This window comes from Dreissena polymorpha, chromosome 4, assembly GCF_020536995.1.
Source record: "Dreissena polymorpha isolate Duluth1 chromosome 4, UMN_Dpol_1.0, whole genome shotgun sequence".
In the NCBI taxonomy this organism is placed as follows: domain Eukaryota; kingdom Metazoa; phylum Mollusca; class Bivalvia; order Myida; family Dreissenidae; genus Dreissena; species Dreissena polymorpha.
The window spans coordinates 58,696,389-58,828,547 of NC_068358.1; the positions used below are offsets into that span (position 1 = coordinate 58,696,389).

The 132,159-nt window shown below is 35.3% G+C and overlaps 6 protein-coding genes and 1 long non-coding RNA gene across 16 annotated transcripts; 5 read left to right on the forward strand and 2 right to left on the reverse strand.

Moving 5' to 3' along the window:
• The first annotated feature begins 1,903 nt into the window (after window positions 1-1,903).
• Window positions 1,904-35,143, forward strand: LOC127876029 (brain tumor protein-like). 3 transcript variants are annotated; one of them, XM_052420871.1, is made up of 3 exons: window positions 1,984-2,039; window positions 2,671-2,735; window positions 22,734-35,143. In XM_052420871.1, exons 2-3 carry the CDS (start codon window positions 2,687-2,689, stop codon window positions 25,148-25,150), a joined length of 2,466 nt encoding a protein of 821 aa, XP_052276831.1. In that variant the 5' UTR covers window positions 1,984-2,039; window positions 2,671-2,686; the 3' UTR covers window positions 25,151-35,143. The 3 variants fall into 3 exon arrangements, with proteins under 3 accessions (XP_052276832.1, XP_052276831.1, XP_052276830.1); XM_052420872.1 differs by lacking the exon at window positions 2,671-2,735 and having other exon boundaries at window positions 1,904-2,039; XM_052420870.1 differs by lacking the exons at window positions 1,984-2,039; window positions 2,671-2,735 and adding an exon at window positions 20,526-21,090.
• Window positions 35,144-36,478: 1,335 nt separating this feature from the next.
• On the forward strand, window positions 36,479-43,500 carry LOC127876044 (probable bifunctional dTTP/UTP pyrophosphatase/methyltransferase protein). The gene is made up of 6 exons (XM_052420896.1): window positions 36,479-36,645; window positions 38,816-38,953; window positions 39,818-39,924; window positions 41,183-41,244; window positions 41,843-41,945; window positions 43,301-43,500. Exons 1-6 carry the CDS (start codon window positions 36,553-36,555, stop codon window positions 43,434-43,436), a joined length of 639 nt encoding a protein of 212 aa, XP_052276856.1. The 5' UTR covers window positions 36,479-36,552; the 3' UTR covers window positions 43,437-43,500.
• Window positions 43,501-44,361: 861 nt separating this feature from the next.
• On the reverse strand, window positions 44,362-63,808 carry LOC127876030 (kelch-like protein 8). Of its 4 annotated transcripts, none has more exons than XM_052420874.1 (8): window positions 63,753-63,808; window positions 60,033-61,057; window positions 59,210-59,353; window positions 58,436-58,556; window positions 57,536-57,704; window positions 54,513-54,672; window positions 53,863-54,064; window positions 44,362-48,882 (listed from the first exon to the last, which is right to left on the reverse strand). In XM_052420874.1, the coding sequence occupies exons 2-8, from the start codon at window positions 61,009-61,011 to the stop codon at window positions 48,762-48,764; spliced, it is 1,896 nt and encodes a 631-aa protein (XP_052276834.1). In that variant the 5' UTR covers window positions 61,012-61,057; window positions 63,753-63,808; the 3' UTR covers window positions 44,362-48,761. The 4 variants fall into 4 exon arrangements, with proteins under 4 accessions (XP_052276834.1, XP_052276836.1, XP_052276833.1 ...); XM_052420876.1 differs by having other exon boundaries at window positions 60,033-61,015; window positions 63,753-63,783; XM_052420873.1 differs by having other exon boundaries at window positions 63,558-63,772.
• A 4-nt stretch (window positions 63,809-63,812) lies between these two features.
• LOC127876035 (NF-kappa-B inhibitor cactus-like) lies at window positions 63,813-65,348 on the forward strand. Its single transcript, XM_052420883.1, has one exon. It carries the CDS (start codon window positions 64,066-64,068, stop codon window positions 65,098-65,100), a length of 1,035 nt encoding a protein of 344 aa, XP_052276843.1. The 5' UTR covers window positions 63,813-64,065; the 3' UTR covers window positions 65,101-65,348.
• Window positions 65,349-66,274: 926 nt separating this feature from the next.
• LOC127876039 (leucine-rich repeat and coiled-coil domain-containing protein PF3D7_0703800-like) lies at window positions 66,275-81,847 on the forward strand. 4 transcript variants are annotated; one of them, XM_052420893.1, is made up of 5 exons: window positions 66,275-66,751; window positions 76,593-76,691; window positions 77,616-77,735; window positions 78,840-78,990; window positions 79,837-81,847. In XM_052420893.1, exons 2-5 carry the CDS (start codon window positions 76,638-76,640, stop codon window positions 80,322-80,324), a joined length of 813 nt encoding a protein of 270 aa, XP_052276853.1. In that variant the 5' UTR covers window positions 66,275-66,751; window positions 76,593-76,637; the 3' UTR covers window positions 80,325-81,847. The 4 variants fall into 4 exon arrangements, with proteins under 4 accessions (XP_052276853.1, XP_052276850.1, XP_052276851.1 ...); XM_052420890.1 differs by having other exon boundaries at window positions 66,308-66,751; window positions 79,834-81,847; XM_052420891.1 differs by lacking the exon at window positions 66,275-66,751 and adding an exon at window positions 69,549-69,580 and having other exon boundaries at window positions 79,834-81,847.
• On the reverse strand, window positions 80,731-108,043 carry LOC127876034 (acid ceramidase-like). 2 transcript variants are annotated; one of them, XM_052420881.1, is made up of 13 exons: window positions 107,975-108,043; window positions 103,576-103,665; window positions 102,681-102,724; window positions 102,082-102,166; window positions 100,000-100,089; window positions 99,785-99,863; window positions 98,598-98,718; window positions 97,880-98,024; window positions 96,390-96,444; window positions 87,821-87,984; window positions 86,247-86,417; window positions 83,496-83,552; window positions 80,731-83,004 (listed from the first exon to the last, which is right to left on the reverse strand). In XM_052420881.1, the coding sequence occupies exons 1-13, from the start codon at window positions 107,990-107,992 to the stop codon at window positions 82,915-82,917; spliced, it is 1,209 nt and encodes a 402-aa protein (XP_052276841.1). In that variant the 5' UTR covers window positions 107,993-108,043; the 3' UTR covers window positions 80,731-82,914. The 2 variants fall into 2 exon arrangements, with proteins under 2 accessions (XP_052276841.1, XP_052276842.1); XM_052420882.1 differs by lacking the exon at window positions 107,975-108,043 and adding an exon at window positions 104,516-104,656.
• A 113-nt stretch (window positions 108,044-108,156) lies between these two features.
• LOC127876049 (uncharacterized) lies at window positions 108,157-120,083 on the forward strand. Its single transcript, XR_008047623.1, has 4 exons — window positions 108,157-109,023; window positions 116,419-116,546; window positions 116,772-116,889; window positions 119,946-120,083. It is a non-coding gene; the product is annotated as an uncharacterized LOC127876049 (long non-coding RNA).
• The last annotated feature ends 12,076 nt before the right edge of the window (window positions 120,084-132,159 follow it).

Consider the following 132,159-nt stretch of genomic DNA (forward strand, 5'->3'; position numbering starts at 1 on the left):
CAACTTTTTCAAATATTGTAAATTTACCAAAACGTGAAAAGGCCCCTTTAAGTATTTAAGATAAAAGACAATACATCCTTACATAATCATGCAATCACGAAACCTTCACAATATGCTATAAGAATTTTGGGGTAATTATTCTGTTAAAGTTTGGCATGCGAAATTGCGTGTTTGTAAGTGTGTTTGTATTTTGAAGTTAATGACGTCCTTCCACAAATGATATCTGCATTACCGGTATATAAAGACACGGAGTGTGACCCAGAACTTTTACCATTACAACTTGTATCTCGTAAATTTGGAAGAATAAGTAGTTTCCGGCTAATTCATTTTTTAATAAAATATATTTCCAGCTTGGGCTCCGGGGGGACGGGCGTTTGATGGAACCCGAAATACAAGGGGAAAACCCAACCTGTCCGGTACGGTGACCATTAAACAAAACTTACATGCCTCCGAAACTCTGAGTCGCATAATTTTATGAGAGAACTGCGTGCAACAACCACTTCGCAAACCAGACAACCCTTTAGAAGGAGTTGAACAAAGAAGCCTTATATGTAATTTTGAAAGAAGAAAATGTTAATAAATCCTTAAAAATAACGCCCTCGCGAAACCTTTCCTATTTGCGATGTAGCAATTGCATCTAATTATTCAGTACACGTTTTTTTTAATGAAAATCGCAACACAAATTTAAAAGGAGTTACGCATAGAAGCTTGTGTAAGAACTTTGAAACAAAGGGCAATATCTCCTTAAAAATGTCGAAACTTTGGATATACAAATGTATGCGCTGTAGCACAAAAAATATTCAGTAAAAGTTTCACGAACATTGCATGCAAAATGTAGTAGAAATTGTGCACAGAGGAGGGTTACGGACGGAAGCACGTACGCACCCGCTCATTTACGGACAAAATGAAGCTGATCATTTGCACACCCATAAGCCTTTCGACGGGTCGTGATTAAAACATAAGACCTCCGATGAAATTGAGCGGAAACAAATTAAAAAAACAAACATTTATTATAACATCGTTTTGTAAGCAACGACCAACATGTATATTTGTTTCCTTAAATTATTTTGAAGGAGTTCTATACATACTAAACATGAAAGTAGGAGGTGTATATTTGGATTTATAGCTACAACTTCCATCTTAGCAGTTTTTTACTTTTGCAAATTAACGGCATCCATGTTGGTCTTGTACGTTGATGTGGAGAGTGGGACAGACTGATAGTTACTGTTTTCATTTAGTTGTTTTTTTATATTTGAATTAGCAATTTTGAAGAATCCCATGTACAGTTTGTACAATCTTAGAGTAGAGGATCGTACATGTTTACATAATTGATGCAGTGTCATACATAAATACGTGATAGAAAATGTTCCGATTGATCAAATCAGGGATGTATAATAATCTATTATACATCCCTGATCAAATACAAATGGCTGCAATGCATCGTTTCTTTTCTTCACCTTTCAGTGTAGTAACAGGATAAAAGGGGCATAATCTCCAATGATTCTTTATCGTATTATTGAGTAAGTGCCCCTGAATTTAAACGCATATATTGGGAATTTGTTAATATATTAATTACAAGTATGTTCTGTTATTTTCAAAGAAAATAAAGTTTGGTTCAATGCAAAGTAATCCCACAAAAGCAAATGTGTTTTTCTTTCAAACAGACCGATTTCATTCGTATTCGCGAAGTTGCGTTTTTAAAGATTCCGACGCTGTGTAAAAACATGTAAAAATTCGTAATGTAGAGACTAAATCTACATGTTCAACCAATCTTATACTATCATTTTCATTTCGCCAAAGTAAGTTATATTTATGCTCTAAAGTGCTTAAGGCGTTAATACTCATGACAATAAAAATCCCTGCGGTTTACTGAACAGTTTTCAGTAGGACACAAGGTGCTCGTCCTAGGTGGCGCTGTTAACCTAATTAATGCAATTAGGTATTCGAAGTCAAAACGAGGCAAACTGTTCTTTGTGTCATGGCGGGACGCTAGCACATGTCTTCCGAAGGAAACATTTTCATCACTGCAACCTCTTACAGTAAGTGATGACATTTTTTGTTTAGTACTCCATCTAGATAAAAGTGCATTTTTCTTCCTATTAGCACTAAAATTACCGATCGTAATTCGTTTGATTTTTATCAATAAAAATTGGCGGCGATGTTATTTCACTTCGAAGTTGTTTTCCCTTCCCGTAATCAGGTCAAGTGTGGAAACTTCGGGTTATTTGTGCGTCTTTATTTATTTTTGCATAAATGTCAGTCTTTATTGTGAAATATTGATGGGAATTATATGCAATATGTGTAAGATGCATTTGAAATGAAAACTGTCGATTAAAATGACAAAGGAAATACTGTGCATGGTTGATATACCCTTTTCTTTGGTAAATTTTGATTGGTTAAAAAGACTGGAACCTATTTCGCGCTCCCTTTGTGAATGCAAAAGCGTTGTGTACCTTTTTTGAGTGAAGATAGATTTTTGTTTTGTGACAGTAGGTTATACATCTGACAACTATTGCTTATTATGCTAATCTTGTATTTCAAATTTGGATGAGAACTTGGTAATGAAATACACTTCGTGAATCATTTCAATGACTTGTTTACTGACTCATTGAGTGCTTAACCTGATAGTAGTCAGCAACAGCTCTTTGTAAAGGAATAGTCTGTTTTCAGACACAAAGTGTTGTGGATGCTAGACTTGTTTATTGCCAATGTGATGAGACCATTTGCGTTATGTGGTGAGTTGTTTAAATAAACATCTTTGAATTAAAGGGACGTGTCTGTGGCTTTTTGTTTAATAAATGTACTGTAAGTAAATGAAATTGCTTAAAACGTGTAATATTTGTAATAGTTTTTAGAATTATAATAACTAGGAAAACGATAAGTAACAAAGTGTCTTTTCTTGGGTTAGAAACCAGACCTCTAGGAAAGCTTAAATTCAACCTCTACACCTAGGCTATTGGTACTGTATGGTTTTTTTTGAACGCTTAATTGGGATTTTTATGTTATGCTAAATTATTGATAGAATAAGTTTTTATAATGTATCTGATTTCAATGATCACAAATGAATATATATTTTAAATACTTTTTGTCAAGAGTTTCATTTTGCTTATTTGAATATAATTCTAAGAATTTACCAATCCAAGACAGTTATCCCAGTTTTAATCATTTAATTCTTGTTTTTGGTTTAAAAGAAGTCAAAAGAGCAAGGATTTCTGGCTTCTCATTGTTTGTCATTTACTTGTGATAATCCCAATTTGAGAAAAGCTCTAGCCTCTTACATATATATGAAATAACCACCTTTACCTTGAGAATTTTTGTTCATAAATCATCCAGTGTCTTATTAAAAATAAAATACAACTGATCCGACCTGAAAAGGTTGCTTACATGTAAATCAAAAGTATTTTTTGACTAGGCAAAATATATCGTGTTTATAAAACAAAATTGATTTCCACATACGTTTAAAAATTGAATATCTTTGCAGATGTAGAGTTGCACAAAATATTGCTGGGGAAAAAACAAACAGAATATAGGTTGCAGTGATTTTTTTTGCTTTAATTTGTTACAGCCTGTGCCATTTAAATTGGAAAAATTAGAGCGATAAACCGTGAAATTGGGAAAAATAGCGCGATAACCCATGAAATTGGGAAAAATTAAGCATTATCAATAGGAATAAAAGTAAAAGAATTGATATTGTTTTTAAGTGCACGTTCAGGGGTTTTCTAGAAAAGTAGTCTGGCCAAATAGGGATTTTTTAAAACAATAAAAGTGGCAAATTTAGGGATGATTTATGGACAAAAAGGACTAAATTAAAGTTATATATTTTGTAGGATGTTTTAAAAATAATGTTGAGATCTACAGCTAAGACTTCTTTCTTAAAAAAAACACAATAATAATATATTTTTTTTGTTTTTTGGGTGGAGGAAACTGGGCTTCTTTTTGGCGCGATTGGGAAGCAGCCGAAAATCGGCTGTAATTTTGAGCAAAAAAATCACTGGGTTGGAAAAAAATAGTTGTATTTTATTTTAATTTTTTATTAAAAAGTATAATGATCATAAACCTTTGTTAGTAATGACATATAATGATAATTAAGACCTTTAAAATATGTTATGTGGCCTAAATATTCTCTGAGAAAAGAAGTATGTGAATATTTCACTCTTATAGTTTTTTGTAATCTGTGTAAACTCTAGCCAAAAAACTTTTTAGCGCTGATACTCTTAAATTTTAAATTGAGCATAAGTGTTTATCAGTTTTATAGGAAAGTGATTGTCATAGATTTCAGATTTTTATCCTATTATTAGATAACAAACATTAAATACATAATCAAGCAATGGCACAAACATGCAAATTTGATGTGTTTAAAACAAAAGTAATTAGTGGCTTTTGTGTTTTTTAAGTTGATTGTTTTGAGGTAGGTGTACCATACAATTGACTTGTATTTGATTATTTCTGATGTTCTCTTTTTATCGGGCAGAGATTGAGAAAAGCACTGTTTATTTGTTGTTTATTTTTACTTTCCTTTTCACCCGACTGGTATGGCTTTCCACCCTGCCCCATATATTAGTTAATTTATCAGCGCCCTGTAGCTTTTGTGAAGCTAATTCTTTTCCAATAATACATATCTACATGATTAAGTAATGTTACCATCCTCAAGTTTACTTGTGAATGACACCTGTTATGTGAGTAGAATGTTATAAAGCCATAAATGTAGGTCACTGCAGCTGACTAAAAGATAGGTTTGGCTTTTACAGTTTAAACACATGGGCAACTCCCGCTTTATGTGTCACTCTTGGGTCAATTTTTTAATAGTATTGGAGAATCTTAGGTATGCATAAAATGTTAAATATTCAGACTGCCAATTACCTTTTGTGTGATGAATCTACAACTTGTGTATCAGTTTAGCTTTTGTATTTGTAGTTTGAGAGTTTTCATGTGATAGTCTTGATCTAGACCTTTTTTAAATATCCATATCTGATGTTATAATATCATGCTTTATATTTTAGGTATATTTGTCTTTTAATTTACAAATTGATTTCAGTCTTTCAGCTGTTGTACAATTGTTATCCTTATTCTTCATGTTTTATAGTCGGTTGTACAAGCTGCATAAGCTTATGTTAATTGTTTTTATTCACTCTTGCCGACTCAAAATAAATCTTATCTTTATCTAGATTGGTGGTATTGTTGTACAATTTATAATAAAGCAGTGAGCATTTATTAACCTCATGAATTCAATGTATGGTGCACTTTGAATGTAGTCTTTTATCATGTCAGCATGTCACTTTCACATTTTTAATGTATTTAAGTTACAATGTAGTTAAATAATGTTACAATACAGCTGCCATTGCTGTAACTTAATTCTATGGCATGCATCATTGAGTATTGCCAGTTTTATTTTTAGCCATTTTAGGAATGGGGACTGGGTCCCTTTGAATTGGGAAATTTTAATAGCGGCGTTTTAACTTAAATGGGAAATTATTGTTGTTGCTATATGGCTAAAAAATGCTTCAAATTGAGAATAGATGTGTTTTCAGTATAATAACTATTATTGTTACTAAACTTTAACTTATATTGCTGGATGGGAGATGAACACAATTTTGAAATCCCCCCAAAACTAATCTTTATTTTGTAAACCTTCAATTGGGAATTTGGAGGTACAATTTGGGAAAAATATATACTTTTTTCCACTGGGAATGGGGCCAAACACCAGACCTGATTTTTTACGAAAAAAACAACACTGGTTGCTGTTTATGTACTTCACATAGCAATTTTAATGTTGTTGATTTTTTTGCAGTGGTTATAGATGTGCAAAAAGGATGTCAAGTTATATCTGTAACAAAACTAAAATGAAATTATTGCCTTACAGATCGACACATTTAAACCAGCCTTCAAAACTGTGTGCTATAGTAAAAGTCTCTTTAAATAGTATTGTACTTCTCTCCTTGATTTACATTTTTCTAGCAACTTGGGATCCTTAAATAGGCAGCTGCAAACAAATGGAGACAGACCTCGGCTTGTTAAAAATGTGAGCAGTATATTCAGGAGACAAAGAAACTGTGGCTATTGTGTGCGTCCTATTATATTTTTTTTATAAAAAAAACTGCTTTTTGTGGCTCTTATGGATGAACAATATGTTTATCTTGTGGAAGACTTAACTGTTTAAGGTAACAAACAAAGCACATTGTTAGTTACTGTGCTTTCTTATTGATCCACTGGCCAGTTTATTGTGATAATTTAATGATTATGAAGTCAACTGGGTTTAATGAGTTAATTGTAGGCAGTTAGAGTACTGTTACGGTATTCTGTTACAAGTGTTATTGTAGAAAATAGCTGATGTTTTGATCAAGTTGAAGATTTTGAGATTTGAAAGATTTTACTTGCTGATAAGTTGAGCAAGCAGAACATGTTTGAACAAGAGAATTCCTGTGTTCTCTGTGGTTAAAAGTTGAATTCTCAAATCTAGTAATTCCTATTGTGAGGTCTGTGCCACTGAACTTTGCAAAACATATGTCTGTAAAGTTGAATTTTTTTGTTGTTCCCAAATAGAGATTATAATCTGAAATAGTTTGGTGAATTGCTGAAATTTAAAATACACATTTGTTGCAGGCGTTTCTTGACAGTAATTTTGCTGCTATAAAAAAATCTTCATGTATGCAATTAATGTGACATAACATGCGCAATCCTTGATCTTCAGATGTCTTCAAATGTCTATTAAACATGATATTACCAGGTTGATAAATTCTGATGCAAAAGATGTATATCACCACTATATTGCAGCGTTTACTTTTGATTGGTAAATTATGGTTTCATATGTGACTTGCTGGCAAATGCAAGTATTTTCTTCTGTCCATATATTATATTTAAATGATAAATATTGAGCATGCATTAATTTTGAGCCTTAGCCCTTGTAGTCTTTGGTTGTGGGATTTGTTCTGGTGGCTTCCTGCTAACAAGTACCAGACACAGCATGAAATCCAAGATCTCTTCTGTTTGTCATGCATGAGTGAGGATGAGAATTCTGTGTATTGGTCTGGGAGCGAATCTTAAATTTAAACCAATGAAGGGCTATTGTAAGGCCAAGCTTAATAAAACAATGTTTTTCACTACCGTATTTCTTCGATTGTAAGACGGATGTAGGTGGCAACATGTCACTATCAATCGATAATTTCAGGGATTTATTGCAGTTTATGGCTTTGTTAGCTCATCTATTTTTTGCAAAAAAAAAATATGAGCTATTGTCATCACCTTGGCGTCGGCGTCCGGTTAAGTTTTGCGTTTAGGTCCACTTTTCTCAGAAAGTATCAATGCTATTGCATTCAAACTTGGTACACTTACTTACTATCATGAGGGGACTGGGCAGGCAAAGTTAGATAACTCTGGCGTGCATTTTGACTGAATTATGTGCCCTTTTTATACTTAGAAAATTGAAAATTTTGGTTAAGTTTTGTGTTAAGGTCCATTTTATTCCTCAAGTATCAAAGCTATTGCTTTCATACTTGCAACACTTACTAACTACCGTAAGGGGACTGTGCAGGCAAAGTTATGTAACTCTGACTGGCATTTGGACGGAATTATGGGCCCTTTATACTTAGAAAATTGAAAGTTTGGTTAAGTTTTGTGTTTTGGTCCACTTTACCCCTAAAGTATCATAGATATTGCTTTCATACTTGGAACACTCGCAAACTATCATAAGGGTACAGTAAAAGGACAAGTTGCATAACTCTGGATGTCATTTTTACGGAATTATGGCCCTTTTTTGACTTAGTAACTTTGAATATATGGTTAAATTTTGTGTTTCGATCCACTTTACTTCTTAAGTATCAAGGCTATTGCTTTCAAACTTCAAATACTTTCATGCTATCATGAGGTTACTGTACCTGGCAAGTTGAATTTTACCTTGACCTTTGAATGACCTTGACTCTCATGGTCAAATTATTAAATTTCTCTAAAATTGCCATAACTTCTTTATTTATGATTAGATTTGATTGATACTTTGACAAAACTACTCTTACCTGACATACCACAATAGACTCCACCCAAACCATCGCCCGTGCCCCCCCCACCCCCCCACCTCCTATTTTTTTTTTTTTTTTTTTTTTTTAAGATCATCTCACAAATGACCACCACACCCTCACATTATACCCCCCCCGCCACCCCACACCCTCCCCAATTTTTTTTTTAAACGGTTAAAAAACAAAACTATTTATTTTGATTATTTTATGTTTGAAATACCGTCCAACCATCAACCAACAATCAACCAACAATCCCCCCTCCCCCCACCCGAATCCCCCCCCCCCCCCTATTTTTTTTTTTTTTTTTTAAGATCATCTCACAAATTACCACCACACCCTCACACTATTTTATGTTTGAAATACCGTCCAACCATCGCACCCAAGAATCCCCCCCACCCACCCCCCACCCCCGATTTTTTTTTTTCCTTTTTTTCGCATTTTTGGAAGAAAATGCAATAAATGTCCACACCCCCACACAATGCACCGCTCTTCACTCCACCCCTCCCTCCTTTGTGATTGAAAATGAGAGTCCCTTCACCTTTAAAAAGAAAATAGATGAGCGGTCTGCACCCGCAAGGCGGTGCTCTTGTTTTAACTACCACATTTATTGGACCATACAGTGTACTTTACCTCGATAAAATTATGGCAAGTTACGTAAGAGACTGGTGATAGTCATCGGGTGTTATCCTACTGGAAATTATGCTTTAAATGCATAATATTATCAGAACATTTTTTGCGACACGTAAAGCGTTGTAACAAATTAATATTTAATTCATAACAAATATACCACAAGTATAAATGTTCCGTTAAATTCCCAAATGAGAATAATAATTTGTAATCTGAAACACACTTCCACTTTTTTAATGTTTACACAACATTTACAAATGCTTCCAATATAGACATCATATATATTTCCCGACAAAAGAGTGCGAAACAGAGGTTTTTCAGCACTGTCCGCGCCTCTGCAAAACGAAGGCACTCCCAAAGCAAACGGACCCGATCCCAAACCGAAATAAAAAATAATAATCACAATTTAAAAAAAAATAAAAAAAATTGTAAGAATGAAGTTTCTTATAACTTGTGTGACTAACCAGTGTTTGTTTTAGTCAAAAATATCTGCTATAAGGTTTTGACTGTTCAGTTCTTATCTCGGAGTGTAACTGTAACTGAAAAACAAAACTGCAGTATTTGAATAAATGTTAAACATGCCCAATATTGCATTTTTTTATATAAAGAAGACAAAATAACAAATAAAAACAAATTTATTTGTTAAACCACTGAATTATTTAAACATGATAACTTCACAATTTTTTCCCAAATGAGCTGTTTCATGGATGCAAATATTCCCAAAATGGCCAATTTTGTCGAAAAAAATCCCAATTTGGTCAGACTGCTTTTCCCAAAATAGGCAGAAAAACCCCTGCAAAAATTATGCGGAAATGTACAATGATTCAAGAGAACATCTGGACTGAACTGGAGTAAGTGTTGGTCGTTATGAAAACACGCATAGCACGTCTACTGACCTATTGTGTAGACTGCTGTCTGCGGTGTTTAGACAAAAGGGATTAACATGTGTGATTGCAACTCTGCCGATTTGGTCCATAATTACCGAAAATACATTGTTTTGAATGTCAATAAATGAACTTTTATTTTTTATTCGATAATAAACTCGCGAGTATTCCAAACAGACATCATTTACAATATATGATAACATAAGGATATAAGCAGCAAATCATGTATCTAAACGGATTCGTTTCTTTTTGTCATCAGAAATACGGTTATCACTTCACAAATATTAGTAAAAAAAGTTTTGTCTTAGGGTGCTCTTATAAGACGACCCCCAAACTTAATGCCTTAAAAAATCGGGAAAAAACCCCATCTTACAATCAAAGAAATACGGTAGTATATCCATGTTTGCTGCTAACTGGTTGTAAGGTATAATTTAGTTTGGAATATTGGCATTCAACCTTTGCCAATGAGATTTAAACACAAATTGGACAGACAAACAAATGAAGATCCTCTTTCAGGGGACAATTATTTTATAGCATGGTGGCTGCATGTTAATAATGGTTGTACTAAAATGAAATGACATGAACTAATTTAATGTTATTGTTAAAAAAAAAAATTGGGGGATGTATACTTTTTGTTTAGGGTAATAGGGGTAAACTTTTACCTCAAATTGATGAAAATGGACTGCAATATAACACATAGTCTTATCCATCAAATATAGATCAATTAACTCAGAAAAATTTAGGCAGTTTCAATTTCAATTCATCTGTCTGGACTTATTATACTGTACCTGGATACCAAGTTGCTTTGTCTGGTTTCTGTTTGAATCGTGATTAAAAAGTGATCCATTACATTGTAAGATTTATTTACCTGGGACTACTAGCCACTGCAGTTCACTTTGACATCCAATATAAGTTATGTAACATTGATAGTGTCAACACTAGAATGGTCTCAATCAAGTCTGTGTAAGCAGATAAGGACATTGTTTGAGTCGATATGGTGTTGGATTAGAGTAAATCCGAAAGTTGTCAAGTTTAGTGAAGAATTTTGTCATAGATCTTAACCAAGAAGATTTATATTTAAGTGGTTATTGTTAATGCTGTTGTAGCTTTGATGTAAATATTGGTTTACTTGGGGGGAAAATAGAGCACCATAATCTCGTATTCTGTTGCAATGAACTTGGTTCTAAGCATGTTAAAAACATGTACACAACTTTATCAGAAACTATTGCTCTTTAAATGTTTTTATTAAGCCTTATTCAAATGAACATGTTAAACCTTTAAATAAATATTTATCTAAGTTCCATTTAAGTGTCATGTTTTGTTAGACTAACAATTGTCTAAAAAAATATTTTTAACTCCCACAAAAGATGATAAAACATACTCTTGAATCTGTGCTTGTTCCGGAATAACATAATTTCTGATGAACACAGCTTTCAAGAAGGAAATGAATTTAATGGATAAGATTTTTTTCAAGTATTTGAACATTCAATGCTTTTAAAATTACACTTGTTATTCTCTATATCAAAGTTATCCACCTACATGTAGTGTAATAAATTTATGTGTTCAAATATAAGTTAGTGATCTGACTATTTTCTCAACTATGGTATATATAGACAAGGCGTTGAACATGCCAAATAGGCAGAATGTCCCAAATTCAACAAAAGTGCAAAATACAAAGTCATTATCGTTTAAGATTTATAAACCTATATATAAAATTGTAGCTAAATACCATCTGCATAAATAGCCGCGATTTTTTTTCATTTCAGAATATTACATCTTACGAGCTTTTCCAGACTCTTGTTTAGCAATTTGAACCTTGCATGAAAAAGTCAACAACAAAGTAAGCAACAACGATTTAATACTGCACTACATGTACCAATCACTGTCCCTGTTCTGGGGGAGGTCTTTAAGGAAGCATAGTTTACTTGAGGGAATTCTGTTTTGCTTCTCGCATGCACCTGAAAAAAGCAAGAACATGCATTTTGTACACGTGTAAGGTAAGGGAATATTGTGATTTACAATATGCATGCAAACAGAATTGTCAGTGTGCATATCATCCCCAGAACTCTGCAGTTTGCTGTTCATTCAGGGGAAATTGTGCTGCAGGTCAGGTGTTGCATCTTTACATGATAGTGACAAACAACAACATACGCCGCATACACTGAACTAAGAAGAGGACAAATGCAACAATTCTGTACCATAATTTCAGTTTAGGTTGCTATACTAGTGACTACTGAGTTGTATGCAGTTCTTATAAATTATTTCTGAGTAACTTACTGTAAATTAATACTTGCATGTACTGTGTGGTTCTCTGTATCATTTAACTTCCTATTTGATGTAGGCCTTTAGTTTCTGAGGTGAAAAGAGATGTATTTATATGCAGGACTTCTTCTCTTTTCATTGGGAAGAGACCCCAACCTATTGATTTTGGGTAGGAGCATCGTTTAAATATCTGATTTTGGAAATGAAAAGGCTGGTGTAAATTTACCGGAGGTTTTTTAAGAAACACTTTCAGATAGTGAGCTGATTTTTGGTATGTGAGTCTGCCTACATGACTTACCTATCAAGTGAGTTTTGTGCTGGTCTTCTGATTTTTGCAAAGTTAGGGGCCTTGGACTTTACAATTTTTGCTTAAATAGCTTCTGTGTGGCTTCAAAATTCAGTAGGGGGCATTGTATTTTACAAACGCAGGTCTTGTGTTGACCATGACATTGACCTTATTTTTTCCTCAGATTTTTTTTTTATTGAGTTAATGAATCAATAGTGACGAGGCTTCCACCTTTATCATCTTTGTTTATTTAATGCATTGGTCTTAGTTGCTGCTGTTAAGGACAATAGTTGGGTTTAATGAACTGAACTTGTATGGAACAATTTCTTCTGCTTGTAACAAATTTGCTCTTGTTTGATTGATTTTGTAAAGAATTTATAAAGGACTCTGAGAAGCGTGCATGGATTAGTGCTAGCCATTTCAATCCTTATATAATACGGATACAATCAACAATTTGTTTGTTTTGCTACAAAGATTAGCTGTTAATACCAGGGCAAATAAATGGCCTCAGATTAGTCTGTTGACCTATACCCACCTATAGATACACCTCAATAAAGAATGGAATGTTTGAATATTTGTAAAGATGTAGCATTTCTGGTTAGTTTTAGAAAATAATCAATATCAGTTATTCTAGTGAGTTATACCATTGAATTCATCCTACAAATAATCTTAATATTCAACACTACCATCAACCACCATGCAAAAATATCTTCACAAATGTCACTCTTTGTGATGTTACTTAAAATTCAATACTTTGCAGATATTTTTAGAAACATCATTGAACAAAAATTCCACTCACTTTATTTTATTGTTCGTCGGGTGTTACTAACATGATGGCGATAATCATGCTTATTTTATGCAAAACAAGGGGTTTGTGAACCCACAGGAGTTTGAAATTCTATCAATATAGCTAATCTAATGGCTAAATCAAAAAAAGTATACCCCTATATAGTATAAAGACTACAGGAATGCAACGCAGCAGACTCCGGACCTGCCCATTTTCCAGTATACAAGGGAAATTACTGGAAAAACAGGGTACCCTACATCGACCCATGGTATAATAATCAAAAGGCCGTTGAAAGAAACTACGAACACTGCTTACCATGAACTACCTTCCTCTTAATTCACAATAATTCAACACTTTCCGCTCATCGTCGGATCCATTGCGCGTTGTTGTTGTTTTTTAGGCTAGATTGCACTCTAACGGTACGCAGTTGTTTACCACTATCGACAAAGCAGGGATTTTGGGGCGATAGCTCCCGATACTAAGGAAATATATAGGATAAAAGGATTATTAAGTGTTGCGTTAGGTGTTAGGTATCGTGCGCTTAGCAACGATACAATTATACGCTGTTCCATTTTTTTACGTACCGGTAAAATGCAATCGTCGCGTTTTTTATTCCCATCGTAATATTTATACATATATCACAGTGTGTCGTCATACATGTGTTAATCAACTCCATGTCTTCTGCTCAAATGTCTTAAGATTTATGTTTTAAGTTTTTTCCAAGTTATCTAAATTCAGAAGAATTATTGTTAAATCGTCAAACTGCTTGGAACCTGACCAGATCCCAGTAAAGGCTATAATGATTGACCTCAGCGGTTAGTTATGAGTTTATCTACGGCAGTTTAGATGTGTCGTTACTTTATGCATTTAAACATACATGTTGCTTAATTAATTAGTATAATGTCCGATGATGTAGACCTTACGATTGTGTCTATCTGGTTTAAGTGCTGGTGTTACCAAGCTGAACGATCAGCGGTTCTAGGGAAATGTCCGATCGTGCTTGGAATTATATCCTCAGAAAAAGACAATATATGACAATAATAATATCACAGGAGTAAGCCTATGTAGTCTATAGAGACTATATAGGGGGGTCTATTTTTATTATTTAGCCATTACATTAACTTTATGAATAGAATTTCAAACTCCTGCATCAATATACATGTACTGTTTAGTGGCTATAAACGCTTTGTTGGACAGGATTTACTCTATATGTTGATGATGCATTATGTACACGAATATGAGTACTAGTATGTTGGCAAAGTATTTGCGTGTTTAGTAATCATTAAAGCTGTGGTGATATTTACTAAGGGTGTTCGTTATTATTTACTTAAAAATAACTATATCATTTCCCAGTCACCAATCATCAAACTCGTGACATATCATAAGGTAAGTTAATACAGTCAAGTAATATGTGCCTAGCCGGAGTGGTCTATGAAGACATCCATGTGACTAGCGGCGGAAGGTCGGTGGTTCTAGTAGACTACCAAGGTCGCAGCCAGTCAGAGTCCGAAAATTGGGCGATTCATATCGTATGCCAAATGTGAAAATCAGGCACCCATATAAGAAAACGAGGCCTCTCTTGTCTAAAAAAAGAAGCTATTCATATACCTGGGAGCGCTAAAAAAGGTGGCCATTCTCGCCCCCCCCCCGGAATTAGGTCATAGAGTGTGATTCAATTATGGCATATCTTTGTGTTTCACACAGAAGTGGTCAGTTTTACACCTAACTTGACATAAAACACATAGGAAACATACCATATCGCTATGCTTAGATGACTGGCCATGATAAAATACCACTCGCTAGGAAATTTTCCAATTTTCAAATTTCCCGCTTCATGATCATTGGGTTACGTGTCTTTTGTTTACGTCAATACAACATCAACAACAACATCTTCGAAAAAAATAAACATTTTAGTTAACTGACAAATAAAAACAAACACATTCTATTAATTTTTAGGAATATTTATTATAACATATAAAATAAAGAATATATTTCTTGTTGTTTTTGTTATCGAAGTGGAAGTACATGGCAGATTCGAAGTGAATAAAAAACGGGACGATTGCACGTTACCGGTATGTAAAAAAATGGAAAAGCGTATAATTGTATCGTTGCTGAGCGCCCAATTCCTAACACATAACACAACACTTAATAATCCTTTTTATCCTATATATTTCCTTAGTATCGGGAACTACCGCCCCCAAACCCCTGCTTTGTCGATAGTGGTAAACAACTGCGTACTGTTAGAGTGCAATCTAGCCTAAAAAACAACAACAACGCGCAATGGATCCGACGATGAGCGGAAAGTGTTGAATTATTGTGAATTAAGAGGAAGGTAGTTCACGGTAAGCAGTGTTCGTAGTTTCTTTCACCGGCCATTTGATAATTATACCATGGGTCGATGTAGGGTACCCTGTTTTTCCAGTAATTTCCCTTGTATACTGGAAAATGGGCAGGTCCGGGGTCTGCTGCGTTGCATTCCTGTAGTCTTTATACTATATAGGGGTATATTTTTTGATTTAGCCATTAGATTAGCTATATTGATAGAATTTCAAACTCCTGTGGTGAACCTCAGAAAGTAGGATTATTTTATTTTTACTCTATTCATTTGACATTTTAATTTTGGTGAGATGGTCCAAAATAATTTATAGAAATGCCTGCATTTATTTATAAGCCATGAGAACAAAAGAAGACCCTGAATTAACATGTACACAACAAAGGTTAATCTATGCATGGGGAAGAGAAAGATGTCAACCAATAATGAGCATTTATTTCCCTATTATCTTCCAGAAATTGTTTGTAATCATTTTCTGCAGTCCATAGAGCATGTTATGCTTTCTCAGTCGGCAGTGTTTGGATAAAATCCCAGGACCAGATGGTGTGGAAAGGCCCTAGTCAGCTGGATTAATCATCAATGTCTCCTTGTTTCTTTGTTGGCTGCCTTTCTCCCCATAATTGATTGCTTTCAAGTCTAGGGGTTTAATAACTAGCTTTATTATTTTCTCTAAGTGTTTGTTGCAGGTTTATCATGTATGCTCTGCTGAGTTGTTCACTGACAATGTGTATCTGCTGCGACTCTGCTACACATTTGAGCATACTTGAATAGGCTTTATTTTTACAACAAACATGTATGCATGGTCCCTTCTGTGGCCCCATTTTGTACATGTACATGCATAATGCTGAGAGGTAAAATCGAGGCTGCATGTTTTGTGCATTGTGGAGATTGATGCTCATTGGTTTCTTTGTGTACCATGTGTTTGTTGCGTAGATTTAAACCCTTTATTCACTACCTGAGAATGCACTGCTGACAGTACCTTCTGTTTTCAAGTGACAAAAATGATTAAATTTTTTATCATAATATCTTAGTTGATTGATTGATACATGTTAGGCAAAGACTGGCATGTTTTTGTAGGATTTTCTCTGTGTTGCAACTGTTGTGACCACAAGCTGTCATCGGGTCCTGCGTGACAGAACACCTAAGCTGACTGACTCTATAGCTACACTAACACAAAGCTTAGCATAGACCCATGGGCTTTTGGAAATTTGATACTGGTCGGAGAGCTGTCTTTGTTTGCTACTGGGTGAAACATCGAGTAGGATGAAGTGTAACTGAAATAGAAGTAAAGAATGGCCTTTTTATGTGTTGTGTGTAATTGTACTTGCAAGTTGTATGTGATCATTGCTTGATATTGAACCTTATTCTAAGTTTTAATTTGATAATCATGTTTACTGGTGATTATTTCGATTATATAGATGTTTATTAGAATTTTACAGACATGCATTTACCACATCATAATTATAAAAATGCTATTTCGTTAAGAATTTTAAGTTATAAAAATCATAATTCAAAGTAAGAATGTTTCATTACGTCTATAATTGATTTTCAATGTATTTTTACGTAATAAAATAGGCAACGCCTTCTTATCATCTGTTTAAAAAAACAAACTTATCAAAGGCATTTCCACTTATACAGTACGATATGTGGTTGTTGATATAACGTGATTGTAAACATTATATATTTATACTTCAGGTTGGGCAATGACCCCTCATAAAATTTAATACTCATAGAAGCAGTAGTAAATAGTTTGGGGTTATCAGACCTTAAAATGGTCGTTGAACTACGCCACTCGTGGCCATGAGGAAAATTAATGATGTTTTTGTGTCAGGTGTGTGGTTGAATAACATTTGTAAAATAGGTGCATTACTAAATTTACTGTTTTGTTTGTTACAAAGATTTATGTACAATAATTACCAAAATATTTATCTAAAGGACATTTTTTATTCAAATGTATGTTCAAGACAATTAATTTCATTTATTGTAAACCATCAAATCTATTTTAAAATCCTGTTAGCTTATTGGAACATAGCTGTCAGAGTAGCGTGTAAAATAAGTATAAAAAAATACCATGACATAGAAAGTATATTTACAATATCAGACATTCCCAAAAGTACATTGTAGACTAAAAACATGCAGGACCGGACAGGGATTCATAAGGACCGAAGCATCACTTGTTTAACTCAAATTTGTCGCCATAATTATAATTGGATAAACAAAATGAAAAATAAAAATGACACAAAAAGTGTTCCGGTCTCATTTTAGGAGTCCTGAACTCCTGTTGGTGTCAGACGCTGATGAACACTAACAAATCACAACACACTCACAGTATTAAAAACAACGCAATTCGTCATTGAAAATTCAAAAAATGTATGCTGGTATGCAAATTGCTGATAAAACAATTTTTTTCAAATGCTGATAGTTTTGTGTGATTGAAGAATGTAAATAAATTATTTAACACAAAAAATCAAATTTATACTTGTTAGGAATCAATGAAGTACCTAAAACAAATGAACACATGTGGGATATCCATAATATAATTTAACAAACATAAGTTTTTAAAGCAGCAAGCAATTATCAGTATAAAGAAAATTTCAGATGTCAAGTATTTCCTGGTCGCCAAATTATATGCCAACTCAGATTTAAACTACAAATGTCAACAAACTGGCCACAAAGATATATAAATGAATGAAACTGCACAATTACACGTAAATTTGATAGAGAAAGAACTGTTAATACACCGATTACAACAATCTGAGTTGCAGAAAGTGTTTTCGTTTAACCGTAAAAGCTATTGACATATTTACTCGCTTAGGGCGAATAGTTTGGTGCGCATGCGCAGTAACATGTATTGAAGGTAAAAAAAAAAGGGATTTAATTTTTACTGCTTATATTTCATTTTAGCTAATTTATTTTCAGGTTTTAATTCTGTGAAATAAATAAAATTTTGCTCATAAGTTATTACGGACTGGCAACATAGCATATTCAATTGGTCATGTCTTAGAAAAGGGTCAGATCCAACGGTCCAGCACTATTGGGAATGTCTGAATGTACATAATGTAAGTTAAAAACAATGGCTTTTTACCCGATTAAATAACTAGCATACTATAGTGGAAATTCTTATGCCCCCGGTAGGGTGGCATATAGCAGTTGAACTGTCCGTCAGTCAGTGTGTCTGTCCGTCCGTCCGAAAAAAACTTTAACATTGGCCATAACTTTTTAAATATTGAAGATAGCACCTTGATATTTGGCATGCATGTGTATCTCATGGAGCTGCACATTTTGAGTGGTAAAATTTTAAGGTGAACATCATCCTTCAAGGTCTAGGGTAAAAAAAAACAAAGTCAAGGGAAGTAATAAGCTTTAAATGGACATAGTTATCTGACCTGCCCACATATATATTTTTGTTAAATAAATCAAAGCGGCGCTGTAGGCGGCATTGTGTTTCTGACAAACACATTGTGGTAAAAGGTCAAGGTCATCCTTTACGGTCTACGGTAAAAAATACAGATTTAAGGCAAGTAATAAGCTTTAAAAAGGGAGAAAATTATTCAATATTGAACATAGCCACTTTATATATTTGGCATGCATGTGTATCTCATGGAGCTGCATTATGCACTGTGAAATTAATCATTATGGGGAATAATTTATTCATGAGCATTAATCATTCTTTAATTCTTTTAATATGTTATGTAGTAAAAAAAAAATGCAAACGAATAATAGAAGAATCTGCCATCCTCTTCTTATAATATTAATATAAAACATAATATTAAAATATTTAATATGTTCCAGAAATGTTAATTTCCCATCTAAGAATCAGAATGTTATTTGCATCAGCCAAATGTAATGTAGAAAATAAAAGTCTGACTCTATTAGGTCTGTCTATGGGGATCCATTGGAAAAAGTTGTAGCCCAATAGAATTCTCTTTAGCCAAATCTACTTATTTGTAGCCATTGGCTTATTGTCCCCTACCGGTGAAACCGGACGGGACCTATGGTATGCGCTCTGTCTGTCTGTCAGTCTGTCCATCACACTTTTCTGGATCTAATAACTTAAAAAAATTCTTCATATTTATGCCCCCCTTCGAAGAAGAGGGGGTATATTGTTTTGCTCATGTCGGTAGGTCGGTCCGTCCGTCCGTCCACCAGGTGGTTTCCGGATGATAACTCAAGAACGCTTAGGCCTAGGATCATGAAACTTCATAGGTACATTGATCATGACTGGCAGATGACCCTTATAGATTTTCAGGTCACTAGGTCAAAGGTCACAGTGACTCGAAATATTAAAATGGTTTCTGGATGATAACTCTAGAACGCTTAGGCCTAGGATCATGAAACTCCATAGGTACATTGATAATGACTGGCAGATGACCTCTATTGATTTTCAGGTCACTAGGTCAAAGGTCAAGGTCACAGTGACTCGAAATAGTAAAATGGTTTCCGGATGATAACTTAAGAATGCTTATGCCTAGAATCATGAAACTTCATAGGTACATTGATAATGACTGGCAGATGACCCCTATTGATTTTCAGGTCACTAGGTCAAAGGTCAAGGTCACAGTGACTTGAAATAGTAAAATGGTTTCCAGATGATAACTCAAGAATGCTTACGCCTAGGATCATGAAACTTCATAGGTACATTGATAATGACTGGAAGATGACCCCTATTAATTTTCAGGTCACTGGGTCAAAGGTCAAGGTCACAGTGACTCAAGACAGTAAAATGGTTTCCTGATGATAACTCAAGAATAATTAGGCCTAGGATCATGAAACTTCATAGGTACATTGATCATCACTGGTAGATGACCCCTATTGATTTTCAGGTCACTAGGTCAAAGGTCAAGGTCACAGTGACAAAAACCGTATTCATTTTTCATGAAACTTGAAACATGGATAGATGGCAATATGGAGATTATGCACGTCATTTCATTTTGTTCCTACATCAAGAATTCTGATTGTTATGGCAACGAATATAGAAATAAATAAATACTGACAATGGTGGAGTTTCACCGGTAGGGGACAATATTGCTTGGCAATCTCTTGTTTTGTGAATGGGTGAGTAAGCCCTGGCAAATACAAATCTAAATGTCATCTAGTGAACATTTTAGCCCAGGATCTAACAAATTAGTTGGTTAGTTATTATTTAGGGATGGAAGACCCCTAAAGATTTTGAGATCAAAGGTCAAGGTCATGTTCACATGATGGTGCCTTATTAAAAAGTTGTGTTGAGGGGTTAGGAGGGGGAGGCTAACAATATCACGTGATACAAACATTTCTTGGTGAAGTGATTCGTTTAAATTTTAACTCAATCACTCTCTTACACCTTAAGCATACTTTACACCCAAAATACATAGCATTGTACGATTGATAGGATTGTAAACTGATAGGTGTTATAAGGACATTGACATATGAAATAGGTAGGGAAAACCAATACAGTGGCTGTTTGACTTAGGAAATGCTCTCTAGGAAAGATAGCACACACTTCAGAGTGCATTCAACTTTATCAAGTTTTTGTCTGTTCGGTCTTACAGTATATATACCAGTACATCAATGTCATAAAATCATTTCTTATGGAAGCTTGCAGAAGTGCACACAGAAAGACAATTTTAAAATGATGGAATAGACTTTTAATAAAACTTTTACAAAGCATAGACTGTTGACAAAAATTAAGTTGTTGCACAGTTCATATTTCAGCAATAACAACAATAATCTCTTCGATTGTAAAACAAAAACATTTTTCAGTACTAGACCTATTTTGTGTTCAAATTAAATGGATTTCCAAGTGAGTGCGTTAAAACTGATCGAGCTTCATGACATTGACGTGAAGGCCATGAAGTTGTGTTCCAAGACATATAATGACTTCTGGGACAGATATTGGAGTCTAGACATTGACACACTTTTTCAAGGTACATGTACTATGTTTGGTTAATAGAGCATCTCTGACGGAAATTTGAACGCGTCTCAAGTTCTCAGTGTGGAAGGACATTGTTAGTTTTCTATCCTGGTTATAATTATTTATCAGTGTTTCATAGGAACATTGTACATGTATGCAGGGCTCCCGCTGCTGTTTGCCAGATTCGCCAATGGCGAAAATTTAGCAAATTCGGCGAATAAAATAATCGTTTGGCGAAAACGTCCGGCGAACGATTTTTGTCAGGATTATATTTACTAAGGTTGATCTTATATGGATGGGAGATGAACAAAATATTGATCTAAAAAAAAAAACACAATTTTTTGGGGGGAATTTTGAGCTCCCATTTGGGGAAAAATATATACTTTTTTCTATTGGGAATGGGTCCAGTTACCAGACCCCATTTTGAATGAAAAAAAAACACCGAAAGCATACATTTTGATGTTATATAGGTAAATGTAATTTTCAGAAAACATACTTTATCAATTTCATCAAAATTCAGCCACATTCCGTCTGCAAAAATAGCTTTAACCCATTTATGCCTAGCGTCTAGAAAAAAGGCCTTGGCAAACGGCGTATACCCAGATGAGACACCGCATGATGCAGCGTCTCATCAGGGTCTGCGCTGTTTGCTTAAAGGAATTTCTGTAAGAACTATTCTGAATATAGAAATAAATATACTAGACATCCCTAATTTTGGAAATAAATTGATCCAATTTAGAAGGATGGGAGAGTCGACTAGGCATAAATGGGTTAAGTATTCGGCAGACACAGACCGCTAGGTTTTTTGTGATGTAAGCATGTCCTGCGGTCTGATTGTGGCTTGGTTCGGGGAATAAAATAAATCTTGAGTCTTGTAATTATACTAGTTGCTGTGCCATTCTGCAATTAGCTGAAGTGCTCTTGTTGGGAGGTGAAGTGGCTTCTGTACTCAGTGTCTTTCTGGTCTGCCATTGGGATATATTTGATATAAATGATTTATGTTTTAATAGCCGGTTGATACAATCCAGCTGGGGAAAGCAACTGAGTGTCTGTAGCCAGTGCTGGTTATGCATCAGTGGTGAGAAAAAATGTTTCCTGTGATGTATTCAATGTGTAGTGTGTTCTGTATGCCTTTGAATTTATTCAGCAAAATTGAATCAGGGGGAAGTTGGCGTATTTTGTCAGAAATGTGGAGTGTGTTTATTTATTGCCTTTGGATATTTTGCATTACTATTGATCACTAGTAACATTCATGGCCAATAACAGTGATTTGTACCGAACATTTTGGCTAATCATTCATGAATCAGTGATGCATGTTTTTAGTTGTTCATTGTAAAACAATAATACACTGCCTAATAATCTAAACTTAAAGCTATGCCAAGAAGACATGCTGTTATGCCAAGGTCATAAATAGAAGTTGTGAAGTGCAATCTTTCTCTTCAGTACTAGTCTATTCGTCATAACATGAAAACAAAGCAAGCTTGTATCTTTCAGTTGGAGTACTGTATGCTGTTCTTCTAGGAGAATCATTGGCTCAAAACTGATTAAACATTTAAATCTAGTGAGTCGTAAACATCGCATAACCTGGTGATGACAGGTAACATCTAAGTTTCGTTTTTTAAAGGTTTTAAGTTACCCCCCTTTGTGTACTTTCAGAATCATCATCAGATAGAAGTACGCCTGATTCCAATATGGCTTCACCGACTCCATCCCAGAGTGACACGGTGACCACCGCCTCCAACTCCTCCGATTCCGAGATGGAGTCGGCCGGCAACCCGAACCTACGCTGCACAGTCTGCAACGAAACCTTCTCAATACCCAAAGTATTAAGCTGCTTCCACACGTTCTGCCAATCGTGCCTGGAGAAAAGTCAAGAGATCCCGGACAAGATCACGTGCCCTGACTGCCACCAGGACACGTTCCTCAACGCCAATGGCCTAAGCGGCTTGCTGCCCGACTATGCAGTTAGTAATCTTCTGGAGAAGACTGCCCTTGTCACCAGTGCCTTACACTGTACCGGATGTAAAAGCAAAGACACAAATGCAGTCGCTCGGTGCTTTGATTGCGCAAACTTCTTGTGTGCAAACTGCGTAATGGCACACCAGTTTATGCATTGTTTCGAGGGCCACCGCGTGAGCAGCCTGACGGACCTGAGGAACAACAAGGAGAACGGCAAGATGGGTAAGCCGCTGTACTGCCCTCGCCACAAGCAGGAGGAGCTTAAGTTCTACTGCAAGACCTGTTCCATCCCGATCTGTAAGGAGTGTACGATGTTTGAGCATGGCAGAGGTCACGACTGTCAGTTCCTGTCTGATGCAGGAGACAAACAGATCGCCCAGATGCACTTGATTGAGCAGGACGCCAAGATGAAAGTTTGCGAACTGAAAACCTGCGCTAAGAGCATCGATCACATTGCCAGCCGACTTCAGGTCCAGTACCACAAGGCCCAGAATGACATTAACGATACATACAATTTCTATCGGGCCATGCTGGACGAAAGAAAGTCTGAATCGTTGAAAGAACTTGACCAGGCCTTCAACAGTAAGCAGCTTCTAATCAACAATCTGGGATTGAAGATTCAGGAACACATTGACAAGCTGTATTGTGGGACTGAATTTGTGGACAAAATAACGAAATTCGCCACAACCCCAGAGGCATTAATGTTTAAGAACATCGTAGAACAGCGGTTCCAAAATTTGTTCAACTTCTCTCCCGACACCGATAATGAAAGCTACCACGACATTGAGTTCATATCCAACTTCCAGGCGATTCAGACGGGAGTTAGGAACACGTTTGGCTATGTTCGAGAAGGGCCCAGCGACGTCTCACATATCATTGCTAAACCTCAACAGCCGATTGCTCGACCTAATGGAGTGGTCAACACCACCATAAACTCCATTAGCCCTCCACCAATCACGCTCAGTAATTCGCACATGAATGGCATGAATGGCTCGCTCAATGGTCATCTTTTTGACCCAGTTCCAACCATTGAACCCAAAGACTTTGTGACGACCACCAGTTTTGGCACCAACCCCGCCTTTGAGAACAATCTCTTATTTCCAACTACTGACACCTTCACGACAAACGGTGATACCAACCTGTATGAGAAATGGTCAAGTGGCGGTCTTGATATTTTCCAGAATGGAATTGATGTGTTCTCGACCAGCACCTATCCTCTGATGGATATCACAAGCAAACTGATTTCAACCAACCTGTACCCACCGAAGTCTCAGATAAAGCGCCAGAAGATGATCTACCACTGCAAGTTTGGAGAGTTTGGAGTCATGGAGGGTCAGTTTACAGAACCAAGCGGTGTGGCCGTCAATGCTCAGAATGACATCGTCGTAGCCGACACCAACAACCACAGGATTCAGATCTTCGACAAGGAGGGAAGATTCAAATTCCAGTTTGGTGAATGTGGCAAGCGAGATGGGCAGTTATTGTATCCGAACCGTGTGGCTGCAGTAAAGACCTCGGGGGATATCATTGTTACAGAGAGAAGTCCTACTCACCAAATTCAGGTTTACAATCAGTATGGACAGTTTGTCCGAAAATTCGGGGCCAATATCTTGCAGCATCCACGAGGCGTTGCTATCGACAACAAAGGCAGGATCATAATAGTAGAGTGCAAAGTGATGAGGGTCATCATTTTCGATCAGTACGGCAACACGTTGCACAAGTTCGGCTGCTCAAAGCACCTGGAGTTTCCCAACGGAGTCGTTGTGAACGACAAAGAAGAGATCTTCATAAGTGATAATCGCGCCCACTGCGTGAAGGTGTTCAACTACACCGGACAGTACCTTCGCCAGATTGGTGGTGAAGGCATCACAAATTACCCGATTGGCGTCGGCATCAACAGCCAAGGCGAGATCCTCGTGGCGGACAACCACAACAACTTCAATCTCACAATATTCACCCAGGACGGGCAGCTGATCAATGCCCTCGAGAGCAAGGTGAAGCACGCCCAATGTTTCGATGTGGCTCTCATGGACGACGGGTCTGTGGTGCTTGCCAGTAAAGACTACCGCCTTTACATTTACAGATATGCACAAATTCCGAGCCTTGGGATGTAGATGTTTTGGGAGAGGTTGTGAGCGCCCTATAGTACTTTAACGCGTGTCACTCAGTTTTATCATCTAAATTGACTTGTTAGGAAAGGCCTGGTTGAAGTGATGCATCATGTTTTGTGAGTGGCAGGCTAAAGACATCATCAGAGTTCAGCGTGTAACTGTTGTATGTGAAAGTTTTTTGACAGATATAATAGTTTAACACTAGACACTCAAAATTTGGTGGATGGAAATGATAAATTGTATAGGCTGCTGTGCCAGTGTTTAATTGTGAATATTTACCAATTATTTTGTGTTCTGGATTTGAAATAGAAAAAGTTGTTTTTGAAATGCTAACAGTCAACATGTTGTTTGAAAAACAAATGGACTAGTCAAACACAGTTTGCATGAGTGACAACTCCTTACTCGTCCAATATGGCAACCAACAACAAGGGTATTGATGGTTAAAATTTAAACAAGTACTTCCATTGGCATGAGTTGTGTTGGACATGGGACATGCTTATTTTCACTTGGTCAGTATTTGTGGTTTAAAAATAATCAGGCATTGTTTGGTGTGTAGCATCACTGTGAAAACGATTTATAAACCATAACCTGTATCTCATGTACTTAATGATTGAACATATTCTTGTATTTATGAACAAATCTGATTATTAATAAGTATTTTGTTTGTAATTATTATTAATGTGATAGAGCCTTGTATATTGTTGTTGTGCTAATGCACAGCTTATAAATTAATTTAATTCTATTTAATTGCCTACGAATCTTTCCCAGTTTTGTTTTGTTATGTAATGTTATACAAATTATAATTATAATTTATGTAGCATGTTTTCATTACTTGGTTATGGCATTGTCATCATCTAGTTGATACAATCAGTTTACATAAGCAAATCACCTTTTTGCAGTTATTTGTTTTTATTTTTGTTGTTTTTGTTGTGTTTTTTCTTGATCATTATAATTTATTTAATAACGGTGTAGTGTGTTTAGTTATATCACAGCTGGACCATAATACTTGATATGTGCTACCTCAGACTTGCAATATCTGAGAATAATCCAAAAGTTTACTTTAGTCATTTTGCAGGTGTATTCAAATTTTTGGCCTTGTTAAGTCTATCAAATTAATTATTTTATTAAAAGTTTGCATTGTTATGTTATGAAAACAATTACAGGTAACAAAAATGCATTTCAATTGCCAAGAAAAAGATCAAATCTTTTTTTTCCCATGAATTAAAAAGTTTATAAACAAAAATCTCTTCCATCATGAAAATCTGTTGCCAATATAATAAACCAAGTAAAACTTAATTGTCTGCTGCGGCTATCCTGTTTTGTATTCAGTTGTTAGTGGGGCAATGTCCAATAGTCAGACTAGAGATTAATATTTAATGTATTTGCCAGATGAATCAGGTCTTTGTTGAATGTCTTTGTCCAATACTCCCTGATGACTCATTCCCGACACCATTTGTCTGTAGCCATAACATTGTTGTTATTATGCACAGGGTAGTGTCTGCTACTGCGCAGTTACTTCCCCTCCTTGCAGTCTTGTCTATAAATAGGTGTCACTTCTTTGTCCTAAAAATAGACAAGTCGCTTGGTACAGAGGTCACACAAGTTCATTGATTGTCTTAGGTTTCTTTGTTTAATATTGCTACCACATTTTGTTATTGTTTTTGAAAAGGCAAAGCATCAAGAATTGAAGCCATAATTGTGCCATGTATTATTTTTTACTACACTGACACATTACTCTAGCAGTAAATGAGTATTTCATCAGCCGTCATTGATCAATAAATCTTATCTACATTCCTCTACAATTTTGGAGCAAGTGTAAACAATCAAGTATTGGATAAACATTGACAAGTTTTTACTTGCAACAGATCCTATGAAAATATTTACATTGGTATAAGAAGAGGCCTCCATTGTGTTCTTTAAACAAAGGTCTTTTATACAGTGCCCCAGATAATTATTTGAGAAATAGGGTTTTCACCCATCGATTTTGAAAAATAGGGTGATTTCCTTCTTGAAATAGGGTGAAATGATTAATAAAAATGCATACCTTTATATCACTGATGTTTACCTTTGTGGAAGATGCTCACTTGTATTGATTCAATAAAACTTTAAACTATCATAATTAACTTTAATAAACTGATGTTTCATAACATTTTTAATCATTGAAACTGTCCTTAATATAAACTTAAAACAAAAAAAATCGATAACACGAATGATCATTTGGCTCTTGCTTTCTTGGTTCGAAACAGTTTGCGATCGACTGACATTTTTGCGCAACAATAGCGGACGCCTTTCGACCTCTCTTAATTTTTTTTATTTCGCATCGTTATAGAAACTGAAAGTACAGGCGCTTTATAAATACGTGTACAATGAGCGACGGATAAAGTCAGATTAAAAACGCATGTATGTCGAGGAAAATAATTTGATCAGACGCTTTATTTAACTATGAAATCTAGAACGCAGAGAGTTTGAATAAAGCTTGACTGTTTTCATGCTCCGTCATCCAGGCGCTTGCTTAATAAAGACGCGTGACGATAATTATTTCAAAGAGAAAATACCGAAAATAAGCAAAGCATTTTCGAACGAAGCTATTGTGTCGTACGCATCGAATTTGACGAATTTGCGTACAAATCAAAATGGTTGCGTTTTCAATACGCATGTTATTGAATTTCTTTGCGTTTTTAGACATTTTAATAGGGTGAAAGACGCAGATACGCAGCTTATCTGGGGCACTGTTTATAGTCTTGTAGTAAACAGGCCCTTGAACCTAGTGTATAAACCTGTGATTAATTCAAAATGAAGATCTTCATTAAAGATATGTAACTGAATAATGTATTAATAGATATAATCCACCGATGTTTGCAGAATAGTTGCACCTATCAAATAAGTTGTAGGTGAGTGATAATCCACATGTGAATCATCAGCATTTCTCATCTCAAATCACTAAATTGTTTTTGTTATGATAGGTTCACAAGCCCAAATGTTATACAATTCTTAGATTTTGACATACTTTTGCATTTGTTTGGGAATTTTATGTTCAATCAATTTTTATATTGATATACCGACATTTTGCATAATAATGTTATATAGGAATGTACTTTATTAATTTAAGCTTTTTTGCTTTTTTGCATCCAATTTTCCAAAAAAATAAAAATCAACAAACAAGTGATGGTTTTAAGCAGGTTCATACACTGTTTGTTGAAACTCGAAGTGACTAGAATCGTGTAGCAAGTCATAAGAAACTGTGCCTTGATGCATTGGTGCTGCCATTTTAATCATTAAAATTCACACCTTGGACTGCTTGTCAACATCGATTCAATTGATCAAACTAGCATCAACTACACGAAAAGTACAATATGTGTGGATAAATTACTATACCCTTTTAGAGTTGCATTTACCTGATGTTTAATATGAAAAAAAAGTTCAGATTAATTTTAGCTGTTATTTCCCATTGATATTATGAAATGTTTATCTGTAGGTGTTCATGGTTGTACTTGTAATGAGCATTCTAAACATGTCAGGGTTTTTCTCATAAAATGCGTTGTTTTTATTTGACCTACACAACTTGTAACTGCCAATAGGTGTGTTCCCTATAGTTTACTTATATAAATGTGTTCAAGTGACCTCTGTTGCCGTAGTAACAAAGTTTGTGTCTCAAGAATAATGATCATGACCATAGATTTGTGCACTGTTACTGTAGAAGTTTCCAGTGTTTATGCTTAATTATCCAAAAACTAAAGACGGTGCAATTTTTGTTGTTTTTTGTTAGCCGAAACTTTTATATTCATGTTATATTGGGCTATGCTCATGTTAATTATTAAAGCCTTGCCTTTTTGCCATTATCACAGTACTTTTTTCTTGATTCAGTTATCATTTAACCCTTTGCATGCTGGGAAATTTGTTTTCTGCTAAAATGTCGTCTGCTGAATTTATAAAATTAGCATTTTCTTTGATTTTTTTCAAAAAATACTATCAGAATAGCAAACAGTTTGGATCCTGATGAGACGCCACGTTCTGTGGCGTATCATCTGGATCCAAACTGTTTGCAAAGGCCTTAAAAATTTGGTTCCCGCATTGTAAGGGTTAACAAAGGGTCTATTTTAATTTTCAATAGTAAGATAGTCTGATGTGAACAATCTGCTTCATATGTTTGTTTTCTGCCTTTGAAACTGAATTTTTGAGATGCATTTATTTTGTAAACGTTTTCATCTAAGAAAAATGTTCAAAGCATGCTGAACAGTTTCCACCTTTTGGGATATTTTATTTTTCACTTGCTCAGTTCTGTTGTTGTTCATTGGCATGATCATTTTCACTGTCGTTGCTGTTGTGTTGTTGTTGTTGATTTTTTTTTCAACTGATACATATTAATATTATTGACCATAATATATGAATATTTTTGTATGCACCATTTCATGGAATCTTGTAGTTTTGAAGCATATTTAAATGTGTGTACTTGTGTATGGTTCTTAAGCTGTAAGATATAAATTGTAGCCTATATTGTTGTAGTATAAATGCATTTTTATTCAAATTATAAAAAAAAAACTAAAAAAATGAAGTAAATTGTTTTAATCAAATTTTTATCCATTTTGTGCTCTGAAAAAGGGAGCTAACAAGTGTGAAAATATGGTCAATGTGTATATACTGCGTTGTGTCCCTTTGAAACAAAATTGAAATGCATTCACAATAATGGCTCTTTTATTAACTTTGTTTCATTTATTCTGGTTTGAAATTGATTGTTTTGTATTGGATAAATTTAACATAACACCCAAAACTTTATGTTAGATTTTTTTATTAAATAAGTTGTAGGAATTCAATGAAATTGTATTGATGGAGTTTGTCAGCATCATATGTTTCTTAGCTATTTTATAATGTGCCATGATACTAAGTATGCTGTGAAAATGCTTTATGTGTACTTGTTAAAACGCTGGGTATTTAATGTTTATTTGCTTATAAACCATTTTAACAGATTTTTTGCTAAATAATAAATTGAAACCAAAAGAATTGATAGCATAGTAATTTGTATTCTACTGCTGAGCTTGTTATATAATGTTTATGGTAGATGATATAAATTCCGCACTGTTCCATTGAAGTATTTCATAAATATTGTATTCACATTTTATACTTTGCTGAGCATCTTCCCATTTTGTTGTCTGTTGTGTTTTGAATTTAGAACTGAAATACTCAATCAAAAATTCATTAATTCATGTTAGCCATTAAACTCCATTCAGGACAGGTGCTGGCGGCTAAATTACGCCAATTGTTCAAGTTTGCTCTGCAAGATAACACATGAATATTTTTTAGTGTTGTATACAACTGAATTTTTATATGAAAATCATTGAAAAATACCATTAAATAATTTTTCTATAATTTTTGAGTTTTTAGCATTTGTGTTTATGTTTGCAATCACTGAAATGAAAATGCCTTCTTTTTTAATGTTGTAGGTATTAGGTATATGCAAATTTTCCATGGATCTGCACAATGTGTTGTTGTCATTGACAATAAATAATTGTCTTAATTAGTATTTAGAGTAGTCCTGTGAGAATCACATAAATAGATTTTGTACAATTTATTATAATTATCTTTATAAGAAAAAAATAATTAAAACTCAACTGAAAGCATATTTGAAGTGTATGTTAAAAGCTGTTAGGTAGTTTAAGTATTAGCTTTTAACTGTGTATAAACGTCTAAGCTATGTGGACCAATTTCAATGTTGTTCTTTCTATTTTTGCTCAAAAATTAATTTTTGAGAGTTTAAGAATGCAGTGAAAGTTTTTCTGTTGAACTTTTTGTTAACTTAAAGAAGACTGTTGTTTTTCTTATGTCAGTTGTTAGCAATGACAGCTTGTTAGTCCCAACATGATTCCTAAGACACTTGAAAGTCATAAAAAATGTCTCTTAATTGTTGATTTGGTGCATAATGTTATTGCTTTTTTCTAGCTAACCTGAGCACAAAGTGCTAATGGTGAGCTATTGTGATCACTCTCTGTCCAGCATATCATACCTTGTGTGTTGGCAAATATTAGGCAAACCATGCACCAACTATAAAGGCCACATTTGTGACTCAATCTTTATGAAAATTTTGTCAGAACGTAATCTTAAAAATAACTAAGAGGTAAGAGGAAAACCTTGTTACCTCTAGAAGCCACTTCTATGAATCAATCTTGATGAAAAATGGTTAGAATATACATCTTGACAAAATCAAGCAATTAACCCATTTATGCCTAGGGTCTAGAAAAACGGCTTTGGCAAACAGCGTAGACCCAGATGAGACGCAGCATGATGCGGTTTCTCATCTGGGTCTGCGCTGTTTGCTTAAAGGAATTTCTGTAAGAAATATTCTAAATATAGAAATAAATATACTAGACATCCATTATTTTGGAAATAAATTGATCCAATTTAGAAGGATGGGAGAGTCCACTAGGCATAAATCGGTTAAACTTGGTAAACTGAGTTTTAAAAAAAGGTTACCATGTAAAGTCTTGAACAATTTGTATACATGTACCTTGAACTCAGGCGAGCACTTCAGGGCCATCTTGGCTCTCCTTTTATGCTTAAATGTTATCGGAAAGTTGAGATCTGATCAATGTACACTGCTTGATAAATGTTGCCATTAATTGCAAAAGAACTTACTGTAGCTAAACTTTATATCAATTGAAAAATAAATTTCAATTGAGTGAAACAGATTGGTTACTTGTCCAGTGTATTTAGACTTAACTGTTAAGTGGTGTTATTTTCTATGCTTACTGTTGCATGATTTAATTTACTGAGTTGTTAGTAAGCAAGGTACATTGACCAGGTTTACGTTTGTTAGTTGCCCCGGATTAAAATCCGTGGGAAGGGCCGAGTTGACATTGAAACAGTTAGTCTTTGATTGTTTTTATGGTTATGTTTGAATAATTATCATGTACTGGTTGTTGTATGTTGTATTAAATGTTTTCTGTGCTGTTGTATCTTTGATTTGCTGTGATGCTTTGGTCACCATAGTGTATTTGCCTAATTGCTCTGTGCATTGGACAAGAGTATAATGGGTCAGAGACTTCAGTGCATAATGTTGGACTTTTTCATGAACCTTACATTTTGTACTTTTTTGTCTGTTGGTTAATTTTAAATCTTAAGATTCTTCAAAAGGGTATTTAAAACTACCATGCATTCAGTTCGATTTTGTGCAGATCATTATTCGTTGCTGCAGAAAAGCTTTGAATGTTGTGAATCTATAAGTGAAGTAGGGGCCTCTGCTATAAAAAGAAGTTTATTGCCAAAAAACAGGAGGGCTTTTTTTACAAGTAGGTGGTTTTATGTTTGTGTAAAGATCAGAATATAAGTGTAAAAAGTTCATATTCATGTGTTTGGTGTACAGCATTTGAGAAGAAAATTGTTGATAATTTGATATTTGAGAGGTTTAATATTCTCATTCCAGGCTGTTAACGAATTGTGTTCGTGGATATTTTTTTCAAAACCAGGTGTGTTTAGCATTTTTATTTTCGAAAGTTGAAGTTGATATGCACATGATATATATGACTGTTTTAAGTGTTTTCAATATTAGATGTTTTTTGTTGTTTATTAGATTTTTTATAACGTTAAGTGTTGTGTCCTTTGCAGGTGTAAGCTGTTAAATAAATGTAAGTTTGGGTTAAGAAGAGACCTGTACTCCTTTTATATACGCAACATGCTCTAAACTCTCTTTCAGAACTCAAGTTAGTACACAACCTACCAACATAATCATCGATAGCTTGTGTAGAAGAAATATTAATTGTGTCTTGTTCTGATAAAACTGGGCAAAGTGCATATGCGTAAAGTGTTGTCCCAGATTAGCCTGTGCAGTCCGCACAGGCTAATCAGGGACGACCATTTCCGCTTAAATTAGATTTTCAATAAAAAGGGACTTCCTTTAAACGAAAAATGCAATTAAAGCGTTAAGTGTCGTCCCTGATTAGCCTGTGCGGACTGCACAGGCTAATCTGGGACGACACTTTACGCACATGCATTATGCCCAGTTTTCTAAGAACACGACTCAATTTGTTGGTGGGCTCAGGATTTCCTTGTATACAAAAAATAAATTAACAACCACATTAAATCAATATGCATTGCATATGGATTGCTTTACCCTATGAGCACCAGAGGCATATTAACCAGTGAAGTGTCCAGTATAAGTACAGGGTGTTGATAATTACTATGCTGAGATTTGTGCATGCGTTTTTATATTCAATGTTAAACATAAGTTAGTCTTTGTTGGTTTTTGCTTTATTTCTTTGCTCCATGGAGCTTGTTTTGTAGAAATGTAGATAAGTTAGTTGTTTAGTTTCATTTTTAGATTATTTATTTTGTTTGGTTTGTTACATAGATGCCATTTGCAATGTCAGCAACTGTTGTATAGTCAACTGTTAGTCTTGATTATCTTTTTTACATGTTGCATTGAAATATTTGATTATTCCTTTGGGGAAAAAATCTGTATAAAATACAAAAAAAAAGTGTTTGATGTATTCTGTTTGAGTATTCCAAGAAGAAACTAGGAGTTTTTCATGTTACAAGAATAGTTTCTGTTAATAACTTGTTCATATTCTAGTGCTACAAAGCTGTTACTGTTATCTTTATTGAAATGCCATATCTGTTAAAAATTGTTTACAAAAATTCCATATCCACTGGATTAAAAAAATTGTTGACCAATTATTTTTGTTAAATGTTACTATTCTTCCAAAAATTATGTCTTTTAACAAAAAAAGGTACAGCTGGCTATGAAATGTTGCCTTATTGTCGAAATAAAGGAGAATTAAATGTCTGTCTTTGGAGGAATTTGGCTGCAATGGAAACATTCCACTTGTTAAGAACAATTTAGCTCACTTGAATAATGTCTGAGTACTGCTTAAATGGAAATGGTTATCAAAATGCAAAGATTCCATTGATCGATTGACAAAAATTCAGTTTTGTGAAAAATGCTAGTCCCTTATACTTTTAACCTTTTATAACAGTAAAATAATACCAAGTTTTAAAACATTGGAACATCGCAGACATGTTTTTGTTAAGTAGATGTTTTATGGTGTTTTCTCTTCTGTATTATTAATTTTTATTCAATCAACTGCTGTTTTGAAATCCATTGTTTAGTTTACTCTGTAGAGGTACATTAACCCTCAAATTGTGTATTTTCCACAAGTACGGTCAGTGACACAACTAAATATCGTATAATGTATATGGTAATCATATAATAATAAATACATAATATATACATTAATGATCTAAATTTAGAATTGTAATATAAAAAGGTACATTTGTATATTAAATAATCTAATTTAACAACAATAACATGGAATACACCATGAATATTAATTTATATTACATAATATATAGTTATTAGTTTTGTGTGTTTTTGTGTTGTTACATATTTATTAGATTTTTAGATTAAAAACGGATCAAACATTAAAAATGATGCAATAAATGTGTTGGATTGTTGACAAAATGCACAATTAGCCAATGAGTGAGTAAATGTGTTGAGACAGTTTGAAAGAAGAAAGATTTTATATTGTTTTTATAAAATAAGATCTCATCAAGCAAAATACTTCATGCTAAAATAAGTACCGGTAGCATTCTGTTTGAATTCTTAGTTCACCTTTTGAAGTGCACTTATATCTCTGTATGTTAGCACCCCTTTTGACATACTAGTAGTTTGTGTTGCATTTCTTTGTTTACCTATCTTAATTTGTGTATGTTCTTTTGTGACTTTAAACTAGTATAAAGTGTAGTGGTTATTTTCTATCAACAATTTGTTTGATGTTGAACATTTTGCTGTTAAATGGTTTGGCCAGAAATAGCCTGAAGTATTTTGCATATTTATACAATCATGGCATTTGTTACCATAAAATAGTTATTCATCCATTTTCATAGCATAACAACCCAACATGCGTCATGATTATTTGAGCGTTTTTATTGACACCCAGTCACATTTATTTTGTTATTATAATAATGAGTGTACATGAATGGTATTAATAAAGTATTTTGTTTGCTTCATGTTGGGTCTTTGTTGTTTTGTTGGTCCTTAAAATGTCTGTGAACTTTTCCAGACTAGTATAATGTCAAATCTAAGGTAGCAGAACAATGGCTGTTTCATCTTACAAATTTCAACATCGATCCAAAAAATCTTCATCAAATTACGAATTGACCTGAGTGCTTAGAGTGAAGTTACTGTAGATTTTTATGCCCCCCGTAGAGTGGCATATAGCAGTTGAATTGTCCGTCCGTCCATCCGAAAACTTGAACATTGGCCATAACTTTTGCAATGTTGAAGATAGCAACTTGATATTTGGCATGCATGTGTATCTCATGGAGCTGCACATTTTGAGTAGTGAAAGGTCGAGGTCATCCGTCAAGGTCAAAAAAACAAATCCTAGGAAGATAAAGGAAGCTTTAAATGAAGATAATTTCTATTTATCATTTGGCAGGTACAGATCATTTTTACAAGGGAAGTAATTTTTATAAGGTATATAATAAAAATAAAAAATCAAAGCGGTGCAGTAGGGGGCATTGTGTTTCTGACAAACAAATCTCTTGTTCAAAAGAGAAGTTTGTATAAGGTAAACAATATCGTTGAACGATTATCAGTAGAGCGTTTTACAACATGGATTTTAGGCAGGAATACAACTCGGGTACAGTCTAATATCGACCAGGTATGTTAAGTATATTAACCGTACCCGGGGTAAATGTAAGTATACATAAAGAGTACCCGGGATACATGTAAGTAGTACCTGAGCGTTTGAGCGTTATTAAACATGCACTTGTTATTTCACAGAAGTTTTAATGTGTACATTCATTGTGCCTCATTTGGTCATTTTCGGCTCAGATACTACTTTAGAGTACCTGGGTGTATACTGCACTGTACCCAGTGTAAGGAAAATACTGCCTCAGGGTAGTTTTTAGAATATTTTGGTACTCCAGGTACTTAGCACAATACTGAAGAGTTCTCCGGTTCCTTTTAGTAGTATCTCAGCCAACAATGACCAAGCAAGCACCACTGTGTAGTTAAAGCATTATCTTTATTTCGTACACAGATAATGCTGTGGGTGATATGATTGATCAATTTGTGAATTTCTGCCTCTTTAGATTATCATAACGAAATAATATTAGTATGTAATATTTATTAACACACACAAACCATTTGTCATACTACTACTAGCACAACTGGTGCGTTGCCTAATGCTACGTCCAACAGCATCACTACCGATACCGCTTTATTATTCACTAAATCAAAACAATACTCAGGTAAACCTACTTGGTAAACGTTAGTTAAGATTCCTGGGTACGAATTGTAAGAGCATTAGTGTAGGGAAACCTAAATAGTGGTTATTATTACAGCGAAAGAAGTTCGCACTGTCACCAAAGTTGATTTCACTTTCATTTTGATGTCATCATGCTGACATGTAATGATGTTGCAGCCAATTCTTAACTCGTTAAACTCGAAATGCATCGTTCTTGCAAGTACATCGCCAAGAAGAAAATTGCTGTTAGAAAATATTGTAAGTCCGTGTAGAGACACATCGTCTGTGGGAAGATTTGAACAGAAGACTAAATCAAAATCATATGAAATTATGATAACTTGAAGAAAGCTGATGCAACTTATACTGTTTCGGATTGTGACAGAGCACAAGTTAAACGACTTTTTCATTTGTTTTTACGCAGGAAAATCTTAATAATGATCCGCAGGTATATGATATGAACTTTGATTATGAAATATAACTTCTTTATTTATCATTTTATGATAAGATTCTATTAATACTTTGACAAAACAACACTTACCTGAATACCACAATGGATTCCACCCAAACACTACCCCACGCCCCAACCCAACCCTTTTTTTATTTTTGAAAGATCATCTAATAAACGACCACACCCCACATTATACCCCCCTCTCAACCCCTACCCACCCCCTCCCAAAATTTTTTTACCTTTTTTTATCAATGGATCCCACCCAAACAATACTCAACGCCCCAACCCAGAATCCCTGCCTCCCGCTCCCCCCAATTTTTTTTTCCTTTTTTTATTTTTGAAAGATCATTTAGTTAATGACCACACCCATTATACTATCCTCTCAACCCCACCCCCGCTCCTTTTTTTTTAAAATCAATTTTTATTTTTGAAAGATCGTCTAATAAATTATTGAATATGAACAATTTCCCCATGATGGCTTACGTTATACTGTCAAGCAGTCGAATAGTCGAGTGCGCTGTCCTCTGACAGCTCTTGTTTAAAAAGAGCAATATCGAAGCAATAAGTCCAGAATGACTTCCCCTTGAATATGAGAAAATTTTGAAATTCCGCTTGCTTGCGCAAATAATTCCACAGTTTCTATCTATCTCATAGTACTGCCTCACGCCTCTCGCGAGTATTATGGGCAGGGTGCGCGTTGGCTGTTAGTAAAGTAAAAGAGTAAAAGCTGAGAAAGGTATCTTTCAGCAAATTAAGAATTTGTACAATAATAAGGATAGTGTTGTTAGGTTGTTAAGAGATTTAAAAGTCATGTAGTATACAAGGGGTAAAAAAATGGATAAAAGCAATTCCCATGGGTTTAGTGGCTAAGTTGGGCTACTGCCTGCTTGAAGCTCTCAAGGTCAGGCAGCATTGCGACGGGGTGGGGTAACCTGTTCCACAATACTGTGGTGTGGGGGAAGAAAGAGTACTTAAAGTAATCGTAACCTGTATGGACTTGACGAAGACTGAGGGGATGCATGTGTCTGTTTAACCTGGTTGGGGCTTCAAGATAAGATGGGAGGGATATGGCCACAAGATGGTGGTAGACTTTGTAGAAAAGGACGAGTTTGGCATCTATGCGTCTGTTCTCAAGGGTGCGCCAGTTGAGTGTATTTTGCAGTTGTGTGACACTGGTGTTATGGGAGTAGTCATTTTTTACCCATCTGACTGCTCGCCGCTGAATCATTTCTATGTTGTGTTTGTTGACCTGAGTGTGTGGTGACCATATGGGGGAAGCATATTCAAGTTGGGGACGTACTAGTGTTTGATAGGATAGTGATTTGACCTTTTCATGTTTTGTCTTGATGTTACGTTTGAGGAGACCTAATGTTTTGTTTGCATTTGTTGTGATCCTGGAGATATGTGTGTTCCAACTTAAATCATGGCAAATGTCAACACCAAGGTATTTTGCGTCCTTAACTGGGGATAGGATTTGACCATGAAGCTTGTATTGGTGCGCAATGGGCTTACGATTCCGTGTGACATGGAGAACCTGACACTTGCCAGGGTTAAACTCCATGTCCCATAGCTCTTCCCATCCAATTTTTTCATCCAATTATCTCCAAATTTGCACAGTATCGTTATATCAATGAGGACTTGAACCCTATTGAATATGAGCAGTATCGGAGAAATAAGTACACAATAATTTCTTGAATTTGTGAAAATTCTCCTAGTTTGCGCGATTAAGTACACAGTTTCCATCTTATTCTTTCCAAACTTGCACAGTGTTTATAGCAGTAGAGCGATTCAGGCCGTCATGGGCCTCTTTTTTATATTACCTTGTGTGAATGCAGTTTACTACATGTACCTTTAAATTCATTATCAAACTTGTGATCAAAGGTCAAAATACAGCACACTATTGTCAAAACTCTGCGTCAACGCAGAATTCAGGACTATTTAATGCCTTCTTTGAACGCACTAGTTTTATCTTCATTTCAGGGACTTAAATTCAAAGTTATACCTTCCAAATTTGAGGAGAATCTTAGCAAGGAAAGTTTCTGTTCTCCACTGGATTATGTAGCCGAGACAGCCAAACAGAAAACATTGGATGTCGTGCACAGGCTTTATTCATCTGAGGTGAGAAAGAAAAAATGTTGTGGCCAAGACAATCTGTTGATTTCGATGTTGATTAACCCTTTTCCCCATAAGAAGCAAAGTAAAAATGGCTTTTGCAAACAGCATAAAACCAGAACAGCCTGCGAGTAACTACAGTCTGTTCAGGTTTTATGCCCTTTGCTGCTCATCAGTATCTTAGGTTGGAAATGAAGCCTTTAAAACTTGAATATAGTAAGAAAGGTTTTTAATTATACGTGTATGTAACTTTCTAAGGGATACCAAATGCGTAAAAATAAATATCTAAGTGGGAAAGGGTTAAATGGGATGTAACACGATGTACATTACATAGTCTATATTCCCCTTGAGGTATGAAACTACCTTTTGAGTTAAGTAATGTCCTATTACATTCTTGAAAGACAAAAGTAATCTGTTTATTGAAGTTTTCAATATTAAAATTTACTAACATGGATTGTTAGTTGATGGACTCAGGAGTAATTGTTTATGTGCTTCACAAAAAGCAATACACTTATGATTAATGCATTTGCATTAAATAGTGTTCCAGAATAGCCTCTGCAGTGCACATGGGCTTATCAGGAATGACATTTCAGGGCTAAACTGGACTTTGAAAAAAAAATGATAAAAAATGATGGTGTTGTCCCAGAGAAGCTTTTGCAGACTGAACAGGCTAAGCTGGGACAATACTCTACATGTAAACATAATGTGATGAAATAAATATTAGACTGATTTTACTGCATACTGATGTCACTTTTTTTAGAATTGTAGCTGAGGCAGTAAGTTAAAATGTAAATATTTTTTATGAATCATGTTTTGCTAAATATATCATAAAAAATAGAATAATCTAAAGTACATTAATTTCTTATAAAGGTTCCTCCGCCAGATCTTATTATAGGAGCAGACACAATTGTGACGCTTGGCAATGAGATATTTGAGAAACCCAATTCACGTGAGCATGCCGTGGAAGTGCTGACAAGGTAAGGGTATTAATACAAAGCTTATTTAGAAACCAGTCCAATGCAGTTTTTATGCCCCCGAAGGAGGGCATACAGTGATCGCACAGTTCGTCTGTCTGTCCTTCTGTCACACTTTTGCATTAAGGTTTGGAAAAATGCTCATTACTTCTATGTCGCCTCAGATGTAACCTTCATACATGTTATTTGGTATGCATGTGTATATGGACAAGGCCTTTCCATACGCACACAAATTTTGACCCCTTTGACCTTGACCTTGAACTTAGGGTCCGCGTTTAGGTTTCGAAATATGCGTTTAGGTTTCGAAAAAAGCGTTTTTTGGGGGCATATGTCTTCCGATGGAGACATTTTTTGTTTTTGCGAAAAGTGAGAGCTTTAATACTCATCAGAATGTGCGCGGTGGCATTTTAATATTCAATTGAGACTTCACAGGTGTCTTTGGGATCATCTTTTAAGGTTACTGACCAACGCCCATATCTTTGACTGGTAATTTGCCTGTTTAAGTCTTTGAAAAGTTATGTGCAAGTTGAAATTCATTTGTAAGAATGCATACAACAAGATTATATGTCTCTGTGAATACTATTGTTGTAAAGTAAGTCTGTTCATAATGAAAATCCTGTCTAGGCCAAAGTATCGTTCCTGATTAGCCTGTGTGGACTGCGTAGGCTAATCTGACATGAAACTTCACACTTATGCATTAAACAATGCTTTAAATGATATTGGATCATTTCTATTTTAAAAGCAATATTTTAGGTTCAAGTCTCAATGTGTTCCCATACATAATTTTATTTTATGCTTTCCGATGGTTTATAGAGAAATATCATTGAATTAAAACTGATATTTCACTGTTTCAATCAGTGGAACATAACAGTAAAAATTATCGATAAATTTTATTGTTTGACTGGAACTATTTTTAGATATCTTTGGTTTCCCCATTGCAACGCCCCTTTGTTACTAAAGGCGATTACTCTGCATTGAATGTTGATAAATACATACAGATAAGCTTCTCTTTGAACACACATGTAATAACATTGGGGGGGGGTCCAATGGGGAATTATATTGTCCGGAATGGCCAAAAAAAGTATCATTTGTAAGCATAAAATAACAAGAAAATTTGTTGGATTTGTGGAATATCAAGTTTAATTCACTCGTGAAAATATCATTTTCTATGGTAACTCTGAATAAAAATCAATATTGCACCAAATCCAACAAATGTCCTCTATATATTGTACAAAGGATTGGCCATTTTCTTCCTTCACAGGTTGAGTGGATCTTCCCATGAAGTTATAACCTCTGTAGTCCTGGTAACACAAAGTCCTGCAGGTGAGTGAGCATCATGTAATTCCTCAGCTTGGAAGTTAGTATCTATTGCTTCAAGTTAAATTAAGCGTATGGTATCCTAGTGTCCCAAGGAATTTACTCTACAGTTCATGAAACACCTGATAGAATAAGATAATCTTGCCTGTATTCAACTACATTTGTGTAATTAATTTTGGAAAGTTCAGTAACTAGTTCCCTTGATATCAGTGCTTTTTATACAGGAAATAATTTATATAAAACTAATATTCTCCACAAATTCGTAATACAAACCAAATTAGAATTTTTTTTAACAGAGCTGCCAGTTGAAATGATAAACTAGTGAATATATTTGAACTTTACTCTAGGAAAATGGGGCTAAATGCATGTGCATAAAGTGTTGTCCCAAATTAGCCTGTGCTCTCTGAAAAGGCTATTCAGGGATGACACTTTCTGTGTTTTATTAATTGTTTTAAGAAAGTCTCTTTTAAAAGAAAATCCAGTCTAAGTGGTTAGTGTTGTGTGTTGTCTGTGACTAGCCTGTGTGGACTGCACAGGCTTATCTGGGACGGCACTTTACGCTTATGCATTAAGCCCCCTTTTCCAGAGTGAGGATCTATTGCAGAGCCAAAATACAGTATAGTTCAGTTTCACTCACAGACTGAAGTGGTCATGGGAGATTTGTCGCAGAGGGTCATTGAAGCCTATGTCGACACAGGAGAGCCCATGTGAGTTTCTTTGAATGATCTGCCACCATGTAATTGATCTACTTTCTGATTATATCTGGCAAAGGGAAATCACTCTGTCTGTTGGTCAAAATATGTTATAGTTTGTGAAGCTAACTTCGTCCAAAGTTCTCAATCAAGTAAATTGAATCTTGAAAACTTAATTAATAGTCACTCTCAAGGAAACGCATAATTTATAGACTCAGATAGCAAAATAACTGCAAAAAATCTCTAATTATGTCCCAGGGGTCAGAATTTGACATGTAGCATTGTATGATTTTCCCGTACCTAGCTGTTCAAATGCCCCAAAATATTGAAAATTGCTTAGAATATGTGTTCTTATGATATCTAGTCTGATTTCTGCAATGATTACGGAAACATCCCATTCTCAGAACTGTTCCGTTTCTTTGGGTCTCCATGAATGACCTAAGGCCGTTGGTTCTCTTGTTATATGATTGTAATAATTGGCAAAATGTCAAAAATACAATCAGTGGATTTACAATCTCATTTGTAGAAGTGTACTAGTGATTTTTTTTAAACATTTCTGAATATGAATTTTGAGTTGTTTATAGTGGCCCAACATCCTGCTCCATTTTCCTGTGGCAAACGCTAATTAAAACAAGAGTTCCACGGTCCAAGACATATGCCCCCAAAACAGGGCTTTGAACTAGTGACCCCAACTTCAGTAGGGGTCATCTACTGTCCAAGGCCAATGCACATGTGAAGTATCAAGCCAATTGGCCAATTCGTTGACAAGTTATTGATCGGAAACAATTTTCACACTTATTAAGACAGTGACCTTGACCTTTGATCTAGTGACCCCAATTTCTATAGGGGTCATCTACTCTCCAAGGCCAATGCAAATGCGAGGTATCAAGCCAATTGGTCAATTCATTGATGAGTTATTGATCAGAAACGATTTTCAGACTTATTGTGAAAGTGACTTTGATCAAGTGACCCCAATTTCAAAAGGGGTCATCAACTGCTCAAGGACAATCCACATGTGAATTATCAAGGCAATCAGTCAATTTGTTGACTGTCCAAGTTCAATGCACTTGTGAAGTATCAAGTCAATCGGTCAATTTGTTGTTGAGTTACTGATCGGAAACGAACTGGTCTACCAACAGACGACGGACATCCGGCAAAACAATTACCCCTCTCTACTACGAAGGGGGGCATAATAATTGGTGATATAGCAGTTCTTTTTGTGGCACGGTCACAGTATTGTTGGGGAAATAACTTAACCAAATATATATCTATAATAACCTCTTGCTCAGAATGTTGCAAGTTGTTGTTTTAATTAAATCTTGTCCAAATCTGGTCAAGGTCAAATCAAGTTGATGTAAATTCTATTTCAGGGACAAGGCTGGGGGCTATGGGATACAAGACTTAGGAAGCACGCTTATACAACGGGTTAATGGTGACTACTTCAACGTCATAGGATTCCCTTTACATCTATTTGCCAAAGAGGTTCTACGCTTATTTCCAGAGTAGACAAGGCTCTAGGCTTGACATGGGCATTTTAATATGTATTTGAAACAATAAATTTCTGACAGTGGTTTCATACTTGTTTCGTCTATTAAATATTGTAGCTAATAAATATGGAAAAAATAAATACATAGACATAAACAGGTGTTGTTATTATCCCCCGCCATAGGCAGAGGGATATTGTTTTGGCATTGTCCGTCCATCTGTCCGTCCGGCATTGTTGTGTCCGGAGCCATATCTTCGAAGTCCTTCGGCGGATTTCATTGAAACTTGGTATGAGTATATATATGAACAAGAGGATGGTGCACGCCAAATGGCATTGTGCACCATTTATTAATAATGAAGTTATGGCCCTTTGTATCTTGAAAAAATGCTTTTTTAAGTGTCAAATATTTTGTGTCCAGAAGCATATTGGCGGGGGATATCAATTCAACGAATTTGCTTGTTTTTTATGCTTCTGGCATAATAAATAGGCTTACATGATCTTAATATAAAGTTCAAATGTCACAGTGGGCGGTTGAAGATTGTGCATATCGCCTATATTGATATAGTGCGAGTAATGTTTGTTTTCGGCACACAACTTTATTGTGTATGATTGAATTTCAAACTTATTTTGGATCATCATATCATGACATTTGTATTAAATTATTGTACGCAAAGTCAGCAGATATTTGTGATGCAAAGCAGTTTAAGCGATATTGAAAATTAAGCAAAATAGTTTGCTTGCATTTAGTGTTTATCAAATAATATTGGCACCATCTCTGGTCATTCAGTCCTGCCAATCCATTTACTGTCATTTAGTAACAATGGTTAACAATAGTTAATAAGCATTTGATAATCAGTGGACTAGTAAATTGGAATATGATAAACAGGGAACCACCTACCTCTCCCAACTGTAATTTAGCATGGACACATAACAAACACTTGGTAATTATCTATGCATACTCCATGATTTGTTTGCCAAAATCAACAAATTAACATATCTCCACACAAATGTGATTTAAAAAAAACATGAAATTTCGTGCTGACAAATAAACTGGTAAATGATTTTACTGAATTTAAAATAGATGTTAGTGTTTAGGTTGTTCTTTTATTATGCATTTGGGATTCCCAAATAAATCCGCAAAATTGATAATTGTATCACAGCCATGTGTTGCATGCCCTAAGTATTGCTTTTGCTTAAAGGTCTGTGTTTATAGTTCACACAATGTCTGTCACACAACACCCATTTGATAATTTGACGGGGAATTCATGTCAAATGGAAGCATTTCTAGGTGTTTTAACTATGGAATAAAACATGAAATGTTCTGTTTTAAAATATCAGATAAAAAAGGATGGCCAGGTTAAATGGCATGTTCATGTTAAAATGAAATACAATGATCTGTATGCAATATATATATATACATGTATTCTACATATGCTTTCAATGACATAACAGAAACACTTAAACTCCATATGCTTTAAATGACATACCGGTAACAGAAACACATGAAAAACAAACACAAACAACACTATAACAGTATCACAGAAGTTATCAGGAGGTGCACCTTTATAATGAGAAAATATGGTAAGTTTTACAAGCAAAAAACTGAAAAAGGGTAGAGTAGGTTATTTTATTAATTTGAAACAAATGATACTGATGCTAGTTTTTTAGTTATTTATTAGAAATACATGTACTATTTGTCTAAAATAATTAGTCAAAACTAAACTAACCGCACATTTAGCTGTAGTATTCGAAAACTCTCGTTATGTTTGGAGTTGAATTGCATGAGATATATCGATGTACTGAAAATGATACCACACTGAAGAAAAATGAAAAACAAACACAAACCAGCCTAAACAATGCCAAAAAAGATGTATTATCCCTTTAAAATATCTTGAAACGTAAATTTAACTGTCTCTGATATGTTAACATACCATGAACATGGCCGAAATTTGGTCCAGAAAATGTAAATGAAACCAAAGCAACACAAACAAAAACTTGCACTTGCATACATTTCAGAATTTACAGAATCAATCAAGAAGATTTCTTAAGCATTACCATTACTTATAGACGAATGTTAAAAAGAACTAGAATTAAAAAAAAGCAAAACAAATATTTATTAAAACTGAAGATTATTTTTCAGCATTACCAAATTACTGTTGGGGAAAATTATGCTCAATTGCATGTAGTTTTCCAGACTCTTCATTCCCTTATGAAATGCAGAAAATACTGTTCAGCACAAACAATTACAACACAAAAATAATATTATCAGTAACTTAAACACTCTAAAGGCCAAAGTAGAATTCTACCAGTATTTGCTGGAGATGAATCAAGTTTAAGTTGTAATTTCATTATTATTGACGTTTGCGCCGAACTATGACTTCATTTTGGTATTGACAAATGACGAGCAATGTCATAACGGACAAGCAATGTCATAACGGTTCACAAAAAATAGTGAAATCATTTGGCATTTTGTTTATTAAATGGAAGTACAGTCATGACTATTTATGTCCTTATTTGCATATGTAGCAGTTTCATCAGGACACGAAAAACAGGACACCTGATGGGATTATCCAGTCAGAATTCAGAACATTTCTGTCATAATAAAAATATATAATTATAATGCAATAAAAACAAATCAAAACAAACACTAAGCTGTATGGTCAGTTAACAATAAATGAGAGACATATAACAACATTTAATGCAATTAAAACAGCAATTATATTACAGCTCAGCAATATTTTAACAGCAAAAGCTATAAGCATACTAAGAACACAAATGCTTGCACATCTGTTCTTTGCATGTATTCATCAAAATAGGCCAAAATCAAGTTATAAAGCACTGTGGGTTATCTTATATAAGACGGGCTTTTACGTATTTCTGAAAAACATTTTAATTCTTTGAATTTACCTATTGGTATTAAACTAGAAAGCTGTATTTTTACGCAAGTATTAAAATGAGTTGTGCCATGTGAAAATGGGTCTTGTACCTAATCTGACCAGCATAGCTCCAGACCAGCCTGCGCCTCAGCACAGTTTGCTCTGAAGCTACCACGTCCAATAATGTGAGACAAAACCTTGTATGACTATTCAGACAGCGTAGATCCTGACCAGATTGCGCAGGCTGGTCTTAAGATGCTGGCCGCATATTGCATAAAACCCATTTTTAGATGATGCAACTCAAATGGTCTACCATAATGGACTTTTACAGTTGCGTAAAACTTTAAAATCTTAACTAAGATTCTATAATGGATTTGAAAAACTAATTGCACAAACAATAATATCCAAAAGTGATGCTTTGAGCACAAACACACAAATACCAAGTAAAATGATTCCATTACGACAAAATTACCAAACATTTGAAGAAAAGCTATCAACAAGCCACATACAAAAAAGCTTGAAACAAAGTAATTTTGATCAATTTGTTAAACAGCAAACAGAAAATAACAGCCAATTGCATACAAATGTTTAAAAAAAAAGATCAGCTGGTTATTAACATCAACAGATTTCGGAGCAAAGCCTACAACCGTATGCAGTTAAATAACTTTAAATATTTAACCGCCTCTGATATGTTATCACCACTCCACTGTTTTATAATAATGACAAACATTTAGTCCAGAAGATATGTTTAAAATTTTATCAACACAAGAATTCTTTGATGGGCCATAAATGACACCGTACTCTCTTTGGACGAGACAGTTGATATTACTTTTAGTTGAGTACAGTATGATCTAGAGTTATCAATGTATTCTGGCTGTACAGCACATCTTTTGGCAACAGAGCTCAACTTAGGCCAGAGACAATGTGAAAAATGACATATATCATGCCAAAATTGTCAGCAATTCACAATTAATGACATTTTGTGTTTTTATATAAATTTAAACAAGAGATGTGTTTGTCAGAAACACAATTCCCCCTACTGCGCCGCTTTGAAGCCATATTTTTGACCTTGGATGACCTTGACCTTTCACCACTCAAAATGTGCAGCTCCATGAGATACACATGCATGCCGAATATGAAGTTGCTATCTTCAATATTGCAAAAGTTATGACCAAGGTTAAAGTTTTGGGACAGACACACAGATACAATGACAGACAGGCCAAAAACAATATACCCCCGATCTTTCGATCCGGGGTCATAATAAAATGTTTACGTGACAATTTTGATTTATGAAATAGAGACCAGTAAGTTGAGTATGTAATACCATAGTTTTGATACAAAATATCATAGAGATTGCTTTACTTGCGTGAATAGAAGAAAATCATCATGGAACAGTAAAACATACATGTAGAGTAAGAAACATAGTTAAGCTATAGAAGAGTGCATTCTTTACAAATTTCCTCACAAAGATTCTCTATTACCAAACAGTACTAGCAAATTAATTCTTTATAAGAACCAAATCAATTTTAAGTAATATTTGTTACACATAAACCATGTAAATAAAAAAAATGTAAATCTGCGATAGAAGGCTTCATGACACTTTTTGCCACAATGTAATGTGAAATTTAAATGAACGACTTATATCCTGATGATCAGGGGCTAAATGCCAGTTGAAGATAAGTCTAGTATCATAAAGCAAAATATAGACTTTACCTTTACAAAAGGATCAACTTGCATGCAGTGGTCCTTTCTTCAAAAATACTTTCCAGGCCAATTTCACTAAGCTACATTAGTAACTTAAGACTAGTTTCTAGAATAATATTAAACGAATCTGAAGACACAGCGATTAAGTTTAAGAAATGTATAAGTATGTTTAAAAACAGGGCTCAGAAAAGAAACCACAGAAATGTTCATGGCACTGTGTGTCTTGACAGATTACGACTTAATAGAGAGGCCACTCTTTCAAAGTACATGTACATGAACTCATTGATCAAGACGGACAGAAAGCCTATTTCAAAACCATACAAAAGTTCAATATTACAACACTTATTTAGGTGATAGCAATCTATCTAAACTGAACAACATTAACTTGTTTACAGTGGTCCATACTAAATGTTACTTTAAGGAAAGAAAACCAGGACACGCTTGTGGGAACATTAGCATATGCAAGCAATAAACACTTGATCCAGGTTGTCACTGTCCACCTTTCCACATGTTCAGACAAGAAAACACACACGACAAATGCCAACGGGTCCCTTTTGGTTCAGAGTGATCTCCGCTCACTTGACGCTTCCAAAGTACTCTTCAAGCTAGACCATTGAAATTTCAATGAGACAGTTTGCCAATTTGAAAAAGACAGAAATATCCACCAGAAAAAAGCCTAGGGTATTCAGGTCCCAACTGATGTAGATCAATTACTATTCAGGTCCCATTTCAGCTACATGTATATTGATCATTGTTTTTGCTAGTCTACAGTGGGCCACTGGCAGACTGCGCTCCCTTGAGATAGGAGAACGTTGAAATCTTCATTGGACAGCACGCCAGTCCCGCCCCTGCTCGATGGTCTGTCATGTGACCTACAGTTTCCCAGCTGAAACAGAATAGAGAATGCAGTTAGGTGTGAACGAAATAATTCTGAAGTTTTCATTTATCATTGGAATATTATCAAACGTGGAATTCTCATAAGTAGGAATTAAACCACTAAGGATTTAGTCCAAGTGTTTCAGAGATATGCATCCGAATGACAAGAGATTGCCAAGCAATATGGTCCCCTACCGGTAAAACTCCACCATTGTCAGTAAAAAATTATTTTTTTTAAATATTTGTTGCCATAGCAACCAGAATTTTTGACGTAGGCACAAAATGAAATGACGTGCATAATATCCATATTGCCATCTACCCATGTTTCAAGTTTCATTAAAAAATATTAAGAACTTTTAAAGTTATCGCAGGATCCAGAAAAGTGTGACGGACTGACTGACTGACAGACGGAGTGCAAACCATAAGTCCCCTCCGGTTTTTACTGGTAGGGGACAAAAAATACCTATTTATTGGATGATAAACAAGGATAATGCAATTATCTTGAGTCTGACAAGTTTTGACAAATATGATCAAATTGTTAATAAAACTGTGGAAAAACAACATACCAATTGCTTATGACTATGTTAATTTGATAACTTTTGTGTTCTTTATCTATCTTAAAATCAGTATTTATCATGCAAACATAAGAATTTTTTTCAATTATCACAATTTTACTATTGATCAATGTGAAATTACGATTAACCACTTACTCTTGTATAAATTAATGAATGGTTGAGTATTGTTACTAGAATGTACGCTAAAGTCTTAACAGTGACAGGAGTGTTCACTTAATATTTCATATACATGTATTGTATTCAGTTGAACTAAAAAATAACATTCATATTGAACATTTATCATGGGTCAGAATTACATAAATCTATTAAATTTGTTGAAAGCTACAAATAAAGCACTGCATAAGCAAGAACTGGAGCGCTACAAAAACAACTTGCTGAAACAAAGGTAAACCAATTTATAAAAGAAAGGATAAATTGGGAGATAAAGATAGTAGCGACATAGTAAGATCATGTAAACAGTGGATGCTACAATATAAAGCGAAAAAAAATATAACTAGAGTTTTATCACAAACGTTACCAATACCCTGCATCACTTCGTCAACTAAGTTTCAAAGTCAAATACTTAAGGAATGTGTCGATTACATGCACATCTATACATCTATGTTGTGATGACATATTTGAACTTTCAATTTAGTGGCCTCAGAAATGTGAAGGTAGAAACACACTTTCGTCAGACTCAACGACCAATCAAAAAACCGACTGAATGACTCCAATATACCCCCTCTTAAACTTTGTTTAAAGGTGTATTATTGCACAAACAATAATTAGGCCTCACAGATCGTTCAGATGCAACATAAGTATAATAATCCTCATTCTGGAAAAACTTGGCTTAATGCATGTGCCCATAGTGTTGTCCCCGGTTAGCCGGAGCAGTCTGTACAGGATAATCAGGGACAACACTTTCTGCCTACACAAGATTTTGTTTTGAAAGTACCTCCATTACATGAAATTTCCATAAAAGCTAAATGGGTTGTCCCTGATTATAGCCTGTGCGGATGGGATGAATTTTAATGCACATGCATTAAGAGCTGTTTTCCCGTAGTGGGGCTTTAATAATATTACAAACACATTGAACGTGGTAATAAAGAGCATAAGATATATCTCCAAGCGCTGAGCTCAGTACAGGAGACTCAAGCTCTAGTCTTGGGTAACACCCTACCTGCCCCACCCCGACAACATGGGGTGTTGCTATAGGTCTCAAGGTGACGGGGGATCAGAGAAACTGAGCCCGGGAGTAGGGCCACGCCTGCCCCGGCCCGAGATATCTCTATGGGGGCCTCTCTTGACCAGCTAAAACAGAGTGGCCCAGATATGTAATATCAATGCACAAGGCTTCTTACTGACCATACAAGGTCTTAGTGAACTGATATCATAGCATCCAAAGGACAGATATTCTTATTTGTACCGATTTTAATTAATTAAGCGTTTATTGTAAATTAGTGAGGCTGACTGGCATATGGGCATTCTTTTTTATTAATAGTTTACCAAGATTGAAAAAAAAAAAAATTGATAGATTTTAAATATAAATGAGTGTTTGGGTTATTAAATTATACATTTTAATTACAGGATCTTAATAAATAACCTTTTTCTGGGGATGTATGCATGTCACCACAATCTGCAATTAGAGAATCATTGACTGAACCAAAAAAAGCCACATGCAATGTGCTAACATGTCAAAGGAATACCTGGTTAAAGAAATATACGCATGAATGCTGTGTCGCCATAAAACGTATTAGTAAACCGCCTCGCACTACCGTAGTTACCAACAAAGTGTTGCAGCTTGAAACAAATATCTCGCGATTGATAAGTGGATGGTTTCACAGATGTATTACTTTTCAATTGTGTACATCAAATAGCCAAAGTTCAGTTTAATTAATTATTACCATAAGCCACATAGATTTAAGGTCTCTATTTAGTTTCATGATCACAACTTAACAAGTATATAGGGCTTTGGATGGGGTTGGGACTATTTTATCATTACCAACCATTCAAACACAAAACACTGATAAAACAAGGGCTGTTTGTAAAACACGCATGTCCCCCAAATGGGCTGTCAGTTGTAGTGGCAGCCATTGTGTAAATACGTTAGAGTATGATTGGCAATTTAAAGAAGAATTGCTCGCATGACTCATGGAGTTGCTGACGAGAGTCTGTTGTTTATTTGTCATAAACTTCAACCAGATATATATTACTGCTTAGAGTCACTGTGACCTTAAACTTTGACCTAGTGACCTGAAAATCAATAGGGGTCATCTGCCGGTCATGACCAATGTCCTTATGAACTTTGCTGATCCCAGGCTTAAGCATTCTTGAGTTATCATCCGGAAACCATTTTACTGCTTCAGGTGACTGTGACCTTAAACTTTGACCTAGAGTCGTGAAAATCAATAGGGTTCATCTGTCGGTCATGACCGATGTCCCTATGAACTTTCCTGATACTAACCCTAAGCATTTGTGAGTTATCATCTGGAAACTATTTTACTGTTTCAAGTCACTGTGACCTTGACCTTTGACCTTGAGTACTGAAAATCAATAGGGGTCATCTGTCCGTCATGACCAATGTCCCTATGAACTTTCCTGATCCCAGGCTTAAGCGTTCTTGAGTTATCATCCGGAAACCATTTTACTGTTTCGAGTCACTGTGACCTTGAACTTTGACCTAGTGAACTGAAAGTCAATAGGGGTCATCTGCCTGTCATAACCAATGTTCCTATGAACTTTCCTGATACCAGGCCTAAGTGTTCTTGAGTTATCATCCGGAAAGCATTTTACTGCTTTAGGTCACTGTGACCTTGAACTTTGACCTTAAGTCCTGAAAGTCAATCTGTCAGTCATGACCAATGTCCCCATGAACTTTCCTGATCCTAACCCTAAGTATTCGTGAGTTATCATCCAGAAACCATTTTACTGTTTCAAGTCACTGTGACCTTGACCTTTGACCTAATGACCTGAAAATCAATAGGGGTCATCTGCCAATCATGATCAATGTACCTATGAACTTTCCTGATCCCAGGCCTAAGCGTTCTTGACTTATCATCCGGAAACCATTTGGCGGACGGACAAACGAACCGACAGATGGACCGACATGTGTAAAACAATATACCCCCTCTTCTTCAAAGGAGGGCATAAAAAACATGTTCTACCATGAAATGGGAACCAATTCACATGCACTTGTATGCTTAGAAAGTTAATTATATCAGTAAAATTGAAGTACCCGGTATTTCTGAAAACTAACTCTTAATTGACCTTCTTTACAAAGTGGCGCTACAAATGTTGGATTAGGTTATATACTTGGTGTCAACTGACAACATGTTTCCTCATAGTGTCTACAATGCCTTGAAATTCTGTTCTTAAGGAGGTGATATGAATGCCACGATAAAGATCTTCTTGGAATCAGCAACAAACCTGTAATCTCTCTTGCGCCTACAATGCATTGCAATCTTCTAACCATAAGCCAAGCCTTGCAGGCCATAAGCGATAAAGGTAAAATAAGGGGCAAAAGTGTCCATGTATTCTATTTGTTATGAGCTTGACGCACATTTGTGTCCCTCATTCCCTTCCACTTTAGCAGCGCTGTTAGGTGTAAGTCAATAATAAGCAATACCAATCAGTTCAGGCTAGCGTAGAAATGTACTTTTTCCATATAAAACCTATGCCATATACAGTAACAAGGCCATTGTCAAGCAATATGGTCCCCTACCGGCTCCAAAATTTGTCAGAAATTCCACCATTGTCAGAATCTTTTAATATTTTTTTTGGTTGCCATAGCAACCACAATTTTTAACGTAGGAACAAAATGAAATGACGTGCATAATGTCCATATTGCCATCTATCCATGTTGCAAGTTTCATGAAAAAATATTAAGAACTTTTAAAGTTATAGCAGGATCCAGAAAACCACCATTTTCAGCAGTATTTCTAGTCAATTTGTTGCCCTAGCAACCAAAATTTTTGACGTAGGAACAAAATGAAATGACGTGCATAATGTCCATATTGCCATCTATCCATGTTTCAAGTTTCATGAAAAAATATTAAGAGCTTTTAAAGTTATCGCAGGATCCAGAAAAGTGTGACAGACAGACTCACAGACAGACGGACAGACGCACAGAGCGCAAACCTTAAGTCCCCTCCAGTGAAACCGGTAGGGAACAATAAGCTGATGGTTCACCTGAGTAAAGGCAGTTGGGGGAACAAGCCCATGTGCCCCACAATCAATACAGCCCTTTGTATCACAGATTTTGTCAGTCATAATTTTTTTATTTATACAACGCCGTAAAACAACTTTCTGATTTTCATAAACACTATCACCTCTAGAATTCTAGGTAAATGTATTGATTTATGCATTTTTAACTGACCAAGCTCGTAAACATTTAAACAATCATAACACATTCTCCATAAATAAACCAGCACACTCACCAATTTTTCAGCGGATCGTACGCTTCCACAGAATTCAGGTAGTTCTGCCCATCATGGCCCCCGACAGCGTACAGTCTCCCACCAAGGGCAGCAACTCCTACACCGCCTCTTGGACACGACAATTTGGAGAGCATAGTCCAGCGTCCAGTTTTTGGGTCAAACCGTTCGCAGGTGTCGAGCGAAGCATTGTCATCAAATCCTCCTAATTCGAGTACATTTTCGAGCATGCAAAGATTTTGACAAACTGAATGTTTTAATTTTGGAAGGTTTGCTCATTATATTTGCAAATTTTGACAGTGACAGAATGGCAGAGATTTTTTATATATTTTGAAATGCACTTCAAATAATATTCTTACACATTCACTCTTTGTCCACTCTTAAATGATAAAACTTCTTTCATTGCAAATCTGGAAGCTGCAATTTGGGTCGTCCTAAAACAACAGCTGGGAGTAAATTACACCCAGATATCACAACCTATGCAAGGTAACAATGGTGCCTACCCTGTGACCTTGAAGTCTCGAATTTTATCCCCACTCAGGGAGCGTTCCCAAGATGTTAACAATCCTAAGACACAGACTCAAAAAGAATATCAATAAGAGCAAAGCCTTTCGATGCAATGAAGCAGAAAAAAAAAACAGGTTTAAACTAACCCACAGCATAAATGTAGCCATCAAGTACTGCCACCCCAGCCCCTGCCCTCTTGTTTGTCATTGGGGACAGCAGGGTCCACTTGTTGATGAATGGGTCATAGACCTCACACTGATCCAGTGAGGATGTACCGTCATTGCCACCTATCGCATAGAGCTGGCCCTGGGTTCCAACAGTAAGTAAACCGTAAAAGGCATGTCCAATGATAAATTAATTATGCCTGCCACATTTTAAAATCTGAATATATGATGACATCCTTTAATAGGCAACAAATAGCATGATGAGTAAAACATGTTAATTATATGCTAGGCACTCAAAAGCATGTTTCTCTTTAGTTCTTTATCCCATGCGAAAGATGTCCGGCCTCAGACATTTCCTTCAATTTGCTTAGGTCCGATATTATTGTCAAAACTGTCCGACAAACAAATATACATAAAATTTTGTATTGGTAAAAAATGGAATCAAAACTAGGAATATATAAACAAAAAACAACTGGTTTATGGTTTTTTTACCTTCATAGATTATTTAACTTTAAAATAAAACAGATTTCACCAACCAGTCGAACTTGCTATCTTAAATGTTGATGTAACAAACTCCATGCGCGATTCTTAGAACCAGTCAAATACTGCACCTCTTTGTAGGCGACACCATAAGTTTGATTAAAGAAGAGCCAGGTTGGATTAAATCTAGTGAGGTGCGGTAAATTTGAAAAGTTATTGGACCTCATGTCTGGTTAAGATTGTTTTGTCTTTCGCATGGTTTGTTCATACCACTATTCATTTAACTGCAATCCAAAAATTATGTTAAGTTTTGATTGGAAAAAATAAACAACTTTTAACATAAGTAAACTTCCTGATACAGGCATTTTTCAAATGGCTTGATATGAAGTTTGAGGTTTAATTATCACAACAAACTTATTCCAGGGGAACAAATATTTAACGTTTGAAGTCAAATTATTGGGAAAGAGTGCATGGTTGAAAAGTTTGGCTAAGGTAAGAAGACATATTTCGGCCCCTGTTATATAAGGAAAACGGGAATTTGTGACAAAAGAGATGACATGGGTGGATAGGGTATGGTGTTAACCAGCAACTGTTGCATTAATTGTATTAAGTATGGGGGGTTGCTGCTAAATAAAAATGAAATATTTGGTTACCAAAGAAAAAAGTTAATGATTCCTCATCTTAATCTTAATTAGGCAGTGTTTCTTCAACATATAGGGAATAGGTCAAGGGCCATTTGGATTTGGAATTAAACAAGGGCTGTTTGTAAAACATGCATGCCCCCCATATGGGCTGTCAGTTGTAGTGGCAGCCATTGTGTGAATACGTTTTTTGTCACTGTGACCTTGACCTTTGACCTAGTGACCTGAAAATCATTAGGGGTCATCTGCTAGTCATGATCAATGTACCTATAAAGTTTCATGATCCTAGGCATAAGCATTCTTGAGTTATCATCCGAAAACCATTTTACTATTTCAAGTCAGTGACCTTGACCTTTGACCTAGTGACTTAAGAATCAATAGGGGTCATCTGCCAGTCGTTATCAATGTACCTATGAAGTTTCATGATCCTAGGCGTAAGCATTCTAGAGTTATCATCCTGAAACCAGTTAACTGTTTCGAGTCACTGTGACCTTGACCTTTGACCTAGTGACCTGAAAATCAATAGGGGTCATCTGCCAGTCATGATCAATGTACCTATGAAGTTTCATGATCCAAGGCCTAAACATTCTTGAGTTATCATCCGGAGACCATCCGGTGGACGGACCGACAGACATAAAAAGTTATCAAACTTTAACCAAGGTTAAAGTTTTTCATCCGGAAACTGTTTTACTGTTTCAAGTCACTGTGACCTTGACCTTTGACCTGGTGACCTGAAAATCAATGGGGTCATCTGCCAGTCATTATCAATGTACCTATGAAGTTTCATGATCCTAGGCGTAAGCATTCTTGAGTTATCATGCGGAAACCATTTTACTGTTTCGAGTCACTGTGACCTTGACCTTTGACCAAGTGACCTGAAAATCAATAGGGGTCATCTGCAAGTCATGATCAATGTTCCTATGAAGTTTTATGATCCTAGGCGTAAGCATTCTTGAGTTATCATCCGGAAACAATTTTACTGTTTCGAGTCACTGTGACCTTGACCTTTGATCTAGTGACCTGAAAATCATTAGGGGTCATCTGCTAGTCATGATCAATGTTCCTATGAAGTTTCATGATCCTAGGCTTAAGCATTCTTGAGCTATCATTCGGAAACCGTTCAACTGTTTAGAGTCAGTAACCTTTGACCTAGTGACCTGAAAATGAATAGGGGTCATCTGCCAGTCATGATCAATGTACCTATGAAGTTTCATGATCCTAGTCCTAAGCGTTCTTGAGTTATCATCCGGAAACCATCTGGTGGACGGACCGACGGACGAACCGACCGACGGACGGACCGACCGACAATACAATATACCCCCTCTTCTTCGAAGGGGGGCATAAAAATCTCGACATTTTGACTAAAATATGGAATTTCATCTTAAAAATACTTTGAAATTGAGAATAAAGGGTTTAAAAAAATTATATTTAACAAGAGATTGCCAAGCAATATGGTCCCCTACCGGTGAAACTCCACCAGTCAGTACAATTTTTTTTTAAATATATATTTGTTGTCGTAGCAACCATAATTTTTGACGTAGGAACAAAATGAAATGACGTGCATAATCTCCATATTGCCATCTATCCATGTTTCAAGTTTCATTAAAAAATACGAAGAACTTTTAAAGTAATCGCAGGATCCAGAAAAGTGTGACGGACTGACTGACAGACGGAGTGCAAACCATAAGTCCCCTCCGGTTTCACCGGTAGGGGACAATAAAATTCAACTCATAGAGCTGGAAAATGAGATGAACTGAATGGTGCAATAAAAAAAATACTCTTAAAAAAAAACTTTAATAAGAGAATTTTGATATTTGGAAGCACACACATGAACCGCATGCAAGATATTCTCACTATGGGTCAACATTCTGACCCCAGCCTCACCCTGAGTGCAGCCACGCCCACTCCCCCCCTGGGAAGGTTCATGGAGGCAACCTGGGTCCAGCTGTTGGCGGTCGGGTCGTAGCGCTCCACAGTGTCGAAGCACGTCTTGTCATCAAGCCCTCCGACTGCATAGATGGCCCCTCCCAAGCTAGCCAGGCCAAGACCACGGCTGGAGAAATATACGAGCCTTATTCTGGGAAATCTGGGCTTACAGCATGGGTTGAGTGTTGTCCCAAATTAGCGTGTGAAGCCCTGAAGGCTCATTAGGGACGACACTTTCTGCCTAGACTGGATTTTTTTTAAGATGAGACTTTCTCTCAGCGAAAAAAAAAAACACCATAAAAACGGAAAGTGTCCTCCCAGATTAGCCTGTGCAGACTTCACAGGCTGATCCGGAATGGCACTTTATGAACAGGCATTAAGCCCAGTTTTCCCAGCACGAGGCTCATGTAATAATTATTGAATGAAAAGATCATTTTACCTCCTCTCTAAAGCCCTTAGCCAGGTGTCTGATGGCCTACTACATATGGAATCTTTTTTGATGTATGTTGAATAAAATCATTTTATATTAAAACAAATTATTGCATTATTTTGCCACCTGTGAACTACAAAGGAGAAACTTACACCTGTAAAATTTCCCCATCATATATTGATATAATATACAAAGGTGGTGATTTTTATAAAATACTGTATACATGTATTCAATTATTGTAATAATTCCTAAATGACCTATATGCAAATCAACACAAATTCTATCCTAAGCAACATTCTAAACATTTGTGAATCAATTAATAAAACTAACATCACCACAGAAAATTTAATATAAACTGTAAAAATTAATTACAGCAAGTTACATGAACAATTGAAAGAGAAAGACGTAATCAAGAAGTTGCTGCATACACCCCTGTCCGCTGGGTAACCATGGAGGCTACCTTACGCCACTTGGCTGTGAAAGGGTCGAACACTTCGCCACTGCCCAGATGCTTGGTTCCATTGTGACCCCCAACTGCATAGATCTGGTCTGAGGAAGAGAGTAACAAATAGTTATGACTGATAAACTTATGCACATACATATACTTATATTCACCTCCTACAAAAATGACATAGTTTGATTGGCTTAGAGCGGTTTCCATACAAAAAATGGCATCTGTTTGATACACTTTTAGATAACTCTTGTTATTATATGATGTTTATGCATATGTACACACTGACATTAACATGAAATTCTATTTATCCTAAAATCTATGATAACAATGTTAATGAGACAATCACAATATTAGCTTTTAATTGTTAAAATCAATAAAACACTTGAGCAACTAATCAACTAATCAATTTCAATTTAATTTTTGGTGTGAGCCATGCAATAAATTTCTTTTTTTTAATGAATACAACTTTATTTTTTAATGATTCTTCATTTTTAAGTGAATACAACATTATTTTTTAATTTTATATAACATTATTAATTAATGAATACAACATAAAGTCTTAATTCATACAACATTGTTTCTTAATGCATACTAATTAACTTTTAATTTACTGCAAAATTATTTCTTAATGAATACAATATAATTTCTTAATGAATGCAACATTATTTTCTTTACAAGTATAACATTATTTATTAATGAAAATAACAAATTAATGAATACTGTCTGAACACGTGTTCATGCCCTGTACCATTGAGGCAGCAGACGCCCACGTGCCTGCGCCGGGTGTGCATCTCAGTGAGCTGGTACCAGCGGTTCTTCATCGGATAGTAGCACTCGATAGTCTTGTAGGGGTCTCCAGAGGCCCCCCGCCCTCCTACACAGAACAGCACACCTACAGGAAGTATAGTAAAGTCTTGTATAATGTCCCCCTTTTCTGCCCTCAAATTACATGGTAGTTAAACTAAAAACTAGTTAAAACCAATTACATGTATTACACATAATATACATTACTTGAAAAATAAGATGACAAAAATTGTGTTAGTGTGAAAAAAGGATCAAGTTATAATGTAAAGATTAGAAAATTAAGTCACATGCCTACTTTTCCATCTTTTGCAGGATTGGCAAAATAGTTATAACATTGGCATATTAATTTGAATGTTTGCCATTTAAATGGTTGAAATGCTATTTGAAAATGTGTATTATTATTCAAAGACAAGAATAAAATAATTTACTATTTGTAAAAAATATTTGTGTCAGTGTTTAACTATTAAATACAACAAAATACAGCCATTTCAATGGACCATATAGTCCGGTGCCCAAGGACAACTCTTAAGCGATAAAACAGAAGATGCTGCTTAAAAGGTGGATAGAAGGGCTAGTCTTAATACACTGGTAATAATAATTGTCTATATTGTCTAAATACATTGAATTCTTAGAAAAACACAGGAAAATATGGTTTTTCATCATAGTCTCAGCATTATCTCTGAAAGCTTGAAATGTTTAAAGTGTTAACGCTATATGACTTAATAGCATAATGATATTTTGTTGACAGGAAAATATTGCATTATTACCAGCATAACTTTTTCTGGGTCTCATTCTGTCGGTGAGCTTGATGTCTGAGACCAGGTTGCCCTGGTACATGTGATAGTACTTGGCCTCATCTAGAATATCTCTGCAACCAAGATCTAGTCTCACCAGATCATCGGTAGCAACCTTCTCCATCAGGTAACTTGTTTCAATTAGGGGAACCTTAATCTTAGAAAACAGCATGGCTAAATGCTGTTTACGGTCAGCGGTGTTGTGTTTAATCCATGACATGATCGCCTCAAAAACTTCTGTCTCATTGGAAACATTCAAATACTCTGAGCCAACAATTGAATCAATGACGTTTGAGGACATGGAAAGAAATTCAGGTGTTTTGGTTACATCAATGAAGTTTTCTGTGATGAAATCTTGTGTATATTTGATAAGGTTTTCTCTGTTATGCTGCATCGCAAATGCATGCACCTGAAGACAGTTCTCAGCACTCAGGTGTCGCTTCATAAATTCAGAGCATACTTTGGCAACATTTTCAACTTGCAGAATGCACGACACATACAAAATGCTCTGAACATTCTCTACAGTGATAAGAATTTTTCCACTGTAAGCATACTTTATCATGTCAGCCATGACGTTTTCGTCAATGTCTTGAATTGCTACAACATCCTGTCGACTCTCTGCCAAATTGCCCAAGAACATTGCCCTAAAATAGCCACTGATAGTTGCTAAAATGATACGATGGCATCTGAAAGATTTCGACCCACAAACAATCTCAACATCACAGATTTCCTTTCTGTCTAAAAATGTGTTTAGTGTCTTGTATGACTCCTTGAAGAAATCAGGAGTCTCAAACTCCATGGTGACCTCTGAATTTGAAAGGGAATCCTGGTCGCCTGCATCAAATCGAGGCTGGAAATCTGATTCACGTATGGCAATGTTTGGAGCAATGGCATAATGTTCATCCATGGCGAGACTGTCTAATCTTTGTGGCAAAGTCGGCGCGTTTGCCATGATCCTATTAAATGAAACACTTTTATCTGCTGTAGATATTGGAAATCTGGAAACAACAAATCTAAGATGAAACAACGATTGTGTATGTCAGAAACACTATGCCCCCTGTTGGGCCGCTTTGAAATAATATTTCAATATATCATTTGGCAGGTTTAGAAATTATCTCCCTTTTAAAGCATATTACTTCCCTTGGATTTTATTTTTTTACTTTTGACCTTGAAGAATGATCTTGACCTTTCACCACTCAAAATATGCAGCTTCATGAGATACACATGCATGCCAAATATCAAGTTGCTACCTTCAATATTGAAAAAGTTATCCCAAACTTTAACCAAGGTTAAAGTTTTGGGACAGAATGACAGACAGACAGCCAAAAACAATATCATTCGATCCGGGGGCATAACAATTCATCATATATATACACTGTCTATCATCACCAACGGAAATAGATAACCAGCTAAGCAAAATTAAACATCACGAAGGGGGTAGTGCTCGTGAAAAGAATAAAGTTTACCATTTTTATCGCGAACGTTTTTAAAAAAACTGTGTGACAAATTAATAGTGGAAATATCAAACTTATATCGAATGTAGCTGGGATTTCTTTATTAATACATTAGAGTGTTGAAATAGATCAATCATCAGCTACCTGGTACCGAAAATTAAGTTCATGGGGCCATCTTTTTTCCTTTTGTCCGAGGAAAATATAATAATTTTGCCGAATTTTGCAATGGTGTGCAAATAGAATTATAGAAACTATCAATTATGCCAGCTTCAGACCAAAAATCAAGTTAGTATGCAAATGTTTCATGGATAAAATATAAACTTTGTTGTGTACGGCGAATAGAACCTGACGTGTACGGCGTATAGCACAATAAAATTAAATTGTGTACAGCAAATAGTTTTGAGTTTGTAAGGGAAAATAAATGAAAATTTCGCAAATACGTGTCCATCTTGGTATAAAACAAATAAATACACTTATATTCTTTACGATGAGACCGTTTATGGCCAAAGAATACGTTTTATGCATACCAGGGGGTATTTGATATTTTAAAAAAAAATGCTTTGTTTTACGGGCACCTGCTACATAGAGAATAACAGGTTACTGTCCGACCTTTTTGTAATATATCAGGCAAGGCTTAGAATAATATATCGGCGAGGCTTGCCGAGCCGTTATTTTATTCGTGCCGAGCCTGATATATTACAAAAAGATCAGGCACTAACCTGTTTTTCTATTTATCATACCTCTACGTCCCCGATTTTTAAGAAATAATGAAAAAATCGCTATAAACAGAAACACAGGTTACTGCCTGATCTCTTTTTGTAATATATCAGGCTCGGCGCGAATAAAAAAACAGCTTGGCAAGCCTCGCCGTTATAGTATTCTTAGCCTTGCCTGATATATTACAAAAAGATCAGACAGTAACCTGTTATTCTCTATAGATCAGGCAGATGTCAATGCGGTGGTATGAAAAATGGATCGACCATTGTTCAGTCCGTATTCTAGTTTAATGTGATTCTAGTGTTTTTCATTGTAGTTATGTTTCAAAATCAAGATGAATCGATAAAATATTTACTTACAAGTGGATTCCAATCAGGATTTTATATTCAACTTGTGTAATTATTGGAACTTAGCTGACTTTCTGTTCACAGCGTTGTAGCGTTCAACCGCAAAGTAAGCACATGTGCTGTGTTTGCATATTTATTCGGGGGCGAAAAAAAAGTTTAAAATAAAGATTTATACATCATTAAATCGGGCAAAAGTCTGCTTTTAAGAACATATATGTACATTGAAAAAATATTTTCTTAAAATCATTTTAATTTGCGACAACTTTGGCCAATACGCTGCAACTATCGCCGTACATGACTTAAACTATTCACTGTACATGACTTTTGCCATAAACAACTATTCGCTGTACACTATAGTCATTTTAATTTAATAGATTTCCACGAACAATAATCAAACCAAGACAAGAAATAGTGTTAAGATGGTATATATTGCATTTAAGAATAGGAAATCAACTCCATACCCGATGGCAAACCATGTAATCATGAAAGAAGAGCTGTTGCTTCGAGAAGTTCCAATTTCAACCCGGTATCAAGCAGTCATAAATTTGTGTAAATAACACTTCATCAATACGAATTGCATGATAGATACACATTTTTAAACAGATTAATTTTTCTGTAAGATGCCTAACTCGCACTGGTTATCCAGGAGCGAGTTATTATTAGATATTTTAGGAAATACTGACTGCAATCCATGGTTGGTTTGTTTACTTTCGCTTAGCTGGTAATCTATCTGATGACAGACAGTGTATAAGGACCAACATATTTTTCAAGTATCTGTGATATTGACAGAATAAATAATCAACATTGAAATAACAAATGGTAAATAAATACTATTAATAAACAAAATCAAATTGCTGAAACCCAGTTAGAATAGTGCATACTATATTATAATAAACACAATTGTTATGTTTATTAAAACATTTCGATTTATAAGACTGCCCCTTTATAAACTACGAGAACTCGACCTCCCATTATTTTACTTGTCCGAACTAAGTTTATCCGAAATCGATATTTTCGTCTGCATTCAGAAAAATTCAAAATAGTGCATCTTGGATAGAATCAGTGCTATTTAAAAATATTGTATTTAACTAAAATACATGTAAAAACAATAAATTAACAGTTTTAATATTATTGTTATTGTAACTTAGGTTGAATTATTATTGTGCTTCTAATACTGCGTCGAAACACCGGATTGTTGACATTCCAGCTGCGTCGAAACACCGCATTGCCTCAATTTATTTCCCTGTTAAAGTCGGTCAAAGAGACTAGTGTATTTATCTAGCTATAAAGTAATTTTAAAATGAATAAAAATGTTGCTTTGCTTTCAAATGTCACGCATATGGCTTTTGGCAATCTACAGCGGGACGTATGCTATGTATGGGCACCTTTGAGGTTTAAATGGGTCTAATTGTGAGGCGGCCGCTGATGTCATCTTATCTACTTTCGTTTTCGATGAACGTTTAATAACCTTACCTTTTGCGTATTTCAATGCTGTATTCACAAGAAGGTAGCTCTTTTTATTTATTAAGTCTGCGTGGACATTCCAAAGCAAAAAAGAGCGGAAGTTCGCGTCCCAGTTCAAGTGGTTACGGTTCTCTGGACCACACATCGGATTTAAACAGTACAATACTTCCGTCTTCCAGAGAGTCGCTGACAAAAAGCTTGGAAAATTTGAACCTAGATTCACTAGAATCTCCGAAATCGAAGAGACGCTGCTTCGAAATTTCAACATTTGAGTTGGAAGATATTGAAAGCGGTTACTGGTCCGACTCTCAGGCTGAAGATAGAGATTATTACGTTAAACTTGCTACCAAAGATGACGAAGACGGAGATACGATGTTGTTTATTAAAATTATTCATAAGGAAACCAAACAAGTGTTGGAAATAATCAATAATTTGCCGACAATAGAGCCATTACATAGGCACAACCTACTGCGTCAGTCGGCGTTGCACCTCTCTGTATTGACGGATAATCCTGACGTGACTCGGCGTCTTGTGGTTGCAGGAGCGGACGTTTGTCGACGAGATAGGCTGGGCAACACACCTTTGCACATTGCATGCATACATGGATTTGCAGAATCAGCTAAATCACTTATTACTCCTATAAGATATTCGGAAGCGAGAAAAAATCGCTACAAAATACCCTATCAACAGATACCACAAGATACGGAGATACGGAATTTTGATGGCCTTACATGTTTGCTTCTTGCTTTACAACAAATGCATACAATCGTTGCAGGATTGCTTATAGAAATCGATGCCGACATAAACGCAGTCGACCTTAAAAGTGGGAAAACTGCGCTACATATCGCTGCGGAGAATGGGCGCCGTGAAATTGTGGAATATATTCTGAAAAGGACAGGTGTTAAATTGAATGCGGGAAATTACGCGGGATACACGCCGGCCGAGTTGGCACAGTATAAAGGCCACACACGTTGTTTGAATGTGCTTCTTGTACATGGAGCAGACTCCCCTAGACCGCTTCCACATGAAAGTTGGGATTCCGATGACGACAGTGACTAGAGCATGTGCATCGTTACGAGTTCCTGGATTTATACCTTTGTATTGGAAACCACCGGGTTTCCAAATGTTTCATATTTACACATATTTACATAATCACGCGTTTTTTCTCTGACATCAAACGATTGTTTAAACAGAGAATATTAACAGCCACAAATAATAAACCTAAGCTTGTTTATGCAGTTGTATATGCATTTAAATCATGAGATACTGTTGTCTATGAAAAATAAATACATCGAATTTCAGACAAATTGAAATCTATGTTCTCATTTGTAACTGTTTATGGGTACATTTTTGTAACGCACATTTGACGTAATGCTGTTACGTTTAAGTCACGAAAATAATTGAACAATATTACACAAAATATAAAATAAAATGCACCATACAGCATTCATCAACTTAAATTTTTGAAAATAAAATACATGTATACAATCAGACAGCGTATAAACATGGAATTGTTCGTTGATAATTTATATAAAAACTTATCCAGTGTAATGTATATATGACCTGTATACAATCAGATAGCGTATAAACACGGTATTGTTCGTTGATAATTTATATAAAAACTTATCAAGTGTAATGTATATAAGACCTGTATAGCATAAATAGTCAATAATTGCAATGAAGTGGCCTGTATATTTTTAACCACGCTTTATTTTCGAACATTTTTAAACACTTATTTGGACCTTTGAGACCAAGTGGGAATAATAATTTATGTACTTAGTTTGAGGTAAATAAATGTTTAATGTAAAACAATCATTCAATATTGGGAAAAAATCTGCAAAAAAAATAAACACACACTAAAATTACAAATTACATGCCGTCAACAAGTGCGGTCAGAAAACGCTTGTCGTTTGGTTATTTGACATGTTTTTCATAATTTTAATTACAGGTGGTAGCTTTCCGCATTCGAATTTAAAATAAAAGCGTTTATAAAATACCCTGCAATAGCGAACTTAAGCAAATTAATACATTACAATTAAACTAAAATGTACATATTTTACATTTTAATGTGTTTATTTTTCTGTAATGTTTTTTATTTCTTACACAATAAATAAATCAACAATAAACTTCTGTATTGTTGAGAGTATAATTTGTTTCACCTCTCCCGACTAACCCTTAACAATGCCATGACGTTTGATAGGACAATTTTTTAATTTATGTTTACTTTAAATGTTTTTACTGGTAAGTTTTTTTAATGCATCCGCTTTAAAGAGCTACATGTGCATGTACTATTTAGTCAGTCAGTCAGTTAGTCAGTGAAATGTGGATCTAGTCATTGATAAAGTATCTATTTAAAATAACATTTAAGCTATGCACGAAAACTTTCTTATTTTTACAGAAAGTCTTAGTCAGAACTGATTGAGGTGTAATATCGACGACCGTTGTTACCGACTAAACATAGACGAGTATACCGGTAGCATGAATAAAGTGTGTAATTACATGTGTTGGACTTTTTTCAACGCTACACAATTAATCAAGCGCACATTACAGCAATAACCACTTATGTTATTGCAAACCTAAAATATATCAAGTACATGACGACCTTTTAAAACAAGTTACTTAACGTCAATGACGTCGAAGACGTGAAGTCATTTGAATTTCGTTGTTTCCATAGAAGTCTCAGGAAACCAACCCGTTCTACAGATGTTCCGTAAATATATTTAAATATATTAATTGCTTAAATAAATATGAATATTTTTTATTATTACAGCAAATTATTAGTTACCTTTGGTAAATTGATTCCGTATGATTTATCCTCTCGTATATTTGGAATGTTTTTATTAGTTATATAAAACATGGGTTGTATAATATGTAATTATATTATTATAATGGGTGCTACCTAATTTACAGACAAAAGCTTATTTGATAATCATGTTTTGACATTATTGTGTACAAAAAATATTATTGTTTCAATAAAAAATAATGCATCCAAAAATTAAATCTCATTTTTTCTCGATGGAGCGTTTTAGATATGCTAAGCATTTAGATCCAAAATTTATGATTGTGTGATTTTTTAGCCGCTAGAATTCAAAGATAGTTTGGCGGCTGCGACATAGTGGATATGATGTTCGCTTAGCTACTCGGAGATCTCGGTATTGATCCTTAAAGTGGACGCGTTCTTTAGATCACCATAAAGACAACAAATCATGGTCCTACCCAGGAAATAGGTTATGTCTCAATTCAACTAAAGCTGGCTTATGCTGTTGATTCTAGCATAAACTGATTTAACATAGGTATTCACAATAATGTCATGCGTCAATCAATTTTTATTGTCTGGATTATCAATGTATAATAATGAAGGACACAAGAAGTGTTTTGCAATGGAATTTATATATATATATAATCATAAATACAGGTATCGCACATAGTTTATATAATATTCTTTCACAAACCTTTGTCGCTAAGTTTAAATTCTGTCACCACTAAAAAACTAGCAATTTTGTAGCAATTCATAAATTACAGCCTTAACTGCATACACTTAGTTTGTAGCTGTATATTCAAAATTTAAATGCAAACAAACATAATGTTTTATTATCAATTTTTTTAATTTATACATTCTTATAACAAACATAGATATACCAGAAATCATGAGCATATTTATATGTCAGTCATTGTCTGTCTAGGCTTAGCCGCTAGCAGAAGCATGTAAATGATGTAAGTATATTCAGTAGATATATATAAAAACTTATATGGTATAAATGTTGGGGATACAAAACACTTGACATCATTTATTTGCACGTAAATAAATAGTAACACAATACGTAATACTAAAACACTGTCATTAACTTACAATAATATTTACGTACATGTGCTACCGTACACTGTCTTTCTAAAAATGATCAACACACAGTGGTTTAGGTACTACGTGCTTTTACGTACTTGTGTCAAGTTTTTTATTACTAGTTTAACATTTATTTGCAGGCACTGGTCGACCTACAGACTAAATCTGGGAACAATCGTTTTTCTTGAACATGTTAGTTGTTCTCTATTCGTTATTTAATAACCCGTTGACAATGTTTGCACATCTGATCTACATACATACATACATATCCGGTTAGGGCCGCAGGCTGGCTCAGCCTCTAATAGCCCCCTCATGGTCAGGGACCCAGGTTCTATCCGGTATTACTGTGTAAAATTGGTCTTTCATAAATATGTCCAATCGGTTTTTAAAAGTATTCAGTGACGGTGCAGTGACGATTTCATCTGTTTAAAGGTTCCATGGTGTGATTACCCTCTGAGAGAAGAAGTGTTTCCTGACATCTTTCTTAAAAGACTTTTTCTTAAGTTTAAGTGAGTGTCCTCTTGTTGTATTAGGATTTAGATAAAAAAAACTTAGTGTACTCAACATCTTCTTTGCCATTTAACAGCTTGTACACCTCAATCATGTCCCCACGAAAACGCCGATATGCTAATGTTGGAATCTTCAAAACTTTTAATCTTTCTGGGTATGGTAAATGTTTTACACAATGGACTAGCTTGGTTGCTCTCTTTTGTACCCGCTCTATACTTTCAATATCCTTTATAATCTAGGGTGCCATATTAAGTTTCCATATTCAAGATGAGGTCTTATCAAGCCCTTATAGAGTTTTCTAAATTGTTTTGTATTTATGTGATGAAAAGTTCTTTTCACAAGCCCAATCATACCGTTTGCTTTGTTAATACATTTATTAATATTCTCACAGAATTTCAAGTCAGTAGAAAAGAGTATTCCAAGGTCACATTCTTGAGTATTATTAGGTATTTCTGATTTATCAGGTCCATCTCCTAACAAATAAGTAATATTTGGGTTATGTATACCATAATGAAGAGTACTACATTTTGCGGTATTGAACTTTAATAACCAAGTATCACTCCACTGGGAAAGTCTATCAGTATCTCTCTGGATTTGGTCATTGTCCAAGGGCACTTCAGTTGAGCTGAACAACTTTGTATCATCTATATAAGGTCTTTAAAGTTCTATAACAGTTCACATATGTTCTATTGAAATAAACTAACAAAACCAATTAATAAGATCACCATGGCTAATACCTTTATGCCTTGGAAACTTTGATTGTTCAGAAAACCATCTTTTGTTGATTTATGGAGACCAAAACTGTCAGTTTTGCTCAACAGTATGGCTTGTGTGATGCCCGGCGCTATGCAGAACAGCCTCTAAAAATAGAAAACCAAAAAAAAATAAACAAAATAAAATTGATCAATAATGCAGACGGTTTGTTAAAGTCCAGTTTTTGTGTTGATTTTGAGCAATCTGGAAGATTTTGGTACGAAAATCCAACAGTATTTATTATTTAATTTAGCGGTTATAGGCATAATCTGTTTATAGTGATATGTAACCTATCAGGAAAATAGCAGCAAAGTGCCAATCGTGATACATCGGCTATCTCGGATTCCTCCGTAAGATAGGCAATCGTCATACATCGGCTATCTCGGATATAAATCGTCTGCTGATCCAGAGTGGCAAAGTGCGAGCAGACGAAGTGTAAACAAGTTGAAAATAAGCTAAAATACTAAAATGTTAAATTGGGATATTGATAAATTTGGTGAATTAACGTTTTTCTGGTGGATTTAAACCACAACTGACCACTTTATCGCGTATGATCACATGTAAACTGCTTCTTAGAGAGAATGACATTCTGTTCACATAATCTGACATGTAGACAGCCCGTAGTGCTCGCAATTGCAATACCGCAGGAATAGCGATACCGCGAGAATACAGATTCCGACTTCAATGTTTTCTAAATCATTTTTAAACAAGCATTAACGGATTTATTGGGATAATAATAGCAATAAGATCTGAAAAAGATTGAAGGAAATAAATTCGAAACAAATCGGCAATTTTAGGTTGCGTATATAATTTCCCAAAATTGTGGTTGCAAAAAGTTGTCGCGATTTGTGGTAAACCAGTCTGGTGCTATGACTTATTCCTTTAAGGTCGGGAAACTGAAAAAGAAAGAAAAACAAATTAGAACAAATAGTTGTATTTTGGCAGAGAAACAAAATATAATGCAAGATCAGAGAACAATGCGCTACAAAATTATGACTTTCCCATCCTGTGATATAGCATTCGTCGAAGTCTCTATGTTGTCAAGTGGTGTACAATTTTGCATCGCGAAAATATATGACGTGGGCAGAATTTTTTTAGTCTCATAGGTATATCTATATGTATGTCAGAAAAGTGATACAAATAGCGGTCACGTCAATGCGCGCCATGCTTTTGCCCGTATCATAAGAAGCTTAACAATGTTGTTATTTTTTGTCCTTAAAACCTCTTTAATTATTTTTTTGTAATATAAAGATAAAAATAAAATGTTTGATTGACATTAAGCAAACACGGATAGTTTTGTTATTATTCACTTTTAAATATTGTGTTTGTATTAATCAATCGTGACTTATCTCATCTTCGCCTGTTGTCCTGTCTGGAAAATATGCCGACAACCAGCTTCCTCCAGGCGATTCTGTTCTGGGCGAGTCTCTCAAGCTGCCCCAATGTTTGGCCCATCTACTAAGCATCTGCATCCAGGTCACGGCGCCAGTTGTTTTTTCTTTTCCTTCTTCCTTTTCCTTTGGGGGTTCCATGTCATTGATTGTCTTGTCGTATTGGATGCAGGGTTGCGAAAGATGTTGCATATCCATCGCCAACGTCTCGGAAGGATGTTTTATACAACTGGCTGCTGCTTTGTTCTTCTCCATAATGCTTCGTTGGAGATCTTGTCTGGCCAGCGGATCTTGAGGATCTTCCTGAGGCAGGAGTTGAAGGAGACATGTATTTTCTTTATGGTTGTGACAGTGGTTCTTCAGGTATCTGCTCCATAGATGAGTATTGGCTTCACGATGATATTGAAGAGCCCAATCTTGGTGGTGATGCAAAATGCTGCCGAGATAAGTGCAGCTGTCCACCTCCTCCAGTGCCTTGCCTTTGACTGTGGCGGGTGTGTTGTTGAATGCATTGGTCTTGAACACCTTGCTCTTCCCCCTGTTGATGGTGAGGCCCAGTCTAGCTAAGTTGTCCTGCATCTGTTGTTTGTTGTGGGAGAGAAGAGCAAGATTATCGGCAAAGTCAAGGTCTTCCAACTGTTTCCAGAGCGTCCACTGAATTCAATTCCGCTTCTGGTCCGTCGAGGTCTTTATTACCCAGTCTATGACCAGCAGAAACAGAAAAGGTGAGAGTAAGCAGCCTTGCCTCAATCCGGTTCTCACTTCAAATGCGTCCGTGAGCTGTCTGCCGGGAACGATTCTGCAGGTCATCCCTTCAATAGACTTCCTGATGATGTTGGTGATCTTTCCTGGCACTCCGTTGTGTCGCAGACGTCTCCGGAGGGACTCCCGGTCAACGCTGTCGAATGCCTTTTCATAGTCGATGAAGCTGACATACAGGGGTGACGATCTGATCAGCGCACGATCCTCTCTTTTCGAAAGCTTTTTGGTCACGGAGATGCGGGTCTACTGGTTCATTCGGTTCAGCAGGATGCGATGAAACACCTTTCCTGGGATGGACAACAGCATGATTCTTCGGTAGTTGGAGCAGGAACGGAGGTCGCCTTTCTTGGGGAGCATAATAATGTATCCCTCTGTCAACACTGTCGGAATTTCCTCTGCTTCCCATATTTTGCTGAAGAGTGGGTATAGTAGCTCTACACTGATCTCGACGTCAGCCTTTAGCGCTTTTGCGGGTATGCTGTCAGGTGCTGCAGATTTGCCGTTTTTCAATTGCTTGATATGATGGCGCTGCCGATCTCTTCCTTCGTTGGAGTTCAGCACTTAATCGTTAGGTCGCTTGTAGCTGGCGGATACTCCGGTGTATTTGCAGGAGCTGGCCTGTTGAGTAGCTCACGGAAGTGCTTAATTCACCTCTTCGTCTGCCCTTAGTCATCTGTTATTAGTCCTCCATTCTTATCCCTTACAGTCCTCTCTGGCTTGGCAAACTTTCCTGCTTACCTGTTGGTGATGGAGTACAGATCCTTAGTTCTGCTCTGTTAGGCTGCATCTTTCGCCTATGTTGCAAGCGTCTGTACGTACGTAGTACCGCTTGTCTGCTCTAATACTTCGCTTGACGTTCCTATTTGCATCGGTGTACTCTTCATGTGCTTTCACTTTTGCGGCTCTTGTTCTGCTGTTGTTGACACTTGCCTTGTTTTCTGATCTTTCTTAAACTTTCTGAAGCGTCCCTGCTGATATCCACTCCTTGTGGATGTAAGACTTGGAGCTCAGTACTAATTGACATGTTGAGGTCACTGCTACTTTCACTTTCTGCCACTTCTGCTCTATCGTCCCATCTTCAAGCATCTCTAGGACCTGGAACTTGTTGGAGATAGTGACCTTGAACTGTTTTTGCTTCCATGTGTCTTTCAGCGTAGCAGTGTTGTTACGTTGGCGTTGGCTGGGCTCCCATGTAAAACTCAACTTCAGCTTCAGTTTCAATCGGGCGACAAGGAGAGCATGGTCCGAAGCCACGTCTGCTCCTCGCTTGACACGTACATCCTGAAGAGAGCGACGAAACTTCTTGCGATGCACAGGTGGTCGATCTGGTTCCCCGTTGACAGGTCTGGTGACACCCAAGTTGCCCGGTGTAGCCTTCTGTGATGGAAAACACTTCATTCGATCACCAGATTACTTGTGGTGCACAGGTCGGCGAATCTCTCCCCATCGTCGTTTATCTCGCCTAACCCTTGTTTCCCCATGGTCCCATCATATCATCGGTTTACACAGCCGATCTTGGCGTTGAAGTCACTCATTTTCTTTGGTCTGTCTTGTTTGATTGTTGACAGTGCATTGTAAAAATTGCCCTTCTCTTCCTCTTCACTGTCGTTCGTCGGGGCGTAGCACTGGGTTATGTCCACGTTGATCATCTTCTTCTTTGTAAGAAAAGAGGCCGTCATGATCTGTGGTCCGTGTGCCTCCCGCGCGATGAGCGCTCTCTGTGCCGACTTGGAAAGCATAAGGGCTTCTCCCTGGGCGTATGCTGCATCCTCCTGCTCATGCCCTGAGAACAACAGTAACTTACCGGAAGTCAGTCGCTTCTGCCCAGAGCCATTCCATCTTGACGCACTGATCCCTATGATGGTGTAGTTGAACTTCACAGTCTTCGAATTAGCCTATAAGCCCGTAGCCCGAGTCGATTCTTGGGACGGTCGGTCGATCATAAATGCATATTAAACAGCCCGACCGGTCGATTGAATATTTTAGCGTAAAATAATAAACAGAGTGAAAAAAATACATGAACACCGGTCAGCCACTTTGGGTTAAAGACATAATCAATGGAAGTAGTCGGTACAAGTCGTTAGCAAATCAACACGTCTGAGTTCCACTCTTACGGAGACTCCGGAGATGGACTATTTTATTATTGATTTTTGATTGGTTAGCGGATAGAAAAACAACTGACGAAAAATCTTCGCTACTTTCCGAAAATCGTATTAGTCAGCAAACGTTGCAAATGAAAAAGTTTGAGTGATCGATTAGCAAAATAAAGCACTGCAATAGCATATATTTAAGCAATATGTTAACAAAATTATATATTTATTACGTATTTGCTAGATAACTGGTTTTTATTTTTCTTGAATCATACGATATGCACATTTGATTTCATGTGCAAAACACTTTCATATTCTCGGACTGTTATTTTCGGATACAGTTTTGTTTTTGTCGATTTAAATTTATTTTCGACCTTCTTTATAAAAATGTCTATTGAATGATGAATACACATGCGGTGATACGGATGGTATGATTTATAATATTTCGCATTGTTTTCACCAGAAATTGCAACTAGAAAGACTAAAAAAGTACAATAGGTTAGGGCTCAGGGCGCTAACAAAACTGTATGAAAATTGTTTCATGATTTAGGACAAATGTCCTGAAAAAAAATTGACCATTTAGACATTTGAGGAAACCTGTCCTGAGGAAATTGGGGCCAATCTGAAACACTGAGATATGGAGATGTCCGGAGAGCATGCCCAGTCTTCACGGTAATATATTTAAACCACTAGCCCGAATTATTATGCTTTATTTGAAACAGCTAAAAAATCCAAAAGCCCGACAATATAAATTATTAATTACTAGTAGCCCGAATAACATTTCACCAGACCCGGGCTGTCGGGCTTATAGTTAGCGTGAAGACTTTATGCCTTTGCTGTTGTTATCAAAAATAAATAATACAGTCTGTTGAAAATGGGACAGGCAACTGTTTTTACTCATTAGAAGTTATTTCTGATTGGAAATGAATATTTTTGTTGCTCAAAGCCAAAAAAGTCATAAAATGTTTGTTAACCTTTTCGGGCTATTGAAACTGTCTTCGGGCTATTAAAAATTCTATCTGATTAGCCCGAAGGGCTATTGGTCTAAAATATTTAGCGTGAAGACTGACTTCATCATCTCTGCGGCCACGTACATGGTTCGGACATTCCATGTACCGATTGTGGTTGTGGTCCTGATGGAGATGATGGTCTTCGACCTAATGTCGTCCAGTTGACACTGGATTTCACCGTCCGGCGTCATACGTCCTCCAGCTGGAGGTACATCTCCCAGGTCCTTAATGTCTGTTGTTATTCTGTTTGGCGTTTCCGTAGAAATAAGGTTTCAACAGGTTAGGGTAGCTAGCCCTACGCCCAACCCTCCTCCTTTTTCAGCGCAGGCTTGGGGCCGTACTTGGTTAAGTTCGATCGTGACTATATTTGTTTAATAAATTATGTTACAAAATAGCTAAGGTTCAGTTTTTTTATTCCAATAATGGCTGAACAGATTTATAAGAAAGAGTAAGAAAAACCATCGCTGGTAGGGCGATATAGTGGTGGGGGACATATTGTTTTTGCCTTGTCTGTTGGTTGGTTGGTTGGTTGGTTTGTGCAAACTTTAACATTTGCCATAACTTTTGTAATATTGAAGATACCAACTTCATATTTGGCATGCATGTGTATCTCATAGAGCTGCACATTTTGAGTGGTTTATATATAAAAGGTCAAGGTCATCTTTCAAGGTCAAAGGTCAAATATATGGTTCAAAATCGCTCATTTAATGTACACTTTTGCAATATTGAAGAGAGCAACTTGATATTTGGCATGCATGTGTATCTCATGGAGCTGCACATTTTGAGTGGTGAAAGGTCAAGGTCATCCTGCAATGTCATAGGTCAAATATATGAGGACATAGGTCCCTTCACCTTTAAAAAGAAAAATAGATGAGCGGTCTGCACCCGCATGGCAGTGCTCTTGTTTTAATTAGTATGTTATTATGAAGAAACAATCTTTTTTCTAAAATCTAAATTTTCTTCCCGTTATTGTGTTGAAAAGACGTTAAATTCTCAGTGAAATGTCTCATTGGTTTTGAAACTGCGTCCATTCAGAATCATCAGTCAATAAAGGCTAACACAAATTGATCAGTTGTTCGACGGACATTGACCCAAACTATTGGAGAGAGCGGAATAAACATATAAAAAAATATATTCTTATAAAATGAGAGGAAAGCGCAAAGCCCAGAAAAAAAGTATTGTGAGCATACTAGTAATTGTTAGACTTCCATATATATATAGACTTCAGCATATTAATATTTTTTTTATAGTTTGAACGAAATTGAACAGTATGCGTCGTACAATCATGAAGTTTTCACCAAAACGCACAAACCTGTATAAAAAGGATGCAGGGCAACATGAACCGAGCGGAGGCAATACACTTTTTTTCAATTTACGAAATTGAATTGCGGAAAATCCGAATACAATCTGATTGATTAGTTATGGCTCAAGCTCTGAATTGGACTCGTGTACGAAAAAGAGGTAACTTGAGTGCCTTGCAATACATTAAACGTTTCCATCCATGGCTCCTGTACATGTTTATAGGTTAAGTGTTTTATGTTTACGTTAGCGTTACTTCTTTGGTAAAAAATGTCCAAGAATGTTGAAGACATGTGTGTAGAAGTTGAAATTCGTAGGAAAATGTATGGGCGCTAGATGATTTGCTTCTGTGCATCGGTAGGATAATAATATCCAGAGAACTATTTAGCCTATGATTGGTTTGCTCGTTAATAAAGAGGAGGGTCACGAATACCATTCCTATCCATCTTTTGAGAGATGGTAAAACAATGCAATTTCCAATGTTCATTGCATTTCAGACAGGTATTTTTTCCATAATAATGTTAACTAAAAAAGTGTTCGAATCGTCATATAACACCATCTGAAAATTGGAAAACATTTCTCCTACCTGTTTTACGAATTACAGTACTGTCTGCCGTTAATGCGTAATATGTTTTTTTTCTATTGATATAACAGTTTTATAATTAAATGTTGAATACGAAACAAATACGAAGCAAATCGGTGCAAATTAGCATCCTGGAGACGAAGCTGTGAAACAGAGGGAAGTTCGTGGTTCGTGTGTGTGTGAGGACAGGGGGGGGGGGGGGGGGGGGGGGGGGGGTACAATACTGTTACATTAAAAAATAAATATTTTCTTTACAAAACGTACGAGTACCGAGTAGAGATTAATATTAATGAAAGTTCATGTCCGTTGCAGTCATTTCTCAAGTGATTTCCCGGATGTAACATCGCTGTTCCGAAGATGTCCGACCACGACGAAAGATCGTGCCTCTGTCGGCATTTAGATAAAGGCATCGTAAGTTGTATCTGCGTGTGGAGCTGTAATATACTATACTTTCGTTCTCTTCAGTAATGATGGTATGAACTACTGTTTAGTGATCTTTTTTTTACATTATCCCACGCCGTCTGTCCTGGCCAATATCTTCTCCTACACTATACGCACTAGAACCTTGAAACTTACACACATGGTAGCTATGAGCATATGTCCGACCCTGCACTGGAATTTCGATCTGACCCCTGGGTCAAAAGTAATGGGGTTGGGGTGGGGCCGGGTCAGAGATTTTCACTAATTTTTATTGTGCATAGGTTATATCTTTTGCTATATTGAGATAGCAACTTGATATTTGGCATGCACGTGTATCTCATGGAGCTGCACATTTTGGGTGGTGAAAGGTCAAGGTCATCATTCAAGGTCAAAGGTAAAAAACTAATTTAAGCGAAGTTAAAAGCTTTAAAGGGAGGTAATTAATGAACCTGCCAAACGATGGCCCCATTACCAACCCTGGGGTTCCCCCTGGATCAAACATGCGGCGTGGGAATACGCGTCGGCCTCTGCCGCGCCATTTCTAGTTATCATTGTATATAAAACTCTTGTGGTATCGTCGAGTTTATTCTAGTCAATGTCTAGCATAAACTGTCGGTAGTTCGCACAAACAATAGTTCGTAAAACTGACTGCAGTATTTTAAATCTACTGAATTGTGTGTGGTAGAAATATTACTTAACCCATTTATGCCTAGCGTCTAGAATGCCATGCGGCGTCTCATCTGGGTCTGCGCTGTTTGCTTACAGGAATTTCTGTAAGAAATATTCTCAATATACAAATAAATATACTAAACATCCCTAATATTGGAAATAAATTGATCCAATTTAGAAGGATGGGAGAGTCCACTAAGCATAAATGGGTTAACTGTTAACGCATCAGCTGTATTTCTCTCACAGGATGTGTATATACGCGCTACGGCAAGTAGAAGACAGCTAACAACGTACATCCAATGCAACACGGGGACAGACAGCAACACTTTGCACGAGATGTACAAGGACCGGGTGGCTCGAACTTTGGTCAGTTAACTGTTATAAGAATCGCTTTTAGCAAAATAATGCCGATAACAAGATTCTGTGCATGAAAGGATTCTAAATAAGAATACACACTGTAAAACATCCGCTGCTCCATCCGCAGAGAGACATTATCAAAACAATAGGCCCCTTTTTTAATGTACAGATGTCCCAAACCAGACACACAAGAACATAACAAGCACATACAAAGAAATAAAACTGGAATCACCGCAATCTTAAACACAGCGCTTTAGGGATTTTAATCGGGTTTAACGAGCTCCGAACCTTGCCATTAACCCAGCATAACAAACAAAATATTTGAGTGAACTTAGTGTATATATAATTGAATACAATTGCATCATAATTCCAAATAAAAAAAAAACAGACGTTTAATTGCAATAGCCGAAACTGCGTTGAATAAGACCGAGCTCGTGAAAATCGCTGCACAATTGATGAAGTAATGGCTGTTCAAAGCGATGCACCCTGTTTTCGGGCGATTTCGAGTTGAAGACCTTGCTATATAATATATATATATATATATATATATATATATATATATATATATATATATATATATATTTGATAGTGATTTTTTTCCAGAAAAGTTGATTTTTCGTTATAATATGATTATTTATCATTTAAAATGATGTTTTCACTAGATAATATCATAGCCACACGCTAACCACCTGTGACCAGATTCATATTGCCATGCTCTTATTTTTGAATTCCACGTACAGCATTATACTGATGCAAAAATGTTAATTATCAGTGCAACAAAACTGCATGTGAATCAGATAACAGATATGTGCTTAGCTCATGTGATTATAACTAAAAAAATAAGTATTCAATAAATAAAAGATCATAATTAGGTTATTTTTTATCAAAACTTCTGTAAAAATGCATTTTGACATGTGAATTACATTCAGTCAGATAAAGTTTCAACTTAAAACAGTGTGTGTTGTGTTCATGCATTTATTCTGAGTCATACAAGGTTAGAAATCAAATTAATCTACGCACATCTGCACAAATTTACCTCGTAACCAGATATGATTAAGCCGAATGCTTAGCTGAGTGTGTGTTTTCTAACTTTTCTTCTTTGAACTCGTACAGCCGAATCTCGTAAAAATGGCGGAAATACCAGAGAAGATACGATTGCTGGAAGAAAAGCGTGGGCGTGCGGCGGTGGAACGAGAGGAATTCCTTCACCGACCCGACCTTGACCGGAAGCTGTCCATTCTGTCGCACATGCACCATGGCGACGGTAGGTGTTCTCAAGTATGAGACTAAACTTTATATCTTCAACCGACACGAACAAAACAAAAATACATTAAACCAATACAATCAATAAAATGTTATATAAAACTTTATCCTAATCTAAAAGTGATTGATACAACCCCCCCCCCCCCCCCCCCCCAACAGACCGATTCGGTGCAGATGAAAAACTTTGTGAAAAGTGCTTTAATTTCTTTATTTTGACCTAAGATTCCAAAAAATGAAAGAGGATTTGGCAGTGTACATAAATTGGATAACGTATGTTTTAAAATCGGTCAATACATGGGCGGGATAGAGATCAGATAAAAAGGCTAGATTGTGACAGTTGACCTTGGAGTATGACTAGACAGCAATTTGGTTGTTGTTTGCGACACACCGACACTTGGATTTGTGCCGAGTTTTATACATCTCCTTAAATTCACGTGTAAATGAAAGATCTGACTGATCATATGTTTACAAAGCCATCACTTTGAATATTGCCTTAGGTAATTTAAGGACAACAATTGATCATGTTCATGACACATTGTTTTGTCAGGATGAATTATAATGCGAACTCCTTTTCTGCATAGAGTATGTATGCCTTTATGGATCAAACACTATTTGACTTTTAAAATCTGAAAATATCGGTTTATAAAAATGAGCAGGTGAATGACGGGTAGAACTATGTGTTGGGATCCATAATGTAATAGGAAGTAATTTTATTGTTCGCTTCATTTAGAGTGCCAAATTCAGGCAAAGTAACCAAAGTGATAATTATTGCATGTGCTAACCTATTGAAATTGTATTAAGGTTACCGGTAGATAACATGTTCATATAACTCTTCTTGAAACAGTAGATGAAAACGAGCAACCTATGGACGACGTGGATGTCGACTTCAAGGAAAGCAATCCCATGTTTTCTAAAATAAGCACGAATTCATTCGACAATGCAAATGTTACATCGGATACAGATGACAACAGGAATATTGCAGTGGTCGACACTGACAAGGGCGCATTAAACTACACTAACAAGATTGCAGCAGACGACACCAACAATATCGCAGATTGCGACACTAACAATATCGCAGGGGAAGATACTGACAAGATAGCAGCAGGCGACACTAACAAGATCGATGTAGACGACACAGAGAGGATCGCATCAGTTGACCCAGACAAAATAACAGAAGAAAACGCCAAAAATATCGCAGCAAACGACATCGGCAAGATAGTAGCAGACGACTTTTTCAAGATTGCAGCAGAAGACAATGACCGATATGCAGCTGATGATATTGACAATTTTGCAGCAGACATCATCGCAACCGCTGTCGATGAAGTTGTCGAATAATTACAGGAACATAGTAAGCGATCATCCGTAAAAAAATTGCAGTTTCATTGTTATTTGCATGCATTTCTTTTCTATCAGGGACATTTCTAACTAAGCACAAAACTAGGGAATATCCAGTCGTTATATACGGTAATCATTTATTAATTGGTTTCTTTCAGATCGCATCTTTTTCACTTGAAAAAACTAAATTTGCATCATTTTCACGTGTGTACATATATGAAGTGTATGTCATTATTATATTTCTATACACAATGAATTTAATTTGTATAAACTTTATAATAAAATTGCGTAATTATTATTATAAACCATCAGGTATTCCATGACCTTATTTGAGATAACCATCGAATCTATAAAACTGTAAAGTTGAAATGTGTGGCTGTGGTCATATGCATCAAAACAGACTCAATAAAGGTTTTAGGTTTATTTCAGCAAAGGTAGACACAATAAGAATAATATAATAACATGGATTCAAAAGCTCACAGAGATCAATTTAACAATTTCGTGTTTATTTAATTGAACATCAAAGTAACATAAGAACATAAAATGACAAAAATAATAATTGATTTATACATGATATAACAACATATACAACATAACAGAAAAATGTTTCCATCAACAAATGGTAAGAAAACAGCAAAAATATTTGCATATGCTTTCTTGATAAGATATGTTCCGTAGTGCCATGCTCAACATCACATTATCTTGTTTTGTTTTCTCACTTTTTCGTCAGAGCACATGGGTGTTTACGGATAAAGCAAATCAACATTACTGACACTTCAAGCTAAAAATTGTACAATTAAAAAAAGTCAATTATTTTGTTTCGTTATAACTTAAGTAGTGTCTCTTGACTGGAGTGTATGGTGTATAATTTTAAATACAGATCCTATTAATCAAATAGTTCATGTATACATTAACATATATAATACCGGTAAATAACAAATATCATCCACAAATACCTGGAATGAGAATGTATACTTGTATACATGTTCATCATAAAAACACCCAACAATACAATCAAGCAATTCAATGACAAAACCCTTTACTAATTAATGATTAAAAGATCTTTTATCATGCATTATATTATTATATATTTTTTTTATCCCTATTGTATGGTTTATAAACTGAAACGCGTCTTTCTTTTAGGTTGCTAGGTTGCGATGACACTATCAATAAAAGTGATGTCAACATTTGAGTTTCCAACATAATAACTGATGCTGCTAACATGGAATGGCTTAACTGTTTCTCAATATGAACAGATAATTCTGGATATTCAAATGTACGACCAATGAGATTCTTTCATGCATTTGCTGCCATGCTTAACGTAAGAAAAAATTCATCACATTTGTTGAACAGTTAGTTTGTATTTCCTTTTAATTTCATAAAACAATGTGAAAACAATATTCAATTAATATATATTTTTACATAAGCTTCATTTTTGTAAAATAATACATGATTAGAAACTATGATTATTGTAAGATTTTTAATAATAATCAAGGTGATGTCATCGTTGATCCCAGTAAACTCTGAACTATGTTATATCTGCTTGTGAACAGTAATGAAAATGTAGTCTCTATCAGACTATTATCTTAGTTAAAATATTCTAACATGGTATCAAACACAATGCTACAACCAATGTTGTGCTTTCTTTAATACACATGTACAGTCCCTATTTTGTAAAATTATAAGTTAGTTCCCATCATAACTAAGGAAATCATACAGGGTTGGTTTCCATTATTAACCAGGCCACCAAATAGTGATATTAAGATGTTGGTTCCCACTTTTTCCAAAGGCAATACGTTTTGTAATAAAGATGGTGGTTTGCATTCTTACCAAGGCAGTCGCATTGTGAAACACAGATGTTGATTCCCATCATTTCCAAAGCAACCATATTTTGATATAAACATAACAGAACAGAAAATATATTAGTTCCCGTTGTTACCAAGGCAACAACATTGTGTAACAAGCGATTCGTTGGATTGATATGGTAGAATCCTAACAAAATAAAGCATATTAGTAAAATATGTTACATTTGACCTCAGTGAGTGACCTTGACCCGAGAGACTTGAATTGTATAAGCGTCACATTGACAGATAAAGAAGAGCAATTGTAGAAAGACATTTTAGAATCCCTTGATACATACTGAAGTTATGGTTTATATATAAATCACTAATACATTCGTGATCTTTGACCTAAATGTGTGACCTTGCCCTTGCCTTTGGGGTTATGGGTCTTTCATGTGACAAAGCATCAGATTTTTGAGAACCTTGATTTATGGCAGAATTCTGAAAATATAAGACATAGTCAATCAAAATTTGTAACATTTGACCTCATTGTGTGACCTTGACCTTGCCTCTAGGGCTACGGGTCTTGCATTCGACTCAGCCCAAATTATGAAAAACTGTGGTAAGTTGCATGGCTGTAGCTCATATGTTTTTGGAGATTCAGCTCAAGAGGAAAAATCCTTTATACATTGTGAAAAGAATACATTGGTTCCCATTATAACAATGGAGACACCTTTTCTGACATAAAGATCATGGTTCCCATGGTTTCTAAGACAATCACATTTTTATATAGATATTGGTTTCAATTGTTACCAAGGCACACATGGGTCGGGGCAAGACTGAAGCCATGTTTCAAGATGTCCACTGTTCACTTGCATCAATGCTGTATATGTTGTCAGCTGAAACAAAACATCAAGTTAGAGCTCTATTTCACTGGAATTTCATTATGATGCTATCCATGAAAATGGGTCTCATGCCATACGTCGCTTATGTAGCTCTTAAACAGCCTGCCTAATTAAGATGTCTGTTCAGGAGCTACCAGGAAACCTTGCTTGACTTAATAGCGGACAGCAAACCCTACCGACCAGACTGCATGATTGCCCAGGCTGGTCTCGATTTACGTTTGCCGAATAAGGCATATGACTCATTTTCGCATGATGCATCTCAAGTGGACATCAGATCAGGTCATAAAACCGAACATATTTTTGTTTAGTACAGTATTTGGCCTTTTTATTTATAAGGTTAACTATTCAAGTCTAACCAATTTTAACATGTTTATTTAAACACAACCAACTGAACTGGACTAAGACATGTTCAATTTTTGAATAAACATGTTAATTCATGCACTTTCTCATTAATTTAATGAAACTTCCAGTGATCATTCACTGACCTTATTGAGCACAGGTTTGGAAGATAGGACATCAAACAGTCCCGCAACACCAACATTCTGAAAATACACATAACATTTAATAACAAGAGGGCCAAGATGGCCCTAGTTTGCTCACCTGAGAGGAGTCGGTTCATTCAATCTTTACCAAATGTCAAACTTGACCTAGATATTGTCCAGACAAACATCCTGGTCAAGTTTCATCATTATTGAACCAAATTCTGGCGTAAGGATTGTTTTTGTAAGATTTGACCTGGTTACCTATATTTTGAGTTGACCCCCCTTGCCAAACATCAAACTTAATTGCTTACAAAAATAAATATTATGACCAAGATTCATAAAATCTAAAACAAAATTGTGACATCTAGAGTGTTTACAAGGATTTTGTATAATATAATGAAAATGTTGACAATCTAAGAGCAATAATTATGGCATTAATTATGTGATTTTGCTCATTATAAAACTTGACCGAAATCTTTCAGCAACTTTGATAAAGAATGCTTAAGAAATGTGAATGCTAGAGTGTTTACAAACCAAATGTGGACGGACGGACGGCGGACAAAGACCAATCCTAAAACCTCACCTGAGCAACCAGGTGAGCTAAAAAGTGTGTTTCAACGATCTGAGCAATTTTCCAACTTGTCAGAGAAATCAATAAAACCAATGTATTGACTGAGTTTCACAATTATTAGGCAAAAAATGCGACTTTTACAGTGTTCGATCACATGGTTTCTCTCTAGTCACATAAGGAAAACTGCCCCACCCCCTTGCGGCCATGTTTTTTTACCGATCGGGACCATTTGCGAACTCATATAAGATATATATAAAACCAATCTTTTCACCAAGTTTCATGATGATTGGGCAAATAATGTAACTTCTAGAGTGTTCACAAGCTTTTTTCACTATATAAATATAAGAAAATTGCCCCCCTCCCAACAGCCATGTTATTCAACTGACCGGAACCATTATGAAAATTGGGCCAAAAATGTGACTTCTAGAGTGTTCACATGTTTTCACTATATACATATAGAGAAAAATGCCCCGCCCACTGGCGGCCATGTTTTTTCACCGATCTGGACCATTTTCGAACTCGTCCGAGATATCAATAAAACCAATGTTTTGACGAACTTTCATGATGATTGGACAAAAATTGTGACTTCTAGAGTGTTTACAAGATTTCTCTATAGCCAAATAAGGTTTTTTAACGGACCGGAACCAATTTTGAATTCAACCAACATATCATTAAGGCAAACATTTTGACCAAATTTCATGAAAATTAGGCCAAAAATGTGACTTCTAGAGTGTTCACATGTTTTCACGACATACATATAGAGAAAAATGCCAGTCCCACTGGGGGCCATATTTTTTCACCGATCCGGACCATTTTCGAACTCGTCCGAGATATCAATAAAACCAACTTTCATGATGATTGGGCAAAAATTGTGACATCTAGAGTGTTTACAAGGTTTCACTATAGCCAAATAGGGAAAACTGCCACTATTTACATATAGAGAAAAATGCCCCGCCCACTGGCGGCCATGTTTTTTCACCGATCAGGACCATTTTCAAACTCGTCCAAGATATCAATAAAACCAATGTTTTGACCAACTTTCATGATGATTGGGCTAAAATTGTGACTTCTAGAGTGTTAACAAGGTTTCTCTATAGTCAAATAGGGAAAACTGCCATGCCCACTGGCAGACCAGAACCACTTTTGAACTCAACCAACATATCATTTAGGCAAACATTTTGACAAAGTTACATGAAGATTGGGCATGAAATGTGACTTCTACAGTGTTTACAAGGTTTTTCTTTTTTTTGACCTTGTGACCTAGTTTTTGCCCAGACAAACCCAGTTTCGAACTCGACTGAGATTTCATTGGGACAAAGCTTCTGACCAAGTTTCATGAAGATCGGACAAGAAATGTGGCCTCTAGAGTGTTTATGAACAAATGTTAACGGACAGACGGACGAACGACGGACAAAAACCGGTCACAAAAGCTCACCCGAGCAATCAGGTGAGCTTAAAAGGCTATGTTTGTGGCAAAGATGCTAAAAATATGGCAAACAATATGACAGTTTAATAAAAAATTCAATTTGGTCACTCTGCTTTGCTTCGGTTGGAACAATGACCACTGTTCTGACAAATTAAATTAGATTTGAGTACCGGTATCAACATTGACCTTAAGTTGTAAGTATACTTTTTAGCATTCTAAAAACATGTATGTATACATGTACTTGATTTGGACAACTAAACATTTGAGTTCAAAGGAACAAACTTTCTATGGTTATCACCAAAGAAAAGGTTGTGCTGACTATTTACTTTCAAAATCCTGAACAAAGTTAACAAACACATTTCAAGCATGTTGTGGGAAAAACCAGAATCAGTGCCTGTGTACTTTTCAATATGATCATATTTCAGATTCAGAAGTCTCTTGTAAACATAACTCCTCTGTATCGGCAGTGGTGAGTTACCTCTGGATTCATAAAGAACCGCAGGGTGGGAAAATCATCTTGTTTATTTTACTAAAATATGCCAAAACATCCAGATAATATTCTTATAAATTAAATAAGAACTTACATATGTAACCTACTTTTTTTTATTATCCACTTACTTCATACCTTCATCAAACTGCATGAGCCATCCTTTATAAAATAAGGCAAAGTCTGTGAATGGACAACAATTAACAGACATGCATCCAGATTGGTTTCCTATTCATGACATTATTCATAGTTTTATCTTGAAACAATTACCTGCTGGGTGAGTTTCCTCATACAGTTATTGGCAGGTGTTCTCCTGTCATCAAGGAACAGCGGGGCTGACCAATGGTCATAGTTGGTCTCCAGGACGTACCAGCCCCCTGCCTGCTTCATCCACCAGACGTCTGTGCCGTTCACTTCGCGATTACGAGTAATTACACAGGCCTGAAAACGAATGTGAGTGTAAGAAAAACAAAAAATGATTGAAAAAGCTGCTTAAAGATTTTTACTGATAATAGTGCTGATTATAAAGTCAATGACATCTGAATGGTATTTTGAAATAGATGAAATAATTTTGAAAATGTTAATAATTTTAAATCACCTTGTAATCATTCTGAAATTAATTTTATAAACAAGAAGGAAAAGTCAGCCCTAAGTCTCTTATCTGAGTTAGTAACTAAACTGTTCTCAGCAGGTGGTATTCACAAAGTTTCATGATAGACCTATCAGGAAAACTGCCCAATCACATGACAGCTTTGTTTTTTAACAAACAACTTTTTTTTCACACATAGTCCTGAAAACATGATATCACAATTGATTTCAGTTCTATGCAGATTCCATAATGGGTGGGTAAAAAATAGTGACTTCTAGTGTTCAAATGGTTTTACTACAGCATAAGCAAAACTTTTTCACCTCATGGCGATCATTTTTTATGGACCAAAACCATTTTTCACTTATCTTAGAAATGATTGGAACAAATGTTCAGATCAAGTTTTATATAGATAGCCCATACAAATGTGACTTCTAGAAAGTTTACCAGCTTTATTTTTCTTTAATTTGGCCTTATGACCTTGTTTTTACCTCACATTATCCTCATTCAAACTTATCCTAGATATCATGGTACCAATATTCTGACCAAGTATCATGAAGATTGGGAAATAAAACTGGCTTTCATAAGCTTTCCTTTCATTTCACCTTATGACTTAGTTTTTGACCCTATGTAAACAGTATCACACTTAGCCAAGACAGCAGAAGGGCACATATTTCAACTTACTTTCATTGGGCAATAAAGGTTGTCTCTAGATAAGATTCCTTGTAGTAATTCTTAAAGGCATTTACCCCCTTTATCTTTCATAACAAAATTTGCAATACACGTATACTTATTCCCAAGACTAAATAGATTATTCAGTTAAATAGTGTTGTGAAACAATAAGATTGCATAAACAACAAGGGTGCACATTAACACTATAAAGACATAATCATGAAATAAACGGATCTAAAAAAATGCCAGAAGCTACTTGCAGATTATTCTAAAGATAAAGATCATTAACAAAAAAAGAAATAAAAATGATACATTGTAGTTAAAGAAAATTAGAAATGACAAAAAGAATTCCCAATCATGAGTGTACTCTAGTTACAGTTCTCATTTCAATTGAAAAAGTGCATCATCATGTTTGCATTTTCACTATCTGTAAGCCAATAAACAACTTCTTGTCTTTCTGATGCAATGATATTTAACATCAGAATGCAAATTGTTTACTTGCAAATCAACAATTATAAAACAAACATTAGTTTGTGAATAACACGATCATTCACCATACAATTAATAAAACACAAATCTTACTAACCTGCCCTGAAGAGTTTCCACCCAGAATGTAATATGCCGGTGCGATCAATTCTGTATTGACCAGTAGAGCCATGGCTTCCTCAAAGCTCTGAGCGGTTTCCATGGCATTCCGAGTCAGGAAGCCCAACCAGGAACCTTTGCCAGTCATGATCAAGTGAATGATACCTTATGGTATGAAAACAGTGTCAGAAAAAGAATGTAAACAGTATCTTACCCATTATGTAAACATTGTCTGAACCGGTATCAAAACAGTGTCTAAACCAGTACATAAACAGTGTCTAAACCAGTACATAAACAGTGTCTGAACTGGCATGAAAACAGTGCCTCAACTGGTATGAAAACATAGTCTGAACTGGTATGTAAACAGTATCTAAACCAGTATGTAAACAATACCTACACCTGTATATAAACTGTATCTAAACAGGTTTGTAAACAGTGTCTAAACAAGTATGAAAACAGTGTCTGAACAAGTATGAAAACAGTGTCTGAACCAGTAAAAAAACAGTGTCCGAACCAGTATGAAAGAATGTCTGAACCAGTATGAAAATCAGTGTCTGAACCAGTATAAAAACAGTGTCTGAACCAGTATGAAAACAGCGTTTGAACAAGTATGAAAATAGTGTCTCAACCAGTATAAAACGGTATCTGAATCAGTATGAAAACATTGTCTGAACAAGCATGAAAACTGTCTGAACAAGCATGAAAACAGTGTATGAACAAGTATGAAAACAGTCTGAACCAGTATGAAAACTGTGTCATAACAAGTATGAAAACACTGGCTGAACTGGTATAAAAACAGTGTTGAGCCAGTATAAGCAGTGTCTTAATTTGAAAACAGTGTCTGAACCAGTATGAAAACAGTGTCTGAACCAGTATGAAAACAGTGTCTGAACCAGTATGAAAACAGTGTCTGAACCAGTATGAAAACAGTGTCTGAACCAGTATGAAAACAGTACCTAAAATGGTATGTAAACAGTTTCTGAACAAGTATGGACACAGTGTGTGAATGAGTATGAAAACAGTGTCTGAACCAGTACAAGAGGGCCATGATGGCCCTGAATCGCTCACCTGACTAACCAAATACAATCCCAACCCAGATTTCATCAAGATAAACATTCTGACCAAATTTCATAAAGATTAGATAAAAACTGTGACCTTTATTGTCTACACAAGGTTTTTCTATTTGACCTAGTGACCTAGTGTTTGACCCCAGGTGACCCAAATACAATCCCAACCCAGATTTCATCAAGATAAACATTCTGATCAAATTTTATAAAGATTGGATGAAAACTGCGACCTCTTCTGTCTACACAAACAAAGTGTTGACGGTTTTTCTATTATTTGACCTTGTGACCTAGTTTTTGACCTCAGATGACCCAAATACAATCCCAACCCAGATTTCATCAAGATAAACATTCTTACCAAATTTCATAAAGATTGGATGAAAACTGCGACCTCTATTGTCTACACAAGGTTTTTCTATTATTTGACCTAGTGACCTAGTTTTTGACCCCAGATGACCCAAATACAATCCCGACCCAGATTTTATCAAGATAAACATTCTGACCAAATTTCACAAAGATTGGATGAAAACCTAGACCTCTACTGTCTACTCAAGGTTTTTCTACTATTTGACCTAGTTTTTGACCTAGTGACCTAGTTTTTGACCCCAGATGCCCCAAATACAATCCCAACCCAGATTTCATCAAGATAAACATTCTGACCAAATTTCATAAAGAGTGGATGAAAACTGTGACCTCTACTGTCTACACAAACAAATTGTTGACGGGCGCACGCACGCACACACATACAGACGCCGGACATCACACGGTCACATAAGCTCACCATGTCACTTTGTCGCGTTTCCCTTTTTGGGGGATTTTTTTACTTACTCTCTAATTATTACATTTGTTCATGTTTGCACTATATTCATTGCTTTTTTCATAATTATGTTTGACAAGATTAAATTAAAATTGAATTGAGATATAATAAGCATGGGACACATCAATGTATTAAAAAACAAGATATTTTAGAAGTTTTCACAAAATAATCAAATTATAAGCATATAATCTTCATATTTGTGACCACTGGGTCAGGGCCAAATTTGACCCAAATGTCTTAAATTGAAGAAACTTGGTAGAGGACTATGAGATGTAACTGCATACTAAATTTAGTAGCCCTAGGCCCAATGGTTTTAGACAACAAGATTTTAAATAGGCAAATTTTAAGCATTTATTAAATTTTGTGACCCCTGGGGCAGGGTCAAAGTTGACCCCAGGTGCATAATTTGAAACAAGAGGACCAAGGGAATGGTAGACCCTATATACTCCAACATGTAAACATTAAAGTGAAGTATATATCTAATATAAAATGTCTAAATGATGATGCCAGATCTGCTCATTTTGAGCAATTTCTTCATTTATCACAATGATTTATAAAATACCAAAATCAATTCCTTCATTTTCCATTACAATTTAAGTCTTTTAATTTGGAAAGTCCAAAATGTGTCATTTGGTAAAGCATTAACCCTTTACCAAATGACACATTTTGAACTGTCCCAAATTGAAAGATGATGCAGACAACACTTAAAATTATAATGGAATATGAAGAAATAGCTTTGGAAGAGTATAAATAATTGTGATAAAAGGAGAAATTGCTCAATATGAGCAATTTCTCCTTTAATCACAATGATTTATACAGTCTTCTGCACCAAACCCATAAAATCCTGTTACTGTTTGGTAATGGGTTATTCCAACCAAAAATGTGGAAATGGATTAACCCATTACAAACAATAACAAGAATTTACTGGTTTATTGCAGACGACTCTAGAAATCATTTGTGATTAAAGGAGAAATTGCTTATTTTGAGCAATTTCTCCTTTTATCAGAATGATTTCAACCCTACCAAAGCTATTTCTTCACATTCCATTACAATGTTCTTTGTCATCTGCGACCTCTTTGAATTTGGGACAGTCCAAAAGTTGTCATTTGCTAAAGGGTTTATGGGTTCAACAGAAGTTGACCTTACATCTTCACAGGTGTTATGCAATGAAGGATTTCTTGAAGTACTGTTAGGGGAGTTACCCTTCTACCTCAGATGACTTAAGAAGACAAAAGAAGAAATTGCTCATAGCAAGCAAAATCTCCTTTAAACACAATGTTTTCTACCTATTTGGTTGAGGACTATAAGATTTCACCACATACCAAATTTGGTAGCCCTAGGCCTTATGGTTATGGACAAGATTTTCAAAGTTTTCACAAAATATGCAAAAACGTATAAACATGCAAAGTTCAAAGAGCTCCTGCGGCCATGTTTTTTGACGAAACAAATTTTATTGAACAACTTTTTTAGGGGAGCCTTTAAGGATCATCCCTGTAAAAAAAATTGAAAATCCGACGAGCCGTCTCTGACGAGAAGATTTTTTAAGGTTTTGACCATATATGGGCATGGCGGCCAGCTGGGTTATGTGACCAAATTTTTTTTTAACAATATTTTTTTCCCGTGACGTAAGGATGCTCCACATGAAATTTGGTTGAAATTGGCTCAATGGTTTAGGAGAAAAATATGATCTGCTCAGGTACGCTAAAAAGTGGACTTAAACATTGAGATAAAAGGAATTTTTGCTTGTTTTGAAGAGATTCCTCTTTTTTCTCAAAATTGACAAGATATCATCCACTAAACAGGCAACCCATGTTCGCATAAGGAAAAGGGTAACTTGGAAAAAAATGGTATCCATTTAACCCTTTACCAATCAACATATTTTGGACTGAACAATTTCTCAATTTCCCACAATGATCCAACCCTACCAGAGCAATTTCCTAAGCAATAATCACCTCCCATTTTAAAAATGGTATCCATTTAACACTTTACCAATCAACATATTTTGGACTGAACAATTTCTCAATTTCCCACAATGATTCAACCCTACCAGAGCAATTTCCTAAGCAATAATCACCTCCCATTTTAAAGGAAAAATAATTTCTCATCAACAAAACTACAGCATTAATTGATTTCTGGTAGTTAACCCTTTTCCAAATTGTAAGAGGTTGCAGACGACAAATTAAATTATAATGGAATAATAAGAAACTGATTTAATAGGGTAGGAAGCATTGTGGTGAAAGGAGAAAATGCTAATTTCAGCAATTTCTCCTTTTATTTCAATGATTTCCACAGTCACAAACATTTGCAGAAAGAATTAACTGTTCTGGGTTAAGGGTTTATGTGGTCTGCAGCAAAGCCATCAGAAGAGAATCGTGTCAGAGAAACCTGGCCTGTAGCCAGCAAATCCTTTACTCTAATAGCACTATTAATTGGAAAAAAGAGTACACTATAATTATTTCTAAATCTGCCATCTCAAGGAGATAATTCTGGACTTAATGGTCCGATGTTGCTCATTTTCGACAGGGCTCGAGTTTTCATTGATATGAAGACACTGTGCAAGTTTGGAAAGAATTGGATGAAAAATTTGGACTTTATTGCATAAACACCATTTTCTCAATTCAAGGGGAGGTAATTCTGTACTTCATGGACCAATAATGCTCATTTTTTGTAGGGTTCATGTCCTCATTGATATAAAGACACTGTGCAAATTTGGAAAGGATCGGACAAAAAATGTGAAAGATTTTTGAAAGTTTTCACAAAATAGGCAAAAACGAATAAACATGCAAAGTTCAACGAGCTCCTGCGGCCATGTTTTTTGACGAATCAAATTTCTTTGAACAACTTTTTCAGGGGAGCCTTCAAAGGTCATCCCTGTGAAATTTTTTGAAAATCTGATGAGCGGTTCCTGACAAGAAGATTTTTTAAGGTTTTTACCATATATGGTCATGGCGGCCATCTTGGTTATGTGATCAATTTTTTTTTAACAATTCTTTTGTCCCATGACCTAGGGATGCTCCACATGAAATTTAGTTGAAATTGGCTCAATGGTTTAGTAGAAGAAGATGTTTACAAATTGTTTACAGACAGACAGACAGACAGACAGACATACAGACAGACAGACGGACAGCCGGCCGGACGCCGGACGGTGAGTGATCACAATAGCTCACCCCGAGCTATCGCTCAGGTGAGCTAATAAAAACAGTGTCTGAACCAGTATGAAAACAGTGTATGAACAAGTATGAAAACAGTGTCATACTGGTTTAGACATTGTTTATACTAGTTCAGAACCACTATACAAGAGGGCGATGATGGCCCTGAATCGCTCACCGGACTAACCTTGCTACATCAACTTAAATTCTATCAGAATATGGCTAGCTATATCATGAAGTACAAATGGGCCGAATTTCAGGACCATAGCAAAAAAATAAAATGGCACTAGATCGCTCATCTGAGGAAAACTGGTATAATACATGAACAGGAGCTCCTACAAGCTCTTTATATTATGTACATTTTGATTCAAGATGGCTCATAGACAAATTAAACCTGATCACATCATATCAATTGTATGGCTTTACTCCAATCGACATTCTAGAGCACAAACAGATATGACCTCTTGACTGTGTTTTGACCCCAGTTGTTTTGTGTGCAATCCAAATTTAGACGAAAGAAAGACAACACCAGGAGATGTGATACCTAGTCGAGCTTGGTCAGTTAATGTTAAAAGACAACCAATGGTGTAATAATATACACAGATGGATGGACATTTGCAAAAAGTATGCTTTTTAGTGTAAATGTGAATCAATTTAATGTAAGGATATTAGCTGGAATAGCCACATATATTTGTGTAGTAATCTTGATAGTAGTGGTCAATAAATACCATGTATTGGGTCAGTAAATAAAAGTCAGCATCTGAAATTCAATGTTTTTATTAACTTCACATGTATAAATTAAACTAAATATACAAGAAAACGATGCATGTCTAGAACAGATAAACATTTCTATCAATTCTGACCAAATTTTATTAAGACGTGATGAAAACTGTGACCTCTTTCATCTACACAAGGTTTTAATAGCATTGGCCTGGTGACCTAATGTTTGACTCCAGATGACCCATATACAATCCAAAATCAGATATTATCAAGATAAACATTCTGACCATATTTCATTAAGATCAGATGAAAACTATGAACTCTATTGTCTACACAAGGTTTGTCTATGATTTGACATAGTGACCTAGTTTCTGACCCCAGATGACCCAAATACAATCCCAAATGACCCAAATACAACCCCAATCCAGATTGTATCAAGATAAACATTCTTACAAACTTTCATAAAGATCTGATGGAAACTGTGACCTCTATTGTCTACACAAGGTTTTTCTATGATTGGACCTAGTGACCATATTTCATTAAGACCTAGTGACCTAGTTTTTGACCCCAGATGACCCAAATACAATGCCAACCTAGATTTCATCAAGATTAACATTCTGGCCAAATTTTATTAACATTGGATGAAAACTGTGACCTCTACTGTCTACACAAGTTTTTTTTAAACTTTGACCTAGTTCCCTATTTTTTGACACTAGATGACCCGAATTCGATCACAACCCAGACTTAAACAAGACAAACATTCTGACCATATTTCTTTAAGATCTGATAAAAACTGTGACCTCTATCGTCTACACAAGGTTTTTCTATTATTTGACCTAGTGACCTAGTTTCTGACCCCAGATGACCCAATTACAATAATCCAGATTTCATCAAGATTAACATGCTGACCAAAATTTCATAAAGATTGGATGAAAACTGTGACCTCTATTGTCTACACATGGTTTTTCTATTATTTGACTAGTGACCTAGTTTTTGACCCCAGATGATCCAAATACAATCCCAACCCAGATTTCATCAAGATAAACATTCTGACTTAATTTCATAAAGATTTGATGAAAATTGTGACTTCTACTGTCTACATAAAAAAATTGTTGACGGACGGAAGCACGCACGCCAAACATCACACGATCACATAAGCTCACCGTGTCACAGGTGAGCTGAAAAACGGTATCTGAACCAGTATGTAAACAGTGTATGAAAAAGTATGAAAACAATGTCTGAACAAGCATGAAAACAGTGTATGAACAAGTATGAAAACAGTGTATGAACCAGTATGAAAAATGTGCCTGAACCAGTATGAAAACTGTGTCTGAACCAGTATGAAAACCATGTTGGAACCAGCATGTAAACAGTATCTCAACAATTATGAAAACAGTGTCTAAACAAGAATTACAACTGTGTATGAACAAGTATGAAAACAGTGTATGAACCAGTTTATTAATGGTGTATGAACTAGTATGAAAACAGTTTCTGAACAAGTATTAAAACAGTGTCTTAACAAGTATGAAAACAGTGTCTAAACCAGTATAAAAACAGTGTGTGTGAACCAGTTTGTAAATGGTGTCTGAACTGGTATGAAAACAGTACCTGAACTGGTATGAAAACAGTGTCTTAACTGGTATGTAAACGGTATCTTAACCGGTATGTAAACATTATCTAAACAGGTATATAGACAGTATCTTAACAGGTATGTAAACAGTGTCTAAACAAGTATGAAAACAGTGTCTGAACAAGTATAAAACAGTGTCTGAACCAGTATGAAAATGTATTTGAGCCAGTATGAGGACAAAGTATGACCTCGTATGAGACAGTGTATGAAGCAGTATGAAAACAGTGTCTGAACAAGTATAAAAACAGTGTCTGAATCAGTATGAAAATAGTGTTTGAACCAGTATGAGAACAAAATATGAACTGGCACAAAAACAGTGTCTGAACCAGTGTAAAAACAGTGACAGAACCAGTATGAAAAGTGTCTGAACCAGTACGAAAAAAGTTGCTAGACAAGTATAAAAAAGAATCTTAAACAGTTTGAAAACAGTGTCTGAACTGGCTTTAAAACAGTGTACATGTATAAAGTAATGTCTGAACCAGTATGAAAACAGCGTCTGAACTGGTCTGAAAAAAGTGTCTGAAGCAGTATAAATACAGTGTCTGAACTGGTATGAAAACAGTGTCTGAACCAGTACTAACAATGTCTGAACTAGTATGAAAACAGTGTCTGAACTAGTATAAACAGTGTCTAAACCAGTATGAAAATAGTGTTGAAACCAATATGAAAACACAATCTGCAACTGTCTGAAAACACATCTGAACCAGTATGAAAATAGTGTCTGAACTAGTATGAAAACAAGGTATAAACCAGTATGAAATTAGTGTTGAAACCAGTATGAAAACAGTAACAGAACAAACAGCGGAGTTGAAATGTATTTCATTCCTTGCATGGTTGTTTTTTCACATACCGGTACTTGTTTATGTACTAACGGATCAAGTGGGTGACACAAAGTGGTATTGATACATTATATACAACAGCGTTAGCATCTTTAAAGATGCTTTTCCTGGAATTTGGCAAACAAATATTTTAAAGCATTATTTCTTTAATGTAAAGGAGAATAAATGCTCAATATTGTAATACTGGTATATTATGAAACCCTTTAAAATATGTCTATTATTAAATAGTAACAACTCTTAAGACATCTGTAGCTTAAGTATTGTGTCTAATGTAAATAAATAACAGACAACATATGGTATTTCATTTTCAGTGCTTCATTTATATTTACAAGTTTTAACAAATTATCGTACCCATATATCCTCCATCCAGTTTGAACCGCTCATTTATGGTCAACGAGAACTTTCCCTACAATGAAATATGGATACATTTTGTTCCAAAAATAAAACCAGCACTGACAACATTTTCACCATTAATGGGCATATATTTTTCAAAGTCTAGCTGCAAAGCCATGGAGAAAACTTAACAATCTAATGGTATTTTACATGGGACGGGGGAAAAATCATCAGGAAAACATTAACAAGAGGGCCTGAAAGGCCCAAAGTCGCTCACCTGAGATAACAAGATATTATTGGGACAAATCTTCTGACCAAGTTTCATGAAGATCAGAAAGAAAATGTATTACTATAGCCATATAAGGAAAAATGCCCCGCCCCTTGGAAGCCATGTTTTTCAAGCAAACATAATTATTTTCGAACTCATCCAAGATATCATTGAGACCAAACTTCTGACAAAATTTCATGACGATTGGACAACAAGACTATTGTCAAGCAATATAAGTCATCTACCGGTTCCACCATTGTCAGAAATTCCACAATTTTCAGATTAAACAAAATATATATTTGTTGCCATAGCAACCAAAATTTTTGACATAGAAACAAAATGAAATGACGCGCATAATGTCCATATTGCCATCTATTCATGCTTCAAGTTTCATGAAAAAATATTAAAAACTTAAAAAGTAATCACAGGATCCAGAATACCACCATTTCAGCAGTATTTCTCGTCTATTTGTTGCCATAGCAACCATAATTTTTGACGTAGGAACGAAATGAAATGACGTGCATAATGTCGATATTGACATCTATCCATGTTCCAAGTTTCATGAAAAAATATTAAGAACTTTTAAAGTTATCGCAGGATCCAGAAAAGTGTGACAGACTGACTGACAGACTGACTGACTGACAGACAGACGGAGTGCAAACCATAAGTCCCCTCCGGTGAAACCGGTAGGGGACTAATAAATGTGGCCTCTAGAGTGTTAACAAGGTTTTACTAAAGCAATATAAGGAAAAATGCCCCCCCCCCTGGTGGCCATGTTTTTAAAGCAACCCAAACCATTTTCGAACTCATCTAAGATATCATTGGGACAAATCTTCTGACCAAGTTTCATGATGATCAGATAATATATGTGACCTCTAGAGTGTTAACAAGGTTTTACTATAGCCATATAAGGAAAAATGCCCCGCCCCCGTGGTGGCCATGTTTTTCAACCAACCAACATAATTTTTGAACTCGTCCAAGATATAATTTGGATGAATCTTCTTACGCGTTAAGAGGTTTACTGGTACAAAGTGCACATACTTATGCAAGCAACTGAAAACTGCGCTTTTTGAATCAGAGTTTTGGAGTGGGAGTTACAGCCAAAATACCAATATAATTGCATGACCAACTACTGCACAAGTTGCACTTATTCTGGGATTCGCACTCACAAACTTCAGATCGAAAGTCCAGTGCTCTACTAGATGACCCAGCGGGCACAGCTCAAAAACTGTGTACTCACCGGCACAATTCCGGTCAGAATGCCGACATAACCAGCATAATTCACAGACTTGAATACAGTTTTCCCATTCTTCTGAAAGTCCAGATTCACAATGGCAGGTTTCAGTATTTCTGTCATTTGCCAGGTTCGATTCTTTGCATCCCATCTTCAAACAAGTGAAACAGTCAAATCAGTACATCTGCTTTGAAGAACAGAGAATCAATGAAATGAACAATATGTGAATGCTTTAAAATATTATTTTCCAAAACATGCAAATGAGCGTTCAATAAGCTATTATTTTATGTTCAAGCAAAGCCTTCTGAAATTACAAACAAAAATGGTTTGCTGTGATTTTCCCAGCCACTAACCACTATTTCATTACTGGTACAAAAGAAGCATTTACTGGTAGATTTTACAGTTGTTTGCCTGTGATTTGTCCACCTTCAAGCCATTTTCTTATAATCCATTGGTGCAAAGAGGTACCATGTGTCTTCTAATTTCAATGTCACATGGTACCTTTTTGCACCCAGGCTGCGAATTATACTATATATCCAACAACCATACACAGTTTTCATTGTTTCCTTTTAAAACTAAAATTATTCCTATATTTTCCTTTTTTTCAATTTGACCAGTTTCATTGAGTTCCAAATTGCCATGACTTGTTTATTCAACTTCAAATACCTAGTTATTCCTAAGAAAATTGGTTGAGCACAGGTTTGGGGACACATTTAAAACCTACCCCATGAACAGCCCAAAATCCAGATTCCTGGCATGGTAGACTGTGCCATTAGCATCCTCAGCAATTATAGACGTACACACCGTGAAGATCTCGTAAAAGATGTTATACAGAGTGACCTCACCTACAAAAGTATGTGAAAACTGGCTTAAAAGCATCTATGTAAAAAGTTGTCCCACTTTGGCAGTCTGCACAGGCTAATCAGGGACAAAACTTTAACAACAATCCTTTTCAGGCAGAGCATTGTGTCCCTGGTTAGCCTGTGAAAAGTGCAGAGGCTAATCTGGGACGACACTTTACACACATGCATTTAACCCCATTTTCATAGAAGGTAGCCAATATTTATTGTAATGCATTATAAATAAAACTGGGCAGTACGATCTGGGACCACACTACTCACTTTTAAGGTGTTTTTGTTTAAAAGTAGTCTTTTTTACACATTTAAATAAAATATGTAGCAAAAAATTCTTTCCTTGATAAGTCTGTGTGGACTGCACCATAAAATTGATTGACCACAGACAGGATCTGTGGTCTAGCAGTAATAAGCAAATGGTCACACATTTGAGTCCATGCTGAAGAACAATTCACCTTAAAACACATTTTTGAAATCTTTAAAAAGAGCAGATGGATCAATAGGTCACTAAAAGACTCGTGTTCACATGAGAGAAAAGAAATCTGTCCTATCTGGCAGAGTGACTTTGTTACCCAACCTACATGTCTTTTGGAGGTGACACCATTATTTACCTGAAAATTACCTCTATTACAATTAGATCACAAGACATTAGATCATGTCAGTAGATATTACAACAATTTCAAATGGTATTGAATTTATTAAATTTAGGTGCATTGTTTCTTCAAAAAAGTTTTTTGTATTGCTTTCTACATTGTAACCCTTCTTTATTTTCCATTTTTAACATCAAATAAAATAACAGTTTTCAGTACTACGTGCATATAATTATGCTTGTAGCTGCCAACTGCCCTACTTAAATCAATGAGGAGAGGTTATGACCATAGAATAATTCCATGAGCGATCACCATATAAGCGTTGTGGCCAAGCCAGAATTCAAATTCACAAAAGGCCAGATTGCAGTCCTGTGCTTTATCAACTGAGCTGGCTGGGGCTATCTCAAACAGGACCAAATTGAAAGGTTAAATATATTTTGCAGGCAAAGACGACAACCAATCAGTACCTATCTCCAGTCCTGTGGCTTTGGATATTCCCCGAATTTCATCTTGGAATGGCTGTGGTAGAAAGTCTACAATTGCAGGCTGAAATCCAAGAAGATAACAAGTGCTATTAAGTTAAAGGTTTCAACTGTATTTTATTTTTAATCAGAACCACAAATACAATGTCCATAGTGAAAATAAAAGCATCAAAGAAACCTAGAGAAATTGTTAAACTTACACCAAAGAGGTCTATGAAGTACACAATCTCCTCTGCAAAGCCTCCAAACTGATCGACAAATGACTTGAACCCCTTCAGAATGTTTCGGATCTAAAAATAAAAATAAAACAACATTAAAACAAGAGGGCAAAAATCCCCCAGGCGCCCACCTGAGACCCCGAGGAACTAAACTGATCTGATCAGGCAGTGTTCAGGAGGTTTCACAAAGACGTATAAAAAAAAATACTGCCCTTACACCTGGCAGCCATATTCTTGAACAAACTACAATAATTTAATAATAAAGCCCTGATTACCTAACAACACAACTTTTTCAGTTCTGAGCATGTTTCAAATTGAGAAGAGAATTGTGACTGCTAGAGTGTCCAAATGCTTTTACTAAACATTGTACATTTAAACACATAATATAATGGCTGCCGTGCTTTTCAATGGACACAAATTGGCACAAATGTTCTGACCAAGTTTCATGAAGAGTGGGAAATAAATGTGGTTTCTAGAGTGTTCAGAAGCTTTTTATTAAATTTGACCCAGTACCATAGTTTTTCTATCCCACTTGACCCATTTTCAAGCTCAGCCAAAATATAACTGAGATAAGTATTCTGAACAAGATTCCTGAAGATTGTGCATTAAATATGGCCTCTTAAGCATTCACAAGCTTTTTCTTTAACTTGACCTTGAGACCGTTTTTTGATTTTCTGTGAATCAGTTTGGAACTAGTATAGGATGTCATTTAAAATAAGGCTACAACCAAGTTTCATGACGGTTGGGCAATAAATAATGCTTGTAGAGCTTTCACTAGCTTTTTTAGTAAATTTGACATTAAGACCAAGTTTTTGGCATTACATTTCCCAGTTTGAAACTTAGTGAAACAAGCAAATTTGTTGAATTGATATCCCCCGCCAATATGCTTCTGGACACAAAAGTTTTATATTTGACACTCAAAAAAGCATTTTTTCAAGATACAAAGGGCCATAACTCCATTATTAACAGATGGTGTACAATGCAATTTGGCGTGCATCATCCTCTTATCCATATATATACTCAAACCAAGTTTCAATAAAATCCGCCAAAGCACTTCCAAGATATGGCTCCGGACGGACGGACGGAAAGACGTACGGACAGACGGACAACGCCAAAACAATATCCCTCTGCCTATGGCGGAGGATAATATCATTGGTACAAATGTTCTGACCAAGTTTCATGAATATTGGGCAATAAATTGTGGCTTCTAGACTGTTCACAAGCTTTTCTTTAATTTTACCAAGTGACCTAGTTTTTTTATATCCGAAATGACCAAAACAATTCAACTTGGTGGACATATCATTCAAAGAAATGACCAAGTTCACGCAGATTAGGGAATAAATTTTGCTGATAAAGTGTTAACAGGGCAAAAAAGTTTAAAACGGACACCATGCAAAGAACAATGTATTACGAACAACTGACAAAAGGCCATCACTTAAGCTCACCATGAGCAAAAAAAAAGATTAAAAACAATTTGTAAAACATGCATTTAATAAAAGATCAATCAAACAGCAAAGTATTATTGTATAAGTAAGTGTTCCATGTCACTAAAGGAAGACTGACCAGCTTTAGATACTTCAGCAAACATGTTTCATTAAACTGACCAGATCGCGTTAGTAACGCAATATACAGGATAACTTTAATTTACAGAAAAACAAGAAATTAAAATTGTTCTTTAATATTTTTACAAATTTAAAAATCATATACCAATAAAAATAGTTTTTAAATGTTGTAGAAAAGTTTGTTAATCATCGTGTCATCATTCGCGATCAAGTGCCAGCCAGTTTTGACTTATAAGACATGTTTACTGATGAAAATCTTAATTGCACATTCCTTTCCTTTGGCAGGAGGTCAATCAGTACCTGTCAATTAAACACGCTGCTTAATAAGCAACCAGCCATTGTACGATGTTCCACGTGTGAGGCGCCAACCTTCTACCTCCGGCTCTGTAGGCAAATGCCCATAAAACTAGGCCACAGAGACTATATATATATATATTTTTTTTTTATCTTTTTACTTTATTAATACATTTCCCAATCATATGTCATAGAAACCCTACAGTACCTCTTGCCTCTTTTCCGTCGCTAACTGGGTCCATCTGTCTCGGGCAGGCAGGTCCAGATTGATCACATACTCTGGCACCTTAAGGCTGCAAAACATATAGCATATTTTTATGTCTGCTCAAACCATTCATTTATGATTTAATAAAGGGAAGAAAAATAATATCTAAAGGGGAAATGCTTGAAACAGACATGCTAAGCATATGTTTTACATATATGGGTTTTCTTGCTCTAACTTCCATATATTGGTTTGTTATGTTTTCTTGCTCTAACTTCCATATATGGGTTTGTTATGTTTTCTTGCTCTAACTTCCATATATGGGTTTGTTACATTTTCTTGCTCTAACTTCCATATATGGGTTTGTTGCGTTTTCTTGCTCTAACTTCCATGTATGGGTTTGTTACGTTTTCTTGCTCTAACTTCCATGTTTGGGTTTGTTACGTTTTTTTGCTCTAACTTCAATTTGTGGGATTGTTACGCTTTCTTGCTCTAACTTCCATGTATAGGATTGTTACGTTTTCTTTCTCTGAAGTTAGAATCTGCAAATTTGGCTTCCTTGACAAAAAAGTTTACTTGATGATTTTATGCTAACATTTAACAACCTTTCAGCTGGTGGATATTTGCCTCTCTCACAGACAGGCGCATACTGCAAAAGAATATCATAAACTATGAGTCAAAGTGGAAATTTGTATTATTGCGTAGTAGGACGTCTAAGCCATGATATGACTATAAATAACATTTTCAATAAATTCCTCCATAGGTTACAACAAATTGATGAGTTGTTTGACTAAATTTGCACTCATACTTACGAGCAAGAGAGTGCAATTTAAAATCTTTTTAGTAATTCCATTTTTATTATAATTAGAGGTGTACAAAAGGTAAGGAATAAAAGTCATTTTGTATATATTTACTAAAAAGTTCTGCTCCAATCTCTCAGCTTACTAAATGCTTCCATTTTGTTCTTTAAACTGTTTTATGAAAAATAACCAGTCTATGACAAAAAATAGAAAAAAATAAGTCTGTTTTTTTTAATTGAATGTGGGACAAATGAATCATGCAGGCACAATACAAAATTAATTTCATTTTGCATATTTTAGGAGAAGCATATCTCACGAATATCTCATCAAGTCGTTTGGCCTTACCTACAAAAGTATATAGATTTTAAGATCAATTAGGCAAATTTATTCATGTCCATTTTACATCCTTAAATAATTGTAGGAATATTCAAACATGGCTTCATTAATAACTATTATTTTATTAAAAAAGAAATGTGAGCATTTGATTAAGTAATAAGTATCTATGATTTTATGATTTATATGTATGTTTTATGCATATAAACAGTAAACTGTCTGAGTGATGAATAATTGTTCGAAGGCATTAGAACAATCCTATATGATGCAGCAGATATAAGAATTACAAATCTACATGTTACAACATTATATGAAAAGTTGTCAATTCTTACTGTTACAACATAATATGAAAAGTTGTCAATCTTACAGGGTCTTGTGATGCAACTCCTTGGCAAAGTAAGCCCAACGTCATACACAATAGAATGCATGCAGAAATTGGTGTCATTCTCTTGGCCAGCTGAAACACAATTTTAAATATTATTAAACAAACTAGGGAAAGATTTAGCGTGAAATGGCAGGTTGCTGTGCACTGGTCCTGTTTGCATCCCCGCCTCTGCCCCTTTGGACAGGTCAATACATAAAGTCTGAATATCTTTTGAAATTACAGTTTTTTTTGCATATATTTAATTTCTAATAAGGATCCCCAATGCAGCAGATATCTGTCATAATATAATTTCTTACTTTATCCTGTAATTACAAGATACCCAAGGGAATTGTATTTTTATGACAATGATGAGATTTATAGCGCAGTAAAAGATGCAATTTATCAAGGTTTATTTGATCTCCTCACTGATCAAGTATTGTACAGATTTTAATAGGAGAGTCCCATGACATGAATTAAGAGTGAAACTCGTCTAAGTCGTGGCAGCCTAAAGTATACAGTTGCCGTCTATGTTAAAAAAAATATGGGCCAAATAGCGTTAAGTGAGATTACTTTAGTGACTGTGGTTATGTAATTTTATTCCTGATTATAATGAATATAAGTAAATATACCTTTATTCGATCAATATGTCCTTAGTAGAAATTACAAAAATAATATTTAAAAAACAAAGTGTGCATTCTGTTCCATGATCACAACTCATACCTTCTACATTGTTTAAAACAATTATGTGTAAGTGATATAGAAATCAAACATATTTTTCTGAAATGCAAGTTTTGTTGCAAACATGTGGCAAACATAAGAGACTATCGTACATATCCTACACCAAATAGAATTTAACCCTTAATTATTAACAAATGTCTTTAATCTATTACACTTTGCAGAAGCAATGTGCCTTAAAAAATAAAATAAAATAACAACAGTTTACCTTGTGCACACTCTAGAAGACGCTGACATATTGTATTGAAAAAACAGTTTTACAAATAAGTCTAAAAACGTTGACACTACTCATAAAAAGGATGATTTGTTTGTTTTTTTCCTCCCCACTTATAAATAATTGACCTTCTATTAAGATGAGTGATTTGAAGTATCTATATTCTAGAGCAGTTTGTTTTGTTGTTAATAAGTTTCTACTTAACATCCCATTTAAACAGGATGTGACAAAAGTATCAACATTGTTTAGAATGTTACAGAACGAATTTATGCTCCATAACAATCAGCCGCTTAGTCCAATAGGACAGTTAAACACAATGTAATAAGTTTATGGTCCTGTGTATGTATAAATAAAATCACTACGCTACAAGGATTTCTACTTTACCATTATCTAGCTTTGCGTTATTCGTGTTATAATTTTAATATGAAATACTGAGTGCTTCACTAATCTAGGTAAACAAGACTGTAACACACTCAAATAGTAATAAAGATTTTACAACAAAAAAGCAACATGACTATTGTGGGCTCTATTGCAATCAATACAGGAGTCCCCTAATGTACAAACATCATATTCAATTAAAGACTGTTGCTTATTACATTTCTTATATAGTTTCTGAGATATAGTCCTAAAACCTTTTGTTACAGACGGACGGACAGACTGACAGACAACGCCAATTCTATATCCCTCAGCCTTTGGCAGGGATAATTATATGTTTATTTGTCACAGCAGAATCTATTTTTAAGATGTTTTTTAATTTTACCAGATTTTTTACCAAAGAGTCGTTTAAAATTGTGCATGTACACCTGAAATTGCAATTTACGTTAACACCATGTTCGTATAAAGTGTGTATTTCACAAGTTATTGCAACATTTTTTGCTAATTCCAGAGACCTTCGACTTATAGTCATGCATAATCATATCATATGAACAGACAGGCCGACAACAAGCCTATACATGAAGTCCTTTATGGTAAAAAACAACAACCATAAACAAATTTAATATCAATGCTTGTTGTTTTATCAAAACGCACACACAATACAAAGAATACTATGCATTAAATACAAGAAGATTTACTGTAGATATTAAAACAACACAGATAAGTAAACCACTTCAAATTCCATAAAAAAAGTTTGTGTTTGTATGGAATGTGTGATATATTGACGTCATCATTTGATGACGTTCAATTGAACGAATGATATTGGCGACTAAAATTCGTTAAGCTCCTGGTTATAGCCGCGATTTTGAGTCTCTTGGAAACTGGCTCAACACCTTTGTTGAAATTTGACATGTTTATGGACCAGAACGCGATCTACTTGTTGGCGTATTTGTTATAACTGGGAAAAATCTAGTTTTTGATTAAATCGCGAAAAAGTGGTGTTTTTTATTGCGCAATCGCTATAAACACGTGGCTTGGCTGGAAGTACATGTAGCGTTAATAGCAACCCCAAGACAATTCACCCCAGGAGACAATTCACGAGCTAGACAATTCAAATTTGATTTTTCGTACCCCAATTTTTTTTCGCAACCATTTTTTCCTACCCAATTGTTTTTCGTACCCAAATTTGTTGGAACCCAAATTTTTTTCGTACCATTTTTTTCATACCCAATTGTTTTTCGTTCCCAAATTGTTCGTACCCAATTTTGTTTTGTACCCAAAAATTTTTTGTACCTATATTTTTCGTACCCATTTTTTTTTCGGACCCAATTTTTTTCGTACCCATTTTTTTTCGTACCCATTTTTTTTTCGTACACACATTTTTTTTCGTACCCAATTTTGTTGGTACCCAAATTATTTTTTTCGTACCCATCTTTTTCGTACCCAAATGTTTTTCGTACCCAAATTTGTTCGTACCAAAAAAAAATTCGTATCTAATTTTTTCGTACCCAAATAAAATAAATTTCGTACCCATTTTTTTCGTACCCAAATTTTTTCGTACCCAAATTTGTTCATACCCAAATTTTTATTTGTACCCAAATAGCTTTTCGTACCCTTTTTTTTTTTCGGTCCGTACGTTTTTTGGTACTCTAATTTGGTTTCGTAACCAAATTAATTTTTTTTCCTGCCCACATTTTGTTTGTACCCATTTTTTTTCGTACCCATATTTTTTCGTACCCAAATTTTTATTCGTACCCATTTTTTTTCAAACCAAATAGTTTTTCGTACCCTTATTTTTTTACGTTCCCAATTTTTTTTTCTTACTAAATTTGTTTTTGTACCCAAATTTGTTTTTTTCCCTTCTTAATCGATTTTCAAATACACTTGATCTCCCCACTCATTCCATCCCGCGAAACCCTTAAGGTGTCGCAACTCTAGTATAAAAACATCACCATTTAACACCTAATTCTGTCAGAGGCGCCAGACACTAAAGAACACTTAAGGTCATGTAAGGTTCACTGAGGCCAATGTAATGTTGTCCACCTAGCTATCAGGAGTTCAAGGATTTGACGATCCCACTCTAGAAATGTTCTTAAGATTCTCTTAAAGGGATCTTTTCACGGTATGGTAAACTGACAAAATTGAAAAAAGTTGTTTCAGATTCGCAAATTTTCGGTTTAGTTATGATATTTGTGAGGAAACAGTATTACTGAACATTTGCCATGGTCTAATATAGGCATTATATGCATCTTTTGACGATTTAAAAACCTAAAAATGATAAAGCGTTGCAAGGCGAAACGATTGAATAATTTGGAGAGTTCTGTTGTTGTCGTTTAAATTTGTGAAACTACGAAGATTGCTTATATAACTCGGGGGTTTCTTGATAAAACTTTAAGGCTTTCTATGCAATTAAGTTAATATTAAATTATTTTAAGTAAATAATTTTATAGTTTCACTTGAAGATGACCTAAAACTCACAAGCATGTTATACTATTAGCCTAAACATCTTCTTATTGAAATTGCGATATATGATTGTTATTACATTAGATCTATGTCTTTGCTGATATAACTTTATTTTAGATGCCGAGTGACTCTGTATCTGTATTTGTTCTGAAAAGTGTTGATCTAGATGGCTTGTATACCTCTGATTTTTTTAATTTTTTTTTTACAAGGTTCATCATTCCACAACGTATAAATATATTTCTGCTGGTGATATTGACAACTTAAAAAATCTGCACTTAGGATTTGAGAGACTGTAGACTTAGTTGCAATAATCCAACTCCCAGCTACTGACCCTCCAGATCAGTGGTAGCTGTACCTATGTACTCATAAAAGCTCAAAACATTCAATAAGAACTAGACTGCATATCAGGAAATAACATCCACAAAAGGCACAAGTCACTAGTACACTACCAGTACCAAGTCATCTACAAGCTAGTACGAAATATTCAAAATGACAAATACAAATATTTCACGATCATTAAAAATCGAACGTTCTGTTTAAATGTTATTTTAAAGCCATGAGTTAACAAGCTATGAAGTTATTTCAATTTAATATCGATAAATTAGACAATCATACCGACACTGTTGTGGCCATTTTGACTTGAGATCACATGATCAAACCTTAGCTAGGAGTTTTCTCCCTTACTTTGTCTCGCTCCATGGATAATAAAATGCACGACGATTCGTGTTGAGATTAAAATTGTGTTCATTGGGTTGTAGATTAATTCATTTTATGAACCCAAACTATATGTTGTAGGTTGTAGGTTTTAAGGTTTTTTTTGTTCAATTAAAAAAAAAATCAGATAATATAATAATGGACACTACAGAAGAGCAGATGCTGGCAGCATGTCTATCCTGAGTATCGGTCCTCTTAATGAATACATACGAATTTTGGAAGTCAACAAATACAAACACACGCATGTGTTATATGTCAATCTATAGTTAAATGTATATTCTTGAAAATAACAATGAAAACTGCATTTAAATCGGCAATGTTTTGACAAAATACTTGCTAGACTTAGCTAGACTCGGCTCCTTGTAGTAGCTAATCGGTTTCATCATGTACAATTGTCTCATAGTATCGTATCGGCCCTGTTGATAGGTTGCTAAGATTTGTTACAATACCCATGTGCTTGTTCTTAAAGAAGTAACTTAATGGAACAAAACTCGTGCTCATGTTGTAAAATATTTTTACATTTTATTAAAAGATAAGCAGCATATAATTAAAACATTTGATAAAGCTACTATTAATCCATAAACAAACTAACATAATTGTGTGTTACGTTATTAAAATCATAGCATCACCCTGGAATAAACATTACATACTTTCCAAGGAACACCGTAAATTATGAGAATGATTGTCGTAATGGTCATGGATTACCATCAAATAAATTACAACTTCTAAAAATTGAAAAACATTAACTTTCCAGCACTTCTTGAAGGTTTTTCGTTAAAGGCACGATACTATGAGGAGAACCAATACTATTAGATTATAAAAGAATAAATGGTATAGTTGCAATAATCCAACTCCAAGATAGTGAACCTCCAGGTCGCTGGGCATCGCAACTGGTTAGGGCATATTTCATGTTAAGTCTGCCACCCAGAATTTAGGCGGCACTTGAATAGGTAAAATTAGCTACATAAACTATTTTCTAGCATAAATAACAACAATCAGATCATAAATATATCCCTAATTTACAAATTAAAACAACTTACTTGATATGGTGTGCTGGCAGAATAATGATATTAATACAAGTTTCAAACACATCAACGGTTTACGAAAATGTGTTAAGTTTTGGCAATGGAAAACGCAGAGTATTCAGAATTTGAAAATATGCTAATTTATACATCAACTAACTCCAGAATACTGGGCAAGATAGATCTCGTGTGTAATCAACCAATCATGCTATACTGACTATCTCCAAAACCTCTGTAAGAGAGATTAAAAAGCTATTTTAAAACATCAGCTTTCGGTTTTATAAGGGTTTTTTTATCAACTTTTTGTTTTTAGCATTTATCCACAAACAACGCGAAAATTGATATCAATGGTAACCGGTTTTGTGTTTGTTCCAATGTTTAAGATTGATTGAATTCGATTTTACAGAAAACTTGATACTTGATTTTTATGCCCCCGGATCGATAGATCGGGGGTATATTGTTTTTGTCCTGTCTGTCTGTCTGTCTGTCTGTCTGTCTGTCTGTCTGTCTGTCTGTCTGTCTGTCTGTCTGTCTGTCTGTCTGTCTGTCTGTCTGTCTGTCTGTCTGTCTGTCTGTCTGCCTGCCTGCCTGCCTGCCTGCCTGCCTGCCTGCCTGCCTGCCTGCCTGCCTTCCTGCCTGCCTGCCTGCCTGCCTGCCTGCCTGCCTGCCTGCCTGCCTGCCTGCCTGCCTGCCTGCCTGCCTGCCTTCCTGCCTGCCTTCCTGCCTGCCTGCCTGCCTGCCTGCCTGCCTGCCAGCCCCAAAACTTTTTGATAACTTTTTTAATATTGAACATAGCAACTTGATATTTACCATGCATGTGTATCTCACGGAGCTGCTCATTTTGAGTGGTTAAAAGTCAAGGTCATCCTTCAAGGTCAAAGGTCAAATATCATTGTATTTTTCTTTCCTAAAACTTTAACCTTCGTAAAAGTTTTATCATAACTTTTTATTATTGAACACAGCAACTTCATATTTGGCATGCATGTGTATCTCGTGGAGCTGCACATTTTGAGCGGTGAAAGGTTAAGGTCATTCTTGAAGGTCAAAGGTCAAAAAAAAATAAATCATTTCTCCATTCAATCTCTTACTTACTTCTCGTGGAGCTACACATTTTGAGTGGTGAAAGGTCACAGGGCTTTTTTCAGCTTTTTGGGAAGATAGCCCATGGCTTTGAAATTGGGAATTTTATCGGCATTTTCAAGAAATCGGGAAAATAAATTTGGATTTAAAACAATAAGAATGAGTTCAGCATCTTTAATCACAAACACCATCATGATAAACAATTTTCCACATAATTAGCTCACACAAAATCTTCAGTCACATCAGGCACCATTTTATTAGGAGGCGCTTCATCTTCTTTTGAAGAACTACTGCTTTCAACATATTGAATATCAGTCAGCACTTTGCTTTCGGAAATCAACGATGACGATGCAAAAGAGTCACTTGTTACTAAATTACTATCATTAACATTGGAAGGAGTTTCAATGTGAAGACTTGTACTTCTTGACGATGTTTGTTTATTTAATGACACTTGCTTAAAAAAATCAACAGTTTTCGTTTTTCCGCCAGGTTTTTGCTTGTAGGAATCTATTTCACGTAATATTTCGAATTGCGTGATATCTTTGTTTTCCATTCAGCCAAATCACAAAACGCTTGTATTTCATCAAAAATATAATAAGCGCCTGAACAACATCTAGAATATCGTGCACACGACTAATGCTGACGTTATCAAAATTGAGGTATAGTCTAAAACCCGTACGAGACAGGATCGGATTACGCTTTGTTAAAAAGCTAAACAGCCGATGTCATAAGCGTTTTTTTCCCAATTGGGAATTTTTTAGCAAAATTTGGGAAAAAGTATAATTTTGAGATTGGGAATATAGCCGAATTTCGGCTATAAAATCGCACCAAAAAAATCCCTGGGTCAAGGTCATCCTTCAAGGTCAAAGGTAAAAAAATAATCAAAGCAGCGCAATAGGGGGCATTGTGTTTCTGACAAACACATCTATTGTTTTACATTGAATTTGGTTTTATCAAGAAGAATTATGAGCTGTACATATGTACTCATAAAAGCTCAAAGCATTCAGGAAGAACTAGTAAATGGTATAACCGAACATGTTAGGTGTAAAACAATACTGGGTGTCTTCAACTGTGTAATTTGCCCATACATTTTATTATTTTGTAACACTTAAGTGTTATTAAGATGTATGTAAAATAATTTCGAGTGAGAAACGTCTCTGCACGTCAAAATCGACCTGCTTGTATGTGCATCTAATATGATTTCCAAATAACATACTGTACCTAGATCAATTTATGACCACTTAACATTTATATAAAAAAAGCAAATATTCTGGAAAGAAGCTGTAAAAAAAAATAATTATTAAATTATTATTTAAATGAATATTTAGCAATACATGACTTGTGTATTCCCAATTAATTTTCACCAGAGAATTTTAATTATAAAGAAATATGATGTAATAATAAAAAATGTGTTTTATTAATGATTTTTAATAATCTATATAGAATTAATTACATGTCATTTCACTTCACATGTCCATTTAAGACACATTTTGGACAAAAACCAATCTTTTCAATGTGCACCTTCCATCAGATTATTTATTTAATTTGCCTGGGAAAATTGGTATTTTCTTGATTTTATGTCTTTCATTAAATTAGTTTTTGTTTTTTTAAAGCTTCATAATTATGTTTGTATTATTTAGTTTCTGTCTAATTGTTGAGGTCGGTAATACAGTTGTAACAGTACTTTTGTTATAGTATTACAAAAAATCCATAACACTCTGTATTCTCTGATTGTCTAGGGGAGCCTACTCTGTAGAACATACAACCAACACAATTTCTTTGAAACCATATCTACTTCCCTTTGTTGAGCACAACCCAATTACTGTACTGTATCTCTTGAATTGCTAACCAGGAATTCACTGTTTGAAAGTTATAAACTTGTTCAAGCAGTCTTAAGAATATTTTAACTGCTTTAGAATAAACTTTGTGTACTTAACTTTTTTAACAAGCTTCAATTTAATTCAAACCCAGGGCACGCTGGTTACAATGGAAACCTGCTACATTGTCACTATGAAAGTTGGTCGCTAATGCAAGCCATTATATGTGTCGGTACTAGCACTAAACCTGTCTTTAACTTGTCGCATTATCATTTATGTTGATTATTTACCTACTCGTTCATTGGGTATACTTTGTGTACAGGCCCCTTAACACTAGTAAGGGTGTTTACTTGTACATTGAGTAAACTTTATAAACATCCAATAATAAATTTTTTCATCATATATGCATCAGCATCAAATTCATCCATTTTGTTTGTTTTGTTTTTGTTGAAGATGGTTTTAAATGAAACTCATTGAAACTTGGTATGAGTATATATATGGATAAGGGGAGGATGCACATTAAATGGCATTGTACACCATCTGTTAATAACAGAGTTATGACCCTTTGTACCTTGAAAAAATGCTTTTTTGAGTGTCAAATATAACACTTTTGTGTCCAGAAGGATATTGCCATGGCGGGGATATCAATTCAACGAATTTGCTTGTTATTACATGTTTTATAATTGTCATTATTATAATTATTGTCATAATAGTTGTTTTTATCATAATTACATAATAATAATTATGTTATAACCATTATAATTATATTTGTTATTAAATTGTATGCTAGCTTGTCATTAAATGGCAGTAGTTCATTTTAGATGTTTTATGTTCTGCTAAGAAGGTCCATTTCAATCTTGCAGACTCCATTTCCAAACTTTTAACTGTAATATCATTTCATTTTATACAAATACTCAAATCATAATGTTCCTAATGGTTTTTCAATGTGTGCCAAAGTAAGACCATAGGGTAACTTTATTTGGTTGTTCATATAATTCTCTTTTAAACTATGATTTATCAAATGTAAATCAATGATTTGCATGCAAATTAACTGTATATAGAACTCTATATTGTCTTACCTTTTGCGGTTAAATATGATCACCATATTCATAATTAACATAATAATATTTAATTTGTAGGCAAAAACAAGGTGATTTCCTAAAGCAATTGTGTATTACAAAGTAATGCCTCCCCTTGTGATGACACCTGTTATTTCTACAAACTTGCATCTGCAGCACCATTAAACTTAGTGTTACAGGAGGACAAAGTTTTCATTCATCTCATGACATGCAACGCAATAATTTCTGACCTGCAACCAAAGGTCTTGCTCATGTAATGTTTGCCTACAGCCACATAAACCGTTTCACTCTAGCCCAGTTTGTTTTTATGCGTTCAAGTCTACTCGTGTGTAGCGATGAAGATGTATAATTTACAGGGGTAGATTGATTTCAAGTGAGTTTTCTGAATGGACCTGCTATCAAAGAACTTTTTGATACCATGTATGATTCACCCTACCTAAGCTTACCACAGGAGCCTTCTTATTATTTGAAAAATAAATGTTATGTGATTTTTTTAATTCAAGAAGTATTTTTATGCCACCTTTTTGAAGAAAAGGTGGCATATAGTGATCGGACTGTCCGTTTGTCCGTCTGTCTGTCTTTCCGTCACACTTTGCGTTTAGGTTTCGAAAAATGCTCATTACTTCTATGTCCCTTGAGATATAACCTTCATATTTGGTATGCATGTGTATATGGACAAGGCCTTTCCATACGCACAAAATTTTTTACCTGTGTGAACTTGACCTTGAACTTGGGATCCGCGTTTAGGTTTCGAAATCTGCGTTTAGGTTTCGAAAAATGTTCATAACTTCTATGTCCCTTGAGATATAACCTTCATATTTGGTATGCATGTGTATATGGACAAGGCCTTTCCATACGCACACAATTTTTTACCCCTGTGACCTTGACCTTGAAGTTAGTGTCCGCGTTTAGGTTTCGAAATCTGCGTTTAGGTTTTGAAAAACGCTCATAACTTCTATGTCCCTTGAGATATAACCTTCATATTTGGTATGCATGTGTATATGGACAAGGCCTTTCCATACACACACAAATTTTGACCCCTGTGACCTTGACCTTGAAGTTAGGGTCCGCGTTTAGGTTTCGAAATCTGCGTTTAGGTTTCAAAAAAAGCTCATAACTTCTATCAAGCATTTAAAGGGGGCATAAGTCATCCTATGGTGACAGCTCTTGTTTTTATTTTCCTCATTTCAAATTCAGGTAACAAGTTTGAACCTTTGTCAATGAAAAGTTAAGCCGCGCTCTGTGAAAACAGGGCTTTCTGCTTTTATGGTATTTTTGTTCAAAGGAAGTATATTTTTTTTAGCGAATGTACAACAAAGGTGGAGAGGGTCATTCCTGATATGCCGGTGCAGACTGCACAGGCTAATCTGGGACTACACTTAAATCACACACTAAGCCCTGTTTTCCCAGAGCAAGGTTCAGTTAGTGACCTCTCATGCATCAGAATATACACTTCATCCCAGCAAGCCTGATCCTTAATGATTCCCTGACAATTACGGGTATATTTAAGGGCTAAGTTGGGGCAGAAATTTGGCCCCATTTCCCTGCTCAAAAGGTATATTTTTAGCTAACCTGATTGCTCAGGTGAGCTTTTGTGACCGGTCTTTGTCCGTCTTCCATCCGTCCGTCCGTCGTCCACATTTGGATTGTAAACACTCTAGAGGCCACATTTCATGTCCGATCTTCATTAAACTTGGCCAGAAGATTTGTCCCAATGATATCTCGATCAAGTTCGAAACTGGGTTATGCTGGGTCAAAAACAAGTCACTAGGTCAAAAAAAAGAAAAACCTTGTAAACACAGTAGAAGTCACATTTCATGCCCAATCTTCATGTAACTTTGTCAAAATGTTTGCCTTAATGATATGTTGATCAAGTTCAAAAGTGGTTCCAGTCCATTGAAAAACATGACCGCCAGTGGGCGGGGCAGTTTTCCTTATTTGGCTATAGAGAAGCCTTGTAAACACTCTAGAAGTCACAATTTTTGCCCAATCATCATGAAAGTTGGTCAAAAGATTGGTTTTATTGATATCTCGGACGAGTTCGAAAATGGTCCAGATCGGTGAAAAAACAGGTATATATGTATATAGTGAAAACATGTGAACACTCTAGAAGTCAAATTTTTGGCCCAATTTTCATGAAATTTGGTCAGAACATTTGTTTCCTTGATATGAGAGTTGAGTTGGAAAATGGTTCCGGTCAGTTGAATAACATGGCAGCCGGGGGGGCAGTTTTCTTATATTTATATAGTAAAAAAAGCTTGTGAACACTCTTGAAGTCACAATTTTTGCCCAATCATAATGAAACTTGGTACAAAGATTGGTTTTATATATATCATATAATAAATGCCATAATTATTGCCCTTAGATTGTCCAAATTTTCTTTATATTATACAAAATCCTTGTAAACTCTCTAGAGGTCACAATTTTGTTTCAGATTTTATGAATCTTGGTCATAATATTTATTTTTGTAAGCAAAGTTTGATGTTTGGTATGGGGGGGGGGGTCAACTCAAAATATAGGTCACCAGGTCATATCTTTCAAAAACAAAAACACTCCATATGCCAGAGTTTTGGTTCAATAATGATAAAACTTGACCAGGATGTTTGTCTGGACAATATCTAGGTCAAGTTTGACGTTTGGTAAAGATTGAATGAACCGACTCCTCTCAGGTGAGCGAACTGGGGCCATCTTGGCCCTCTTGTTAGTTTAGGCCTCTAAAATACTGACTTCTATTGTATATTATATTCAAAAAATTACCTACAGTTAATTGACTTGTTGCCAAAATATTATTTCTGTTTGGAACCCTACCTCTGTACTTGTTTAATCATATTTGTTTTAAGACTCAGCTCATTGTGACCATTCCATCACATGATATGTCTTGATTGCAACTATAAGATGGTCCACTATTGTTTGGCCTCCAATAATAAGGTTACAGGAGGTCCTATTAGACAAAGACTGCCAATTTATTGTGGGTAAACTAAGTACATGATTGTTTACGGGGTACCTTGTATTGAAAAAGAAAAAGTATCATGTTAATGAACCATTTTTAATAAGTTTTTTTTTCTTTTGGATGTTCACAAATTATGATCAATTTGATGTATGATCTCTGATAACAGTATGGCACTAGCACAGAAGTGTGACCATGCTTTGCATGTATGCATATTTAAATAGACATGTTAGATCTATTTGATTTCTAATTCAACCAGATGATTTACACCGTTAGCATATAGTCTAAAGCAGTAGTCAATTTCGCGTGTTGAATGTGAAACTGTTTTTACTGCTAAACATTTCCATATCATTTACTGCATTATCATGTTCAACACTCAAAACGTCAAATACATTTTCAGGCCCATTGTCAGCAGAGGTCATTGTGATGCTGGATCAAAGGTCACATGGTAGAGGATGGACAGGCGTTGAAGATAAGGCCCTGTCAATGGTGGACACAACACCCTGCACAAAAAACGACATGGATAAGGTGTTTATAATTAGGGCCCTTAATTTATGTGCATATTTCTTCATTATCTTTCCTAGTATTCTCTCAATCTTAATCGATAACCCTCGTATCAGTACTTTTAGCCACAGGGTCGACGGGCAATACCTGATAATGTCACTTCATTTTGCTACTTATAGAGTTTTAATGAGCCTTTTTAGAACTCATCAGCCTCGTAAATTCAGTTTTAATTGTCAGCATTCATTGAAGGGCTGGCGATATCAAAACACAAGGCTCGTGTGTCAACGCGGCTGGAGACACCTCGATAAAGAATGCGATTCTAGTGGACCTAGATTTTTTGCCAATGAAGGCTGAAGAAGATCTTTGGGTGAGATACCATTCAGTTTTAATGAAATGTTTTAACAATAAACTTGTAGATGGAGGATAGAGGAGAATCATTTTGCCAGTTTTATTTCTGAAGTCTCATAAATATTTTTAATTAAAATATAAAAGGTGTCCCTCTGATCTAGTTTTGAAATAAAATACTACCGGGGAGTGTAATGTAAGGAGTAGGGTATATGTTTATATTGCGGAAATTATAGGTTGTTTTTTATGCTTTAAAAACAGGGGTGTTATATGTCCACTAAACAAAAAAGTTTATTGCCAAACATTTAAAACTGGTAAATTAATAAATCCTGTTAAGAGTTAAGTGCTTAATGCTGATTTTGAAACTGTATGAATATATAGTGTGTTAAATTTAATCAAGGTATATTTATTTGCTTCAATATGTACAGAAACTGAAGTGCTTTTCAATGTTTACTAATGCAAATTTAAGTAAATACACCACTTACTTGAAAGAAATAATACAGCTGCAGTTAATTATGTTTTATGGAAAATAAACTACTAAATCAATTTGATTTTATATTTATTGAAATCCTACAATCCTTTTTCAAACCTTTATGCGTTCGTACAATCTTCAAAAGGACATATTGTCATAAAAATAATAAATCCAATAAAGTTAATTAGCAAATATTTATATTTTAAATGTAATTTAATAAATATTGTATTAGTCCCTAAATAGAAGCTGCACATATCATGTATCAATTTTATCATTGGAAAATGCACTTTTAATATGATAACAATCAGTAAAAAAAGCAGTTTTAGAGACATATCAGATTTCCGCAGATACCCAACAAACCGTAGTAGCAGTGTATTTATCTGACCGCTATTATAAGCTGTTACTCACAAAAGCGCTCTTTCTATACACTCAATGTGCACTTAAAACAATGTGAGGTGAGCCTTAGGAGCAGTGCTATATTACCATCTAATGTTTTGTGTCACACCGGTACAAGGTGACCATGTGCACTTCCTGTATGGGCGTGGGGATTGAGGTACATCTGAGTTCATAATTGAGGATTGATGTTTTTCATTCTTTCGGTTTTGTGGTTGTTACGTTTCTTTTACATTGTGATTGTTAGAGAAATGGTACTTGTGTTGACTGTCTTAACTTGTAGATCATTATCATCATCAGCATCATCATCATCATTATTATTATCACTACCACCATTATGAACACCATCATCATTATCATTACCACCACCACAATCATCATTATAATTATCATGATCATCTTCATTGCGTGAAAATCATTATTATCATCTTCATAAGCACCATTATTATGCCCCCCTTTGAAGAAGAGGAGGTATATTGTTTTAATGGATGTCGGTCGGTCTGTAGGTCTTTTGGTAGATCTGTTTGGGATCAATAACTTGTGAACGGATTTACCAATTGACTGGATGCATCCCATGTGCTTAGGTCCTTGTCAGTAGATGACCCCTACTGAAATTGAGGTCACTAGGTCAAAGGTCAAGGTCACTTGCACACTAATATTGAAAATTGTTTTTGATCAATAACTTGTAATCAGATTGACCGATTTGCTTAATATTTCTCATGTGCATTGGTGTTGAACAGTAGATGGCCCCTATTGAAATTAGGGTTTTTAGGTCAAATGGCGTTTTATTCTATTTTAAAACATTAACTGTCACACTAAGTGTGACATTGTTTCCGATCTATAACTCTTCAACTGATTCACCGATTGGCTTGATATACTTCCCATGTGCATTGGCCTTAGACAGTAGACGACCCCTATTGAAATTGGGGACACTAGGTCAAAGGTCAATTTCACAATTAGTGTGAACATCGCTTCAAATAAAAAATTGATCGATTGGCTGATCCCTATTGAAATTTGGGTAACTAGTTCAAAGCCCTGTTTGGGGAGGCATATGTCTCAGACCGCGGAACTCTTGTTATTAGTATCATCACCAGTATGATTGTGATCATCTGCATTTTCATCATAATCATCATCATAATCACTATCACCACCATCAAGATCATCATCATCATTATTGGAAAGTATAATATTAACCATATTTACAATGTAACAAGAACAAAACACTTTAAATTAATGTATTAGGTTAATTAATTTTATTTCTACAAAGGTATCTAACATTATCTGGAAGCACTGTTCATGATGCTATATTGCATTGTCATTATTATAGGCTGATAAAATACAAATTTGCAATCAGTAACAAAACCCTTTTCATTGTGCCTGCCGCCCGTATTTTATTATTATTTTGTTCTGCAGCGTTAATGTACACATTTCCACTGCATTAGGATAATTGATCGGTCATTAATCATTAGTCAGATCAATAAAATAACAATTGACAGGCAAATGTGGGCTTCATTAATGTGTTTTATAGGATGAGCATAAGTGTGCAGTCAACATTCACCAGTATGCAGACAACTGCAATGTCAGGATCCGTCCTTGTGGGATTTATTATTTGTGTCACTCTGTTTTTATTTTTTCCACTAAATATGGTTTAATTTTTCATCTAAATATGGAATTTGTTTTCATATTGGGACAGCACTTTTACACTTAATAGTCTAATAATATTTTAGCAATTAAAAATGTATTTCAAACATTGTTGCTTTGAAATTGATACTGTTGTGTTAGTATGTATTTCTAAGATGAATGACTGAAAACAAGATTAAATCAGCATTTGTTTGCCCTAAGAATATTTGGGCATAAAGTGGCCAATTTCAATATAATAATATTGAAATATAATGAACTTTTTCTATATTATTTCTTTATGATCTACTGGAGTATGTCTATTAGCAGCAAGCAATGTTTTTTATTGCCAAACGTCAATCAAGGTTTTGTGCACGCAAATGGACATGCATTGAAGTATGAAAATGAATATCATTTTATACTGTTTATTGAAATGTCCAGTTGCGCTGGTTCTATGAAATATGAAGATGGTTTGCAAATTAATCCACGGGGAGGGAAAAGGCGTCTTATTCTTTTCTAAAACATTCATACTGTATTAGATTATCATAAAGATTTTATCCGTTATTTATTGTGACCTTTTAACCCTAATTTTCCAGCATGGTTTCACTCTGAATGGAAATCGACGCTTAAGGGGTCAAACAGAGACAAACATGGACGCCTTTTGGAGTTTTATTTAAATCCCCCACCAGCCCTAGCCATGTGGCATCAAAATAAGGTTCTGACCTTACGGGTGATGATTTCATTACTACTACTGCCCTGTCCACATGTTCGCAACCTTATTGTGCACGAGTCTGCCACAGTTTAATTGGTTTCTGCACCAGTATTCCACGTAGGATTAATTACTATGCACGCTTGATTGAAACTTTAATCTATCGCCAGGATGTGCTTGATTAGTGCTAATGAAGAGACCAGTCCTCTGGTACAGTCATTTTCGGTGTAATTTCTCCCGTGGACCCTTAGGAACGGAAGTAGTGGGTAATGGGATGCATAGTAATTAGATTGGTTAGTCAGGTCCCTAATTGTAAGCATGTCTCTTGTTTAAAATTGCAATTTAGATATCCAACAGTACATGGTTAATATTTTAGAAACATTTTTTTGTGTTTTGTTGTTTTAAAATTGTTTATACTGTGAAACTTAGGTAATGTTAGGTATTTAGATATTTTTGACTATTTTCTATCTATTTGTTTTTTTTACATGATGTAATAATTTCATAATTATATGATATACATTTGTGTTTCAAACACAAAATATTTGGAACATACCGGTATACATTTGAGAAATATATTTTGTTTGTTTTTTATTTGAGCAGTGAAAATGTGAGAGAAACTGACAACAGGACACAGTTGAGTATCATAACATAATTATCAACTTGTGTAAAATGGCAATTTAGGTTATAAAGTATAGAAGTTACCTTTAAATTACAAGTACCAAATTAACCTATTCTACACAGTATATTATGTTCTGTGCACTTGATTTATTACCTATTGCAATAAGAAATCAAGGATGAGGGTCGTTAAAGGATGTGGTAAGATGCTTTATTATGTCCATTACTTCTTTTGTCAAGAAAGTGTTTGTGATGCTATTAAAGAATTAACTCAATTCATGTAGCGGTAACACCATCATTTGAAAAGCCTTAACATGTCTAGTAGGGAATGTTCTGTATTTAGCCTGGTTTGAAAGTTGTGAAAATTATAGGTTGTTTGAGAATTATAGTGAAAGTACCAGTCCAATAGTATCAATTGAAGAAATCCCCCATGCCTTGGGGTGATGCCACAATTTAATGGCAATTTCCTTTGCAAATCTTATTGTAGTATTTTGTAGGGGCTGCTGATTAATTGGTCGAGGACCCTTGAATGTCAAAGGAGTAGGGGATTACACTTGAAATGGGTTTTTTGACAAAATGGCCTGACCCCCTAAAGTGGGTTTTATTCAAACACAATGTAATTGAAGGATGTATTTTGTCAAAAGCAGTTTTCCTCTTGGCATTATGTCTTTAGAAATTGTAGTGACTTTGTGATACTGCTTACAATAGTGTAATTGATTACATAAAAAGAATGTATGTTCAGTGTTGTAAATTATGACTCTTTGCCCACTTGAAAAAATGTCAGGAATAGAAATATTTTTGTATTGAACAAACATTAAAACATGAACTGTTTGAAAAGGGTTCAAAGATTTTTAAATGAATATGTATGATTAACTTCATGGGAAAGATTTTTAAATGAATATGTTTGATTAACTTCACGGGGAAACTGTGAATTGTCAACTGATCTCAACAGATGTTGTATTTTGAAGAAGTAAAATACCAGTAATAGTGAAGGTTTTCACTTTTAATTTATGACTTCTGTCAATATTGATAGAGACATTTAAAATTAATCCAGTTGGAGAGTTTGTAAGGAACTCAAATTAACGGAGTAAAAGTTGATTATTAGAGGACTGACTATTGATGATTAGAAATGGTGAATTCTTCTTTCTGTGCTAGTTAATGGTCTGTTATTCCATCAGTTTAGTAATTACAGAGATGGATTTGAACCAGTCTGTAACATGTCTTCATTTCAATGTTTTTAATTGCCTTTGAAATCACCTTTAAATTCTAGCCACATTTTGGAGTCAGGAAGTTCAAAATTGGTTCCTCAAAACAAATCAACAATTTCACAATCTAAATATATGGCATGGCTATCACATAATGTAATAGATGTGTACACACGTTTTAATGCATTTGCTCTCAAAACTGCGTCAGAAAGGTACGAGTAGTTTTTGACAAGGAAATATTAGTTTGCAAAATAATCAAAATAATTGTTTTGCAAGAGTTTGAAAAATTTGAACATTTTACCCAGAAGTTTAAATGCAGACTTTTGTATTTTTAATTTATTTGACATCACTGAAATCTCTCTGTTGCAGTTTAAGATGTGAACATATTTTAAATAGATCAGAAGTCAACCTATAGAATTTGTTTTTAAAACATGTGTCATTAGATCTGTGACAATTTTCATCATGATATCTTACAAGATGATGGTCCAATTATTAGAGGCTTACAAATCAATTTGAAACTGTCTTTTTACAATGTGCGAACCGTGCAATTAAGTGTCAACATTACATGACTGTCAATCTGTCAGACTCTCATAGAAGGCTAGTTTAAAGAAGTAGATTTTATTGCCGGTTTCTTCTTTTACAAAAACTGAAGGTGCAAATTGGTGTAATGTAATCTTACAGGATGAAAAAAGGGGCAGTATTAAGAATTGCACCATTTGAACAAAGCCTGTTTCTTTCTTGCTGTTTTAAGTTAGTGCTAAAAATGACACAACACAATTTAAGTTGCCCATTTTACAGTTGACTGATTTTCTATCAAGAATGGTTTTCAATGTATTTATATTTGAACACTTTTGATGGTTTGTTCCTAATTGCAGGAAAAAACAACATGACATTGTGTAGGTTTTGTAATTGTTAAACTTCTAAGGTCATGACATTTAAAGTATCAAAATATCTATATGAAAAGATATTTGTACAAAACCCAAAAATTTGTATTTTACCTCAAAATATACCATTTTAGTTGCAGAGCATATTGTACATAATTATATGAGAACTATGTCTGTCTTAACATTATCATTCATTACACAGTACATAATTAGTTGTAGAATACAAAAGTCATAAAATGAAATAACAAATTATTTTTTTTACTTTGGTATTGCATCTGCATGGTCGATTTTTCCTCACATCTGATTTTTAGCTCACCTGATTGCTCAGGTGAGCTTTTGTGACCGGTCTTTGTCCGTCGTACGTCCGTCCGTCTGTCCGTTTACATTTGTTCGTAAACACTCTAGAGGCCACATTTATTGTCTGATCTTCATGAAACTTGGTCAAAACTTCGTCCCAATGAAATCTCGGTCGAGATCGAAACTGGGTCGTGCCGAGTCAAAAACTAGGTCACTAGGTCTAAAAAAAAGAAAAAAATTGTAAACACTGTAGAAGTCACATTTCATGCCCAATCTTCATGTAACTTTGTCAAAATGTTTGACTTAAAGATATGTTGATTGAGTTCAAAAGTGATTCCGGTCCGTTGAAAAACATGGCCGCCATTGGGCGGGGCAGTTTTCCTTATTTATAGAGAAACCTTGGAAAATGGCTCAGATCGGTGAAACACACTTTTAGCTCACCTGATTGCTCAGGTGAGGGTTTAGGATTGGCCTTTGTCCGCTGTCCGTCCGTCCACATTTGGTTTGTTAACACTCTAGCATTCACATTTCTCAAGCATTCTTTATCAAAGTTGCTGAAAGATCTCAGTCAAGTTTGATGATGAGCAAAATCACATAACCCTTGTTAAATTTTCAAATACCAGTAACTCTGCACAAATGTCAACCACCATAAGAGGATGTATATTGTGTAACATCAGTTTTCCTACCTCAAAGGTAAAAGCCACACTTAAAGGTCGAAGTTTGAATATTGCCATAAACAGCTTAAACAATCCTGTCTCAGCCACGACATTGCCATATATTGAGGTATATTTATATTAATTACCACAAATGGCCACCAGCCCATGACTATGTTTCAGGTGTAACACCAGTGTCCTTACCACAAAGGTCACTGTCACACTTTGAGGTTGAAGGTCAGATTTGACCATAACACAGCTTGTTTTTGTCTCTACCGGTTTCACCAGAGATGGTTTGCGCTCTGTCTGTCAGTTTGTCTGTCAGTCCGTCACACTTTTCTGAATCCTGTGATTACTTTAAAAGTTCTTAATATTTTTTCATGAAACTTGCAACATGGATAGATGGCAATATGGACATTATGCACGTCATTTCATTTTGTTTCTACGTCAAAAAGTGTGGTTGCTATGGCAACCAATTTTATTTTATTCTGTAATTCTGAAAATGGTGGAACTTCTGACAATGGTGGAGCCGATAGGGGACCATATTGCTTGACAATAGCCTTGTTTTAACATAAGTTGAGTTTTGAGACAAAAGTGGAGTTATGAGACTTAAGTTGAATGGGGGCGGCCATCTGTGCCCTATAGATACATGCCTTGTGTGTGTTCATTTTAGTTGAGTCTAAGGGTTTAGCAGATATCTTCAACATATATGTACACAATATTTTTTAATCTGCGTTTTGCACTTGCCTCAGATAACATTTAAAATGGAATTAACATATTTTATGTTTTTTATGCTTTTCTTGCTTAAATATTTGGGAGCCAATGTCCGTCAAACAAGTGATCAATTTGTTTGGGCCTTAGTATTTAAATGCCTCTGTAAAATGGGAGGCATTAAGAATTGCACTTGTCTGTCCTAACATCTTGCTCTTTTTTTGCTATTGGTTGGATTAAGCTCAAGCTTTTACTGTTGAATAACCATTTAATATGTGCAGATTATTGTAAAGAAAGCAATTTTGGCAGCCATGCGCTTTGGAAAAATAATTGCCTTTTGTCTTTTTCTCCACTTCGAAATATGAAGTTCTAAATTGTCTGTTTTAAACTCTTCTTGAACTGGGTCCGGTTTAATGAAAGCGACCATGGTCGGGCGACTATGGTTGTACCAGCGAATAATCGTCGTGTGACGATAGCCGTGTTTAATGGAGAGCGACGGTCGTCAATCGACCGCGCGTTGTTCGACATATTGTCGAGCGACCGCAGTCTACCCTCACACCACGACTGCTCGTCGCTTGACGCTTTGTCGGCATTGAAAACCCGTGCAAAATGAACGCGGATAGTTTCAAGTTTAATCATGGCGGCCTCCATGCGACTTGTTCATCGAATGCGAAGACATTTTCGAAGAGAGCGAGTTTTTAGAGATAGGTTGAATCCATTAGACATGTACAATGATAATGAACTTTTCCGTCGATTTCCCTAACCAAGGAGAGAGCTATTGGAGCTCATAGACACCTTTGCTGTAGATCTAGAATACGTTTCCGAAATTTATACAATATTGTATCATCAATATGCGTATTTCCCATCCAATACACGGATGTCTCGAGCAAGGAAAAGTAATACATATCAGTAGTTTAGAAGAAATGCACTTCATTGATTTACCTTAATAACAATGGGATAAATATGTTTTATGATGCTAACCGTCGCGTCATTTATTTTTCTCCCGGCTTATAAAAAGTAGTATTAATACAAGAGAGGAGTGCAAACTGTTCACTGAAAGTTAAAGGTTAGTCCCACAGGAAGGCAATGCGCAAATAATCCCGGGTATATGTGCACCAATATCATTCAATAAACTGCTCATTAAGGGCAACTTTCTTTGGAACTTATCTTGGACTATAATTCGCAAATTGTACACGTACGTTGAGATGAATTCAGTTGAAGGCACTGATTTTACATTCAACGTGTCCCGTTGACGCATTACTCTACATATGATCCGTGCTCTGTAAAAAGGGGGGTTAATCCATGTGCGTAAAGTAGCGTCCACTATTAGCCTGTGTAGTCCACACAGGCTAATCAGGGACGACATTTTGTGCCTAAAATAGACTTTTGTTAAGGAGGCACTTTCTTTAAACGAACAATATCATAAAATCGGAAAATATCGTCCCTAATTAGCCTGTGCGGACTCCTAGGCTAATCTGGGACGACACTTTACGCACATGCATTTAACCCACTTTTGACAGAGTACGGCTCATATATATGCTGAACTATATGGAATGACAACATACATGTATATTTATAGCATTCTTTTAAAATTGTAAAAATACACCATGGTATAAAAAACGGCAATACTTATACCATACGCACAAATGATTTATACATGCAGTAAAGTGTAAAGTAAAATGGTGTTGATACTTAGTTACATGTGCACAACTTTAATGTTACTCCAACAATAGCTTCATCACTTCGTGTTTATATAATAGAAACAGTACCAATTTAATTTTGTAATAACAATATTGAATGAGTCATATAACCTACATCAATATAAATAATGAATAATGGCTTTTAGAAGAAAGAATTTGTGGTTACAACGAATGAAGGGAAAAGCAGAAACAAATATCAACAAATAAAGGATAAGTATTTTCCCTCATGAATCATTACGTCATTTTTGTAGGTTGAGAAATAAAATGATATATTGATAAAGACATCAATAATAAAATTAAATCACAAAAATAATGCTAAAAAACACTCGGATTACTAGATCAGTTTCGAGCCATCAATAACCAGACTAATATCTTGAATACAGACAAGATAAGTGTAAGTAAACTTTTTTGTAATACTGACAGATGCTTCAAATATTCATTTGATTAATCTCCTAGTACCGACAGTACAAATTAATGACGTTTTTTTTTCAAATCAGATGTGAAATATATCCTGTATAAAAATACCGTTTACTTTAGACAAAACAGCATGGTATCAATAAAGCAAATCTCAGATATGTTGACAGTATTATAAAATATGCAGGAACGAACTCCCCGAAATACAATTTTCTCAGCACCATGTACCTAGATTTATTTAGAAGAGTCCCATACATATTATTCGAGTATGTGTATCAAGTTGAAGTTAAATTTACAATGGAATATGAATAATTAACAAAACGATCATTTCCCAGATAAAGTGTCATAAGTTCAATCCTATAAAATAGAAATATCAACCTTATTTAGATAGATTCTCATTAATATGAATTTTGCAGACGATAATGCAATGTATCAAACCTTTAAGTGCACTAATTATTGGGCTGATTTAGAAGCCAGATATAAAATAACATTTTAGCAAAAATGTCTCAGCAGTATGTCCATAATCATTAGTGAATTCCAGAGCTGATTGCAAACCCGTTTTTTGGTTTTAAAGACTTCCGTAGACATCCAGACTCCACAATGCAGTTTTTGCACGCGTTTTCCTCGATCTACGAGCATTATTCATTCGATCCTTCATTCCGTCCGATTTGTCGAGCGCACTAATTCATATTGGTATATGGTGAATATTCATATAAATGTACGGTCTTCAGTACCAACATCTTGAAACTGCGTTGGCAAGTATGTTTGAGGTTCTGGAATTTTGACACGCGAAAGGACATTGTCCAAAGACGCGTGAACCATAGTAGTAGATTTTATTTCATTGCGTCAGATTTTGTATTTGAACTTTGAACACTTAATGAATATTATTACAAACACACCTTTGACGAAGAATCCGCAAGCGAATTCTGTTTAAACAAATTATATCATATTATTTTAACAAATTTAAGATTTACTTTTCGTGATATGAGTTTTCGCACAATAATTAAAAAAAGTGTTGATGGCGAAAGTGATAATTTTCTTAAAATAGCGACTACAACGACCGCAGTCGACTGACCACACAGTCATGCGACTACAGTCGCGGCAAATTTCTCCGTGAACGCGACAATTTGTCAGTTGGCGGCCGACAACCGTCGGTCGACCGCACAGTAGCGCGACTACAGTTGTGTTTTGTAGTTTTTTATTAAACCGGACCCTGGTTTGCAGATTTTGCTCAAGCTTTTACAGTTGATTGACCATAATGTGTAGATGATCTTATGGATTGGCATTTTGGCTGCAACCAGTTTGGGCTAAATTATTATACTTTGTCTTTTTGTGGATTATATAGTTGATTTGTCTGTGTTTAAACATATGTTGTTGGGCATCAGCTTCTGTGAGTCATGTCTTAGTATTGTATAAAAATAAAATTAGTACCAGCAATTATCTTGTGAAAGCCGTTCTTTTAATGCCCCTATCTCTCGCTTGTACAGTGATGAAAGATTGGCTTCACAAGATCATTGCTGGTAATAAAAAAAAAATCTTGCCTATTTTGTGTTATTTTAATATATTTTTATCGATATATTACAATTGAACACATATAAAAATTGTGCAGTCCCGCTGAAAAACTGCTTGAACATAATAATAATAAATTCAGCAATTAATCCTCCGCAGAACATACATGCTGCAATTACCCATTCCAGATCATCATAATCACCAATCCTGCAATGTTCTCCAATTCAAGAACATAGTAATCACAAATGGTGCAATGACCCCTTATTCCTGAACATAACAATCATAAATGCGTCAATGACCTCCCATTACAGAACATAACAATCATAAATACATCAATCATGTCCTCCCATGTTATGCTATGACTTTAATTCATGCACAGCACTATTATTTCTTAGTCCACTACCATGAACTAAAAATATAAACCTAAAACATCTCAAATCCATACACAAAATTGTCATTTGGGAAATACCAAAGAAATGGCATAGCCGAGTCTCAACTATCGGAATATACTTTTCATGAGCAAACATGTTCCAATTTGCAATATGTTAAAAAATATATATCCTATTTCTGTTAGTTTTGTGACACATGGTGCTGGATAACACATGATCTAGGTAACTGCCCATGCAGCACATGTGATATATTGTAATATTTCATGACGATACCATATAAGATATCCAGTTCAAACTATAAAAGGGCTGGTAGGGCATTGTGTTAGTAGTAAACTTGTGAAATATAACCTCCTTAACTGTTACGCAGGACCCTTCTTGCATTGTATTGTTGGCCCTTTTAAAAATGAGTCATGCTCTTTCACTTTTTTTAATGACTTAATAAAATTGGTTTATTTAATGTGTCTTGTTCTGAGAAAATTGGGCTTAATGCATGTGCGTAAAGTGTCGTCCCAGATTTGCCTATGCAGTCAGCACAGGCTAATCAGGGACGACACTTTCCGCTTTTATGGTATTTTTAGTTTCAAGGAAGTCCCTCCTTGCCGAAAAATCAAGTTTAGGCGGAAAGTGTCGTCCCTGATTAGCCTGTGCGGACTGCACAGGCTAATCTGGGATGACACTTTACGCACATGCATTATGCTCAGTTTTCTCAGAACGCGGCTCAAATAAAGAAAATACTGCAAGTTGAATTGTACCAATGTTTATTTAAATAGTTTTCAAAAGGAGAAAAAAAATTCTATGCCAATTTTATGAATTAATCAATAATTAAATACCTTAAGATTTCAATTAATGCAGTTTCTATCTCAATATAAACTGCTTTGAATAAATTGATTAAATAAAATGTATTGTTGCATGAAACATAAACTTTTAAGCATGTGATTTAATATATAATGTACATTTTTTATAAAAGTAATATTTAAAGTCAATATAAATCCATTATTTTTTAATGTACTGTCTTCTTCAATGACAGCTCTGCATTGACTGTTTTCATAAATTAATTACGATTTCTGGCAGTTTCGACAGTGGACATGCGCTGCACTGTGTACATGTCAAAAACTGTCAAGAAATGATCGGGCTTAATCACTTAGTCAGTTTGTTTGAATTACTTTGACAGTATACTTGTTGTCGTTACTGACTACTACACTCACCTTGGCCATATTCTTGGCTCTGTTTTGATGTTTTGCAAAAGAGATGCCAAAAATGGAGCCTGACATATTTTCTTCATTTATTTTGTTGTCATTTGTCAAGTTTTGTTGTTAATAGTTGCTACCACTTAGTAAATTGTTGAAATTAGATAGTGCCACTTAGTTAATTGAGTGCTTCAAGCAACTTGTTTACAGATTGGTCACCAATATGCGTAATTATTCATTCTAGTGCATGTGATATTTCTAACCTCAATAATCTCTTAAACCCTTCTTTGTCCATTCATAAACAAAGCAATCACGATTTTGTCCTAATGAACTTTTCGATGTCCATCTGTGAGACTTTTATGCCATCACTTAAAAAGATTAGCCCTTCTCTGTCCGTCTATGTGTGTTTGTCCTAAACCCATGTGGTGCATTACTCTTAAAGTATTGCTTCTAGAGTAATGCAACTTAACCAAAACATATTTATCTGCATGCAGACTTTTGTGCCTTTGCGTTATTCACATATATGCACCTTATTTTAAGGGCCTTTTCACAGATTTTGGTATGTATTGAAGCTTGTCATTAAATGCTTTATATTGATAAATTTAAACATTGGACCTAAAAATCTCCAGTAAGAAAAACAAGAATACAATTTAAAAAAGTAAAAAAAAAGTATCCCTCAACAGGGCTCGAACCACTGACCCCTGGAGTCCTGGAGTAAAAAGTCCCACGCTTAGACCACTCGACCATCCGCGCTCATGCAATGAGCAGATGTATTTTTTACCTATATTAGCAATCCTCGTAGTTTCCCAAAATAATGAAAACAACAGAACTTTACAAATTTTTCAATTGTTTCGCGTTGCAACCCTTTATAATTTTCAGGTTTTAAAATCGTCATAAGATGCATATATTGAATATTTTAGAGCATGGTCTATGTTCAGTATTACTATTTCCTCTCAAATATCATAACAAAAACAAACATTTGCGAATCTGAAACAACTTTTTTTAATTTTGTCAATTTACCAAAACGTGAAAAGGCCCCTTTAAACAAAAAGCAGTTTTGACCTTTTATTTGGTGTAACCAGTAAGGTAACAGTACATTTCATAGAGTGATAAAACTTTATGAACATATTAATTATATCCTAAAAGTTCCGAAGTGTTCAATCTTTTCGCCTGAATCTTAAATTTATTGATTTTTACTACTGAAAGTTTTAAAATGTTAACAAAAAAAGGCTGTAAAATGATGATAATTCATGTTTATATTTCACGCTGTCCTGAAATGATTTTCATTTGATAATACACTGCTGCAGAGACATGTGAACATAGTTTTATGATTGATCCCCCATGATAATATCAGTAATTTCACATCGAAAGAAAAACTGAGTTGCTATTTCATTATTTCCCATACAGCTGTTTCATTTGTGCATTGTAGGATATGTATAAACACAAGTTTGAGATACCTTACACGCATTCTTCCGGAGTATTGTCCCCATTTATTTGAGAAAATAGTTAACAGTGAGGTAGGTAAGTTGACCATACATGACTCAAGGCTGTTCATGCAAATTGTTATCCCTTGCCATAGGCGGAGGGATATTGTTTTGGCGTTGTCAGTCCGGCCGGCCGGCCGGCCGGCACTTTTGTGTCCGGAGCCATATATTGGAAGTGCTTTGGTGGATTTCATTGAAACTTGGTATGAGTATATATATGGATAAGAGGATGATGAACGCCAAATGTCATTGTACACCGTCTGTTAATAACGGAGTTATGGCCCTTGGTATCTTGAAGAAATGCTTTTTAATATAAGCTAGCAGCTTTATCTCCATTAACACATGAGCCAGAGCCATGAAACTTGCAATAGTTGTTCTCAATCATCTGAGGGTGCTTCATATTCAACACCCATAATCCTAGGGACTAAGGTCAAGGTCACACACTGAGGTCAAAGGTCACACATTTTGATGAATTATTCCTTTACTATGCATCAATAGATTATATAATAACTGTCCACAATTGTTCTCCATTATCTAGCTGAGTGTCAAATATAAGATCCGGGTTGCTAGGGTCATGGTCAAAGGCACACACAAAGGTCAAAATCACACATTTAGATTAAATATGCCTTATTTGGTAAGGATTCTACCATACTCAAATGGATTCTCAAAATGCCGTGATTTAATTATTCTCAATTATCAGGCAGTGCAAGACCTATGTGTTTTTGACCAAAGTCAAGGTCACACATCAAAGGTCACACATTTGTAGAAATATTTATTATTTGGCGGGGTATATCAATTCAACAAATTTGCTTGTTGATTTTGTATTGAGACTTTGACAGTATCGGTCCTCAAACGTATTTGGGCGATTGACAAAATAAATTAAAATGTAAAATAACTGTGTAAAAATACATAATATTTAATACCTTAACATTTTTTAATTTCAAATATTTTTAATAAACTGAAATGCATTATTTATAGTACTTATTCTGTGATGGTATTTAAACTCATCCAACAATTTGGATATAATTTATAAGACCCTTAAATATTGCTGAT

Bases quoted from the DNA above. Each gene is read 5' to 3' on its own strand.
- LOC127876029 (XM_052420870.1), top strand. From the start codon at position 20,955: ATGGATTTCCAAGTGAGTGCGTTAAAACTGATCGAGCTTCATGACATT. The intron at 21,091-22,733 runs GTACATGTACTA...GTGTACTTTCAG, and splicing joins CATTGACACACTTTTTCAAG to AATCATCATCAGATAGAAGT.
- LOC127876044 (XM_052420896.1), top strand. From the start codon at position 36,553: ATGATGTTGCAGCCAATTCTTAACTCGTTAAACTCGAAATGCATCGTT. The intron at 36,646-38,815 runs GTAAGTCCGTGT...TCTTCATTTCAG, and splicing joins AATTGCTGTTAGAAAATATT to GGACTTAAATTCAAAGTTAT. The intron at 41,245-41,842 runs GTGAGTGAGCAT...GATCTATTGCAG, and splicing joins GGTAACACAAAGTCCTGCAG to AGCCAAAATACAGTATAGTT.
- LOC127876030 (XM_052420873.1), bottom strand. From the start codon at position 63,601: ATGCAGACGAAAATATCGATTTCGGATAAACTTAGTTCGGACAA. The intron at 58,557-59,209 runs GTACAGGGCATG...TCTCTTCCTCAG, and splicing joins GGGCGTCTGCTGCCTCAATG to ACCAGATCTATGCAGTTGGG. The intron at 57,705-58,435 runs GTATGCAGCAAC...ATATTTCTCCAG, and splicing joins GTTACCCAGCGGACAGGGGT to CCGTGGTCTTGGCCTGGCTA.
- LOC127876035 (XM_052420883.1), top strand. From the start codon at position 64,066: ATGCTGTATTCACAAGAAGGTAGCTCTTTTTATTTATTAAGTCTGCGT.
- LOC127876039 (XM_052420890.1), top strand. From the start codon at position 76,638: ATGTCCGACCACGACGAAAGATCGTGCCTCTGTCGGCATTTAGATAAA. The intron at 76,692-77,615 runs GTAAGTTGTATC...TTTCTCTCACAG, and splicing joins GGCATTTAGATAAAGGCATC to GATGTGTATATACGCGCTAC. The intron at 78,991-79,833 runs GTAGGTGTTCTC...TTCTTGAAACAG, and splicing joins GCACATGCACCATGGCGACG to TAGATGAAAACGAGCAACCT.
- LOC127876034 (XM_052420881.1), bottom strand. The intron at 102,725-103,575 runs GTAAGATTGACA...ATTCTTTTGCAG, and splicing joins GAGTTGCATCACAAGACCCT to TATGCGCCTGTCTGTGAGAG. The intron at 102,167-102,680 runs GTTGTTAAATGT...TATGTTTTGCAG, and splicing joins AAATATCCACCAGCTGAAAG to CCTTAAGGTGCCAGAGTATG.